At 44.3% G+C, this 106,557-nt stretch overlaps 6 protein-coding genes across 21 annotated transcripts; 4 read left to right on the forward strand and 2 right to left on the reverse strand.

Moving 5' to 3' along the window:
- Positions 1–16,680: 16,680 nt before the first annotated feature.
- On the forward strand, positions 16,681–32,985 carry ihha (Indian hedgehog signaling molecule a). 2 transcript variants are annotated; one of them, XM_064328009.1, is made up of 4 exons: positions 17,587–17,727; positions 22,564–22,600; positions 22,912–23,173; positions 30,093–32,985. In XM_064328009.1, the coding sequence occupies exons 3-4, from the start codon at positions 22,951–22,953 to the stop codon at positions 30,773–30,775; spliced, it is 906 nt and encodes a 301-aa protein (XP_064184079.1). In that variant the 5' UTR covers positions 17,587–17,727; positions 22,564–22,600; positions 22,912–22,950; the 3' UTR covers positions 30,776–32,985. The 2 variants fall into 2 exon arrangements, with proteins under 2 accessions (XP_064184078.1, XP_064184079.1); XM_064328008.1 differs by lacking the exon at positions 22,564–22,600 and having other exon boundaries at positions 16,681–17,727.
- A 4,869-nt stretch (positions 32,986–37,854) lies between these two features.
- On the reverse strand, positions 37,855–57,801 carry LOC135251043 (myc box-dependent-interacting protein 1-like). Of its 10 annotated transcripts, none has more exons than XM_064328017.1 (20): positions 57,506–57,798; positions 51,251–51,331; positions 50,329–50,383; positions 49,688–49,782; positions 49,284–49,319; positions 48,983–49,078; positions 48,753–48,860; positions 48,215–48,307; positions 47,901–47,986; positions 47,721–47,796; positions 47,442–47,491; positions 46,598–46,630; positions 45,820–45,886; positions 43,933–44,007; positions 42,422–42,445; positions 41,172–41,579; positions 39,786–39,827; positions 39,188–39,262; positions 38,966–39,067; positions 37,855–38,856 (listed from the first exon to the last, which is right to left on the reverse strand). In XM_064328017.1, the coding sequence occupies exons 1-20, from the start codon at positions 57,584–57,586 to the stop codon at positions 38,755–38,757; spliced, it is 1,785 nt and encodes a 594-aa protein (XP_064184087.1). In that variant the 5' UTR covers positions 57,587–57,798; the 3' UTR covers positions 37,855–38,754. The 10 variants fall into 10 exon arrangements, with proteins under 10 accessions (XP_064184087.1, XP_064184086.1, XP_064184088.1 ...); XM_064328016.1 differs by having other exon boundaries at positions 39,188–39,283; XM_064328018.1 differs by lacking the exon at positions 46,598–46,630 and having other exon boundaries at positions 39,188–39,283.
- Positions 57,802–60,960: 3,159 nt separating this feature from the next.
- ercc3 (excision repair cross-complementation group 3) lies at positions 60,961–69,224 on the reverse strand. The gene is made up of 15 exons (XM_064328010.1): positions 69,051–69,224; positions 68,199–68,401; positions 67,396–67,632; positions 66,979–67,028; positions 66,743–66,878; positions 66,366–66,533; positions 65,875–66,079; positions 64,293–64,607; positions 63,907–64,091; positions 63,445–63,647; positions 63,039–63,135; positions 62,821–62,938; positions 62,599–62,717; positions 62,316–62,471; positions 60,961–61,534 (listed from the first exon to the last, which is right to left on the reverse strand). Exons 1-15 carry the CDS (start codon positions 69,076–69,078, stop codon positions 61,394–61,396), a joined length of 2,361 nt encoding a protein of 786 aa, XP_064184080.1. The 5' UTR covers positions 69,079–69,224; the 3' UTR covers positions 60,961–61,393.
- A 2,720-nt stretch (positions 69,225–71,944) lies between these two features.
- On the forward strand, positions 71,945–73,623 carry LOC135251044 (heterogeneous nuclear ribonucleoprotein A0-like). The gene has a single exon (XM_064328027.1). It carries the CDS (start codon positions 72,006–72,008, stop codon positions 72,906–72,908), a length of 903 nt encoding a protein of 300 aa, XP_064184097.1. The 5' UTR covers positions 71,945–72,005; the 3' UTR covers positions 72,909–73,623.
- A 1,071-nt stretch (positions 73,624–74,694) lies between these two features.
- Positions 74,695–81,518, forward strand: hnrnpa0a (heterogeneous nuclear ribonucleoprotein A0a). Of its 2 annotated transcripts, XM_064328029.1 has the most exons (3): positions 74,695–75,628; positions 78,468–78,601; positions 81,298–81,518. In XM_064328029.1, exons 1-2 carry the CDS (start codon positions 74,818–74,820, stop codon positions 78,518–78,520), a joined length of 864 nt encoding a protein of 287 aa, XP_064184099.1. In that variant the 5' UTR covers positions 74,695–74,817; the 3' UTR covers positions 78,521–78,601; positions 81,298–81,518. The 2 variants fall into 2 exon arrangements, with proteins under 2 accessions (XP_064184099.1, XP_064184098.1); XM_064328028.1 differs by having other exon boundaries at positions 74,696–78,601.
- A 710-nt stretch (positions 81,519–82,228) lies between these two features.
- klhl3 (kelch-like family member 3) lies at positions 82,229–105,151 on the forward strand. 5 transcript variants are annotated; one of them, XM_064328013.1, is made up of 15 exons: positions 82,229–82,669; positions 85,190–85,312; positions 85,877–85,983; positions 86,592–86,713; positions 89,996–90,158; positions 90,942–91,051; positions 92,420–92,536; positions 93,306–93,455; positions 94,841–94,958; positions 95,891–96,088; positions 96,630–96,731; positions 98,665–98,793; positions 99,258–99,398; positions 100,087–100,230; positions 100,627–105,151. In XM_064328013.1, exons 1-15 carry the CDS (start codon positions 82,656–82,658, stop codon positions 100,653–100,655), a joined length of 1,767 nt encoding a protein of 588 aa, XP_064184083.1. In that variant the 5' UTR covers positions 82,229–82,655; the 3' UTR covers positions 100,656–105,151. The 5 variants fall into 5 exon arrangements, with proteins under 5 accessions (XP_064184083.1, XP_064184085.1, XP_064184081.1 ...); XM_064328011.1 differs by lacking the exon at positions 82,229–82,669 and adding an exon at positions 82,874–83,013; XM_064328014.1 differs by lacking the exon at positions 82,229–82,669 and adding an exon at positions 83,679–83,951.
- The last annotated feature ends 1,406 nt before the right edge of the window (positions 105,152–106,557 follow it).

Here is a 106,557-nt window from a genome sequence, read left to right on the forward strand (position 1 = left end):
GGAAATTTGTACTTTGGTTTTTCGTGTCGCAGTCGGAAAAGGACCTCCGCCGGAATTCTTGGAGCATAGGTCAGCGGAGTAAATTAGAGTCTGTGGATTTCATTGTTGTCATTTTGGCTGCATTCTTGTCATGAAATTGCACTTTTGTTTGTATGCAAACCTCTGCATGCGTAGCCACAGGAAACCGCAGATGAGTGACTGCATGCTGACTCCAGCATGGACGGTACGCAAGCCGCGAAGCCTCTCGTGATCGTTCTCCCACCTGGGATAGAGGGCACTGGGGACACAAACAGCAGCTGAAAACAGGAGCGTGCCAACCCAAGGGCCTCATTACACCCCTGCAGTGCGCCGCCCGAGGCCTCCAGAAGAAAGGGAAAGTGGTCAGAGACAGAGGGAAGGAGGGGAGAGAGGAGAGGAGGAAGTGCACGGCATCCCTCTAAACGAGTCTGACAGCCAGTGCCGTTGTGACCGCTGTCCTTTATCATTTCCTCATCCCGTCAGCCATGAGCCCGGCTCACACCGCCAGGAAAAACACTGAGCTGCAGCGTGCGGGGCGGCTCGCCTGGGAAAACAGGCACGGCCGCGGGAAAGAGAGCCAACGCGCGCCGGGAAGCCGTATGCTGCTGCTGCTGCAGCACCCTCACCAGGAGCCCCCTCACACACACACACACATACACACATACATACACATACACACACACACACACACACACACATACACACACACACATACCCATACACATATACATACACATATACACATACCCATACACATACACACACACATACACATACACATACACACACATATACACATACCCATACACATACACACACACACATACCCATACACATATACACACACACATGCATATACCCACACACACACACACACACACATACACACACACACACACACACACACATACACACATACACATACACATACACATACCATACACACACACACACACACATACCCATACACATACACACACACACACACACACACACACACACACACACACATACCCATACACATACACACACACACACACATACCCCTCTCTTACACATACACACACACACACACACACACACACACACCCATACACATACACACATACATACACTACACATACCCATACACATACACACACACACATACACATACACATACACATACACATACACATACACATACACATACACATACACACACACACATACCCATACACATATACACACACACATGCATATACCGACTACACACACACACACATACACACACACACACACACACACGCACACACACACACACACACACACACACACAACCATTCAATTTAATTGGGAAACACATGGCATTAATATAGTATAATATATAAAAAATAAAATAAATCACATATTTAGATTTTCTCTGTTTAACAAGAAAGGGTAAATTGGCTAAAACTGGAAAAAATAGAATGCATTGCTAGTTCAGTCCTCCTATTCATGGATGCTTTAAAAATCATTGTTAATTGTAAATCAAAATACAAATTGTGCACTCATGTGCTGTATGTATATAGTCCGCTCAGTGTATAACAGACCTGAGGAGTATTTTAGTCTTGTTCTAACTGCCACAAGGGTCATGACCAGTTTGACAGTGTGCCTTTGTGACTGGATACTATCAGAGCTAAAATAACACTGAATATAGTAGATTTGAACAAACTGTATAAGAACTTAAATCACAGACATCTGTTTCAAGACAGCTACCTGTCTATGTTTTGAAGAACAACATTGTGAATAGGAAAAAATGGAATTCTGGGAAGTTGTAAACTACGTGCCCCCTCTTCGTTCAGTTATTAGTGGAGAATGTCATGCTGTGGGGAAACACAGAAAAAGGAAATTGTAGGAGACCCCTGCGCTGTGAACTGGGTCACTCCTAGCAAACAAGCACACTGAACAACCTTTGGGGCCAGCTCTCAATCCACAGTGCAGGCAGCGGGGCCTGCTAGCCGGAAGCTCGCAGGCACTGCAAGTTTGCAGGTTGGGTCGCTTTTTGGTATGTATATTTCAAACCTTAATACTCTTAATATCTGCATGTCACTTTCTTAATGCTGGTGTTATAGAGCTGAGTAGCCTTTGGAATGTGCAGAAGTCCATGGCTGAGGCCAGTGGGTTCCGGCTCTGGGCAGTGCTGACTCTGTTCTGCTGTTACATTCTGCTCCTCACCCTTGAACAGCAGGCACTGTAAAACATTTACACTGGCCTGTGAATAAGAATGCACAGATCTCAGATGGACATAAGGAATTTATGGCCTGCGCTGTTAAGGTGATAAAGTTGGGAAGGTGCAGCTCCGGGCTGATTGGAGGGAACGTGTGCCAGTAAAATCTCAAACCAGGGGTGGCCAACCCTGGTCCCGGGGAGATGCAGGGGTCTGCTGGTTTTTGTTTTCACCTTAAATACAACAACCACTTAGACCAAAGAAACCAGGCGAGGTGAGTTAACCGTGTAACCGACTGCTTTAATTGGTCAATTAAGTGCCGAGTAAAAACAAGGACCAGCAGACCCTGTGGCTCTCCAGGACCCGGGCTGGCCGCCCCGGTCTTAAGCACTCACGAGCACATTAGGTTGATGATATGTTTACAGCCCCCTGCACCCTCCTCTGCCTGTCAATCATTCTGAATGCAATCAGTCTTGTTTCCCTGCGCAGAACTGCAGTGGAGAAGGAGCTAATGTTCTGTCCTTTGATTTTCTAGTCTTATCTACAGGTTTGAGTGAGGCTGGACAGGCTGATATAGTTCTAGAGTGCCTGCTTGGCATGCCTGCTGGTTTCAGCTATGAAATATAGATTGCTTTGTGATTTTCTTAAACCTCATTAAATCTTAAAAAGATAAATGGTGCATCTGTAATTTTCAGATCATGTCCAGTATGTCACACAACACCTTTTAGTGGTGGGAAGTCCAACAACAATCTAGTATTACCACTTTGTTTCAGCTGAACCTGATTTTTCCCAGAATACTCTTTGCCTCAGTTGGGCCAGATATTCACCAAAATGCTCTTTGTTTGCCTTTGATGTGATATTACCCAGAACGCTCTTTGTTTCATGGTTCAGCTGAACTTGATATTAGCCAAAATAGTCTCTATTTTATCAAGACCTGGTATTACCCCTCTTTCTAAGTGGGACCTATTATTTTCCAGACCATTCTCAATCTCAGCAGGACCTGGTATTACCCAAAGCACGCTCTGTTTCAGCTGAGCCAGAAGGCTTTCACACAGCTGGTTTGCCGCTGCCCAGAACTTCAGTGTAACCCAGCACTAAAAATACAGGCAGAACCATACTCACATTATATAAATACATATAAAAATGTGTAATGAATTTATAGATCTATATTTTTCAAAAGTCTCAGTTGCTGCTGGGAGTGGTGTACCAGGCTAGCTCTCCCGCTCGTTTCAAGTGGTCCCTGGGATGTGGAAATGTGCGCGTGGGTTTCAGAGCAAAGCGATGCCCACGAACCCTAAAGTTTTTCACATCACATCTGATTAGTCCCATTCTTTCTTTCTCCCTGCTTCCTCAACCCTCGAATAGCACTGAGCTGTCCCCATCTACTCTTTCCTCTTGGTTTTTATTTGAGAATTTTTCTGTTCTATTTGGTAACCCGTGGATGGATATGCATGCCGAGAATGAATGTATTTAAATAAATTATAATAAATGTACTTGCTGTCTGCTACTTGTGGGCAACACTCTAAACTGCCTCCTCTCTCAGGATGACACAGCACCGACAATATTTAAAACCAGCTATAGACAAAAGCTTTTTATTAACTATATTCAGTCTTTCTAGAATAAAATTTTTATTGGTAATAAAAATCTAATTTAATGGTCAATGAAGCTTTTGCAAAACATATTTACATCAGTATAAATTAAAACAAAGCTAAATTGATAATTGTGATATTATGCTTGCATTAAATGTGTACAGGTGTCTGCTTTGGGAATATGCAAGATCTGTTTGGAACTTACCAGACAGCCAAAAACCACAGTCATTGATACCCAGGGGTGACATAAAGGGGGGGGGGGGGGTTAGGACAATTAAAAGGGCTCTGACTGACAGACCCTAAAAAATATTAGAACATAGGATTTTTTTGGGTGGTGGGGCTCAATGTGAGATCTTTTCATGGGACCCAAAATCCCTGGTGATACTGTATCTTCTGCAGATGTTTAGCTAGCTCGCAATGCTCACAATTTCTTTCAGAATACACCAAAAATTAAACAGCGGGTCAATGAATAGGAGACATGCCAGTGAACACTGTTCTTGAGTTTCTAATTGTCCAAAAATTTAATCTGGGATGTTTCTCTCAATATATTTTGAAATTCTGTGAAAGCTTACTCTTGTGATCAATGTGGTCAAACTTGAAACTGCTGTCATATAAACTTTTGCTTCAGATATGTCTAATATTTGATATGAACATATATAGTTCAAGCAGAGTGGTATATTTAGCTATTAGGCAACACAGCCCTATTAGCTAAAGGTGATGTTTAGATGTTTATTAGATAAATCAATAAATTGGTCTGTATCTCCTGAAATGAAAAGTAAAATTATGTTTAAAAAATCACAGATCATCTGATCTAAATGAAACATTTTTAAACTTGGCACAGACTGTGTAATGAAACTCACATTCTTTTCATCCACAATGCGCTATTTTATTATTTCTGTTTTCTCACCATAATGATACTCCCAAACACCTGTCTGACAGATCAGAAACACTCATCAGGAGGCAGACATGGATGTGTCACTGACTACTGCCTGTAGAAGACTTCACAAACAGAACTACAGAGGCTACACTGCAGGATGCAAACCAGTAGTTTGCTGCAAAACCAGGATGGCCAGGTTTGCTAAGAAGGACCTAAAAGAGTCTGCAGAGTTCTGGAAAAGATCTTGTGGACAGATGAGATCAAAATTCACTTTTATCAGTGTAATGGCAAGAGCAAAGTGTGGCGACCAAATGGAACTGCCCAAGATTCAAGGCACCCCACCCCCTAATCTGTGAAACATGGTGGTGGGGGTGTTACGGTTTGGGCATGTACTGTATGGCTGCCACAGGTACTGGCTCACTTGTCTTTATTCATGATGTAACTTCTGAGAACAGCAGAAGAATGAATTCTGACGTATACAGAAGCATCTTATCTGCTCAAGTTCAAGCAAATGCCTCCAAACTCAGTGGATTATGCTTCATCCTACAGCAGGACAGTGATCCCAAACATACTGCTAATGCAACAAAGGAATTTTTCAAAGCCAAATACTGGAATATTCTTGACAGGCCAAGTCATTCACCTGATTTGAATCCAACTAAATATGCTTTTCATACGCTAAAGAAAAAACTTAAGGCAACTAGCCCCCCAAACAAGCAGGAGCTGAAGATATGCAGTATAGGCCTGACAGAGCATCACCAGACAAGATAGTCAGTGCCTGGTAATGTCTATAGGTCACAAGCTTCAAGCAGTCATTGCATGCAAAGGATATGTGACAAGATATTAAATATGACTTAGCATAGCATTAACATGTCCCAGCAATACTGATGGTTTGAAATGGGGACTATGTATAAAAATGTATAAAATACCGTTCGATAAAATCTGAGAATGTGCACTTGTGTGAATTATTTGACTAAAAATCTAGAATTATGTAGCACTGAGCCAAATCAAGAAAAATGTCTTTGTCACTGTATATTTGAAGAAATGAACAACAACTTGTCAGAATGAACGTTTTTCAAGAGTCATGATGCACAACATGAAGCTGTGGAAAAATAGCAATGAAATGTTAAACTTGAGGCAGAGGAAATGTTCCCTCCCTGCCATTACCTCAGCTAGCAATAGCATCGGAGCAGTTGGCCAAGTGCACAAGACTGCAGCCGCTACAAGCTCTAGACCTTTTTGGCCAGTGCTGCCTGAAGGTAAAAAAAAAAACATGCATTTTAAAATTTCCTAATCCATTTTTGAAAAGATTGTCATTATGTTAATAAACTGATTGTTACACATTGTTATTCCCTAGAAACAGATTCTTGGACATTGCCCTTAAAAACAAATTTTAATAAATGTATGCTTAACATCAAATGTCCATTTTTTCCATCAAAAGCAGAAAAAAAGAATCCTGGCAAGTCTAACCATATTACATGCCAGCTGGTTATGCCACTAATTAATTTTCACCCTGTTAGAAAACTGACACCATTTTGTTTACAGCTACACTGTGGGAGCCAAAATGGAGAACATTTCATCACGTCCCTGATAAACAGCAGGCCTCCCGTCTTCAAAATGTCCCCTCTGACCCTTTGCTGCAGTTATTTATTTATAACTCTCTTGGTTGAGCATCTTGTAACGTGCTAATATACCCCACACCCATAGAATACAAACTGAAAGGTTCAAATTCAATTCTGGTTGTCTTCAACAGCAAAAAATAAATTAAAGCAAGCTTATACCCCACACCAACTAAACATAAATATTTTCATTCCCATTTTAAAAAAGGAAAATACGAGCATTAGTCTGCACTGAAGTAAGCTTTAGAGGCAGTCCAAAGTAATATTCATACAAAGAGATATTTTATGACCAAATCATACAATATGGTTCTCAGTTCTTTTTTTGGAATTTCTGTTTTCAGTTCAGGCAACAATAGCAAACAATGACCTTACAGTACATAATTTTAAGTAAAAAACAAAAATCAGTAGCACTTGAATGGGGTATGCTGGTATATTAGAGTAAAACTGTGGAGTATTAAAATACTTCATCACTTTGAAAAATGAGTCCGCTTGACACATGTAGGCTATTATTGTTTAAAAAAACTGTCAGTTTCACCCATTCCCTTTTATTATAAAACATGTGGATACAGGGCATGCAACAGCAGTTAGATTGCCACAGAGGGGACACACACGATGTCATCCAAAATGTCTCAACAAAATATCGGCATTGTATAGCCAGCCTGCGTCAATTGACAGAACACCAGGGCAAATAAAAATAAACAAACCTTTGATCAGATCACAAAGGTCTAAAACCAAAAACAGCAAGTTTGAATTATTTTTTCAAGTGATTGAGATTTCTTTCTTACCAAGTAAACTTTTGTGTGTTTGTTTAAATAGTAGCGTATCAAAGGAATCTTTGGCAGTGATGCTTCATGACTTTGTTCAAGTTGTGAACAGGTCATTGGCTTACAGTAGGGACTCAGTATCAGGTATGTGCATGTAGATGCTTAGTTGGATATATGTTTGTAAAAGGGGGTGGGGGGGGGGGGGGGGGTGTCATTTGTTTTTCCAAATGGTACAAATGATGAAAGGCCATGTGTGGGCGAGCAAGGTCATGCGTTTCTGGATTTCTTGCGCATTTCTGAATTATTTAATTAGCGCAATCATTTACATGATCTGACTGAAAATGTAGCAGAATTTCATGAATTGCAGCTAAAGGTTGATATTGTGTCTGTACATTTTACTCTGATCAAGTGAACCGGCATTGGTGTATACAGCTAATTAGTTAACTGAGCCAGGGTGGTGGAAACAAAAACCAGCATACACACCTGCTGTCCAGACACAGAATTGCCCATCCCAGCTCTAGACCTTGCTAAGCACACGAGGCGTTCTGTGAGCAGCAGGTAATTATATGAAATGAGAGCCCAACCGATTAGCGAAAGAGCCGTGGTGCTGAGCAGGGTCAGTCACCTGCACTCTCAGAGGTGAGAGACAGGGCGGCGAAGGGGCGGAGCTCACTCAAAAGGCCACGTGCTGCAATCAGGCCCCAGGCTCTTGTCTACGGTAATTACCCCTAGCTGATAGCCCTGCAATGCACCGGCACCTGCCCCAGGGACTTTGCCCTCGTGCCACGCAGACCAAGAAGGAAGAGAGAGAGGCGGCGGAGAGAGGGAGAGAGAGAGAGAGAGAGAGAAAGAGAGCGAGAGGTCCACACCGGACTTCTCGACACTCTTCGCCCTCCGTTCCCTCCCCCTGCCGTGCCCGCGGCGCGGAGCGCACTAGCGCACAGTTTCCACTCGCCCGTCCCCGGCTCCGGGTCCGGACCCTCTAATTACCGCTGCGGCCAGGGCCCTGCGTCCTTTGAAGCCTGCAGCAGCACCACAGCGGTGCCACAGCAGCGCACCACAGCCGGGGCGAACGCGGCGTCCCGCGGGGGATCACGAGACGGCAGCGCAAACAGGCGGAACCGGCGCGGCCGAAACGCGCGGGCCCCTCTCCCTCCCTTCCCTTCCTGCTTTTCACACTCGTCAACACGAGCCGCGTCATTCCCCCGCCCACTCGACTGGACACTGCAGGCCAGAGAGGGAGAAAGAGGAGGTGGTGAAGCGCATCACTTCCTGTTCTGAAGTGAACAAAACCCGCAGGTGTTCCCTGTCTGAATCTCCCTCAGGATGCCCTCACTCAGTACTTCCTTCTGATTTTGTGGTACACAGCAAAATGGATTCTGATTCTGAATATTTTACTCTGGAAGTATACGTGCTAGGGCTCATATCTAACTCTGTCAGAGCTGAATTAATACTGAACAGTTTCTGTGTGGTGAGTTTTCGCTGAATCAGACTGTAGGATGGTCCATTGTTACTGCCATACAGTGGGGTTCGGTGGATAGTATTTCATCTGCTCCTGCTGTGACATCACAGTGGGCTTTTAATGCCTCTGTCTGTGTACTCAGCTGCACAGGGAGTGATCCTACAAATACAGGATCAGTCTCCACCAACCACGTCACACCCTCTCAACCACGCCCACTGAGCATGGCCAGTTTTCCACTCATCCACTTACCCCCTTTAACTCATTTACTCTTCTGAGTTACTCATTTCTCTCTCTCGCCATCTTACATCCCTGGCTTTCTTGGTAGACACACAGACTAATTACTTGCCAGGAGTTCCCATTACAACAATGGGGCACCTCATGACAATGCATCAGGATGTTTGCAGTGTTTTATCGTATTGTCACAGCCTATTTAAAGGACGTGGGCCGTTATCCAGACTGCAGTTGGCAGGGCCAGCAGCCATGTAGTAAAATAAAAATATAATAAGAAAGTATTTTAGCTGGTGAATCCATTCTAAGCAGTGAAACATCACCACACCAACCGCGGCCATGGCACGGCTGTGCAAAACAGGCTTTTCCTTTCTGAGAAAGGGAGGGAGGCAGGGAGAGAGGGAGAGAGGGAGAGAGAGAAAATAAGAGAGAGAGAGAGAGAACGTGCTACAGCTGGAGTACAGAAGCAGCGGCATTAGCATCCCCCACCTTTTTTTGTATCCAAGCCTTGAGATTAGCGAATTGTGCTCACAATACAAGTCCAGAACTTGTATTCCAGAATGCACTATGCACCTTTTAAAAGGGGAACCATGCCTGGGATGTTACTGTTAACTCAACCTGCACCGTAGTTGCCTTCTGTGCCAGCAGTAAAACGGATTAAAAGAGAAGGAGGTGGACGGCTCTTGACTGAGGGAAGAACACAGATTTATGAGTGAATGCAAAGTGTGCCTTTTTTGAGAGGTCCATTTTAGACTTCACCTGCCTAGGGTGTTTGTTTTTCCTCTTCATCTGCCCATTCAAACTCTCGGGGTTATACACAGCCAGGAGGTTGAATATACACTGGCTGTATTTCTTCTGCTTTAAATACGTGAGTGGAAGTCCTAACTGGTGAACTGTATGAACACAGAACGCAAGTGTATACTTCTCAAGGAGCAGCCTGGTGCTGCTCACTGTAAATAGTCAGTAACTAATAACAAATAAATAGTCCAATACTGCTCACTGAATGGTGTTAGACATCATTTACTGGATACAGCTGGACATTGCTCACGGAGCATTGTCAGACGCTGTTTAATTAGAACAGATAGCTGGTGACCCGGGCTACTACCGAATGTTCCCTGAGTTATGGTCCACAAGGAGACCGAATTAAGGCAAGGCCTGGCGGGAGATGGCGGAGAGTGATGAGGACAGACAGAGTAGGAGGGTGAGGGGAGGATTAGGCGGAGAGAGGAGAAGGGGGTGGGGGGGTGGTGGCTGCGAAGGCTGTCATTGCTGTGGTGTTTGTGGAGTTATTCAGGGCCTCAGCCGACAGGCCTCAATTACGGCTGCTTGGCAGGGTGATGGACGTGGGGAGACGGGGCTGTGGCGGCCGGCCCGCGCTGCCCCGGCCTGCGCTCTCGCTCTCGGGCCTCGGCTCTGGGCGTTTTGTTTTCTTAGCAGGCGGCTAGCTTAGGCCGCTTTTAGCTCCTGTTTTTTTTTTTTTTTCTTGTTCTTCGATATTATTTTTTCCTCTCCTCTCCCGCTCCTGCTGGGCCGGTCCAGCTAGCGCCGGCCGCTGAGCCGCTTGCAGGACTGACGGACCGATCATTGAGTCATTTAACCTTGATGGCGATCGAGCCAAAACCGCCAAGGGGCCGGCCGCTCTCTGCTGCTGCCCGGGGCTTGGACGTAAAGGAGATCCCTCAAAGTAATCCGTGCGGGAAATGATCACATGACCCGAGGAACCCAATCGAACTTGGGATAAGTAAAGTCTGAAAGTAAACATACGCGACTCTGGAGCCCTTGGGTGTAAATGAGGCCGCGGAGGAAACGCCGGGGAGGAAGGAACAGGAAATGGCTTTTAGCACCTGGAGGGCTGCAAACAGCAGCTCAAACACCAATCCCACCACAGCCCACATGGATCCCGCTCATGAAAACAAATACAACTAAAAACAGAGTTGTTTACCAGCTAATAATAGGAGAACATCAACATGCCGTGCGCCCTCTCCTTCTCCTCCCACGCGCCTCCTGCACACCCTTTGTTGGTCAGGCCGTGGGCAGCCCTGGTGCCCATGTGAAGACCCAGTCAGCTTGCCCCTCGGTTGGGAGATGAAAGATGACTCTGGCTGGCATCTTTTGAAAGGCGCCCATCTCTCTCTGTCTCGGCCTAGTGTCCTCTTATTTTGCAGGGCAAATTAATAACTCTGCTACATCAATGGCTTTCTGCTAAAAGGGCCAGAGCTGGTGTCTGAACCACTGCCATCGACAGACTGACAGAGAGGAGCCTCTGGTCTGACTTAGCTGCCTTTAAAAGACACGGTCCCTTTTCTTGAGGGCAGGAGGGATTTCTTACTGAATCCGACCACTTCTGAGGCATTGTCAACAGCCAAGTCCAACACGCAGGCCTGCAGGGAGCTCTGTCTTTATTTATGTCCCTAAAGGGAAGAGGATAAAGAGGGAAGAGGACTGGGGTGCTGACTCTGTAATTGTATCTCTATGATCTCTGGTTCTCAAAGGAAAATAAGTTAATCTATCGGTAGCCTGGCTGGTTCTGCCAGGCTTCACCTGGAATGATCCTCTCTCCACTTGTCAGGGTGAGTATTAGTTTAAGTGTATCTTTGCTGTGTGGTGATCTGGAGAGTGGTAGGGGCACAGAATGCTAGTTAGCACACCCGAGGAGCGATGGGCCTCCCAATGCTGAGCGTGGGACTGAGGGGATGATCTTTGACCAGTTATGGCAAAGCGGTGGTCACTCTTACTGCAATACCGTGTGTGCCATTGAGACAGACAGAGAGAAAGAGTGGACACGAATCTGTGAGAGGTTGCTGAACCAGGACGTCTCAAACCAAGCCTATCTTTAGCCTTTATTCTGGTTTCCTTTCATTGCTCTTTTCTCCCTCTTGTTCCTGTTATTTTTTCAAAATGACTACTTAAGATGTAATTTAAAACAATTTAATGGACATGAAATATAAAGTCTTAAAAAACATGGTTCCAATGCATGAGAAAAAAGCGAAGAGGACCGATAGTGATAGATAGAGATAGAATATAAAGAGGGAGAGAGGCAGACTGAAAGATACAGAGAAGATACGGCAGAGCTAGGGAGACACCGAGGAAGATTAAGAGGGAAGGAGAGAAGGAATGAAATAGAGGGAGGGAAAGGGTGAAGGAGAGAGACAGCAGCATGCTGATTTCTCCGTGTATCTCTCTCTTCACATAGTCCCTCTGTGTTCTGGAGGAAGTAAAAAGTGAGAGCGTGCGGTTATTTTTTATGGCATTTAAATAAACAAATAATTTAAAAAACTAAATGTAAGCCTGTAAACCCGAGCAGTATATTTAGATATCCCTCTTTTTGAAAACAGCTAGAGACCACCAATTTCTGCAGGCAAATATTTGGCGAGCTAATTTGGAGAGTTTGTCCTCTTTATATAAAAAAGAGCGAACAGTATGCGTGTGTCACCACTGTGTCTATTCTTAAGCCCTCTGTGGCTTAGCTTTCCCCCTCGCCCCTCACCCTCAGACCCAGAGAGAGAGAGAGAGAGAGAGAGAGAGAGCAAACAAAGAGGCAGGCCAATCTGGGACCTGGGGTTCACATAGTCGCCCCTTTGTCTGTGTGGTGAATCTTTCACACTTCAGGCTAAAATATGCCACACTATGGAGGAACACATTCACAAATAATTCCGGTATCCCAAATCTACCCCCAGCGCCCTCAGTCCCCTCCATTGGCCACGTAGCTCCACAGCAGAAGCTGGAGATATCTCATCGTTATAGTTCAATGGGAATGTGTCTGTTGGTGCAGTGTTTGAAGCCTTCTGTACAGCTGTTGTGCACCCTGATGTGTTGTGTCCTGTTGGTCTCTCGTTCGGGCGTGAGGCCTGCTGCTCGCTCGTGGGGTCAGAGTTTTGATTAGACCTGGATCACACCTGCTCTGTGCAGCTGTGAAAAATAGGGCAAAGCCAAATTGTGGGGCAAAGTCTCTTCACGGCAATGAAACCCTGTGGCCTTCCACTAAGATAACCCTGTGGTACTCGACAACAATAACTTAACCCGCTCGAGTTCCGAGAGCGCAGCTGTAGCCAGAGCTAAGGAATCTGGTGCATTTATGTCACCGTCAGAAGAAGAAATGCGAATTACAGCAGAAGCATCACCGTCACCAAAACCATGGCCAACAGTGGTGAGCATACAAAACTCTGGGCAGCTGTGGCTTAACGGACTCCTCACCACTGATGGCCAGCAAAGCTGAATTTTGTCAGAGCCAAGATTTAAGATTTAGCCTGGGGAGGAGAGAGGGGTAGAACATTATTTTCAGATTTTATCTCATCTTTGTAAAGGGCAGCAATAGAATCAACATGACTTTTAAAACAGAACTTACATTATTTTTTGGTTAAGAACTCAGTTAGCCCAGAGTAATTATGGGTGGAAGAGTATTATAATGGCAAGGGAGCTGGGCTTGTAACTCAGAGTTAGCAGGTTAAAGTCTCTACTGGAATACCTTTGAGCAAGGCACTTAACCATTTTTGAAAAAGTACTTAAATGTTCACAAGCTTGCTGACGACATTACTGTGTATTCTGTAGGAAGGATAGGTTCCTGTTCCTATTTGTAGTAGTGTTACAACATTATAATTCAAAGGAATTCAATAAAAATAGGCTAGAAATAGCTGTACAAAATAAGTAATTGTACCTTACTGAACCCGTGTTCAGCAGTTGTCTACGATCATGAAAATGCACTTTTTGTACGTCGCTTTGGATAAAAGCGTCTGCCAAATGAATGTAAAAAAAATAAAAAAATTAAAAAAATAAAAATGTCTTGTTTCATATACAACTGGTAGCTACATAGCATTTCACTAAACCAATCAGCTAGCTAGCTTGTTAGATTTCCACAGTTCACTTATAATAAAATTGCTGAAGCGCAGCTAGCTGTTTCCCCTCGCTACCCATGGAGACAGGTAAAGACATTGCTATGTGGCGACTTAAGAATTGTAATGATGGCATCCTGTTCCAACAACAGTTCCTACAAAAGCTCCTTTAAAATTGCATGTTTATTTTAATGAACCTTATAGAATACAAATACATCACATAACATGAAAAGAATTGGCTGAGACATTCACCTTAAGATCCTTGCCTGTAATATAACCACAATAAATACATTAAAGCCTAAAAAAGTGTAAGACTGTATTCCTAAAATAACCACATTAAATCAATTTATTCTGCCCCTTCATAAACACTACCGTCAATCTCTAGAATGTATTTTGCCATTACTTTATAAATTCATTGAAATAAAGTAATGCTTAGACTCAGTTGTCTTTAGACTTCTGGGTTTCATACAAATATTATGCTACACTAAATGCCTTACAGATGCTACACCACAATACGAAGAAATATCTCATCCAGAAAATTTTACCAGAATAAAGTACTCGCATTGTGTTAATTATTTTTTCTGTGGGTACGGATCCTTATACAAATATACAGATATTTAGATTCTGATTATGTTTTGAAATTTTTTTTACTTCCTTCAAAAGACAATAGTACAGAGCTATATTACTAAAGAAGCTCAGCCAGACTGAAGATGGGTTAGTAGCGCTGGAGGAACCTCAGAATGAGCATATCCTTTCTTCTCCTCCTCCTCCTCCTCCTGTAGCGAAGGCAGAGGGGACCCTCCAGCCCATTCACATTCAGACGTCTCACACTTGACTCCACAGCGAGCACCTCGGTGGTTCTCCTTAGGACGCAGGTGGTTCTCCAACTGTGGCTTGAGATCCAATAGTGGATTGTGGGAGGGATTTACGGTGGGTCATGAGATATTTCTGGGGTTAAAGGGTAACTGTATTTAATACACTTTGATAGACTAAATAAGGCAACTCTTACGTGCATTTTACCACTGTAGTTTTGACTTACGTAAAACAAAAATAATTCAGTTCCTTTTCTGAGCGTATGTAGGGCTAAATTTTAATAAGGGAGAGCTCACAGAAAATGTATGTGCTCCTTAAGTGGGCTGAGAAAATTTGAGAACCACTGCAGCTGGAAAGCACAACTGAGAGCTGGGTCCCATTAGAATCCCTTTATGCTCCGTTCAAAACTGAAGCTCTTAAAGATGCTGCTAGATGCCTCCTTGCCTCAACCCATTAATAAAAGAGGTGGGTTTGGGTAAGAATAGCAATATGGTGCAAATAATGAGTGTCCTTTGCAGTGGATATACATGTTTTAAACTATGGAATAAACTGGATATTCTTTATGCCACAGACTCAGACCAGATCTTTACACAATTATATTTTCCACCAATATAACTCTGACAGTGAGATAATGATTTTTTTGTGTTGTTCCTTGTATATTTGTTCCCCCAGTCTCACAGACAGTAGATACATCTCCAGCACACTTATTCCAGTATCAGATCTGACTGACCCACAAATAAACACTACAGTACACAGTAAAATCTTCAGTGTTAATTCAATTTTACCAGAGTTCATATTAATCCACAAAACCCAGATGTACTATATCAGTGTAAAATGTACTATATCCGAGTAAAATGTATACTACAAGTGTCAAATGTACTCTATTATTATAAAATCCACTCTCACTGAATTGAGCATGTTGCTATGTGGCCCTTGGGGCTAAAAATTCGCATTGGCCAGTTTCAAATCTCATGGAAGCTCTCTGAACCTCTTGCCTGCCACCCATACCCAAAGTGAGGTCTGAATTTTAAGGGTCGGATATTTTCGTCAGTGTAAATCTTTTCACAGATTTGAATTCAATAACTAAAATAATGTCTCTCGGCGTATTTTGTCCATACACATCCAAATAAAAATAATATTGGAAGATGGTTTATTTGATTACATACGTTGCTACTCGCACGAGGGAAAAAACCGATGTTTATCGTTGACGACTTATGCAACGTGTGGGAGACCTACATAATGATAGGCAATATCCAATTTACATTCAAATTCCGTTCTTTCTTAGCACCTGGACATAAATTTGAATACTATTACATATTCACAGTGAGAAACTGACTCGCACCAGAGACCCGATGCGCAACCAGCTAGCGCCTGTTGTGCAGATGAACAACGCTTGTGTTATTAGGGCGAGACAACGCGTGCACCTTGTGAACAGTAGTTACCGGTTTCAGCTCGCTTTAATCTATTTAGTTCCCATGCAGTTCGCTTTACACAAAAATGTATTGAACATTTCTCCGAAGTCTTTACTTTGTGTTGAATTACACAGAGATGGCCATTTGTTCTAGGTTATTGCAGTTTTGTTATTATCCTAACTACAGTTAAAGTCATGTGGGCTGTTATTAATCTCCATTTTTCAATAAAGTACAAAGTACAGTTATGATCGCATTCTGCACAAAAGAGACCGCACTCTTCGACAGAAAATATTTTTTGTTGTATTTTTAGTTACACATCGTGCAATTATACTTAAAGAATTTAATAATAATTAAATATAAGCTCTAAAAATTAATACATTCGTACAAAAAACACTTTCAGCTGACACAGACGAATAGCTGCGATGGTCAGAGCTAATACAGGCTACTTACAGACATACACAATTCAAGTAGGGCGCAGGCTGTAGGCTAAGATAATCATAAATCCAGTTTGAATTTACAAATACACTAAATATGGTAACATGAAAAAACGGTAAAGATACGACATTGGTTAACTTGACATAGGAAGACATATATAAGGCTGTAGCTCATTCTTAAATTAAGTTAAGCATATAAATACGTTTGCATGGTAATGGAAGTGAGATTAGCAATAATATATATATTTTTCAACCAGGTTATTTAAAGTGACAGACTGTGGAAAATGGCAGATATTTCGCATATAGGCCTATACTCTGTATTAATGAAGAGAGACTACACTCTTGTAATCCAGACTCTGGTCAAACAAGAGGCAACCACTTAAAAGTAATCTTTACTATTACATAGTGTGTGTGCGCGCGAGTGTACACATCGCCAGCAGTTGAGAAACTAATAAAGCATAGCACGGAGTGCAAAGGACTGCCGGTAAGGGGCAGACGGCAGTAGGCTGATGTTTGTCTGCTCTGTGGCAGGCACACAGTGGCGAGCAGGCGAATAGTGGAGCGGGTGGGTAATAAAAGTATGGCACAGCCAGCGTGACCCGATGGGAGGAGAGGTAGGCTGGAACAGAAGGGCAGGGCTGGCAGGGTGCGGTCTTGCGCGGCAACTGATCTCTTGGATCCCGTCAATTTCCATTTCAGCCGGGAGTCGTGCGCCACAGGGACGCATTCAAAGCCAACCAGAACAGCGAAAACCGCTGCAGGGACATCCTTTGACCGCTACCCAAAACTAAAGCAGCACAGTTTCAGGTCCGTCTGTGGCTGTTTCTCACAGAAGAACGACTTTGAACCTGTTTGCCAAAATAAACGGACTTTCCTATTTATGCCCATGTCTGCACATGGACTCAAAGAAAGGAGCTTCAGAGAGTGAGGTGAACGAACGCGCCAGCATCATCTGATTTCTCCCGGTTTCCTTTCACCGGGACAAGCTGCGTCTCCTTTGGCGGAGTCTCCTTTTGCGCACCGGGATGGCGAGGATCGGGGACTCGGCGATACAGTCTTAAGGGGTCTGTCCTCCTCCCCCTCCCGTACCCCGTGGGGGAAATAAGGAGCAAAAAGGGGGAGGGGGTAGCTTCAAATACAACAGGGATCTGTGCCATCTTGCCACTCCGGGTCGGAGTGCCAGCCGGTGAGGGTGGAATGCGGCTGTCCATGTTTGTGGCGCTCTTCATTGGCTGCGCCTTGATTCTCTCTCCGGTCAACGAGGGCTGTGGGCCGGGAAGGGGATACGGCAAGAGACGGCCACCGAGGAAGCTTACACCGCTTTCCTACAAGCAGTTCAGCCCTAACGTGGCCGAGAAAACATTAGGGGCGAGTGGTAGATACGAGGGGAAAATAACCCGGAATTCGGAACGATTTAAAGAGCTGACTCCAAATTACAACCCTGACATCATATTCAAAGATGAAGAAAACACAGGTGCGGATAGACTGATGACACAGGTAAGACGCACGCGATTGGACTTAAACTATGTCAAACATTTATTCCACATTTCTCTCGCTATCGTCATGACACGGATATCGACAGACTGGATATTTACCTGTGCGTGAGTGCCGCTTGCACTTTGCTCCCGGTTTAAACCTGGTCGAACTCACCCTATTGATTGGTTGCTATTGACTTTTTCCTTCGCAGACTGAGTGGGAAGAACTGATTGCTGACTGTGCGTATTTACAGAGCACAGTTACGCTGAAGTCACGTAATATTACTTTTCTCGTTGTCAAAAGACAGACAATTTCTAAAACTGAAGCCACTTTGTATCACAATTTATTTAAAAAAGGATCAAGGAGCCTTCTTGTCTACGACTTGGATATGAGAGTTTTTGAGTCCGCCACGAGAACCGCTTTTTAGAACATACTCACAAGCACATGCATAGTTCTTTGGCTTTCCATACGTTACCCGGATCTGCTAAAGTCCAGGGGAAAACGTTTTCATGGTGTGAAGGCATCTTATGCCTAAATGGCGCTCAATCAATTGCAATTATGGTACTAGTTCGGAGACGGTTGCGGCGAACACCAGAAATAATTTTATCTATAAAAAGTAACGAGGCTTAATCAAAACACCTCCCCTGTTTCGAGTTTCTGTTTGGCTAAACTGGTCAGGTCAACGGACTGCTTTGAACTGTCAGAAATTTAAGGGCACAAATATTAATGTGTTCCGCGTGGATTTTCCCCCCTAATTCCTGAGTAAATCATTTATAGCTAACTCATGACTGGGCTTCCTCAGAATGCGCGAGCGCTAATGTCAACGAGTCCACGAGGGAATGAGAGCTACATCTCACCTAGGAATTTCTCTCACTCCGTCTTTCCTGTCACCTTACACACGTTCATACAGTACCAAGCGTTTACTTGACTTCAACACAATTTATGAGCTCCTGTGTAACTGCGGCTGCCCTGTTACATAGGCAATCTCCTGTTTGTTTTTATTTTGTTTTGTTTGTTTTAGTAGCGAACGCGTAAAAATAGTTCACATACATTTAAGACTTAATTATATACACATTTTTGCCTCTTATTTTGATTCAGTGGTGACTTTTCCTTCCCTCAAGTGGCAGCATCGCATATATATATATATATATATATATATATATATATATAGACGTGACTGTTCGACTCGAAGCTGAAGGTGCGCACAGGCGCGTGTTGTCAGTGCAGCGGTGAATGTTTGTGTAGCTCGTGGTTACTGCGAAACCGCTCCTACAGAAACCCCGTCGATCTTTACCTTGAAAGCAAAACCAACAAAGTTCACAAGCTGATTTATGAACTCAGTTCGTTTTTTAAACCGCAAAGGAAAAAAACAGAAGTCGAAATCCACACCATCCTGTGAATAGGCATCTATTACATCTCTGTAATACTCTATTCTTATCCCTAAAGTCCAACACCCACATGGAAAAAAATGAATTATTCCTCATGGTTTAAGTACATTTTTCGGCCTTCTAGTAGGAAATAACATAAATAGACCTTTTAAATGTTAGCTTTACTGTCATTGTGAAACACCCTGCTGATTCATTTGGCACTAACAGTTTGCATGCCTTGTTCGGTCGTCGTCATTGCAGCTCAAAATAAGCACCGCGCATTTGTGTTCCCGCGCCCGTATTTACCGAAATATACAGTGAAGTGAACTGTCACAGTCTTAATTTTACCACCATTCTATTTTGGAGGTTAAATCTTTAAGGACAGAGGTCCGCCTTGACCACACTCCACGGAGAGTAACTGGTGAGCTCGACAAGAATCGGTCATTCTTAAAGAAAGGAAACGGTACAAAATCATGTGTCAAAACACCTGGACAACCAAGCTATTGGACTTCACACAGCCAGCCAGCATCTAATTATCCCTTGTCTACTAGGATGACAGGGAGTGCGTGGCGTGCATGTCTGGCACCACTCATACCAGAACGTCACAGTGCTTTTTAGGGATGATGATAATTCAAGTAAGAGTCTGAAACCCATATACTTATGGTGTTAAATATTGAATTTCTTCCTGACAGCCTGTAATATTGACCTGACATTTTCATATTTTATGTATAGCCTACTTTAGATATATCTTGCTGCTTTAGGTTTTAGGGATATGCAAACAATTGTATCTGATTCAAATAGTTTCAAATAATCTTTCAGTTTAAAAATAAATTGCTTATTTAAAACATAAACAGTAAAATGTGTTTAATTTGTATTCAGTAATATTTTGTGGCTTCAGAAACTAACAGTGATAAATCAGCTCTAACAGAGTTTGTTTTGGAGTTTTTGCTGTATTGGAGTTAACTCTCAGAGTTTATTTTACACTTAACATTTTACTGTGTTACCTAGTTTGATAATGAACACACACACGCACACGCACACGCACACACACTGCACACAACACAACCCACAACACAATTGAACTACAAAATATTGGTTATGTTTGTCAGACTTTTTCTTTGATCTGGGAATAACACAAGGTTTGAGGCAAGCACTATTGCTCTATGTGTTGGTTTCTGTTTTTAATGGACATATTGTCACCAGAATGTTTCACTCATATAGTAATAGTTGCCTATAATGTGTATTTCCATGCAAAAAAAGTCATTCTGTTGATTTGAGAATTCGGAAATGATTTTGACATTTGAAAAATGTTATAAATGTTAAACAAACAACAGTAATTATAAGGACACCATGTAAGTAAAACTTGAGCTCAAACTGTAACTGATATTTAAGACCAAATCCCTCCTCCTTACCAGCTTATTTTGCAATAGCCAACTGCTGAATAAGGGGATTAGTCAAAAATGAAGCAATATCTTAAACACTCTTGGTCTATGTAAAACCTCACGTCAGACAGTCACATCAGACATTTGTCCTCAAGAAATGGTGTCAGTTCTTCTTTGCAGAGGATTACACCATCTGCCCAAAAACTATCACACACCATGGTACGGCTGATCATAGTGAAGTCTTAAAGTGTCTGGGATCGAACATTCCGAATCTCGGGGTGCTTCGCCATGAGTGACATTGTGTGATTGAGGGCCAGCACAGAGAATAACGGGGGGCCAGCCCACAGAGCAACAACAGACCGTCTCACTCCCTGTTTACTCCCCCGGACCAAACCCCAATTTGGAGAGGTTGGTCCACGGAGTCTGTTCCAGAACGTTCTTTAGTTAGCACCTTCACTCCCATAATCACACCTTCACTTTACCACTTTACCCTGTTTTTTCCCCGTAGAGTACACACAGAGTCCAGCAGCACCCCCTGTGTTTTGTTCTGGGTTCGTTATACCATGCAGAGGGCAGTGATGTCCCTGTGCAGGGCCATGTAGGGTAGCTGTGGTACCTTAAATCAGGAGGAGGAGGGCAGCATGGAAGTGCACGTTGGTCCTTCTGCAGGGGAGATTAAGTTGGCTCGATTGACCCGTCAGTTCCTGTGTGGAACCCCCAGACGTAGCATGCAGTAGAAATGTCGGAAGCCTCATTTTGAAGCTCAGAGTTTTAAGGGGTCAGGGGCCAACGCTCGCTGTGGCATGCATCTCCTGGAGAAGTGCTATTTTGCATGTTCAACGGGTTGACTCTTGAAGCCTCTAATTCGGTTTTAACTTTTATGTGGCCTACGGTTTGAATGCTTGGTTAGAGTGAGTGCGGCTCTACTCATAGCCCATATTCCTTAGGGTTCTGAGAGAGGGGATGACGAGATTGCCCAAACCCCACCCCACCCTTCTCTTTCTCTACATTAGACTCTTATATTCCCATTTCGTCTCCATCCAGTGTACTCAGACTCTGTCTGACAACGGCAGAACAGAGGTTCACAGCAGTGCCCGGAGGGGCGACGCATTACTGAATTATTCAGAGGGAGTGTGTATTTATCACTGCTCTGGTAAGAATGAGACAGGCAGAAATGGAACTCCTGGCACCTGCTTGTTCCTGTAATGTGCATTGGGCATATTTTAGCCCCTGCATCTCTACCAGCCCAAGATAAGGGGTTACCATGATCATTATAGACGGGAGATGAAGCATCCATCTATCATGGTGAAAGAGAAGAAGGGGTTGGGGGGGGGGGGGTAGTGGCAGGGGGGCATAAATGCTCTAAATGCACTTCTCAGTTCTCTAGCTTGTGTATTCTGTGTTCAGCCCTAGCAAACGGTTATCCTAACATTTGGAAAAATATTTGCACAAATTGCCTGGGTGAAAGAAACAGCACAATCACTAAGGAGAGAATGGTGTATGAATGAGACTGTGAGATTTCTTAAGTATAAAGCACTAACACTTTGATTTCTTGCAAATGTTTGAATGTGAGATAATGTGAGATGGCTAACTGCTTCATTAGCAATTAGAATTGTAATTCTGTGTCCCCACCTGTATAAAGAGGGTTTGCTGTACAGCTCCAAAAGAGTTCAGCACTGGATTTAATATGACTATAATTTGGCAAGATCATGATCCCCAATCTAAAAAAAAATTGATAATCCATAATTGTAAAAATCAATATTATTGATGTTAGCTCCACATTAATTGGGATCTCACAGCAACGAGTGATTGAGCATATTGGTTTTGCATGTTAAACACAGTGCATTGTTTTGGTGAAGCCTGCCTTCTGCACATACCCGTGCACTTCAGTCAGCACTTTCCTCCTTCTACCTCTCACAGTACTCTCATGGGAGGCACCATATTCCAGCCCAAAAATCACTTGGCTTAATTTTGGTTGTTAGTCAGAAAATGTCAATGGGAGAGAGTTTTATATTTGTGTGATTTTTAGTGATTTCTACCTTTTCTTCTTTTTTGTCTTATTATCCTGCCTTTCCCTGTTCTCTGTCCTTATCTGCACACCTGTCCAGCTGCTCATTTGACACCTGTCTGTATGTCTGTCCGTTGGTCAGTGTCCCCCTGGCCTCTCTATCCTCCATCTTGTTTTTGCCTTAATGTGGATTGTGTCGACCTTGTTTTAAACTGTGCTTATAGCAGGCAGTCTTATGTGTGTGCTTTTGTCAACACGTGTGTCTGTGCATGAGAGAGATGCAGAGATTGTGAGAGAGGGTGTGTGTGTGTGTGTGTGTGTGTGTTGTGTCCACTAATTCAATGTAAGAGCTGCCCCTGACTCTTTGTTGTCCCTTTGTCATTTGTGTCTCTCTGTCCCTGTCGCCTGCGTCTCTTGCACACCCCTCCCCCCCCTCCCCCCCTCACAGCGCTGCAAGGACAAGCTGAACTCTCTGGCTATCTCAGTGATGAACATGTGGCCGGGGGTGAAGCTCCGCGTGACGGAGGGCTGGGACGAGGACGGGCACCACTCCGAGGAGTCCCTGCACTACGAGGGCCGCGCGGTCGACATCACCACCTCCGACCGCGACCGCAACAAGTATGCAATGCTCGCCCGCCTGGCCGTGGAGGCCGGCTTTGACTGGGTCTACTACGAGTCCAAGGCCCACGTGCACTGCAGCGTCAAGTCAGGTAGGAGAGAGAGAAGCACGGGAAAAAACAACACTGTAGATACCAAACTACCGTGGCTCGCTTCTGAATGTGTGTGTGTGTGTGTGTGTGTGTGTGCGCACATCTATTTTCAATCTAACCACAACTAATGGACAGAAGTGTTTCTTAATCCTTGCTTCAGAAGTGCTCATACACAGTAAAATGTTCTGCGTTATTTAACTCTAACGGAGTTTACTAACGGAGTCCAAAGCGGATTAAATGTACTCTGTGTGAAATATACTCTCTTAGAGTTGATTTAACCCTGAAGATTTTATGTCGGTTTATGAAGCGTGTCTGAAATGGGCAGATTGGAAGTGGGCAACTGGGCTCTATGTAGATAAGGGGTGGTCCCCTGGACTGGACATGGGCTCGGGAGCGAGAGGCTTACCTGTCCCAGGGGGCCGAGAGTGCAGTCAGGTCATTAGTCCAGGTGAGGTAAGCGCCAGACCTGGGTAATGAAGCGACAGCCGACCACATCATTACTGGACCAACACCTGAGATACCGGAGTCTGCAGGGAGCAAATTAAGCAGCAGACGAAAAGGAAGTGTTGACCTGGATTCAGACCAGGCCCCCCCCCACCCTCCCCTCTTTGGGTGAGGACTCGGCTGTCTGTACAAACTAAGTGAAACCAATCGGAGCCCAACCCAGAACCTTTTTTTAAAAAACTCTGTGAGGACACAGGCAGGACTCTGAAAGGTTTTGTTTTCCAGATTACTGATGCAATACGTGCCTCCCTGCATGGGCAAAGAAAATTTCACAGATTTGCCTACTTTTCCCACTTTTGTGTCATGCTTCTTATTTTTTTCCGTTTTCAGTTGCGCATTGCCAGTTCGGTAGTCACATGGTTCGGTCGCCTAACCTCTCTCTCTATTCTGTCTGTAGATCTTTTTTTCCACTGTGGGCTTGTAGGGGCTTAGTATCTGCTGGAGGAATGCTGTGAGTTGCAAACAGTGTGCACTTGCAGACTATCTGTCCGGTTTCCTAAAGTCCAGACTGGGCGCAGCTACACGTCTCTCCTTCGTGGAGAGGTCCACACACCTCCCTGTGCTGGGCTCCTTTATGAAGCCGGACATGCTGCCCGTGTGTGATTGGCGCTCTGGTGTTGGCGTAAACCTTGTCCTCTTTCCTGAAGCACTTGGTTATCTTGGTGATACGCAGAGTAAACATGGGCGGGAGCGGTTGTGTGCGGTTGTTTTGTCAAAGTCCTCTATAGGTGTGACCCTCTAAAGAGGGCGGACACATACTGTTTAGTAGGAACAGTCTGAGACCAGCTTAGCTTAGTCTATTTAATTGGTAGAGGAGTGGTAAAGTTTGGTTTTCATTAATTAATTAAAGCGCTTATTTGTTTGATAAAGATGTATTGCATAGGGGTGCTTGTGATTGATGGTTACGACAAACAGAGATTAGATTGCAATACACACAGAAAGCTGTTGTGTTTCAGGGGGCTTCTTGCTTGTCTGGTTTATAGATGGTGGAAAAATGTGAGTCAAACAGGGAGGATGTCCATCCCTCAATTGTTAACTGCGTATCTATCCCATGAGTTGAGGTGTCTGCCATTAAGAGGATTATGGGTGGTCACTGTGATTGTGGCGGTGCTAAACCTCAGCTTGTGCTAACCCTGGCATTGTACTCACACTGTAACTTCTTACAGCTCTGGTCTGCACACAGCTACACTTCCACTACAGTGGAAGTGAAGGGCAAAGCTAACCACCATATTGCCATTCACTGACTTTCACTGCCTTTTAAAGTAACAGTCCTCTTGAGTGGACCCTGCATGTTTGCGTATTAATGGTACAGTTAACAGGACCTCTGGGATTGACACATTTTACTTCTGAAGTTTCTTTGTACACAGAGGGAGATGTGTGTTGTTTTTCTGGAGTTTTCTCTGTGTATTTAGAAAGTATTGGGTATTGTGTGCAAGTGGGAATATAATCATTTTCCTGAGAATGACCAGAAGCATTTTCACTTAGTGAGTCTCTCACAGATAAGAACAGTAATAAGAATAAGAACAGTAGATATTTGCTCAATGTGACCAGTTTGCTTATTTGGATTTCAGAAAATGTGAACATGTAGATCTACAGTACAGGACAGTATCTGTATCTTTTCTGAGTTTCAGATACACTAGGTCACTAGGCTATGTGTAAGACACCTCTGGGTCTTAATAACTTATCATTTGCCTTGAGTTGTACAGTAGTAGTGGCAGAGTGCAGTATGTTAGAGCAGTGCAAATATTCTGAGGAAGGATTCTGTTCTTACATCTCACCTCAGAGACGGTCAGACGTCTTTCCTCTCACTTTCCCTCCTTCTTCATGCATTGCCTGAAATTCTGTTTTCTTTTTCTCTCTTTCTGTTTTCCCTTTTCTCCCCTGTTTGTTGTTTTATTTCTTTCTTTCCATTTTTTTCTTTTGTTGTTTTTCCTCTCTGCCCAGATCGGTTTGCAAGTTTCCAGTCGCTGACTTGATCGCCGTGGCAACATTGCCGTTGGGTGGGGATTTATTTAACTCAGACGAGAAGACATGGAACCACCAAATATTCACAATATTAGAAAATATACCAATGGACGGAGTGGTTAACACCACTAACTGAGCTGCAGGGACATTTTTCAACAAAAGCAAAAGCAAATGAATTTTGCTTAACTTTCAAAAACCCTTGTATTCAAGCACATGCACAGTTTAACCAAATGTAAGCACCCAGCAATGCTGATGCCCTCAGTAGTGCTTTGTGCTAACCGTCCAGACGCTTTATAATCATTTTTAAATGCTGTATACATAAAGGCATATGGAAGACTTAGAATACAGCAGTCTGCCACAAGGACTATGCCCAGTGTGTGTGATGCTTACCAAGGACAAAAAAAAAAGGGAAAAAAAGAAGAAACAGAAAAAGAATGAGAATGAGACAGACAGTGAGCAGTCGTGTGTAGGAGAAGCTCCACTATCGTACCCAGGAGTTCAGGCTGGTGGAGCAGCCAAACGGAAGGATTGAGGATGGGAGTCCTGGGGGTGCTGAACTAAAAGGTACACAGCTTAGCATAATAGCACAGATGGGAGTGGTCTCAGTAGTAGTGTTTCCTGTAGGATTTATTCAATCCTATGTGGTGTGGGGATGCGCTATGGAAAGCTCCCTTTCACCATGGTCAAAATTACAGGCAGTGAAATAGGATTTGGCTGATGTGTTTTGTCAGACTGTAGTAATCATAGCATGATGAAGGCAGCCTGAGTTTCAATGAACTTTTGAAAATGTAGGAATTAAAGCTATGCTCAAATAGGACGGAGGTGAATGGGAGCTTTCCTGGATTCACTCAAAGTGTGCCGTATGATTGTGTGACCAGGTTACTCGCTTGCTAGCTAACAAGCACTTACTGGCTAACCAACTCTCTTGCCTTGGCTTTCACTGTGAAAATCCCTTAGTTGGAGCTGAGAGTAAGAGGTTGTGTTTTACGTAACCAGACTGAGTGCATTTGTCTGCATCTACATGGTTTCATTCCTGTGAAAACAGTTGAGGTAATTATCAGATAGTTTGTATCTAAATTTATGGTTTACCTAGTTTCTGCATTTGTGGTGCTTGTACGCTACTTTAGTCAAGTGTGGATTATATAGGCTATTATTTTTTTAAAGAATATGAAGATCAGTACTTCTGAAGCAAGAACTCTTGGGTGACACTTCACTTTTGCTCTTTTTGTTGAAGGATTTTTTCATGTTTCTGATTTTTTGTGTGTGCAAGAGAGAACAACGACGCACAAGTTACCTTGGCCAGTTTTCAGGACAAACAGTAGGCCTATAACAAGGACACCATATAGAGTTTTGTGATGTCACTGAGGAACGCTAACAGAAGCAGACCACAGAGAAAACACAGAGGAAACTTGTTTTAAGAGTTTCCCAGAACTCCCATCTTTTAGTGTAATTTGCTTCCTTGTACAGTATCAACCAAATATATGGTGAAAACTATTCATTTCCTGAAAAGCTTGAGGTCGTTGTCCAGAGGCAACACACTACAAAGGTATTTCTCAGTAGGAGAATATATTTTACAATACGATGTGGCTTAACACTTTATACTGCATATAATGAAGGCAAATTTTACCAGCAGCCTCCTCTTTATAAGGGCCCAGGAACCGATCTGCTCGGCAGGTGTCTGTCTGAGAAGACCTATGAAGTGCACAGTAGAATGTGTAAGGGATAATCCCCAACGAGGTGGTCAGCTATCAGGAAATAATGACCACCGTGGAGCGGAAGAACCGCGGAGGGTTGCCTCTGCGAAGGTCATTATTTCCCGCTTATTACATGGCTAATTACCGAATGCAATGGTTACCAATTAGTTACCTTTACCTTTAGTGATTTATATCAACTCAATCAGTCAAAATCGAAATGTTTTTCCAAGGCTATATTGTTTTAGCGCCGTCAAACAAAACTCTAGTAGATAGTTCTATTTGGACCATTGTAAAGCAAAAACCTCTGGTCGTTAATTCTATGATTCCACGAAAACAATGATTCTATTAGGAAAAATATAAATAAAATTAAAATAAAATGATTCTTCTCATTATACAATTAGCACCAATTTTGTTTATTTTTGTCATTACAATATTTGAGAAAATCGATCAAATTTATCTTCCTCTGTCTAGCTTTTTAAAATGGTTTGGTCACGCAGTGCAGACATGCCATCTTTCTTGTCCCTCTCAACCAGGTTAAAATGTAAACTAATGTTAGATTTATGCCAGCGTTTCCGAGTTCATATTAAAATTCAGTTGGGTTTTAGGTCAAAATGGTCTCACGGCATGCTTGCCTATTCGGGAGCATTGGCTAACGGGGTATTTGAATAAGATACGAGGCAAGTTAACACTAGGTTAACGGACACTCCCCTGCAATCTACGGCATTACTGGAACAGCTGTACACAGAACCGTAGTACCAATAGCCGAAAGACGTCTTTTTTGTTGTTGCTCTGCTTCCGTATTTCTGGGTTCACTGTCACTCTCCTGATACTGTCAGTGTCATCAACATTCATTTTCTTCCTCGGCGTCTGATTCAGCCTCACACCTCGTGTTACATTGCAAACATTGCCTTGAATTGTATAAATATGTTATTAAAACCACAAGAAAGATTTCAATTATTTAAATATTTTTTAAAAATCCTTCAACTCGTAGGTCGCCATTGTTATTACCGTCGCAACGCACCCTGGGCAGTAACGACAAACTGGTTGCGCGGGTCTCCACAAGTGGGTCTCCCGTGCATTACTGTTGTCGATTGAGCGGCATTGAAAATGTCTTCTGTTTAGCCTTTTCGATTCGGACATTACTCAGCAGGAAAGCACTGAGGACAGGCCTCATCAAATAAATAAAAACAATGAAAATCGGAAGAGACGCTAGGGCATAAGACTTGAGATCGTTTCTGTGCGGCATCTGCTAGCCTATGGCTATGTCAACAGAGATGGAAAAGTTTCCTGTTGACGATAGAATGAGGAAGACCTTTCATCTGTGGCTTTAGCATGCAGTCCATTGGCAGGGGTCATTAGATAGCGATGAACATGGAACCCTAACTGACTGAACCCTCCCATACCCTGCATCCCTCTGATAGAGTACATTTGGTCCCTTTTGAACTCATGAAACTAGACATTAATTGACACTCAGCGTTCTACTGTGTATGAGACAGTCATGGTTTCAGAAAAACCTTTATTATAACTAGCCTCTGCACTTTGATCAACTGCAGTCAGAAGGATGAATGCCGAAGAGGAGTTGTAGAAGGGAGGTGAAAGAGATGATTTGGATTTTGAGAGGTTCGAGTTCAGTGAATGCTGGAAGGGAAAGTTGATTAACGCACTTAAGATGTCATTTGAGGAAATGGTTACAAGCATTGCCTCTAGATATAGCTCTCCCCCAGAAATGTAGCATCGTATGCAGCGGTGTTTCTATTTCAGGTTTTTAGTTCACTTGTCCTCTGACAGAAGGAATGTGTTTTTGGACAACCCACTCAGTTCCTTTTCTGTGTGTCTTTGTGGAAAGGACCAAGCGTGGTAATGAGAGATGGCGAGAGAGAGAGAGAGAGAGAGAGACTGAGAGAGAGAATGGGAGAAAGAGACTGAGTGAATGAGAGAAATATTGAGAGAGAGGGAGACTGAGCACTTTGAGAAAGAGAGCATGTTACAATGAGGCACTATGAGAGGTATCGCCTCCTTGAGATGATTAACTGGCCCTCTTTGTTTTCCGGACGGTAATATTCCCTTGTTCCTTTCCTCAGATCTCTTATCTGAGGCTGTCTTATCACCTGGCCTTGGTTCCTACCTTTCCCAAATATTTGTTTTGGACCTGCTGGAGACTTGAGACACCCATTCCAGCCTTCTCTAGCAGTCTCACGCCGTGACCTCACATACATCCTGTGGGGTGGAGACAGAGCTTTAATCATCGGTCACTTATTAACTTTTACTGCATTTTTAAATGTTGAGAAATGAAAGGCAAATTAGAGTGAAGAATGACTTTGAAATGTGTACTTACACACCAGTCCACTCTGTTTATTTTCCTCTACAGAGGGGCTGGGCTAGTTTTGTGCGCTTGCTTTCAGACACGTGAGTGTGTGTGTGTGTGTGTGTGTGTGTTCACATGTTTCTGCATTTATGCCTGCTTTTGTGTGTGTATGTGAACCCCATATGCATAAATATTGCCTGTTGATTGAAATTGTAATGATCTCACAAGCAGGTCAGGGTTTGTGATCAAGCTGCAGAGCAAGAGTTATATTCCTGAATTTTGCACTCTGCAGCAGTAAGTTGAATATTCTCTGAAGTATATGGAATACAAATGTTATTATAATTACATATTATAATTCTAACCCTCCCACTCATGTTATAATGTTAGTCTTCAGTCTTACTGCCACTGCTGACTCTCTCTCTCTCTCTCTCTCTCTCTCTCTCTCTCTCAGAACACTCTGTTGCAGCTAAGACAGGGGGCTGTTTCCCAGGCAGTGCGTGGGTCAGCCTGGAAGGAGGGGGCAGGAAGGCTATCCGGGACCTTCAGCCGGGCGAGCGAGTACTGGCCTCGTCCGAGAGCGACGGAGGCGGGGAGCTGGTCTACAGCCCGGTCCTCACCTTCATCGACCGCGACCCCACAACACGGAAGCACTTCTACGTAATCGGGGTGGAGGGAGGGCCAACGCTGTCCCTCACAGCTGCCCACCTGCTATTTGTGACCGAGGGGAACTGCTCGGGGAGGGCGGCGGAGGGCCGGATGCGGACGATATTCGCCAGCGACGCCCGGCCGGGACAGTGCGTGCTGACGGCAGGCGGAGGGGAGGGGCGGGGCCGCCTGTCGCCCGTGGCCTGGGTGCGGCTGCGGGAGGACGGCGGCACCTTCGCCCCCCTCACCCGCCACGGCACGCTGGTGGTCAACGGCGTCCTGGCCTCCTGCTACGCCGCTGTGGACCAGCACAGCCTGGCCCACTGGGCCTTCGCCCCGCTCCGCCTCCTCTACCGCTGGACCGGGCCCAGCGGTCACCAGGGAGACGGGATACACTGGTACTCACGGGTCCTCTACTGGGCTGGGACCTGGCTGCTGGATTCTGAACGTTTTCACCCTTGGGGTGTCACAACAGACTCCCAGAGATGAGAGAGAGAAGGGGGAGGAGAGCAAGGACAGAGAGAATGAGAAGCAGGGAAGCAAGAGTGACAGATGAATTTGATAGAACCAGAGAAGAAAGAGAGAGAGACCGAGAGAGAGATGAGAGAGAGAGAGATGATAGGAGAATGCATGGAAAAGATGGGAGATAAGAAAAGAAAAGGAAATAAAGGTAGCAAGAGCTGGTGATTTGAAAAAATAAATTATGACACAGCATAGCAGGGAAAGGGAGGGATGGAAAAGAGCCTGACCTGGCCTGAGGACAAGATATATGACACACATAGAATTTCCAGAAGCCTTCTTGCCCCACAGGAAGTGCGGATGATGGGGACTCATCTAGGAGTCATAGGTCAGGACGTCCCATGACTCACATTGCTGACAGAGACCCAAGAAAAATAGGAATGGAACTGGCTGAAGACACATAATGATGATGAAGGGTAATTGTAGTGTTTTAAGGCTTTAAGGCTCTAAGTCTGTCGGATGAGATTGTGCTTTTATTTTCCCTTGTATTGTTCTCAGTTAAGAACAAACTACTCAAACATGGGGCCCTTCTTCCCCACAGAACCAGGCTAGACTTTTGTACTCTTGACACTGGAGGAAATCTGTGTCCACATGTCCCACACAAACACACTGATAAACACCTATAATCATTCATACTTTCATGGTGCAAGAAAAGGACATTCACACACAGATATCATTTTACTTACCTGGTGCAGGTAAAGACATCAACACACAGGTATCATTTTTACTAGGTGCAGGTAAAGACGTACACATGCAGGTATCATTTTTACTTGGTGTAGGTAAAAACATTCACATGCAGGTATCATTCTTGCCTGGTGCAGGTAAAGACATTAAAACACAGGTATCATTTTACTTACCTGGTACAGGTAAAGACGTACACATGCAGGTATCATTTTTACTTACCTGGTGCAGGTAAAGACATTCACACACAGGTATCATTTTTACTTACCTGGTGCAGGTAAAGACATTCACACACAGGTATCATTTTTACTTACCTGGTGCAGGTAAAGGAATTCACACACAGGTATCATTTTTACTTACCTGGTGCAGGTAAAGACATTCACACACAGGTATCAGTTTTACTTACCTGGTGCAGGGAGAGGCATTCTTGCTCAGGAAAGCACAAATAGCCTCTCAGTCTTGTGTTCAGTGGCGTTCAGATACAGATGATGTATCTGGGTGTTGAGTAGAGACCCGCTGGTGTCGTCTTCTGCGCAGCACCCAGGGACGCAGACGGATGTTGTCAATAACTCATAGTGTGTCTGCATTCTGGAGCACACTCTAATCAAATCAAAGTGACATTCTTCCAATGATGTGAAAGCAGGTGAATCTCCCTTTCACCATAAACTACAGTGACTGCTCTGACTGGAAGGCCACAGCACCTATTTTACCCCTGTTTCAATGTTGCCATCTCAATGTACTCTGGGGAAATGTGTAAATGTTTTGTATCACTCTAGATAAAGTATTTAACTATTTTAAGGCAATATTTACTTTGTATTAAAAGAGATGTCTAAATCTTAAAATATTAATGTTTTGAAAAAACTATTTAAAGATTTATTTTTTGAAATTAAAAGTAATGGAAATGTTCCCTTTGCCTGGTGTGATAACTCGTGTATAATAACTGCCCATTCTGGCAGCTGTGCTTGACTCCTGATTTCAACTGTACATATTTCAACTCAACGACACTCAGTTTTGACTGATGAGTTGGCATCATTCCAGCAGTTTTTGTTTTGTATCGTTGTGTTTTCAGTGTGGAATGGCTCTATGGGTGTGTTTGACTAAGGTGGTTTGGGTCTTGGGAAACTCTCTTTCACAATGCAGCAACACCTATGGGTTAATTGTTGTTGTGCAAAATGCAGGTATTCAACAACCCACACCCCCTTTTCCACGGAGTAGAGCAGCTTGTATGTACTGTATGTACTGTAAATATGTTCTGTACCCTATCCCACATTCACTTACTGCAGAGGACATCCTATAGAGTCAAGTATAATATTTCATAAGATGTGTGATTCCTATTTAGAGAACCATAAATACTGAGTCCATACCCTTGTGTCACCATAGTCATGTAGACTTGTTATCTCATTGAATTTCCATATACGCTCTATTGTTTTTTAACATTTCATAAAATATTTCATGTTGAAATGAAATGAAATGAATTGTAAATAAATGGTCAAATTCAAGTGTTTGGGAAGTTATGAAATACTACATAGAACAGATTTTATATTAATTGTGTGATCACATGACATGCAGAAATGCCACAATACAGTACATGTTTGAGAGCATTGCATTAAACAAACTGCAGATTCACAAAACATTGCACCCATTTGGATGATCACCTTGAATATTACGACATAGCTAAAGTTAAGTGGAACGAGTCACTGCTGAATGTATTACTGCATAATAACCTTAAAATAAATATTTACTTAATTCTCAGGTTCAAGCTATGGCAAGAGTCACGGGGTGTCTGGATTAAGAGTCACGAGGTGTCTGAATTAAATCCTCAATCAGGATTAGGATATCAGAAAAAGCAGTAAGTGTGTAGTATACCATGAGTTGTAGACATGAAAACACCATATATATATATATATGTACACTGTATTTTATGCACAGAATCATACAGTTTCATTGTGATAGCTGCCCTCCCCATTCAATCCAAAGCTGTATCTTAAAATTCAAAAGAAATAAAATCAGCATATGCCTAAATTATTTTTTCATTTCAGACATGATATCGGACTCCATTTTTGACAACAAAAAGTCACTGTAAAGGAGAAAGGCAAGAGTATACGGTGCTGCCTAGCCTGTTAATTATATGGCCATTCTGAGTTAGACTGAACAGGGTGTGGTTTGCTGCTCACAGTATTCAGTGGCGCTACTGTGCTGTCTATCCACCTACAGGGGCCTTGCCGCAACCACTGTGGACACCATACCCTATGTTGACTACAGGGGGAGCAGTTCCTCACCTGCACCCACAGAACTCACATAGCGAACATTAATGACATTTCACATCACATTCTCCATTTGAACCTGTCCATTACTCACACAGGGCTAGTTTTCATGATGTTTCCATAGTATTTACCTAGGTATCTCTGCCTGCTTAGGATGCCATGATCAACATTTCACCTGTATAGGAATTATTTTAGCTAAGGAACAGCAGCAGAGGCTTATATACAATATTTACTGCCTTCTGTTTGAGAAGCGTATTAACGGTCAAAACAGGAAAGCAGATTGAAGCAACAGTATTTCTTGTTTGATAATGGTCACAAAATAGTCACACTTGATAATGGTCACAACAAAAAGCTGAAAGGGGCTCCCTGAAGCACACTGACAAACACGTCAGATGGCCAGTTAGAAAAGAGAGTGTCATTGGGAAGCTCCAGACTGGAATACACATAGCATAATACAGATGGACAGTAAACTGATGTTCTTTATGAATGGTGCTGATATGTCATGGACCCTCAGCTTGAACCATGGACTCCTCTATTAAGGACACACGTAACACTACATTTGACACATCAGGAATGGAGTGGCACGAAATGAGAATATATGAAAATATCAGCATCATCATCAGCATCATCATCATCATCTTCATAAGGTGCTCCCACGAGTGCCAAAGACATTAGTGTAATGCTCTATTATGCTTCTTCACGATCATGTGGCAATTGGATTTTACATTGGTTTTAGTGTAGCGATTACTGAATCTGTCAAACAACCTTTTTCACGAAGCACTATGTGTTATATTGAACCGGTCAACGTTTGCCCGCATATAGGTTCAGTAGTTGTTACCCACTGAGGACAATTTGGCTGACAGATGGAGCCCACTTAGAAGAGTAGGTAGCGTAGGTTGCTCACTCCTATTAACACGCTTTGGCTTTTGCAAATGCAATACCAAAAGGTTACACAGGATGGCAGTAAAGTGATAAATGTCAGCAACAGATGTGGAGTTGTTTCAGAGCAAAATAAATCCATAGATGTGTGATTGTAGGTAGGTTGCTATGAATGGAACAGTGAAAAGACGTGAAAATATTTTTAGAGGCTGGTGCTTGAAATGGGCTAGGATAGTTTGATTTGGTGGGAGGGGGAGTTGATTTTTAATTTCTAATGGACATTTAAGAAATTTCAAAATGTGAGGCTTCAGTCAGAGGGAAAACTATTGTTCTTGTTCCTAATTCATCCATACAACAAAAATGAAGTTAGTTCCCAGAATGCCTCATGATGTAAAGTTTGCCAATCAATGTCTATAGTTAGTTTGTAACTATAAACATTACTGCAGGACTAACAAGAGATATTTCAATATATTGCATTTAATAGGTGAACATCACTGCTGCTGATTCAGTTTCAATGGTTTTAATTTTTTTTGTTGAATTCAGGGTTGTGTGAGGTAATTCTGAAAAAGTTCTGAGTGGAGAGATTGACTCAGACTGGGTTGGTCAGGGTCTTCAGGACCAAGGACAGCACTCCTGTGTGTCTCAGTTGACCAGTTTGGTCAGGGAATGTTCTCTACAGTGCCCCCTGTAGGCCCCTTTACTCCATGCAAGAAAACAAAAATAGATGAATCCGTAAGTGAAGTGTTTTATGACCAGCTAAGTTTACAAAGAGGTGGCAATCTGACTTGTAAATATAGACTTGGATGGATGTTAGGTACAATTTGGTAAATGAATGTATTCTGCAGAAGACCCAGGGCTGGTCAACGGACAAAAATCAGCAGTCACACCTGTCATGTTGTACCCAACGTAACTCCAGCAAATCTCCAACGTGGCGCTGGACTGTAACTCCCACTACGCTGGAATCTTAGTAGCATATTTCCAGGACACTGACTGAAATTAGAGCAGAGGTTTCTGGTCCATTGAGTCTCATAAGGCTACATTGTGAGCTGGACTCCCCAGTAATACTCTTTGCTTCTAACCAGCTTCAATTCTCTCCCTCCCCATCACCAGATGCAGGAACCAGTTTGGGATGGGACTATGTAATCTTTCCCTTCAATAGGAAACTGAAACAAAGCAAAGCTTAGCACCGTAACCCCCACCATGCTGTGGATCTCCATCACGGCCAAGAGCCGTAACCACACTGCAGATCTTCACCATGGTGCAACACCATAACTCCCGCCATGTTGCAGATCTCCATCATGGTTCAGCACCGTGACTCCCTGTATGGTGCAGATCTCCATCATGGCACTGCAGCAATGTTATGGCTGAACCCTCTGACATCATCCATAACGTAAAGACTCTGATACCCAAAAACATGATGCAATAAAGAGTATTTATTAAATAATACAGGTGAATGTGTGGACAGAAAAAAACCAGAAAAAAGCTGTAAAAACAAAATCTGAGAAGAATCGGCAACAAAGGGGAGACTTTCCAAAAGGACAACGGGCTAGAAAGTACGAGAAATCCGGTAGGGTACCTGTGGCGGAGTAAGAGAAAGGGGGGGGAAAGGGGGGAAGTGGCCTGCAGCTGTCACAATGACAGAGAGATACCGGTCGACTTACTGTAATTCCACCCAAATCCACCGTACACCACACGTGGCACATGGCATTATGAATGCTCCTGACAACGTCCTGCCAACACTCCCAAACAGAAACACTCCAATGAACCGTGCCTGTCACTGCACTGAACAAGCTGCTTAACAATATGGTGTGAAGTATCTTTGGGGCCTGGAAAAGCACTAAGTAAATGCATTATTATTATTATTATTATTATTATTGAATATTCTACATTTCTTGTTGTTAAATGTAAAGAGTTCCAGTCTGATTATAATGGAAGGACATAACTTTTAATGAAAACTAGTCTTAGTTTCTGCTGTGACACTATCTTTGGTACTATTGTTAGACGATCCCATCTCTCTTGAGACAGAGGTGACCTCATTACCTGCTGGTCTATAGGAACGCTGCACTTGTCTATAGGAACCCACTGCCAAAGAGGGTAACTGGGAGACTCACAGAAAAGCACATCCTTACACACTCACTCACACAAATTTAATAGGTGATGTACCACTATTGTTTCACAATAGGCAGTGGGTGAGCAACACAACGATGCAGCCTGTGAACTTTCCTTCAGTTTCCATGGCAGCTACAGGGACAATAAGGTAGACCAGGAGAGTGGCAGGGCTTACAAAAACATGTTGGCTGGCACATTCAGGATCCAGCATTTTAGGAAATGGCATGTCTTCAAAAGACAATAGGATTCAATATCAATATCAAACCACCCAAATATTATAGCAAGCCCATTAGGCTATCAGAAGACATCTGGAAAATCTGGATGGAGAATCATTTTTGAGACTATACCACAATGCCTGTGAGAATAGACATTGGAGGCCACCATACATAAGTACCTACACTATATCTGCATTTAGAGGTGACAATATAAAGATTTCTGCACAGAAACAGTGTTATGTTATCAATGGTATCTAAAAGTCTTGGCAGGAATTACAAAGAGGTACGTGATCCATTGATCCAGGGCATTGCATATTGCATTGACAACTGATGGAGGATGAGTACAAAATGTAGTTTGTATGTAATACTCAGCCTGCAGTGCACCTGCTAACCTGCTTCCACAGAAGTGGGGGAAACTGGGAGTCTGTCGACTGCAGCTCTTTCACATCACCACTTCACATTTTCACATTCACCCAAAAGAGTCAAGGACTGGTCACTTGCAGATACTTTTAATGAAAGTACTGCTTGCCTCCATTCAGTCACAAACACATTAACGTGCTTTCATTTTAGGTCATGTTTAATCACCCATAAGTTGCAAACATGAAATGAACCATTTTCATTTAAAATGTTGATTACACTAATTAAGGCCAGTAGAAGAAGTTTCATACTGAAAAAATAATTTTAAGTATTTTTCCTAGATTTTCAAACTTTAAAAAGGGTCAATTTGACCCGCAACATAACAGGAGGGTTAACGTGCTTTCATTTTATGAGGTTCATGTTTTATTATCAGCCCCTAGTGAAGGACCTGAATGCCACCTGTAGACGTAGGAGCTGCAAACACTCCTGAGGCCACAGCCACTCTACTGAGCCTCACAGAAGCAACAGAACATCATGGCACTCATCATTTCCACTTTTCCTTTAATGATGTTACAGCCCCAACAGTGTTCAGGTGAAGCACAACTCACCCTGATAAAATGAACTCACACCCGGCGAGTCCCAACGGAACTGTTACATTACAGTTCTCAGTTCTGCTACAAGCTATATCGCAATAGAATTACATGCAACTTTTTAACAACTTTTCTTAAACTTAAAATGTTATTTTCAAGCATTCGTCATTCAGTGCCTTTTTATTAAACAGCCACAAGCCCCTCCTGTCTCCTTTTCACTTTTCATAGTTTTTGTTTGGAGGACTTTGCTGACAGTTCTGGTTTTTAGACAGTACAGGTGACCACAGGAAAAAAATAAAACAATCATAAATAAATGCAACAAACAAAGAAGAAAGAGTACAGAAGTCTTCCTGGAGCGCTTTCGGCCATAGATGTCAAAGGCTAGATGTCAAGAGAGGCATAGATGTGGTTGCTCTCAAATCAATCTGTTGAGTTCATTGTCATTGTACCATGCCTGGTCCTGAGGTCATGGAGATCAATGTTTCATGATCCCAGGTGGAGTCTAACGCAAAGCTTAATGCACAACATACCCCCTCCATTTACTTGGTATTAAGAAATACAGTAAAAACAAGAACAAATCTCTACTGAAGAGTATGCAGAGCGATGCACTTTCGTACTCCAACACTCACATGACTCTCTTTGAGAAACTGTAACAAGCTCGGACAGTAAAGTGACAATGAACTTGCAGCCGCCCCTCAACACACAATTCAAATCACTTCAGAGGTGCACATGATGTATGATGGGATTGCTGTGGTTAAAGATGATGATGCAGTTTTTCCCTCTTCCCAAGCCTGGCTTTCTTCCAGTTTTCCTGAGCAATGGTAATGGTGAGGGGTAAAGTTGGGACATCCTGCTCACAAATTCTGGGTGAAGTTTTCTGGGAACACTCCCTTGTGAGCAAGGCCTTTCTCCTTAATCCAGTTGGCCTCCAGCATTCCCATCAGCCACCCGTCGTCCTGCGGATACAAAGTATGAGTGACACAGTGCAGAGCACTGGGTTGACACGGCTGGACCTAACCTACACAGGGGTAACCACAGAATTACGTGATCCACCACTGAACTCACCTGCTCCTCAGGGTTGTCGTAGGATACAACCAGCACAATGTCCCCAGATTTCATTTCAAGCTCATCTGCATCATTGGCTATGTAGTCATGCATCGCCTTGACCTGTTGACCAAATACAGAGCAAGGATACGCACAGTATTATCGGGACTGCCTGATCGTGCACCCTCATTAGGAAAACAATGCTGAATGGTTGTTGATACACATTGCCTGGCCCTGACTCACTTTAAAGAGAAATCCTGGAGGCATCTCCACCTCCTCCACGGACCCGTTGCTTGTTGCCACTGGCGACGCTTCATCCTGGGCAGCAGGCAGAGAATTCTGAGTAAGACAAGGAGATGAGGTCTACCTTCAGTATCTCCAGACCAGGCATAGGAAAAGTGTACTAAAATGTACTTAGTTACGAAATACTACACCATAAAAAATATATCAGTCAAAAGTGTAGTTGAGGTGTTGTTTGCTTTACAAGTGGCACAGAGTTATACTACACTAAAAAGATATTTTCCACATGTGAAACAAACAAAATAGCAAATAGAGATTCCAAATGTTACATGTTTATGACTTATTGGTCATCCTTGCCATAGACCCGGGGAGAGGCCAAAAGCAGGGTCTATGGCATCAACGAAACACGTCATCCTGAGATGATACTGTGGCAAGCCTGTACCTGGGAAAATTTCACCCCGTGGCAACTACTGCCCTGTCAGTGCTGTCCACTGCTTCTTTCATTCATGTAATCAGGCAAACAACCAATGGAAAACCAACCCTTATGTCCATGTCTACGTGTGCACTGTATGAACTGTATACCCGGCTGAGAGTCACTCACAGATTCTGCTCCAGCAGTCCCAGCAGCGTCGGCCGACTCCTCCTGTGAGAGGGAGAGGGTCAGTGGGAGAGCTTAACTCCTTCCCTGTATCTCATTCTCACCATGATGAACAGGAGCACTTCAGCCACATCCAACCACCCTTACACACCCAAACACAGCCTTACAAGCGCACCATCTGAAATGCAATAAAGGATTAATACATAGCGGCATGTAGTAAAGTTTCCTCGGGTTAAGAAACAGGAAAACGGTACACAGGTACATATACCTCAAACATTACATTATTTTTGACAAGGTGAATTAAATTACTTATGAGATTTAAAACTTAACCATCTGAAAAGTAGAATTCTTGCAGTGGGAACAATAATGCCCCAGAAAAATTTGGTCTGACTGTCATACAATAAACATGAAACCAATGACCATTGCCTTAGGGTTGAAGATAAAAAACAATCCAGAACAAGTTGCACAAAGTACATCAGTGCATCAGGAGCGGCATTTAGTACATTTTGCAGCTTCACCAGGGGGTTATTTAGCCTTGCCAGTGGTCTTCTGGGACAGTTTACGAAAACACTTTCGTGAGTTTTGACACTTAAAAGAAATGTCACCACTAACAGTATAAGATCATTTAAAATAAGATAAATCCCTGGTTACAAATGAGTAGTGTGGATGGATGTCACTATCTCATTTAACAATTGTAACTCAGACTTGGACAACAGGTATACTGACTTTTTTACACTTAATAAGAGGATACATTCACATATAAAACTTAATTACCAATAGCTGTTGTAAAATTTTATAACCGTAAAGTATATCTTGGTTAACATAAATGAGTTCACAGTATCAAGACCAATGGCCACTAAACATATCTATTACATGCATTGTTGTGTTGGTTGGATTGCTTTACCCATCTAGTGTTCAGATTTCAGCAGTGTATAAACACCACACTTGCAATACAACCCGAATAAGCTGAAGCTATTTTATTTTGTGTGTATATTTTTTTTAAATATAAATTTTTACTGCCGATTCCGGGAAATTATTATTTCAGATGAAAAAGAGCAAGGACAATCAAATCCGAAATGTGCCAGAGGCAACTGTGGCCGGCAGCTCCACAGGATGACACGCAATTGTCGTTTGCATCGCTCAGGGAACTGAAAGTTAATTCAGTTAGGGGTAGGCACTTCATCGCTATCTAGCAACCCCTGCTTGCTGATTGAGTGCCCATGGACTGCACGTTACACTACTGGGAGTACTAATAACACTTCCCTATCTACAGATACACCTCACCATTCACACATCTATGACCCCCTATTTACTACCATCCATCCACCACTCTATTTCCCACTCTACACCCATCTACTCTTGGTAAGCACTCTACCCAAATAAACTTACATTCTGGCACTCCCCATCCCCTTCAGTATAGCCCCCATCTGCGCTGTCCTCCCCCTGTAGCTGCTCAGTGTCTGCGCAGCCCGTCTGCGCAGCGGCAGTCTGCTCCTCTGTCCTCCCAGCTTGGCTTCCACTGTGGTCCCAGCCTGGCTGCACATCTGCAGCAGCCTCCTCTTCCAACCCTACCTGGGCCCCATCATCTCCCCAGTGCGTCTGCGCATTGTCCTCATTGTTCCAGCCTGCCTGCGCAGTCTGCGCGCCATCGTCGTCCCAGGATGACTGCGCAGTCTCTGCCCCCTCATAGCCCAAGCCCGATGCCGCAGACTGTGCTCCGTCACCCTCCCAGCCCGCCTGCACATCAGCCTGCGCATCCTCGTCCCACTGCTGTGGCTCTGCGGGGGCCTGCTCAGGCTGGGAGGGGCGAGGAGGGGGGCAGTGAAGGATAGTGAGGGTATAAAAGAAGTGGCGAGGAGTGGATGGGAGGTGCCAAAGGTAAAATGAAAAGAGACCAAAAGCGGACACATGGGAGTATCAAAAAAGTGATGTGAAGTACACGGCCTTCATGTTCAGGGGCCAGCACAATCAGAAATGTTTCTGGTGGATCATGTGAATGGATCTGCCCACCCTCTTCTACCGTTCACCCTCTCTCCTTCTTTCAATGACACCCAAAGACAGGAATTCTAGGTCATAGAATGACACAGAACTTTCCACCTGCATCCTACTGGAAGCCTGGTTCAGGGTTAAACTCCACTCTGTTGCTCCTACCTTAGTTGCCACAAAAGGAAAATATTTAAAAATAACATTTAAAACATTTGTATGAAATGTTTTCAGTGACTGTGACGTGTCAGAGGTCAGGGTGTCTTTAGGGGACACATGGCCCGTTAGAAAAAAATCAGGGTGTACTTGGAAAAGTCAAGGAGTAGCTGGAGAATCGACAGTGTAGTTACAGAAGAGGGAGGATGGAGTTAAGGTATAGGCAGAGTATAGGCAAATTAGGGTGTAGTTAAATAAATGAGGGAGTATTTAGATAAAGGAGGTTGTAACTGAGAAAGTCAGAGAGTAGATGGGGATGTTTGAGTGTTACTAAGTTTGCTGACTCGTACTACTATACACTCATAACTATTATTAGAAAATGACAACAAAATAATAACATCAATCAACTAAGGAAGAAAGTGCCAAGACTTAGCTATGGAAGGGAATGACTGCTGGTAAAGAAATTCACATAACCAATAAGAAACCAGGATCCCCCTTACCTCCCACATATCCCATGACATCACCTTCCATGAAGCAACAAGAACGAGAGATAAACACATAAATACCCGGGCAGTACATGCCCCAATGATAGCCATAAGCAAAGCACTACAATGACCATCACCACTACCTCCTATTGTAAAGACTACAACTACAACTACACATACAGTTCAATATTGTTTGTTTGATGTTATGCACTATTTTTCTATATTATGCACTATTCACAGTGTGATGGCTCTGTTGCTGCTCTAAAAATGAACCAGCCCCAAATCTCTCTTAGCTACTTCATGTATTCATCCATCCATCCATTATCTATACCCGCTTATCCTGGGCAGGGTCAAGGGGGGTGCTGGAGTCTATCACAGTGTGCATTGGGCGAGAAGCAGATTGCTGACCAGTGCATTGGACAGGCTGCCAATCTATCGCAGGGCACACACACCATTCACTCACACACTCATACCTATAGACAATGTAGTCTCCAATTATGATAAGGATAAAGGAATAATATGCTTTTTTTCAGGAGGTGCAGTTAGGCTTGATATATCACATAAATAAAGAAATTAGTTCAAAATAGTTCAAATTTTCTTCCCTCAGAACTTAAATGTAAAATATTGCCTAAACATTTCTCATGGGCTAGTTTTAATTTCCCATTAAACCTGTAGCTAAAGAGCTGAAATGTTTTATGCCATAACTAAGAAAGAATTCCAACAGTATCTCGAAGTTTTATTAAACAAAATAAAACCAGAGAAGATGATAACAATGCCAGTGATCCCATTCACAACAGTAAAATGACTCGGTAACTGTTGCTTAAACAAGAAAAAAATGATAACGTAGGATTCCATCATTAATTCACAACAATGACATGGCTCATGTAAAACTGAACTGAGAGATTTCCTTTACAGGGGAAAAAATGGGCAGTTGCATTGGTTATTTATTATTTTGTCTCTGCACAGAGCATGACCCACACATGAACTTTATTTTAGGCTACCTAATGATATACCCTCCAGACAAAACAATATCATGGCTTGTTGTTTATTGTCTCTTTGATATTGAGCGCTATTGTCAAACTCTGTGAATTTATTCCAGCGGAACAGTGTGCCCAGAGTCTGAAGAGGTCCCTACTCTGCAGACCCTGGGGATATGCCTCTGCTACCTGAGGTAACATCCAGACCCTCATGCAGCAGACTGCCCTCTACATGGGCCTCCTGCTACCATGACAGGGAGAGAGGCTCTGCTCCCTGGGAGGTTTAGTGGCAGGGTTGTGCATTAGGGATAGCACATATGAGGTGTGCTTTGTGTGATTAGGTGAGGGGGTGTATAGGGAGTAAAAAGTGTTGGTTAAAAGGTAATGGGAGGAATGAGAGGAGTTATGGGGTATGATGGGGAAACTTACAGGGGCAGAAGGATGTGGTGAGGTAAACGGAGGATGATGTGGGTAGGGGAAGCTGGGTGGATCAATTCTGTGGCTATCACAGGAAGGTGGGGGTAGGGGAGTTTGGGGTTACTTCCTGACCTGTGAGGGTGACGTGACCATTTTATCGGGTGTGGTTAAAGGAGGGTGGGGCACTGGTGGCCCAGGCCTGATCACCTGGGTTAATGTTCACACAGAGCACACATTTCAGCAGAGAGAGACACACACACATTACACGGTTAGTACAACACATGACAGGACTGAAAGGTGTTAATAAAAGCACATTAACCTAGTTTTTAAGCTTGATCTTCTTCCTTAATTTTCCAGTGTACATTTAACTGCAAAAATGTCATAAGTGTAATCACAGATCTTCAGACACCTTCCAGATGTCCTACTACACCTCTTGTCAGAAGTTCTTGTCCATGTTGCGAGGGAACGAGGACATGCAAACTCACACGCATCAGTCTAATTTTAAACATGACACCGGTTTCTTACCCCCATGGTTTCTAATTTCATACTCAAGGCCACAGCAATTCTGTAGATATTTTAAACCACAGTTCACCAGAATGATCCATTCAAACAAATGTGCAATATGCTGTTTGCTGTTGTTTTTCTCAGAAAAGAAGCAGTACATGCATTTCTCTAGTTTACACCTACTCAACATCTGGTGTGTTGATATTTTAGTTTATTGCTTTAACCTGATCCACTTGTGCAATCTATAATATGGTAATTCATGGTAAAGATACCCTTCATGTCGATAAGAGAATGCACAGATTCTGGTCTTAAGTAACTTGGTGAAGGCCAGCTAAATATGAATGCTACCGTATATGGCCAAACATTTTCAAAATTAATTAATGCATAATTTCTGTTCTTGTTTTTTATTTTTATTTTGACAATGTAAATCTGAAATATTTTGTGAAATCATGGTCCAGGGTTCACGCTTATGCAAATTCATAATTTATTTGACGTTTTTTGAGAGCAATTTCTAGAGTGAATCTTTTTTATTTTCATTAATGGTTATTCTCTTATAAGGTAAATATAAATGCATTCTCAGACAGTTCCAAATTGTTCAAACATACATTTTGTGTTCCCATCAGCTATACTATCCACTTTGAAAACTAGTCAGCTAACTAATATACTAATTTCATAAGGATAATCCAGAAACTTTCAGTTGACAAATCTTCAAAGTTACCAAGTGAGTTGTATTGCTTAGTGAGTAAACTTACACAAAGACCTAGCAAGTTCCACACAGCTAGCGGGCCACAAATGCCCTGTGGTGATAACTTGTACAAGTCGCCAATAATATCCAATCACAAATTTTTTCCTGAATAACCAGTAACAATTAGACAGAAACAAAAATGATAATGCCTGGGTTGAGACAACAGAAGTTGTTATTATCTGCCAGTAATATCTTGCTACTACAAATGACAAATATCACAGCATTGAGCTCTGTTACTATACCACATCACTGCAGCCAAGCACACACAAAAAATTGGTTTGCTGGCTGGGTTCAACAAGTATTCCCATCAGATAAATACCAGCTCAAAATATCAGCTATTTTGGTTGAAAATATACATACTTAAATAACTCAAATATAGAGGCAATACAACCTAAATATTTCTTATTTTCAGAGCTTTCAGAGATAAAAAAAAAAAGCCTCAGATTTGCAGCCTCTCAAGGAGACCCACAAACCCCAAACTCATGCCCTCTCAGTGAAACACAAACCTCAAATAAATTGGTGCCACACAATCCAAAAACTTACACTCTCTTTAAAAGACACACAAAGGCCAAACTCACTCTCTCTAACAAAACAAAAACCTCAAACTCACTCACCCGGAGACACACAAAACTAAAACACTTTCTCAAAGAGACACACAAAATTTAAACTGGCATAGACTTTAAAAGACAAATATTCCCACCTTCGCTCCATGTAGAAAAGAGCACTATCCCCAAGAGTGGAAGTGACCAGAGGCCTACAGGGGTCATTACCTTGGACTGAGACTTGGGAATGGGTGATTCCTGTGGAGTGAGGCTGTGGTTGGTGCCAGCCAGATCCCTGTAACCAGAGAGGGAGAAGAGGCACAGTGATTTAAATGTACATCGAGCATGTACTGACTCAATGTACTGACCCAGTGTACTGACTCAATGTGCTGACCTAATGTACTGACTCAATGTACTGACCCAGTGTACTGACTCAATGTGCTGACCTAATATACTGACTCAATGAAATGACCCAGTGTACAGACCCAATGTACTGACCCAATGTGCTGATTCAATGTAATGACCCAATGTACTGACCCAGTGTACTGACCCAATGGGGCAAGGCCCATTTAGATTTCTCTTGATTCACACACATCAGAGTGCAACAGACAGCTGTGAGGCACATATTTTAGGCAGCACAAAGCTTGAGACATGTTCTGCAAGCCCAACCAAATAAATTCATTCAATGTGCCACCATTGCCATGCAAAACCACTTCCAACAAACATTATCATGCCAGCTTGCTCCCAGCATCCTTTACAAGGCCAACACACTTTCAACACATTATCATGCAGTAGTTATGCCTGTTTTTCTTAAATATTTGAGTGTCAAGCAGGGGCTCGCCCTGGATACAATTCAACGGTAATACGACTGACATCCCACCACACCTTTTACCACACAATTTCACACCCAAATAACTGGGCACCACTTAACCTCCCCACAGACTCCAAACACAGTCCAGCACACAAACATCTGCTAGACAGCAGCTGGCCAGTGTTGGTACTGTACCTCTTTACTCCTCCGTCTGCCTTCAAGCCCTTTCTGTGGGGATGGGGGTTCATTCATTCTAAAGCATTTTACCAGCTCAAAAAACAAATCTTTACAGGCTGACCATCATGCTCACCCAACCTAAATTGCTGAAATTATGTTCTTGGCGGAATCACCCAGGATAATAAGTAATTAAAAACAGAAGTGGTTTGCACTCAAAGAAGGACTTTATTAGACACATGGGAACAAATCAGCAAACAATGATAATAAATAAACAAGAAGTAATTAAGTTCCCCTTTGAGTGTGCAACTTATTTACTTTTGACCACCTCACAAATGCAAAAGGTTGTTTCTGACACTGAACACCTTAGCAGGAGTGCACACATTATTACTATGAGAGATAATCCTAAAGCACCAATGAAGAGTAATAAATTCCTCCTACCAGATGGGGGCAGACATGAGCTGACAATTATAGTGGGAATAAGTGCAGAGCAGACAAGTATCACTACATAAAACTGAAACATTTCAAAATGGCAAAGTCCACTGGTTGATATGTGTGCTCTTTTACGGGCATGAAAAGGAACAATGGATCTATAACATGTATCTGTGCCCTGACGTAGCCACTACACATGTGCAGCAGTCCACCGTTTGCTCTTAGTTTTCATGTACTTGAATGGATAAAGACTTTTAAAAGTAAACTACAAACTTGGTTTGCCTTGGACTTTTGCTTTTGAAAGATTGTTTTGACAGTTACAGCCTCCCATTGTGTTCTCTATGTGTTGGAATAATCTGGAAGGGGCAATACAATGGCCTGTCCTGATGCTTGATGGTCAGGACTTTCAGTAGTCACAGCTTCAGTGACTCACTTGTTCTGTTCTTCCAATTTGGTCATCACTTCGTTCAGGCTGTGATTCAGCTGAGGACAGATAGAATTCATAGTTATCTCTAGCAATGTCAACACTGCCCTTGTGGTACCATTTAAAATAATTCAGTTTGAAGTTCAGTGTCATGGCATTCCAAATGTTATTTCAAATGCAACAATGTCTGCAACAGATTTGCGAGGAGCCTGTACCTACTAATCAGTAAATAAGTTGACAAATCGGTCGAACAGTAGTTTACCAAGAGGGAAGGACATAGTTTCTCACCTTTCCCATTTCTCTATGAAACTTCTCTGACAGTGATGCCACACTCTGGAATGTGTTAACATAAAAGCCAACACGACTGTGAAGACAGACAGGCAAGACAGTGAGAGCGATTCCATCTTAAATACAGAGGCACTGTAAAAACTGTCCTTCTCATCCCCTTCCTCTTTCAGTAGGACTCGCCTGTTCCACAGTGCTGGAAGCTCCTCTTGTAGATCTACATTCATCTCTTCAAACACCTTCTGGGCTCGTCCCAATTCATCCTCTGCCTGGGCACGCAGGCACACACACACGCAAACACACACACACAGTCAGTCCATAAGAAAACAATTACAGAACACATATGTGCATTTGTAAGCTGAATATACAAATGTAACTTATTGCATAGCCTGTTGTATGATCCGGGAGAAAAAATGTAGTAAGGGCGCATGCATTTAAGAAGTGTTAGGACACAGCTGGCAGCAAAATGAGGGAGTGGGCAGTAGTTCACAAGTCACCTGGTTTCTCGACAGGTTAGTCTGAGCAACATGATGCGCTGAGATCATTCCCTGAGCCCACACAGGGGCTGCTTTCTCCAGGAGTGCAACTTGCTGGCCATGCACACAGACAAGGGAAGGAGAGGGAAAGAGAGCAAAGCGAGAGAGAGAGAGAGAGAGAGAGAGCCAGAGGGAAGCAAGTGAAGTGCTCAAAGTTATTGCAGCTAAAAAATTCTGGGTGTTTTTAGTATTGGATTCCATCAGCAACACCAAAACTGCTTTGTAGAACAAATAGCAAAACCACACACGTACACACACACACACACACTCACACACACACATGCACACGCACTCACACACACACACACACACACACACACAATCACATCTACATTAACTGGCAGGTTAATCAGAAGCCTTCTGGCTGCAGAAGCATGCAAATACCAGTAGCAGCTGGTTAATCACATTAGGGGATTCAAACTGAAATTGTCAGTGCTGAAATAAACTGCACCTCAGTATTGACACTGATCCTGAGATTGTCTGTTGGGAGGGCAGTTACCTTGGCCAGCTTGACCTCATCCTTTTTCTTGCTCTTTTGTATAGAGGCAACGTGGTGTCGTGCGCTGTCAAAGTCCACCAGCTTCCTGTCGCGCTTTGCAACGCGCGCCTGCAGGGGGAGCAAGTGACATATTTTTATACGGTCTATGCACATGCTGACCATCGCAACTCTGACAACAGAGCTCAAGAACCGAATTAAAGCTTGCGACAATTAACAGAGCTACCTCCTACCTTAATATCAGGGAACTGGCCCAGGTACGTATCCATTGAGATCAAAGCTTGGTCCACCAGTTTCTGATGAAAGTCTATCCACAGAAGGTCAGTGTCCTGCAACACAGTTAACAAATCAACACACAGGTGTGCGCATGCACACACAGCAACACATGTATTTAAACCTACACATTTAAGCACACACATTTTCTTCTAGTTGCAGCCTTTTAACTACCTGCAAACTACTACGGTACACAAAAGTAAGGAGCTATGGGGCCTGCAGAGAGACGCAGGCTATCTACACACAATGAGCTCCATTTACCTCCAAGATAACATCCAGCTCCTTCTCTATCATCTCCTTTAGCATAACATTGAGGAGAGAGTGAAGAGTGAGAGACGCAAACAGTGATGAGAGACTACTGTGTGTGTGTGTGTGTGTGTGCATATATACAAGTGCCCATGTGTGAGAGAGACAGAAAGAAGGAGGGTCGGAGAAAAAGAGATGGAACAGAGCTGACAGGAAGGGGATGAAGTAGGAACATAATAACAAACACATTTCTAACATTTCTAATCTCAGTTCTTCTCCAAATCCAGCTACTCGCAGATACTACCCTTCAAAAAGAGGGTCAATGACTCACTTTCCTGTAATGAACATGCGCGTTTACCACTGAAATCAAACATAGCAAGCCGAGGCTGAAGCCTGCAAGTACTAATGATAATGGTGACCTCTGCAATGGAATCCACTTCCTCCTTGCCGTACCACTCTGGCTCATACATGTCCGCGAGACACTCCTGCAGACGCCTGGATGAGTCGTGCATCGCTGCGGGTAAATAAAGGGACAGACATCACTCAGAGAGCTGGACAGCTGAACCCCCACGTCACATCCAGCACCCGATTTTCATAGTCTTCATTCCACTGCCATATCATGCCAACATACTGTACAGTAGACCAAGTCTTACAGTAGGGATTAGGCATGAGCCTCACTCACTGAGTGCCAATCTCACACTCATGTGCCCAGCTACAAAAATCTCATGCACTTCAGTGAATGTGACAGCCTTGGCTTTTCAGTGCTTTAGATGGCAAATCTGGTATATTGGGATTTTTGATGTCTTCCAGAATTTACGCACTTAATTTAAGCCATTGATTGGTTAACAGTGTTACCAGGGCTACGGACTGAAAGAAAATTACAAAAACCAGCAGAGACTGCAGCCCTCCAGGACTGGAGTTTAAGACCCCTGTGGTATAAGTTTAAATAAACATGAGGTGAAATTGGTACATTTTATTTGGTATATTTGGTACATTTTATTTTGTTAATACGATTATACATACGTAGACATAAGTCATAACATAATTTATCACAGCAAACCTTTGACAGCTGTCAGGTAAACCCTCAGGTCCTTCTGTAGTTTGGTTCCCTCTGCCTGAAAACACACCGGAAGGACAAATCAGTGCAACAAGAAAGAGACAAGGAGGATGGGGAGATCTGTGTATGTATGTGTGAGAGAGAGAAAGTGAGAGATAAAGATAAAGAGAGTTCTCCCTTGAAAAGAAAGAGAGGTTTGTATGAAGGAGAGGTCTTTAAAGGGATAGTTTACTTTCTAGAGTTCTTTAATATCTATGTTATGTATGTTTTGTTGGCAGTGGCATTAGGAGTTCATGATCTAAAGCAGTGTTCTATTGGTCTCAAACTGGGTTTCCAGGCCCAGTTTGAGTTCCATGATCTAAAGCAAGGAAATGTACTTAAAGCAGCTCCAAAACAGCTTCTACAGTGATGTTATGTCTCCAGAGGTTGTGGGTGTGTATAGTACTCTATTATTCTTCTTATTCTTGGAACTATTACCTGTGGCTATGCATCTTGACCGCAAAGTAATAGAGGTACAGTTTTTATAACAAAAGAAAGAAAGAAAGAGACTACTGCCATGGTATACAAAAAAATGAATGTACAATGCTACAAAATGAATCGGCTCATGTCTATAGCTTCCAGAAATATCACATCTCTGTACAAGCTACTGGAGTAACCTGAAGGGTATTTTCTTACTTTAGACCACAAACCCCTAAATGCTCTCATACCCCACCATTGTAAAACTGGAAGGTCTGAAACTATCTAAAATATCCTTACTTGCACACAAAAACTGTGTGGACCAATAAAAGAATGAGCCTATAAGTCTGTGTGAAAGTGTGTGATCTTTGTGAGAAGAGAGGTCTGTGTGGAGAGGTCTATATGAGAGGCAGGTCTAAATGAAGGAAAGAGGTCTAGCTAATTGGAACAGACACTGCAGGCCTCTCACCATCTGCTTGTTGAAGTTTGCCACGCTCTCCTCAAATGCGGCATCCTTAGTTTCATCTGCCTTACCCAGCTTCTGTAGAACCTGCAGGAAAACAAAAATCCCCACATTAATCACTGACTAGTCACATACCATTTTGATTACAGAGGATTAGCTCCAGTAACCGAGTCACTACCCCATATCATGTTTCAACATAGTGCCAAATATCATAATCGCAGTCCTTTCTATATAGAGCAATCCAAGGTTATGTTGCTATTATGGATCATAGTAAGGCATTACATCTTTGCTATTATAATGCTACTTTATGATCATTGTATGCACTATTTGCATGTTTTACCTGTTCTGGTTCTAATAATTGAACACACGGACTTATATATAATATAGGCTACTTAATCATGGATATGGTACTTGCTTAACAATATTCATTCCTTCGTTCTCATAAATCATGGGATGCAATATGCATCTTCTCATTATGGCTTGGCACAGTAGGTTCCCAGATAAGAGTGATAACCAATACATTATAATTGTATAATAGACTACAGACGGAAATGAAATGGAGATGCTGTGGCAGGACCCGAAAACACGCAGCTCATGCTCAAAAACAAACCAAAGCAGTTCTGCAAAGAAGAGTGGGCTAAAATTCCTCCACAACAATGTGAAAGAATGATATCAAATTATAGGAAGCATTTGCTTGCAGTTATTGCTGATAAAGGTGGTGCAACCTGTTATTAAGTTTAAGTGGGAAATGGGTGACATGGGTGTTTGATAACTTTTTACATTAAATAAATGAATAATAAAATTATAATTTTGAAATGTTTTATGTTTACTCAGGTTCCCTTCATCTAATATTACATTATGTCTAAAAATCTGAAACCATTCAGTGTGAAAAATATGCAATAATGGAAGAAATCAGGAAGGGGGGAAATACTGTAAGCAATCCTAAAGTAGGTTTCAGTTCTGCAACCAGAGAAATTGAAAGCAATTGCTCCCACTCTCAAGGCAAAGATAAAATGCCTTGCGGTGATCCATAACCTTGAAACACTACACTTCACAGACAGAAAGATACTGTGTGCCCAAGACACAAATTATAAACACTGAATCACAAAAAGGTAACAAAGTAATAGATTATACGATGCCATTAAAAGTGCATAGGAACAGACGGGGAGTTAACAGGAGAATCGGAATTACATACGGTATGTTCTACGTAATGCAAAGGAAAATATTTTATTTGCATTTCAAGACCAAACCCTCATATCTCTGTAGATACACACAGCAGTTGATTCCACAAAACTCTCTATATTACCGAGAACCAAAATGTTTTTTTCTCAGTGAACACACATGAAAGTATGCACCAGTAAGCCCATACACTGCGAGGTGAAGTGAACTGAACAGAATTACTATGAATCATTCTTAGTCTATTTACCTTATTCATAGTTGTTTAATAGCCCAGTTTCATGAGAGAGGGGGAAAGAAACAGGAGGAAGAAGACAGAAATAAAAAAGTGAAAAATGGAGGGGGAAAATCCTTTGTTTATATCGGGAGATGAGATGATAATGTTATTTGATGGAAACTGCATGTCTAATGCACTCAAATTTGACCCGGTGATGGCCCCTGAATTCAAAACAAATATATATATAAAAAGATAGATAAATAAATTTCCCCTATGCTCAGAGTGTATGTCAGGACAGGAAAGAACAGGGATTTCAGGAGACTGCTGTCAAGGCAAGTGAGCACAAAACAACATGTCCTTCTTCACCATCCACATCAACTTGCTAAAAATCAAATGAAAGTGACCACTGAGCAGCATATTAGAAGAGCCTATTGCAGGCCACTGATGATGCCGTGTGTCCCAAATAAGACAGCAGAAGTGCAGATGTCTTCTCTCAACGTGGAATACACTAAGGGGTGGGATAGGGGCTCAGGGGGTAAGGGGGGGGGGTAAATGCAATCAGTGAAAAAGCAGACCGATGAAAGAGCTGAGCTATTAAGGTGAAACGAGGGATGAGACGAAAGACAAGAGGAAGTGAGAGTGGAGAGGGATCCTACTGCTCATGGAATGAGAGAGCAGGCCGTCCAGCTCTCTGTTGTGTAACATGAGCAGTCAGATTTAATACAGTCACTTGTCTCCTATGGCTATACCCTTTGCCATCTGAACACCTCCTATTGGACACACCCACACCATGAGACACAGCAGCACTTCAACCAATGAGAAAGCCTGCTGCTGAAGTAGGAGGAACACGTACATCATAAAAAGCAGGTGCAGGTCCCTTCCAGTCACTGCCTCCAGTTAGAGGTTACTCTCCCAAAAGGAGAAGGCCAGCTATAGCACTTTGCGTGCCCACCTAGACGCACGCCATACCACAGGAGTCACAGGTCAGAGCCTGTATGCTCCAGGGTGGGAGAGAGGAGCACACTCTTCTGGGTGAAACCCAAACCCTGGTTCCAGCCAGTGGGAGGCACGCACCCCTCCTCCGCGGCATTCCAGGGGGCTCGAGGCAGGATCATCTGTTCCGGGGCTCTGAAGAATTTCCACAGTTCCTCCCCCTGGGGAACTCCCAGGGATACTGCGCTTATACAGAAAGTGATAACGAATGAAGGTCTGATTCAGCATCACAGCTAAAAGCTGAGGCTAAGACTCCGTATGCATCCCACTTGTTAACAACGGCAGAATACCGGGAATGACCAATAAACTGCAGTCATTTAAATAGAGTTTCGCAGCTCAGCATGTGGCCAGAGCACTCTACATGTGTCATGACATAAGAGTCTATAAATATCTGTCATTTTTCTGGTGGAACACGACACCATTCTTCCACAGGAAAGTCACTCAACTCACACTTGTAAGTTGAGGTACATGGAAAATGCTGTCTCAGGCATTGTTCAAGAGTATCCCATTAATGTTTGACTTGGGTTCAAATCTGGTGAATGAGAAGGCCATAGCATGTGGGGGCCTTCAGTGTCGTGTTCCTCAAACTATTGGGGGACTCATGCTCTGTGCACACGGCACTGTCATCTAGAGACACCTATCTCTGTAGGAAGGAAATGCTTTGGAAACCTACTCCTGCAGAACTTACATCCTGCTCTGTTTTGTTACAGGTGTCCTCAGATTTTAATAGTTCAAACCAAAAAACATGCTTTCTTTCAGTGTTTATCTACATGACATTTTAGCCAAAAAAAAATTTGAGGTAGTACCATTAAATAATTATCAAAATGCAACTTTCCTTCAAAGCTTATGAGTACACTTAAATCCTGGCTTTCACCATTACACAACTACTAGTACTCTTTCCTAATGGAACATGGTTTTGCTTCCATTTTTGGTCTGTGCCTTGATTCTAAATTCATAAATTAAAATAAAGGTGTCAAAAAGGTGAACCAAGCCAGCAGAGGAAATGAAAGAACATGCAGCAGGTAAGTAGACAATTAAGTAAGACCTAGGGAGGAATATTCAAAGGTTCCTCAAAATGTCAATTGGGGGGTGGGGGGATATAAAACTAGAGAACTTTCTACCAGTAACAATGACAGAACTCACAAACCCCACCCACAACTAGTGATTGGCCACAGTGCTCTAATATTGACACATAATTTCAAATACACATTTTCAAACTATCTTAGAATACTCACTAACAACTGATCTAATTGTCTTATATTTATATCACAATATTACCCTATTTACAGTTCATCATAGAACACTCCTGCTACAAACCTCCAGCAGCATTCAAAAAATAAAATAAAATGAATACAGGATTAATGCAGTTCAGATATGGAGACCTGCCAAAATACAAGCCCACAAGAAAACCCCACAAACCATTTACAGACCATGCCCACTTAAGCAGGAGGCTTCAATCAGTCAATGTGCTTATCAGCTTTCCCTAAAGAAGCTGTGATGTCTAAAGTACACAAAATGTCCACTATGCTCATACTATCTATTCGCTGCTCTGTACCATTGTCTTGAATCTGATTCCATCGTTCAGAGCATGAGACTAGTGTGAGCAGAGTAATCCTCTTCTGCAACCTGTCGGCAGATTATACATATCTGTTCTCCTGATTGGACTTTACCACAGTCTAAATCTTTATGGAATAAGTCTCAAAGGGGTGAACTCCAGCCCTATGAGGAGGCAGAGATTTTCCTGAAAGTTGAGGGTCTCTGTGCATCTCCATGTTTGTTTTACTGGAGCCCCTGGGTTGGGTTGACTTCTAATGACAGGTGTTCAGTTTCAGCCCAGGACCAAAAATACCCCACAGGCTGGCTCTGGCCACCACCCACTCTGGGGTTCAGGGGGGATTAGCCAGCAAGCCTCAGTCTGCTAGCTATTCATAGGCACCCTCCATGTCCTGCTGAGACACACACAGCAAGAGGACAGGTGTGGGGGCGGGGCCTCCTGCATGGGCAGGCACTGAAACAGTGGAAGTGGTGCCTGTGATCACGGGGGCGGGGCTTGTGCCATGAATGGGCAGGATTTGAACTCTGGAGGTTGGGCCTGTGCGTGAGGGGCAGGGTTTGAAGACGTCACTGGGGACAGTCAGAATCAGAGTAATGGTTGATTCTCTGGCAGTATAGGTACGAGGCCAGTGACCACCCCTTCCCCTCCCCAGAGGAAAAAATATTTTATTTTCATTTCCCATCTTGTTTTACACCATCATCTGAGGCTAACCTAACATCACTGAAAACATGTGTAGTTACACCAGAGAAAGCACATTATTAATGTGAACGGTCAAGAACACAGATGAATTCCCTCGATGGCAAATTTATGTTTTCCTAACTGAGGCTCATGCTCCAGTCAGTTCACAGAAAGGAAGGGGGTTGGGGTGGGGCTCTGTAACAGCTGCTACAGTTTAATATTCCTCCACCTGGCATGGTTCCCCACGAAGAGGAGACTGTGACCTTCTACACAGAGAGAGAGAGAGTAATTATCTTGACGAAGCCAGGAAGCTGGGACGGGGGTTATGAACCGACAGTCTTTTCTGAAGCCTCTGACTCTGTCCCTCAAACCGGACTCAAGCCCGCCTACTCCCCACATCGCGCACCCCCAGCCAACTTCCTTCTGTCGCTCTGGCAAGGGCCATTGTGCTGGCCTTGTGTGCCGCAGGCATAAAAGTTTGCTCAGGATTTCTTCCTTAATTTTCTCCACCAAATCTGGGTTGAAACAGCTCCTTCTTTCCGCTTTCATTTTTATTAATTTCTTCCCTAAGATCATCTTCCAAATGGAGATCATGTGTGCCCTGAATCCACTACCCTGAATGACACAACCATACAGACAAATAACCTCAAACAGAACTCGGACCATTCAAATAAATATATTAGTAAATAATGTGGTTACAATTGCTGACAAGATGATTACATCGCAAAGACACAGGCGCTTCCACGGGATTTTTCATTCACTATCATAAATACTGGCAAAATGCAAAAGTTTGACAGTCTGCACCCTGCATGGAGCCATTATATGATTTCCCACGCAGGATAGCGCTAAATACCAAATAAATACTTCTCCGGGTAGGCTACGATATCACTGCAATTTCTCTATTTGTCTGCATCACCCGATTTCTCTCCCCTTTCGCCCGTTTCATTTATTCAACCATAATGTAATCGGCTAATGTAGTAATACCCTACCACCTGTGGAGGTCAAAGAATCGAAACGGAGAAAATGCGACCGTGGACCCTATCTACATTTAAATTCACAACAGTGATAGACACAACACTGGTACATTCTGTACGCCAGAGTTTGCCAGTTAAAACTGATTTTAGCACCGGTTAAACCAGGATAATGCATCACGTGTTCTTGGGGAATTATCCTAGTGATTAGCCAACTCGCTACCTAAGAAATGATGCTCACGATAGAATATCTCCAAAGTAAAGGAGCGAATGACACTACTTTAAATCAGTTCACGTATCACTGACTAAAACAAATTAACTTTAAAACATCTGATACAAAACTGCACTAGGCATAATTAAGAATTGAAATGAAAATAGAAGATGCAGCCTAACTTGTTGAACCGAAAACATTCCCTGCCGCTGTTCAATTTATTACATTTAGTCCCTTTCAGTCTTGCAACAACACAGTCACCGTCTGTTATAACGACTTAAATTCTCAAAGTATCAAACTCAACAGTAGTCAAGCTAGTTGGCACCCAGTAGGCTACTGCCTCCCTACTAGAGCTTTGCCACTTGGCAAACAGACTGGCACGTTGTCCGGCCACTGTGACCAGAATAGACCCAGAATGGTCTAGCCTTAACATAATATGAAATAATTTAATTCCCCTCACCTTTTCTTGAGCGCGCGTTAACTTTTTCTGCATACTGCTGGCCAGTTTTCCAGCAGTGACCCCTTTCCCCATCTCAGCCATCTTGCCTTCTTTTGGACTTTGGTGTTCAACAATCAAGCAATCGGCTAGATATAGAAAGTTTGTGGGTCAGGAGGCACTACACTGCCGAAATAAAAAAGAGCGTGCACGAGAAGAGCACCGTGTATTCAATTCAATCAGAGGGTGGGGGGTAACCTTAAAGGGACACAGCCCAGTGCGGAGCCAGCTGCTTGTAACTCTTAAGCCTTGTTGGACTGCCTCTTAAAGGTACAAGGTAGCATCACTTGTCTAATGACAGGGAACAGACCGCCCTGTAAGTAATGACGCGATGTTCTTTCTGTGGGAATTTTTGCTTCTGTCCGTAAGCATTTCTGCAAGCAACAAGGACGCCGAAACATTTCGGCCACTCCTTTATACAATGTTTCTCCAGCTTTCCACACTGTAAACGTTCTCTTGATTTTCTCGGATCGCAAAAACGTTTATAAAATATTTTCTCCGCGGGAAAACATACGCCGTATTTACGCGCTTTGGAGAGAAGAGAAAGTTTCTAAAACAAATAAAATTACTACAAGGTTATTATGCACTATAACCTTAATGCAGTGGACCGGCTCATCTGCTATCTGTCAAAAACTAATTTGTCTACCCTAGCATTTGCCTTATTTGTGTTTTCATTGTTTTTATGCAATTTATTTCGTTTATTGTTTTTTAAGTGTCTGCCAAATAAATGTAATGTAATGTAAGTTTTACTCTGCGCTTTTATCTCTTTATCTAATGTTTTTAATACTTTACCATTGTAAAACCCTTTGCATATTGCATGTTTAAAAAGCTGCTATATAAATAGGAAGGTTTACTTCCTAAGGTACACATAAATCATATAATTCACAAAACAAAAGACTATGAACATACTGGATATTATGGGGCAGCCATACAAAAATAAATAAATACATGTATAAATCAGACAGCTAATATAGACACAGAGTATTAAGTAAAAGAATTATTGACAAACAGAAATACAGATATTGGAACTAAATGAAGTAAACACAGGGAAATAATTCAGATAACAGGAGCAAAGAAAGATTACAAAGAAACAATGAATGGATTAGTTATTAATCCTGATTACTAATATCTTCATAAAGAGGAATGCTATCAAAAGATTGAGGGAAGTAAAATAAGTTAAACCATATGCCTATATCATGGGGGACCACTTATTCTTACAAACAACATAATTCACCCCCAACACAGACAATTTTCCAGTTTTTCTTTTGAATTTTAAATGCACAATCATGCTCACGCTGCAGATTCAATACCAGACCAGGGACTTTCACTCCAGTGTCAACACCAATAGCCCCGCTGCAGGGCAATGTTCACTGCCTGAAAAACTTTTCCTTTCTAGTCCTCACACAGGTAAAGTACACCCGTGTTTGCCTGTTCCACTCAATGCCCTCTCCTGTCCCTTTTCATGTACAGGATTTCCACCAACGGAACAGTTGTCAGATTTCTTTAATTTACTGCTCAGACACTCTTCCAAATTCATCCACATACAGATCTGCATGGCCTGAATCAACTATGGGTACCCACACATCCAATCCATATGGCTTTCCTCTGTCATTGTATCCAGTGGAAAGGGCTGTGCTGTTACACCTGGCTGAGATGCCGGCAGTAAGACACCACAGGAATACCAAATGAAAGAGTGCACTGCACTCTTCTATGCTTTTTTGGAGGAAGGGGTGCATAGCACCTGCTTTCCTCTGGGGACCGAAGGGCTCCGTGTGGGTCGAAGAGCGTACATTCACACGCTCACAGTAAAGCGAGCTGGAAACCTGGAGAGAAGAAGAGTTCGAAGGGAGAGGAGTGGAGATGCATAGAAGCTTCTCAAGGAGTGCACAGACCTTATTTTTCTCTCACTCGTCCTCTTTGTACTTATTAGAGAGTATCCTCTCACACCTGTTTTTTTTTTTTTCCTCATCTCAATTTTTGAGTTTAATTATTAACGTGCACAGGGAATGTGGAGCTTCTTAGACCGAAGACTTACTTTCTGGGAGGACTGCAACTGCATGACTGTACTCGAGGAATTCCCTCCGGCTATAGCAAGGAAAAAAAACAACAGATCTTAGTTTCAGAAAGTGATTTTGAGCACCGGGCACAAATGCAAATGTGATTCTGGCAGTGTAACAAAAAAAATGTATAGCTAAAAAATTAAACATTAAACAATACATGTAAGTAATAATTTCAGTAGAATTTGTTGCCAGAGTAATTTACATTAGGTGGCTATAAAATTTGCATATGTGAAAGCTTGGTCTCTACATTACGGGAAAGTCCAAATTTTAAAGTAACTGACAATTATTGAACATTACAAGCAGTGTACGCTGATGGCAAGGTACATCAATCAGGTACAAAAATCGGGTGGAAAAATCTTTGTATGAGTGAAGCAGATGGCACATTCAATTCCATGGGCAATCCAGAGGTTAATTTTACCCACAAAAATTTTACCCATGAAAAAAAAGACTTAAATGTGAAGAAAAATGACAAGACAAAACAATCTATCCACACATTTTGTTGAGATCCTTATGTAAAGGAACATGTAATACTTCATACGAGCAACTAGAATGATCTCTCGTGTGTTTATCTCACTTGTTTTCCACAGTCTTATTAATGTTTGGGAACCAACGTGTATCAGGTGTCACTGCTTCAAGGCCATGACGCCAAGCCGACTTGTGGCACGATAGCAGGCACCTGGTCATCACGAGGCGTAGAGAGGACCACCCTGATGAAGTAACCAGCAGGGAACACTGCCCAGGGAGTGGGATGATCTTCGACGTACAGGAAGATACAGTAACCGGTGGCTATGCTCCATGGATGGAAAATTGCATAAAGGGTTTCAGCCAAATGTTGGCTATAAAGGTACATGTTAGGTTCTTGTGGACTGCTCTCGAGATGCTCTTCCTGTGTTGCATGTTGGAAAATAAATTGTCATTGGACCTACTGCTGCCATCTCATTTTTGTGGTTCCTGGAGTCTGTCCCTGGGGTGCTGGTCCCCACATCATAGTCTATATAGCCAGGGCGTCTGCAATTGGATAGCTGCTGGCTCTGATAGGTTTATATTGTTCCATAGTCCAGGATTGCAGGTGCCCGGTGTTGGACATGTAAAAGACACTGCCTTTATCCACAAAGCACAGCAAGGCTGCCCTCTAGGGGTGAGAAAGGAGCTAGCACATCATTCTCTAATTTTCTCGCGGAAGTAATCTCAGGAACAACACTGAGCTGCCCCTCTAAACTGGTATTAATGTTAAATGTCCCTTTCCATGTAATTACAAATACAAGCTTCATGCACCAAATACATTTTAAGTGGGATTCCTGAATCGTCAGAGGTTGGCGTTACTGATTTTACCCCAAAAAGAAGACAGCACTACAAATATACATCAACACAGCACTTTATATTACATTGTAAATACAGTACATTGGACGTTTATAACGTAACAAATTGAAAAGTGAAGCAGCATTATTTTAAGTGGGAATGGGAAATTCTTGGTCACAAGACCTTAAAAAAGCAAACGCCTCCAACAAAAAAACAAATGTATCAAAAAGCAACAAATAACGGCTCAGTTCTTGGAGAAGAAGGATTCCCCTGAGACACACAGAGACGCGAGGGCTTGTTCCACAGGGGCCTCCTTTCGCTGCAGTCAGTACAGCGCTCTTATTGTTCCCGCTTTCCTCCTCCGCTCCACGAGCCTGTAAACCTGAGCTTCCAGGTGACTGGAGAGCAGCTCTCCGTTTCCACGGACGCAGTCCCGCGCGACGCTCGGAGGGGGCTCGGCTCGGCGCGCAGGCCAGCGGTCACCCGGGGAGCCCTATTTCCGGAAGCGCTTGAAGAGCGGGTGGATGTTCTTGGCGTTGCAGGAGGCCCGGCTGCCGCGCGCGGTCTGGTACTCCATGTAGACCGTGTCGTCGGCGCCGGACATAGAGCTCATGGTGCCCGCGCGACGCGAGAACTGCGAGGGGGCGAGAGGCACGGGGGGAGAAAGAAAATAAAAATAAAAACCAGAAAGGAAAAAAAAAAATCAATGAATCATTGAGATGAGGCAGAACTTGATCACAATGAATTTCGCATTTTCCATGACGGTAATTCAGCCTAAAGAATAAAAGCTGTCCCCGGTGGTGCTGCTGGGTAAGCCCTGGTCCCTGGCAAAGACACTCTGCTGGTGTCAGGCAGAGAGAAGGGGCTGGCTGATGCCCAGGAGAAAAGCTACCTTGGCTGTGGCTGTGGCTGTAATTCCCCTAACATGTCAGCCACATATTCTCCACATAGTGTTGGTGTATTGCACATGTGAAAACACAGTAGATGCTTTAAAATATGCATTGCAGAGCCATTGTTATTCTGTCACTTGTGGGAGGCATGTTGACAATGTCAGCTGCAGGCTTGGAAATAGTCACAAGTTTTCTTTCATCTGAATTATACTTCTCTCTCCCATTCTTTTAGATGACCAAAGGGCTGACTACGCCTGTTGGTGGGGCTGTATTTGGCGGCCAGGGTCAATGGTTGAATACACTTGCTAAGCTTAGGATACAGTAGCAGCTTAGTATTAGGGATGTGCTTTTGGCACACATTTTCTTATTGGTTGATAAGAAAACGATATATACTGGGGCACAAAAATAATCCGCCTACACGAGGACTTTTAGATTACCGCCTCGTACCAACAGGTGAAATTTACAGTGTGAGTAGCGCTCCAGAACAGAGTAATAAGGACAACGGATCGGATCATTAGTCTGTACCTGCTGTCTGCTGCTGCCGCCCACCTCCCCCATCGTCACCTCCTCCTCGGCATCCAGGTCTGAGGCTGCCAAGACCTTCTGCAGGAGCTGCTGCTGCTCCTCCCTGGAGGAGAACATCAGGTCCTCCTCCTCCATACCTGCCAGCTTGGTGATCACCTGGAGCCACGGCAACAGGAAAAGAAAGATTAGACGGGCCGAGGAAGAAAGTGGAGTAGGAAGGCTGTCAGACAGAGGAGGTTAGAGGATAAATCTGTTAGGTCTGAGGATGGTGAAACCGAATCACCTTGAAGCTGTAGCCCTGGTCCACCAGAAACCTCTGTCTCTTGGTGGAGTAGGCCATCTCCTGGGTGTCTTGGGAGACCAGCGAGTAGAAGTAGGCGTTGTACTCCTCCGCAACCATTCCTGGGAAAAGTGGAAGGGTTCAGCGGTAGTAATGGGACCCATAGCTATCCCTGATCACTAGAGTAAGCCTGCTCACTAGCGTGAGCCTGATCACTAGCGTTACCTTTCTTGGCGCGAAGCACTCTGCCCAACCTCTGGGCTTCCTGTCTGCGGGAGCCCCCGTGGGAGGAGATCTGGATCAAAACGTTCGCCTCGGGCAGGTCGAAGGACGTGTCTCCCACCTGGTGAAGAAGGATGAGGGGGACAGAGATAAACACCATGAACCATGGAAACCCCTGTAAACGACTGTGTCATAGGAATGTAAATACATGACCAGATTACCTTAGAGATAAAGATGGTGTTGATCTTGGGGTTGTGCTTGAAGTTCTGCAGGATCTGCATGCGCTCACCCTGGGAGGTGGGACCATAGATGTAGGGCCTTTGGGAAGGATGGCGAGACATAATTCACATGCCCTCAGAATGACAATGACATCATTCATCGTACAAATAATGAAACGCCGACAGTATGACCTTGCTGGATTAATTCCAATATTGGCCCATCTCCCAAGAGTAGAAATGTTAACAATGTTTATTTGGTTCAGCAGTCCATCACTTTGGTCAAAGGTAAGCAACGAGAGTCAACTGAGGACTTCCCTGCAGCTAAACTTCAAAATAATTTTACATCCATTCCCTACCCTACCCTGTCCTAGTCCCAGACCCATACCCGGAGAGGTCCAGGGAAACTCACTTGTTCAGACGAATGGCATACTCTTTAAGTGCAAAGACGTTGTCGGCGAAGACCATGATCTTGTCGTTGCGCCGCTCGTGGAAGCGAATGAGGAACTGGCAGGCGCGGAACTTGTTGGGGTTCATCGTGTACAGCAGGATGCGCTTTTTCGTCTTGATCGCCACGTACTCCCGATAAAACTCCGGGGACATCGGGCACCACACCTGAGAGAGCAGACGGAAGGGAATGGAGGAAAATGAAGAAATAAAATAAATAAATAAAAACAGTGACTCTTTAGACCCCAGTAAAATCCTACAGATTACCAAGAATTTTAAAAGGGACAATCTGTGCCTGAAATTTCTCAGGAATCCTCAGGAATACTTTCAAATTTGACCTGCATCTACAGAGTATACTAAAAAGTATTTGACATGTACACATTTGACCCAGGTCAGCATCTTTGGAAATGTGCTGCATCAAACTCACCTCAGCACACTGCACTTTGGCAATGTAGCCATTGTTCTGCAGCTCCATCCAGTTAGCCTCGTAAAGCTTGGGCCCGATCAGAAAGTTAAGGTCCACGATTTTGTCATCCTCTCGCACCAGGGTGGCCGTCAGGCCCAGCTTGCAGTGAGCCTGCACGATCGTCAGCACCCGCCGAAACATCCGTGCTGTAGGGAGGGGACGGATGAAGAGGGTGTCACGTGGGGGGGGAGGGGGGCAGAGTAATAGAGAGAAAGAGAGCCAGTGGGAAGCAGGTCAAGTGCTCAAAATTATTACAGCTGGAGACTTCTTGGTGTTTTGAGTGTTGTCTTCCATAAGCAACACCAAAACTGAAAGTGAGAGAGAGAATGAGAGAAAGACAGACTCACCAGGGATGGTGTGCACCTCGTCGAGGATAATGAGACCCCACTCTTGGCTCCGCATCCACTCCATGACGCGCTCGGCCTCCCACGAGCGCTTGGTGGTGTGGCCCAGCATGGAGTAGGTGCTGATGGCCACCGAGCAGCCGATGGGCTTGTCCTTGGCGTCGGACGTGAAGCGGCATATCTGGCTGTCGTCGATGGTGGACCACATCTTAAACTGGGCCTTCCACTGCTCCACAGAGACGGAGGAGTTCCCCAGCACCAGGCAGCGCTTCCGCACTGTACAGGCTGCCGTAACACCCACCAGAGACTTACCAGCACCTGGGGAATGAACAGAGACACACATACTCACAGATACTCATACATGCCTAGATTTACTATTCAGCACACCCATCTAAAAATAAATAAAATAAACTTCTGTGACAGAAGCCAAAAAGGCATTGATCAAAGTCTCAATGCCTCTAAATCACAGCAAGGCTACAAGTGGATATTCATTCCAGTCCTCATTCAATCTTTGACCTTATTTTTTTTTAAAAGTATACAGTGAAAATAAAAATACCAAGGCACAAAAGGACTACTCTCGTACTTTAGGTATTCTCCGTTTTTCTTCATCTTTTGGAAACAGAGAATTAGCGCAATACACTGACTACCATAAACACATGCACAACCAATTATAGAAAAATCCAAGAGAAATAATGCTTCATAAAAACAATCAAGAGGACACTGTATCCACATTAAAATGTAAATATACAGTTGTGTATATACACATGTAAGCGTTCTCTACTTGATTTGACTTGTGTAAATCACACTTACATGCATTCATTTAGAATAGAATCTACTGTCCATTGATATGATTTGATTTCAAACTTCATATTCCCCATACGTAAAAAGCAGAGGTTGAGATGGTGGAAGAGCTATCAAGGTGGAAGGGGGTTCATTTAATGATCCCTCTGCAACGTGAAAGCAGACGCCTTGCATCTGACAGAAACTACCCAGGGGAAAGTAGGGCTTTGCCCTTATGATGAGATTTGCACACTAAGAGACACCTACTAGGCTACTAGGCTGGGACCTGCCTTTGCAACAAGGCAAATTAAGCTCTTTGCTGCAACACAGATAACACAAGATTCCAAATAAGATTGAGATCAAGATAGCAGATTCAGTGACACAAACCTAAACTATACTGACATTGCAAAAGAGGAGGCCATGAAGAAGGACCAGAGTCCCTCAGTCAGCAGGAATAACCAGCCATAAGGTCAGCTGTTTAACGAAATACAAAGGACATCACGCATGCAGTTAACCAGCTGGACCTCGTCTTCAGTCAGATCTCAATCAGACCGACTAAACATAACAACCTCAAGTCACCAATGATCAGAGAGCACAAGATAATCGCGCTTCATCGTTAACTAAAGACACAGCCTTAACACCAGCAAAACAAAGAAGGATTGTAAACAACAATGCTAAAATAAACACAAAAGTTTATTTAACCATTGTTTCCTGCAGCTTTGACAGTACTCCCAATTACCATCAACAAGGGAAGAGGAAAAACCCCAACGCAGAGCGCGGAAGACAAGGTGCCGTTTGGACTCACCGCAGGGCAGCACGATCACCCCCGAGCGCGCTCTGCCGTTGCCGAACATCTTGCGCAGGCTCTTCTCCTGATAGGGCCGCAGGACGGCGGTGGGCTTCAGGTCCATGTTGATGTCGGGGTTCACCGTGTCATTGCGGAAGTCGTACTCCGCCAGCAGGGGGTACTCCAGCTGGATGCAGCGTTTCTGCAGCTCCTCGATCATCTCCTGGGGAAGACGGACACCGGATTCAGTGGGCGACGGCGAGATATTTAAACCTCTCTACTACGCTATAACCGCTTTTTAGTAATGCTTAATGATTCCCCCAATAGTGTAACTGTAGGCCTGTTCCACAGTTGCGGCTACTCAATAGACATCAATACACCCAGTGGTTATTCATCAATACACATCAATACACACTCATTTTCCTTTTCTACCAGTAGGAGGTGTCAACTGTTTAACCCTCACTCCCATCCCATTTAATTATCCCTGGCCTGCGTTAGTCTGACTTCACCTGTCTGATCTCAAAGGACACAGTCTGAGTCTCCTCTTCCTCCTCCTCTTCTTTGTCCATCTGCTCATAGTAGCTGAAGATGTCCTCAGGGACCTCAGTCCCAGAGCGCTGTCCATCAGCTCCCTGCGATGTGGAGGGGCCTCCGTTGTCCTGCACCGACTTAGAAATCTGCCAGACAGGAAGAGAAGACGACTAAGCCTTCTGCCTACAGCGCTACAGCACACAGGCAGTTTCCTATACTGTGCACTGTCCAAGTAAGCCACTTCAGGCAATGGGGTGGTGGGGTGGTTAATGGCCTTTCTGTGTTTGGTCCCGGGCCTTTGCTGCTAGCAGCTGTATATTTATAGTTCATTGCGATGTCACGCAGACAGACGCACCGCTGGCTTGCTAGAGATGACCTCCGTGATGAGCTCGGTGTCATCCCCATCTGCGGTGCGAAGACGACACTCTCGAATCACAGTGTCCTGCAGGAGCCGCTGGATCACCTCAGGAAATGTGCTCTCCACAAAGTACCTGTCCCAAACGGAGAACATTTAAGCACACGAATGAACAAACCCTATTGAAAGACAAATTCAGTGTGTTCCTAAACATACATAGAAACAAAATAAGATACCTGTTGTGCTTCAGTACGAGTTTCACCTTCCCATAGCTTACAGTGCAGAGCTAGGAGAGAGAAAATTCCTTAGTGTCACAGGCTCAGTATGCATCACACAGTTAGGGTATCACTACAGGACAACTTGATTGAATTTACATTTTTTTATATTAAGTATGCATACAACTGGAAGACATTCAAGTCCAGTATCCTACTCATGAATATACAGTACAAGTGCCCTGCCTGAGATATGAACCTGAAAACTTATATAAGTAAGAACTGTTGGTATCAGGCAAAAAAAAAGCTATTAAAAAATCTTACTTGAATAAAACAGGCCTGATAGAGAAACAGCATTGGTTTTGTTTGGATTTTAGGTATGACCATTTTAAAAATGTGATTTTGATTGTGCAGCATCATTGGCCACCAGTGTTGCCTCACCTTGATGAACTGCACGATGCCTTCGGGTACAGAGGTCTTGCTAAGTTTCTGCAGGTACTCTATGATGTCAGAGGTCTGTAGGCCGACGCTGACCGCTGCGTACAGGGAGTAGGCGGTGAGCTTGTACTCGTGGACGTGTGTCGGGCGGCACACGGGCTCAGCAATAGCCACCAGGAAATCCTGTGCATACTTATACACCGGTGAAAACGCCTCCAGGAAGATGTGGCCATCAGGAGCCTGGGAGTGGGGGGTTAAATCAATATTGGCTTACACAAAATTTGCAATACATTTAGGGCTGCATCAGCTGATTGCAGAAAATATATACTGACTTGAAGTTTGACACTGATTAATCACTACAATAATTTAAGATACAAAAACATCAATCAATGAATGAGAGCTGCTAATCTCTTTGGGGAAATGACTGGAGAAGCACGGATGTAGCTGATAAATGGATTCCCTTTTCTAAACATATTTATTTGCTCAAATGAAAACCTAACAGCACTTCACAACGAAAGCCAATCTAAAAAAATGTCCAAGTCACTGCAGCCAACCACCCTAAATCAAGAATGATCAGTTAGGGTATTCAAACTGATCTCAGAGGCCATAGTTTAATATTCCCTAAAATGGAACATACATGAACAGAACTAAGCATACCTGACTGTCGGATGTAGCTGTAGTCTACCATGGCTACTGATATTTGTGCACAAAAAAGACGACGTATTAAGTTGCCAGCTACACTTTTGCAGACTGCAAAGAGTGATTGGGACAGTTAAAGCTAGCTGCGGTATAGGTTTCCAACTTACCACCCAGAGAGGCCGGGAGGTGTGATCATTTTTTAGGAGCATCTGTAAGCGATAGTCCTTCGCCCCATACTCATCCGTTTTAGTGCTGGATTCATCCACTTGCTTCCCTGCAGCTGCCGGTATGGACTCCTGAGGCTCGCTGCCCAGTGGCTCTTCGTCGTCTTCCTCATCCTCGTAGGGCCGCTTCTTTGACTTCTTCTTCTCTAACACCCCATGTGTGAATTGGTAAAAGAGTGTTTACATCACTTACCGTTACAAGGTCAATGTTCTTTCTTTTGCTCTAACGTTACGGCAACATTGTCCGACTAACTTATCTAGCATTAACGTTATCTAATGTGTTCACGTTTTGGTATCATACCCACACTGAAGCCAGCTAGTGAACCAAGAATCACATAAAATCTAGCTAGCATTAACAACTAGCATTAACTTTATGATGACACTAGCGAAAGACGTGAAATGTAGAATAACTGCATCTAGTTATGTCAGGAGGTTGGCTGGCACAATAAAAGTAACGTTAAAAAGTTGAAGACGTTTGGACCGAGTGCAAACACCAGTTAGCATAATTTGAAGAGCTATGTGTTAATATTTCAGTGGTGTCAATTAATCAAGCCCATTAAAAGACGTAACATTAACACGAGCTGCGTATCGTGGTTAACGAATTTAACATTCGCTAAGGACCAACCTGTTTCAGTCGGGCTGAATTACATTATGATTGGTACGCAGAAACGACGTTAGCCAACTAGGCAGACGTAGGCTAAGTTAGCTAGCTCTAATTCGGTAGCTGAATTAGCCATTTGTTAATCATCGTCTTGCCAACGTTAAACTAGCTAACCCAGAATGATTTGAACTTACCCCGGTCTCCCCTGTCCTTTTTTACCATGGCGGCGCACTCTCTGCCTAGTCAAAATTAGCTAAATGATGTCTCTCAAAACTCCTCTAGTGACGTCCATGCCTCCGGCTACTGTGGTCTTCTTCTTCACAGTTTTTGGCTGTCGCCCAACATTGGTGCATTACCGCCACCTACTTGGCTGGAGTGTAACCCAAAGAAACCCCTCCCGCCCAATTTCAACTAAACCAGCAATCAGTATCTTAACAGAAAAGCAACTACACTACAACATAAATAACTAATTATACACCCTCCTAACTAGTCCCGTTTCCCTAAGGAAGTGAAACAGATGTCTGTACACCACATTTTCCCAGTTCATCTCCAACATTGCACCCAGTTTTAAACCCCAAATGACATGTTTCCTCAGGGCACTAGATAGCCTCTCCCTCTCCCTCACATATTTATCACACTCCTCAAAAACATGGGACACTGACTCCCACTCCAGGCAGTAATCACACAACCCTGTTGGATGTTTATCCATAATTTTCAATGTCCCATATGCCCCAATCTCATCCTGGATATCATGGCTTCCTCCTTCCTATCCCTTCCAGACAAGCTCCCCTTCTCCACCTGTCTCTGTATTGCATAAAGGTGTCCACCCCTGCCCTCTTTCTCGCACTCTTCCTGCCACCTCGTCTATAGCCTTTTGCTTCCTCCTTACCCAGTGAGACCTCCAGATCCAGCACCGTCCTCCCTAGTGCCCGTTTAGCTAAATAGTCAGCCCCCTCATTCCCCTCCACCCCTACAAGAGCCGGCACCCAGAGAAACTTTACCCATACCCCACCTCGCTGAACTCTGAGAAGGGTGTGCAGTATCTCATAAACCAAATCCTGTCTGCACTTTCAATGGAAAGTTTTCAGAGACATCAACGGCGAACTAGAATCTGAGCACATAACCACCCGATCCAGGCGCACATCCTCCACCCACTGTAAGGCCCATAGTATTGCCACCAACTCCACTGTAAACACTGCCACGTGGTCTGTCACCCGCCTACTCTTTCCCAACTTAAATTCCGGAATGCAAAAGGCAGTCCCTGCACGCTTAACGTATGACATCACCTCATCCACCAGGCCACCACTCTTTCTGCCCTTATTCACCCTCTCCATGAGCTGCATGTCCACTTCAGGTTGACCCAATATGCTACTGTGCTCAGACCGTGAACAGTAGAAAAAAGGGTCTGACCAGAAGTGTTGCCAACTCTCGCGAGACACATGAGCAAATTTGCCAAACAAGCATCCTGATTTTTAAAAGAACTATTTATTTATTTATTTAAATATTGTGTAAATATTACATTGATAGGCCAAACTGAGATATGAAACAGTGTAACAACATCAGTAGGTGACAGAACTGCGGGGCGTACTTCCATAACAAAAAATAAAAATAAAATAAAAGCCTTAAATAAATCTACAACCAAAAAAGGAAAAGGAGAAATATATATAATTTCAATGCGCCTACAATTTTTCACGGAATGACTGACGTTTTACCAAGAAGGCATATAAATTTAATGTCGTCATCTAGTAATGATGTTTATAACATCTTAAATGTCGACCTCTTAGGCACATAACGTCATTAATACAATTAATTTAGTGCTTTCCAAAACTTCCCATAAATTATTTAGGGAATATATTTTTCTAGACCATTAGCTCGCTACAGTTCCCATTCCCCACTCCAAACCTTTGAGATATAGAAGAACCAAACACAGTGGTGGAAGAGGCCCATGAGGCTAGGGGCAAAGCGGTGGTGCTTCATCTTCTAGTTAGGGTTTTATAGCGGTTTGACATTACCACCACCAACTAGAAACGAGTGTGGATCGGGATTCTACCAATCTATCTAAAAAAAAGAAAGAAAAAAAAAGAATTCCACTCAGGGCGATTAAGAAGGGAACATATGTTACGAGAATACACAAATCTAGAGATTCGCGCAGTTAGGACAAGGTATCTCTCTTTCCCCATTTCTCCTAAATCTAAAGAAGTGCAGTTTAAAATAACTGAGGAGATCTATCCCTCTAAGGAGTTTTTGAGGCTGAAATTTAATTTTGTCTTTAGAAATTTCTGTAACTGTAACAAGGAGAGTGAAACAACAGAATATCTGTTCTACAACAGTGACAAGGTTCAAACCCTTTGGTCCTCTTTCCGTATGTGGATCCAATAAAAAATATATAGTATTACCACTGATCCTTCTTGATAACATATAATTTGGTATCTTCATGGTGAATTGAAAGGTAGAATATATGATAAACAATCTTATTATTTTGGCTAAATTCTTTATTCACAAATGTAGCTTATGTCTCCAATATTTTAAAGGACTTGTCATTATTCTCTAAATCTTTAAAGATTGTCAAAAGTAAACAAGACCAAAAATAATTCTTTCTCTTTTCTAAATATAAACTTGTGTGACCCCAGTCTTTTGTATTTTAATTGTTTCAAAATTTGTATACAATAATAATAATAATAATAATAATAATAACAATAATAATAATGCATGCCCAGACTTCATATTTTGTACATTGAAGCAATTGTAAAGCCCTTAATTGTTTTGCATTTCTAATCTTTCAATAAATAAAAAACCTACCTCAAAAAAACAAAACAAAAAAAACTAGGTCCTGTTTATTTACTCTGTGTTTATTAAGCACTGGGATATGTATCCCAGTGCTTAATAAACACAGAATTTATTTGTAACACCTCTCAGTTCATAATTTATCCCCATATCTCATATATTATTTTCTAAAACGTCTCTCTCTAAATTAAGGGGTGGCGCAGAGCTGTGCAACAGAGGAAGAAGCGGGCTGAACCAATCTGCGTGCACAACGCATTTCTTGACGTCATCGTAAAACGCCCTCAACTCTTTCAAAAAGGAGGAAAAAGAAGCCAGAGGAGGCATTTCGAGTCGGAGGGAAACGATTTGTGCAGATCAGAGAAATCATGACTAACCAACTTTGCAAGCTATTTGTTGGCGGGCTGAACGTACAGACCACGAACGATGGACTTCGGCAGCATTTTGAGCAGTACGGCCAGCTTACCGACTGCGTGGTAGTTCAGAATCAGCAGTTACAGCGGTCCCGTTGTTTCGGCTTTGTGACCTACTCGACTGCCGAGGAGGCCGATGCAGCAATGGCCGCCAGGCCACATGTTGTGGACGGAAACAACGTGGAGTTGAAAAGAGCCGTGGCGCGGGAAGACGCCGGGAGACCTGAGGCCCTGGCCAAAGTAAAGAAGATATTCATCGGAGGTCTTAAAGATGATGTAGAAGACGAACATCTTCATGAATATTTCTCCCAGTACGGCGTTATAGAGAAGGCCGAAGTAATCAGCGACAAACAGACCGGCAAGAAACGCGGATTCGGCTTTGTCTACTTCGAAGATAACGACTCTGCCGACAAAGCGGTGGTTCTTAAATACCACACCATCAATGGACACAAAGTGGAGGTGAAGAAAGCCCTAACCAAGCAGGAGATGCAGGCTGCTGGGGGACGAGGCGGCAGGGGGAGAGGCGGGCGAGGAATGGGAAGGCCACAAAATGGCTACGGCGGCGGAAGAGGTGGATACAACAGCTATGGAGGCGGCTACGGAGGCAATGATGGCGGATATGGCGGCGGCTACGGCGGAGGGTATGGTAGCCAAGGCGGCTACGGAGGTGGTTATGGAGACCAAATGGGTGGCGGTTACGGCAACGGTAACGGCTACAATGATTTCGGCGATGATTACGGTCAGCAGTCTTCCGGCTATGGAGCAATGAAAGGGGGGAATTACTCCGGCCGAAGCAGCGCACCATACTCTCGTGGCGGTAGTGGTGGCTACGGCAGGGGTGGCTACGGCGGCTATTAAGATGGTGCACTCCTTTTTGGTCGATTGAAATGTCCACATACACAATTCGGGACTTTTTATGGACCTTGTAGAATACAGAACTGATCAATTGCATATTCGTGAGGGCGCTGGCGGGTGATGCTCATATTGTGGACTGCTGCGGCAGTTGAAAGCATTGTCGCTTTCGGCTTAATGCAGCTAACTGTGTATATGGCCCAGCGCATTCGCCGACCCCTCCCCCCCTCTTCGTCATCACCAGTATGAGGCTGCGTCTGTTCTTTAATATTGGACATCAATCTTATCTCTCTGTAATGCCATGAAAATGTAACGTTAGTTTGATTCAGTCGAAGTATTTTAGTTTTGTATTTTTAACTGACAGCTGAGAAGTTTAGCAAACATGTAATTTAGTCATCATTACCATGCTAACTAGTGTCCTCCGTTGCTACATGAAACTCAGGGGTATTGGTGAAGTGTGTTAAAGCAGTTCAGCATATGCTTGAGCATTTTTCTGTAACGATCGATTGCGGAAGCTAAGTTATTGTGGAGGAGAGTACTCCCAGCTGTTAATTGAATTTCCTTTTTATAATTTAAATGTAACGTTTCATTGCTGTTTTTTTTAAGACCCGTGCTGTTCATACTGTGAATCAATGCAGTTTTGTGGAATGTTTTAGTCCATTTTAATTGAATCTTGTAAACCACATTTTGCTTGTAATAAACTTTTTAATGTTTGACAGCATTGACTTCGTTTATGTATTTGATTTCGGGCAATGGGAACTTGTTTTCTTGATATAATTGATTTGGATTTGTGTATCGCATTCATTGTGCGGTTTGTGGGTAATGCTTTGCTTGTTTAGGAGTTCATTTGAGAATCCGTAGTTTTGTATTTGAACACAATTCCCTTTAATAGTCGCTGGATAGAAACTATATACCATATTTTGCCAAAAATCTTACGGTTTTAAATTGCTTTTGGGTTTAACGAAGCAATTAATGTGCGTACGTATAATGCCATTATTAGCGAAACTCGGTCCAGTGGAAATGGTGACAGTCCCAGGCCTGTACTGTAAACTTTCAATAAAACCTTTCACTCAGTCCCAAAATATATAAAACGTGTAGTTTGTGTATTGAAAATTGTATAGAAAACATGCCACGTTTCATTCAGTAGCTAAAAATACCTAAATTAAATTTTTGTAGATTAGAGTACTCTTGTTCAATTCAACCAATTTCCATTTAATAGAATTGGTCGTTTAAATTAAACTGAAGTTTTTCAGGCTAGATATCGGTGGTAAATTGCCGTTAACTATTTGATTTACGATTAAGTTTATATTTTCAGAGGAGTTTGTACTATAATGGGATACCATGCCGGTGATCTTCCCGCATAATGTTTTGGCAGTGGTTCTCAAACTCTGTTCTGAGGGACCACGTGTATGGCAGGTTTTTGTTCCAAGCACAATCCCTGAAAAAAATGATACATTTATCAAGCTATTTTCTTAATTGGGCATTTATGTTTGGAGGGATTCATTTCCCTCTTAAACCACAATGTTAGAAATTGCTATGCATGCTATGAATAACAAAAATCCCATGTTCACATTGTGCTATATTGGAATGAATACTAGCATGCTCAGGGGTCCCTTAGGACAGATTTCTGAGAATCCGCACTATGCCGGTACCGACACTGGTCCGTAGTCGTCATAAATGTACACACTGGAGGGGGCGTTTGCCTGTGACAGACAGCAAGTTTAAGCCAATGGTTTGTCATGTCGAAAACACTGGTAGGGTGGGAGTCTCAAAGTTAAAGGCACGCCTCTCCGCCATTTCTTATCCTGTAGTACGCGTTTCGTGCCGCCATTTCGAGCAGTGCAGAACCGGATACCTTAAGTATCGGTGTTTGACTATTCCAGATTTAGCAAACGTTAAACGTTAGATACGTAAAATGGAAAATCAACTTTGCAAGCTTTTTGTTGGCGGGTTAAATGTACAGACCACCGACGAAGGTCTTCGTAAACACTTCGAACAGTATGGTGTCTTAACTGATTGCGTTGTTGTTCAAAACCAGCAGCTCAAGCGCTCTCGCTGTTTCGGGTTTGTAACCTACTCTACTGCAGAGGAGGCAGACGCCGCAATGGCCGCAAGGCCACATCTTTTAGATGGCAACAACGTGGAGCTGAAAAGAGCAGTTGCTAGAGAGGACGCGGGGAAACCAGAGGCACTTGCTAAGGTAAAGAAAATCTTTATTGGGGGGCTCAAGGAGGACGTAGAAAACGAACATCTCAACGAGTATTTCTCCCAGTTTGGTGCCATTGAGAAGGCCGAAGTCATTAGCGACAAACAAACCGGTAAGAAACGTGGATTCGGCTTTGTCTACTTTGAAGACAATGATTCGGCCGACAAAGCGGTCGTACTCAAATTTCACACGATCAACGGACATAAAGTGGAGGTGAAGAAAGCCCTAACCAAACAGGAGATGCAGGCTGCTGGAGGCCGAGGAGGTAGGGGGAGAGGCGGGCGAGGAATGGGAAGGTCTCAAAATGGCTACGGTGGGGGAAGAGGAGGTGGTTACAACAGCTATGGCGGCGGCTATGGTGGCAACGATGGCGGCTACGGAGGAGGCTACGGCGGTGGTTATGGCGGTGGTTACGGGGGAGGCTATGGTGACCAAATGGGCGGCTACGGAGGCGGGAACGGCTACAGTGACTTTGGAAGCGGGTATGGCCAGCAGTCCTCTGGCTATGGTCCAATGAAAGGTAATTACTCGGGCAGAAGCAGCGCGCCTTACTCCCGAGGCGGTGGTGGCTACGGCCGGGGAGGTTATGGAGGCTCATATTAAGGACCCCAAGCAGTCCCACACAGAGCAGCTCCATCCCGTAGCCAAATGCAAACCGACCACAATGTTTTCCCGCTTATAAATTAGAATACTGGAGCCGTGCTAATTTGTCACGGCATTGACTGGAACACTGTGAACCCCAACACGAGGTTCAGACAGGAGCCCCCATAATTCCAGGCTGGCCCAAACAGGTAGGGAAATCCTTACCAACAAGCCTGACCATACAATGGCCACCTCCATATAGCAATCCTCAACTACAGAGCTCTAGGAGGCAAATGTCGTCGCTCGTCATTTCCAAATAAACTAGGCCGCATTCCTGACAAGGTTTAGGACTATTCCTCTGGATTCTTATTTTGCTTTAATTTTTAAGGGTGGGGGACTTTATAAATGTTGCAGTTTACTGTATTCTTCCCAGACATATTGTCCTTAACGTAATTTAGTTGAGATTAGATGTTTGCTTGTTAGTGTAGGTCTGTTAATTTTTCCTTCAGTTAATGTATTTTGTAACTTAATTGCTTTTCTTTTAAATATCTGTATCTAAGTTTATCAAGTGTTTTTCCTGGGACCCATGTTTTTTCAGTAGTTAAGTAGTCAATTGCAGTGAACTTGATTTAGTCCTTAGTTCTGCATTTAATTAGGTAGCAACTAGTTTTGTGACAACTGGAGCTATCTATTAAAGTAATCGTATTACGACTTAACCCAGCAAATGCCAAAGTATTCATGAATAAATTGATGCCTGTAGTTGTATTTGGTCAAAATGGAAAATTATGACGCAGCACATATAAGGACTAGGTCACACTTCTCAAAGTATTTTAGGTTCACTGCCTTTGTTACTAAACCAGAACTAAAAAAAAACGTTCTCGTGCTTGACCTGTGGTTGACTCCCAATTAGTGTGAATGTTAAAAAATAGTAAAGTAGTTAACGTTACCATGGACATTGTTATAGTTGTTACAGTGAAATGTTTTTCACCTATCCAGGGTTCAGAAGACAGGTTTTATCTGAACTCTACTAAGTTTTTCTATTTTTTCAGTAAAAATCATTAAAAACAAAGGACTCCAGCACCATAAATGAAACTGACCTTTATATTTGTCTCATGTATTCCTGGTACACAGATTAATCTCTTAATATTGTTTCTTTCAAATACCGGTAAACTGTATGTATTCAATTAAATAAAACTTTTTACTCAGAAGTTATTTTATTTGAGGAAATGAGCCTTATGGGGTGCTTTGAGTTATTAAACAGTTTTCTTCAGTGTAAATAAAGTGTTTTTGCATTCTACTCCCTAGAATAAAGTGAAGCAAATACAGAGCACGCCTGGTATCAGGGTTTGTGCTTCATGCACCTGTTTGCTGGTCTTCTGGCTCTTGTGTGTTTAACATTGTTATATTCATTTATTCGTATGGGATTTGAGTAATCCCTTTCTCCCCAAGGAAATCTACATCTGTAAGTAGGTATACAAGTATTTCGGATTTGTATCAAACGTGTAAAATACCACCTATGCAAACACACACACATCAAAGATTGTGTACTGTTTTTCACTTGCTAAACCTATTTTAGAGCTCTGTTCCAGTACTTTTAGTGTACAAAAAATCTGGATCTATACCTTAGCTGTGTCCTCTGCATCATGGGAATCTCCAGGGGTACTCCAGAGCTGTAGAAACCCTGCTGAAAATCCATAGGATATGCGCCTCAGGTTTGTAGCAAAACTTTATACACAAGCCATTGCATTAATATTAAGTGTATCTCGACCTTGATACAAATCCTGTTAGACGGGTAGTACTGCGTAGTCAGTATTTGTTCAGGTTGATGTAATAAATGCATGCAACTGAATATTAATACATTGACTAATACCTTGAAATCGGCAAGTTACATTTTTTTCCTGTAAATTGGACATAAATGGCATAACCTTTCACCCTGTAAATAAAGTTAAAGGCATTTGAATAATCTAAGTTGAGTAGTGTGCTAAACTCTTCAAGCCTAGATGTATATGATTTTCAGAACTGTTTTATAACCCATATTCCAGACAGTTTTAAGGAAGTCATACCGGAGTGTGGGGCTTAGAGTTCCTGTTTACTTGATGCTTTAGCTCCAGATTTTAATGCCACCAAATTACCAAGGAGAACAGCGTTTATAAGCAAGGTTTGTGACTTCAGTTATTCATCCTACACTTGTCACTTTCTCCCCCTTCCCTCATCAGAATGGTGTTTTGCTTTTGGGTGTTTGTAGGACTTGGCATTGTATTGATAGTTCATAGCATAAATTGGAATAGTGCTGCCCATTAAATTTTTTTTACATGTAGCTTTAGCCTCTGCTTCAGTATTGAATTCAGTTTTGCACATAAACTTTAACATTTTTCATGCACTGCGGAGTAACAGGTCTGTATTTGGATTGGAGACCGTTCAATTTTGCTTCAGAGAAGAGCAGTTGTGCACATCCCAGACTGGTCAGGGGTTCATCTTGCATTTTGCGTTCCTCCCATCCCAAATCAACTGATTCTATATATTGCCTCGTCTTCACTTAAGGTTCAAAGAGATGGCTTGCTCACCTATTATCCGCCACATTAGCAGTAACTGTACTAAATTATCAATTTGGTTGTGTGATTGATACAATTCAAATTGATTTCTGTCCAAAAAGATATTAGTTTCAGGCTGCAGAAGACCAGGCATTACAATAGATACACAGTTGCACAACCAGTGCCATGAATCATTTTTGTCAGCTTACAGTTTTTAAAGCCATCTCTTTCTTTTTCCCTCCCCAGAATTCGCAAAGCAGATGGATTTTAACAAATTCTTGCTTTTAAGTCCTATCTGATGAGGAGAGGATCTGCTGAGAAGACTAACCCTGATGGATGATGTGCAGAAGACTGGATGCCTTACCATGGGCCTAGATGAGGTGAGCAGGAGAGATTGTTTTCTGTTCACAAAAGGGGAAGTCATACATCAGTGATGCACACAATACCTGTTTTCTTGTACCAGGGTCCACACACAGGTTGAGTAGTATTCTAGATATAAACTCTTTGCACAGAATTTTCTTTATGCTGTGCACATTGAATATCATGGTAAAGAAAATCTGAATATACCCATATTCTGGAGGAGACATGAGCTGTTAGATTTGACGGTATAACCTGGATTGAAATTATCACTGGAATGGTGTTATACTGTGTTGATGTAAAATCAAGGTAGGTAACAAAATTGAAACATGTTTTGTGATTGAACAATTGAATTTATTTTTGTGGCAGAAATATGTTCCAGGACAAAGTTAGGTGTGCCACTGGTAAATGTGTAGTCTTATTTAGTTTAAGAAACCATCTGGTACTTTTGGAATGGTATGAAGGGAAATTATAAAAAATAAAATTCTGAATTAAAAAAAAAAAAAAAAATGGCAGTGTACTGTGCAAATGGAAACTGGCACATGCCAGGTATAAGCGTTGGTAGCCGTTACATTGTTCAGGGTCACAAAACATTTGTACACCTCAAGCTCCTACCCCACCACTAAAGACCATGTGAAAAGCCTGACCATGCACACACTGCATGCATGTGTGTGCAGTAAAGAAAAGATTTCCTTGGGACCAATGTAATTTTGATTTTTAGACCGTTGGGGTGCACCTGGGGTCGTTGCATGAAATCAGTTTCACAAATTCAGGCTTCAAATTGGCTGGATTGCATTTTTATTTGAGCCAACTAGGAACTTTAATATGTGAGCTTTAAAAGTATGCAAGATGCCAATTACAAATAGGTAAATGGTAAAAATGGTAAATGGACTGCATTTATATAGCGCTTTTATCCAAAGCGCTTTACAATTGATGCCTCTCATTCGCCAGAGCGGTTAGGGGTTAGGTATCTTGCTCAAGGACACTTCAACATGTATTTAAATGTAAGGAAGTTGAGTGATCCTAGAGTGGCATAACTGTCTGGAAATAAATGGACTTGGTCTTGGCTACCAGGCAGAGCAAAGGAGACTCAATGTAGAAATAGAGATGTAGAAACTAAATAAATGATCACTGAGCATGTCAGGATGGAATTCCAGCCTGCATAATTGCGGGTTTAGACCTAGGGTATACAACTATTCTATTCACAGATGCTTGTAAATTGGGTATGTATGCTGAAATATTTGATCAGAACTAAATCTGATGGTGTGCTTTTGAGGATTTTTTGTGGATGTGGTACTGCTCTGCACTGGCTGTGGAAAGTGTTTTAATGTGTCACAATATATGGGTTTTGATGATGCGTTTTGTTTTCATTCCTCTTCCCCTTCATGAGGGAATTGTGGTGGTGGAGGTATTTGCATTTGATCACAATTGGGGGCCTGATCTACCTTTATGGTTATGACCAAAGTATTGTTAACCTTCTGATGCAAAGTATGGCAATCAAGCTGGTCAGTGTGACACTGCAGTCTAGGCATTTGACCGTGTCTTGTTCCAAGGTGAGTGCATTAATGGGTGATGGCACATCATTTGAACTAAAGTTGCTGGATGTCTTATCTGAAAATAGGAGTCGTCAGAAAATGCAATTACAACCTCTTTGTCAGAAACGATGATAGACATCCATCTTTGCTAAACTTTACAAGGCAAACGGATTACGATTTTAATGCAAAATGTATATATTACGCGTAATCTTGGTTGGTGTTTCTGGTTCACGTGTGGGCACCGCTTGCTATCTTTGCTGAAATAAATTCCCACGGCTAGGTCAGCGTTTGCTGCATGCCGCATTTGGCCGACAGAAGATTAGCCGTATCCTATTCTGCGGCTGCGCGTAATAAACTACTGCTTATGTCCTCGAGCAGCAGGTCTGCCGGCTGCGTCAGCGATTGCATCAGTCTGCTAAGTTAACCGCGGCAAAGGAATCGCGGGAGCATTTCTTTTCACCTAGTCCGAAATCTGCTTCATGTCGTCCTTCGTCGTTCGGTTCAAAATGTATAAACATGAATTAAGCAAATATGAACAGGGTAAATTCATAACATGATATTTCTGTACACACCATTGAGATTATAGGAATGAACTATAAATGATAACCGTTGCTTATTGTTTTGTACAATGTACTAAATGGGACGTCATAAATGATTGGGAAGCTAACTATAGCTTACGTTACCCCCCGACGGGACCCCAGCGTGCTAAATCTTGCATGGTAGATCGCTGTATTTATTATGAAAATCAATACTAATCTGAAAGAACTGCATACTGAAATGTGTAAATTAGTAATTTAGCAAAATCTTGGATTATGTGTTGAATTTTGGAGGCTTTTACTTTTGTATATAACGTGGGGCAACTGTACGTGGCCAGGTGTAAAATAACTGCATTTCCATGTAAGCTTCACCATTGAAACCAATGTCTAGATTGCTGAATTTTGAAGGAAACTGAAACGGTCGTGAAATTTTGCTGTTGAAGAGTTCACTTCCTTTTGGCTCCACAAGGGGGAACTAAATGCATTGTATATGTAAAGCGGAGACATTCTGAGAAATATTGATGTCTACTCCCATTCAGAAAATCCAAAATAACGCTTAGCGGCTGCATAAAAGCTAATTTCGGGTTTAACCGAAAACACTGATCGTGATGATCCAGTTAACAGAAACCATTTTTCCTCCCTCAACAGGGTCTCGGGACTCTCCTGATTCCAGTCCTGACGATGCTTTTGCTCGCGCCTGGAGCAGTGGCTATTTTCAAAATGCTCGCGAGCGACGAACAGCACAGGAGAAACCAGATCAAATGCACCCTGGAGAAATAACTTGGTGATATCGTAGGAGTTATGTTGAATTTTTTTTCTTGGCTTTTTGTATTGGGGTCCAAAATTAATAAACTTACCTTGGAGTCAAACGTGTTGCGTTTCCTTTAACTTGCACAATAATACATTCCTTCGAGCTCTACAAGTAGTCACTCAATTTTATTTTTACGCCAAGTAGCACTTGCACTAACATGCTGTTTCACAGCTGCTTCGTTCGACCGTACAGGCAGCTGCATCGAAGTAAAAAAATTTAACTTCTATTAGTAAGCACGCCTCCAATGCAAATGGACGTAATCACGAAAAGTAATTCACACGTACTTTGTACTTTCACGCGCATTTCTAAATAACATAGGTATGCACTCCGGGAGGGGGGATACTAGCGTTTTGTAAATGTTTTAGGTGCGTACCAAATAAGCCAATGGGTGTACTAGTACTGGTTTGTGGGGTACTGTTCCCATAACCAATGTACAGGAAGTACGCCATCTGTCAAGTAGCTGCCTGGCGGGACATACCCCGTACCTGTACAGCACCGAGACTTTTTCATGAGGCAATTTTCATGTTCACAGTTTAATGCTGAGGTAAACTCAGTTTACCCAGCTCCCTAGGTAAATCTGTCTGCTGCAATCTGTAGAAGGCAATCTTTAGTTTACAACTGTTACGAGACAAATGAGCAACCTCAAAGACAAGCCTCCAAAAAGCTCAGGTTAACTGTACAGCTCCTTAATCACAGCGATTGATAATGGGTCGGTAGCTACATAAACTACCTAATGTCCTTGAACAGTCGCGACCATACCGGTGGGGTAACTGTTCCAAATAAGCCTTAAAAAACAGAACCCGCGACTACCCGCATTATGAGTGGCCTTGGTAAGTGGTTGAAGGCACAGAACTGGTTGAAGATGCTCATAAGGTAGCCATCTCTGGTCCACTGTAACTAAGCAACGAGGCAACAATTGTGCCGAAGGAAAAGGGAGGGTTGAGGCAAGGAGTTCTGGGAAATTGCTTCCTTTCTCACAATTTTAGGTTGTGCCATAGTTTCAAGTGATGGTATACGACCAATGTATTTTTTTCCCATGGCCATGTCTCGTCCTTGACTAAAAAATATATACACCACTTAAAGGTGTTAGATGCAGAAATCGGTCAGTCATTAATGGGCGCGTGAGACGACGAGATTGTGCGGAGAAGCACGGCCCCACGGCCAGAGGTGGGACTCATGCAGTAGAAACGAAGCCATGGAATATGCAGGGTAAGTAGCCGGATTGATAGAATGCAGTGTACTTGCATGAAAACAATACGTATAACAACGGAAATATATGGTACATGGTTTGACCGACATGAAGGTTACATAAAACGGGGTGCCGCACATAACAGCGTAAATGCTTTGCCAGCTAACATATTTGTGCTCGCTAACTAGCTAGCTAGCCCAGTTTGGCTTAACTGGTAATACAACCGAAAACCAGTTGCTAACCTACTAGCTAGTAATTAGCCAACTGGTTGCTAGCTTGCCATGTACCGATTTCAGGTATTCGTTAGCTACCGTAACATCTACAAGCCTTGTTTGGCGAAGATGGAACAACTTGCATGTGCAATGTAAGCTGGACACCTAGCTAGCTAATCATTTGGTTTCCACCTTGGTTGAGCAACTTGATGTTTTCCAGCAAAGGATCTGGCTTGCTTTCTAGCTATATTAGGCTGCTCAATTGTTAACGTTAATTGCACTCGATAAATACACATATAGTTAACGTGCAGTTGGGTAGTTAGAACAGTTTTGTAACGTTAGCTCCAGCGAATTCTAATTTTGACATCTACACTAGGGAACTAGTCTATCGTTGTTGGTAGTGAATTAGCTGCGCTAGTAGGCTAACAGGCAACCGTAAAGTCCGTCAAGATACATCGCTAGGTGATTTGCTGCTTTATTTTCTGTGTGTTACGCACCTTGGGTTAGTTTGAAAAGTCAGCCAATCTAAAGTTAGTTGGACAACGCTATTGTAATATTATCTCACAAACATGACATTACAAGACAGATTCGAGGTCATTCTGTGCTAACGTAGACTAAAGTAATGGCCGACGATAAGTCATATTAGCCACATCTTGCTTTCTGAATATTTTCCGATAGAACCACATACGTTCATTATGACAGTGTACCAATGATGAACCATCATCGGTTATCCTCGATGGCGTTGGCTAGTGTAATCTTATTGGTTAGAGTTTGTTCGCACCTGATTTAAATAGCATGCTAAGCTAGCTAACGATAGAAAGTTGCCTGTTTGGTTTGTTGACACTATTTTATGTGTGATATGGATATTAACATAGTTGGCGAGGACATCTACCAGCTATCTGGCTAAATAAAATACATATTCAGTTAAGTTAGCTCGCGGATTCATACACGCGGAAGATTGCGGCATAAGGAATAGCCTAACACGCGCTGAACTATATCCATTAAACCTCATGAAGCCCATAATGTGCTAGGAATTGAGTGTTTTCCTACAAGTATGCCAAGCGCAACTTGATGAACTGGAAGTTTTCATGTCAATATAGCCTATCGGATATTAATCCTACACAATAGTTTGAAGATAGTTTGAATTGCCCTCAGGTGTCACCTGCGAGGGTTAAGTAACGTCAGATTTTCCGAAATTGTACTTAGTTGACCGATTTTGCACACATTACGTTTAGCATGTAATTGTTTTTATCATTCCCCTGACCTGGTACTGGAGTTCATGTTGGTCCTAAAGCAGATAAGTTGTTAGTTGTTTTGGAAATTGAGCATTTAGTTAAGTGGACCTCACCTTTCACTCTGCATTACAGTAGCGTTATAGCTACAGAGCTTGAATGTTTTTTTTTAATCCATTATGAAAATAGCTAGGATTGTTGACTGGGAACACGGTTCTATATTATAGTGAAGCTCTTAGGAAAACACTGGGTCAGGTGTGCATTGGGTTTATGCAGCCAATCAAGTTCAGATGGGCTCAGTGATAGCCAGTATAAAAATTTGGTCAGGACACTGGTGTTAACACCTTTAATGTATTTATAAGAACATTACTGCTTGTAATTATCACAGTTGGTCAGTGCCTTGGTTTTAATATCGTGTCCAAAACACGGGCCCTAATCAGTTCTCTTAAATAGCACCTGAAGCTTGCTTTAGGTTTTTATGAGATACCTCCTTACTTATGATTATACTTTTAGACACATACCATTGTTACACTGGAATCCTGGTGCCATGCTTAATTTGGAGGTAACAGCTGCAATAATATAAGTTTCAAGTGGTGTTTGAGTGAACTGTGTTGATTAAATAATCATGTTTTAATCATGTAATAATCGGTTGCTTTTTCAAATTGGTGAAATCCTCAGATTGGTCTGTTGTTTCTAAAAATCTTGTGACTTTTTAATTTTTTAAAATATATGAATAAATCTGTATTGGGTTATACTGGTGTGATTTTAGGTAGTTATATATGATTTTCAGTCCTAAAACAGGAAGTAATTTTTTTTGCGCTCCATTCCAATGAGGCCTAAGACATATACCTTTAGCAAGAACACAAACCCATTACATCCCTGTTTTAGGACTGGTAATCATGTTGTGTAATGGTGTGCCACTGCTAATGCTTGTTAATGAATTCACTAGCAGTAAAATATTAAGGGTCTGCTTAAATATAGGCTAGTTGTAATGATGAACAGACACTAGAGGTGATGTTTGAGATCTGTAGGTGTGGCTGATGGCAGGTAACAGTTAGGCAATTTTCTCAGACTTCTGCTTTGTCCGTCTGACCAGGAGCCGAAAGTCAAGCCCCCAGCCGCCCTCGGATGCAGGTGACGATAAGGGGGATTCTGGGGTTCCCACCTTTAACCAAACGCATATGAAGAACGCATTCCAACTCATGAACGACCTGAGGAGGTAGGGCATCGTCCTGCTTGGCACCAGTTGTGTTTACATTGGTCAGTCATACCTGAGGCAGGCCAGAGATGTTTTAACAGCGACTGACCTGGTAAGATGTCGATCAGTAAAGTGCATTGGTAACGCAAGTTGTATTTTACTGAACCAGTTCAAGTTTAGTGTCTTGCTCAAGGGTTTGACAGCTGTGCCCCAGTTGGAATAGAACCCACAACCTTTGAGCTACAAGCTCAGTTCCCATTATACTACAATGCCACATGCACTGGGGAAAAAAAAGGGTCCATAGGATGCCTGCAGTCTGCCTGAAGAATGTAGTGGAGTCCTCCAAAGCAATGACAGCACTTAGCAGTGGACTGCAGAGTGAACACTTAGAGGACATGCTTGCGCACCCCCTCCAAAATTAATGGAGGACACTAGCAATGAGACTGGCAATTCATTGGGGGAGAAGAGAAAAAAAAGGTTTTGAAATAATGGAAATGGGGAAATATGAATTGACGGTCATGTACTGGGTGTCATTTTGTGCCGTGGATGTGCGGTTTCCCTCTGACGGGTAGGCTTTCCTTGCAGTAAGAAGATGCTGTGCGACGTGTTGCTGGTGGCGGAGGATATTGAGGTTCCTGCTCACAAGGTGGTTTTGGCTTCCTGCAGCCCCTATTTCTGTGCCATGTTTACAGGTATTGTTGCTTTCCTTGGAATTGTACTACAGACCCTAGTAGTAGATTAGCTGCTCCTATATTAGCTATTTTTCCCCCACAGTAGCCTTTTGTGAACTGTTATAAAGAATATGTTCAGTCATGGAGCAGAACTCTGTATGCATTCATCCAGACCCCAACAGTCTTTGTTCTTTTGTACCAGCAGTAACATGCTCAGTGTAGTTTTAGTGTTCCTCCAATGTCTTTATTAGGTATTGACAGGTTTTGGAATTCATTTGATCAGCGCTGTGATTTGTCACAGTGACAATGGGAAACATTAAGGGACTGCTTTATACCTCTTTAATTCTGCATGTGAGGTCCAGGGGAGATAAATCCACCAACATTCTTCATCTGTGATGACTTTATTACATGAAGGAAGCCTCCGCCATTGTTGTCCAGTGTGTGTTGTATGTTTGTGTCCGTGTGTGCGCATGCGTGTCTGTGTGTACATGCATGCGCGCTGGGCTATGTTTAAATTTTTAGCGGGTTAAGCATGCGTCCCTCGTAGCGCCACGCTTGCGTTCACCGTGGCGATGGGGCGGGACGGCGTTAGCGGCGGCGTTGGTCACGCGCTCTTGCGTTTGTGGCAGCGGACATGAGCGAGAGCAAAGCCCAGCGGGTGGAGATCAGAGACGTGGACGGACAGACGCTCAGGAGGCTGGTGGACTACATCTACACGGCGGAGATCGAGGTGACCGAGGACAACGTCCAGGTCAGTCGCCCCCCCATCTCTGTCTTCCAAAGCAAGAACGTCCCGTCTATACCCGTGTCTTCCATCTGGGGGTTCATTTGCTTACTGAAGAACTGGGCCTGCACTGGTGTGAAGGGGCTGCACTCACAGGCTTGTGCCCTTTGGTGCGGTGTGTTGTTTCTTGGTCGTTTCACGATCATCTCCTTAGTCCACCCCGGCCCCTCCTCCCTGGCTCGCCAGGCCGGCATTGTAGCAGGCAGTGTGTTTCCTCTCATTATTAGCAAAGGAAATGTGCGCCCAGCAAAGGGAAATCCTTTCTGTGTTTGCGCCGAGCCTGTTTGTGTTCTGTGTGTGAGTGTGTGAGTGTGTGTGTGAGTGAGTGCGTGAGTGAGTGAGAGCAGGAATTTATGCTCGAGGGGTTTGTGTTTTTGTGTGCGAGCGTGCACGTGCTTGTACTTGTGCACTCACGCACGTATGTGTGTGTGTGTGTGAGAGAGAGAGATAGAGAGAGAGAGAGAGAGAGAGAGAGACCCTAAATTTGTGTGTCCATGCCACTGTGCGTGTTCTGGCCGGGCTGTCTTGGACGCGGGCTGCCTCTGCAACACGGCAGCGCAAACGCAGCGCTTCTGCGCACAGCTCTCAGGGCGAAGCGTGAGGCCCTTCAGAGGAGTGACCCAGTTCTGGTCCCCTGAGCCGGGCTGTGGGGGACGGAACCCTGGCTGTTACAGCGCACAAAGCCGCACGCGTAGCGGCCACTCGGCTAATGGACACAGAGCAGCCCGAGGGCTCTCTCAGGACCGTCCACAGGCCCCATCCTCACACACACACACACACACAGTGAAAGGAGGGAGACAGAGAGGACCGTCCACAGGCCCCATCCTCACACACACACACACACAGTGAAAGGAGGGAGACAGAGAGGACCGTCCACAGGCCCCATCCTCACACACACACACACACACACACACACACACAGTGAAGGGAGGGAGACAGAGAGGACTGTCCACAGGCCCCATCCTCACACACACACACACACACACAGTGAAAGGAGGGAGACAGAGAGGACCGTCCACAGGCCCCATCCTCACACACACACACACACACACACACACACACAGTGAAGGGAGGGAGACAGAGAGGACTGTCCACAGGCCCCATCCTCACACACACACACACACACAGTGAAGGGAGGGAGACAGAGAGGACTGTCCACAGGCCCCATCTCCACACACACCACACACACAGTGAAAGGAGGGAGACAGAGAGGACTGTCCACAGGCCCCATCCTCACACACACACACCACACACAGTGAAAGGAGGGAGACAGAGAGGACTGTCCACAGGCCCCATCCTCACACACACACACACACACAGTGAAAGGAGGGAGACAGAGAGGACTGTCCACAGGCCCCATCCTCACACACACACACACACACACAGTGAAAGGAGGGAGACAGAGAGGACCGTCCACAGACCCCATCCTCACACACACACACACACACACAGACAGAGACAGAAAGGCAGGTTACGGAGAGAGAAAGGAGGGAGCCAGTGCCAGGCTTTATCAGCGGCCCTGCAGTGAGGGAGTCCGAATGGGATCGGCCTCCTGGATCCCCCTCATCTCCTGTTTTACGCTACTCTCAGCTGGACGCCCTTATCCAAGTAAATATTTTGGAGTTTCCGACCTTTTGTCCGGGCTCCGGCGCGTAGCGCGCCTGGCCCCTGCAGATAAGCGCGCGGTTTGTTTGTGTTGGCGCGGTCTTCAGTATTAAATCCAGCTGACCGTAGCGCGCGGAGAACAAATGGGCTCATTCACCCCGGTATTTATCGAGCTAACCTTCTTAGGGTTTTTATCCACACAGAAATAACAGATTGCATGGCGTTCACATTGTGCCCAAGCAGCCAGTGCCATGGCAAGCCCATAAAAAAAAAAAAAAAAAAAGTAGTATGTATGTGGCAAAACAAGCTTTCTGATTAGTCCCTACAGAGACTTGCCTTTCCTCTTTGGTGTCTGATAGTCACGTTAGCATTGAGATAAGCCTACCTCATTTCAAGCGGATTGTGGTATCTGCAGTGTAGCTATGGCTCAATCTATTGGAATTGGCCTTTGTGGTTTTGTTTGCTGATGCGGAACTTTCTTGCCTTTGCTTGACATGAAATTTTGGAGAATGTTTTGCTGCAGTAATGTGTTTCATTCTGTTACATCACTCCTTCCTCCTCTGCATTTGTCCGTGCTTTTGCCAGTCCTCTGAGTGCACTTGGTTAGGATGCTGTGTGCCATAAATCCAGAATGTAGGAAACTGGCTCAATAGGACAGGAAAACACACTCACTCCAGTGCCCTGCATAAATAACAATAATGACACTTTCAATCAGGTCAGGTATTTGCTACGAAATAACAACGACTGACTGAAAGTTTGTTTAATACGCTTTAACTGCAACATTAACTTAGACCATAGATTTTATGCACACCTGCAGTAAAATACATATTTACTCTATAAGGATATGAAAAACTTAAGAACATTTATTATGTTTACCAGAATACATGACTGGGGCCTTCATGCAACAGAAGTTCATTATATTAGCCGTGAACACTGAAGTTCTGCACTGTTTTCATCTTCATCGTTTTTCTCAGGGAGATGAGATGCGTGGCAGTACATGTGTACCGCAACATCTTAATACGGGACAGCAAGGGTTCCACAGGGCTCCCGTCAGTGTAAACTCCAAGAAAAGATGCAAACGTAATAGTTTTGTAATTTGTCATTTTGGGTATTTGGTTTAGAACAGAGGTGACCAACCCTGCTCCTTGAGATCTACAGCATGTAGTTTTTTTATTTCACCCCTAATTTGGCACACCTGACTACTAATGAGCAACTTAACAAGATCTCTAGCTGTTGAATGAGGTGTGGTTTGTCAGGGTTGGAATGAAAGCCTATAGGATGGTTTATCTCCAGGAACAGGGCTGGTTACCACTGGTTGGCATGTACTTACGTCTTCACACTATTCTAGTGGCAGTAGATTTCCATCAACAGTTTCATCCCTGACACCCAGCCCCCCCATATTATTATAGTGTTTTGTGGATTTACTGACTGATCAATCTGTTTGTAAGTGTCTCTCCATTCAAATCCCGTCTGAGTTTTTCTAAGTGGGTTGTAGTTGAGTGTGACGGTAATTGGGTGTGCTGTAGCTGACGGTGCCCCAGAGAGAGAGGGTTCTTGTGACATTGGGAGTGGTGGGAGGGACTCGTTGACTCACTCAGTTCTCCGGCCCTGAGCGTCCTCTTCCTCCCTGTCCCGGTGAATCAGGTTCTGCTGCCAGCCGCCAGCCTGCTGCAGCTGACGGACGTGCGGCACGCCTGCTGCCACTTCCTGCAGGCCCAGCTGCACTCCACCAACTGCCTGGGCATCCGCGCCTTCGCCGACCTCCATGCCTGCACGCAGCTGCTTAACCAGGCCCACGCGTACGCAGGTCAGCCTCCGGGGGCGCTAGCAGCCTCGCTTAGGCTACGTTTACACCGCAGGTCTTAATTCCCAGCTCCAATTTTTTGTTTACCTCTGATTTTTATAGTTTACATCTACAATTAACAACAGCTAGATAGCTGGTTAGGTACCCTTCTTAGCTACTAGCTACCTGTAGGCTAAAATGTCAGATACCTGTTGTAATTCTCAGCTGCTAGCTAGCTAGTTAGGTAGCCTTTGTTAGCTAACAAAGCTTGTTAGCTTAGTAGGTAGCCGTTGTTAGCTAACAAAGCTTGTTAGCTTAGTAAGTTAAATAACGTAACTACAACAGGGGGTTTGAAACATCACAATGACATCGGAGCCAGCAATAGGGGGTCGCATAATTTGCAGTTGTCCCTGAGAATGATTGTACACGTGTTACTTCACAGATCATTCAATTGCGAATAAACATAAGAATATTTCACTGGAAGGTGGTAACAGAAGATGTTCCTGGGCACTCTAAATTCATTTCTGATTGATATGTAACAGGAAAATGTTCTTTTAAAACGAGAAATACACAGGGAACAAATCTATTCATTACAATCTTTCCTTCTCATACAACGTTTTGTGACTTTTTTTGTGCGTATATATGTGTTTACGTGTGTACGTGTGTGTGTGTATGTATATTTGTGTGTGTGTGTGTGTGTATGTATGTATATTTGTGTGTGTGTGTATTTGTGTGTGTGTGTGTGTGTGTGTGTGTGTGTTTGTTTGTGTGTGCACATGTGCATGCATGTGCATGTGTGTTGAACAGAGCAGCACTTCTCGGAGGTGATGCTGGGGGAGGAGTTCCTGAGCCTGTCCCTTCAGCAGGTGTGTGGTCTCATCTCCAGTGACAAGCTGACCGTGTCCACAGAGGAGAAGGTACGACATCGTATGACAGACACTGATGCACACATGCGCTCATGCACCCATGCACGAACACACTCATTTTATTAACCAAATTTTAAATATTTTATTTTCCCATTTACAACAGGGACAGGCCAATCATTAGATGAGAGTGAATTTATAATAATCACCCTTTATTTACAATTGCAGCCTGTTTAGTAACGTACAAAAATGCCACGGGCAGCTCTGCTGACTCTACTGGTAACATATGGACTTCCAGTCCTGCTTCCTGGTTGCTGCTTATGGCAGTGAATCATTGAACATTGAGCCTCCATCTTGCTCACCAGCACACACTCTTTCTCTCGCCTTCCCTTTCCTGTTTCACACATTGCTGTGCACACGCTCTCTCTGATGCTCGCTCCTCCTCCTCCTCCTCTCTCTTCCTCCCACTCATCCGAGCTCTGCTGCGAATGCTGAGAGGTTAACCCCCCACTGTTACGCATTGTGCAGTGACGAACGGGCTGGTGGCGCTTCAGAATAAGACCATCCATTTTGGATGGTTTTCACATATCTGAAAAAAGAATGCAAGAGCTTCTCGGCAGTTCAGCTGGCGGTGTCCAATGGGCTGGATTGATTTAATGTGCTGAGACAGTGACCTGGAGGCGTATGACACGTTCCATGCTGTACACCAGGGGTGGAGACCCAGTCGGAGTCGTGCAGTTCTGCACTTTGACCGCTGCGTCTTCCGCAGGCTTGTTTGCGTTCCCATGGCTGCTGCCAAGAAGCGGAAGCGCCGGCAAACAGTGTGCTGGCCGCCCCCCCCTGCTTTTGCGGTGTCATGCTCTTTGAGAGGAGTGTTAAATTCCTCCTCTGTGGGAGACCGTTGCTGTTACCAAGCTACACAAGGCACTGTGCTCATGTCTGTGATGCACTGAGCCTACTTTCCCCTGTCAGGTGACCTCATGTCTGTGATGCCCTGAGCCCACTTTCCCCTGTCAGGTGACCTCATGTCTGTGATGCACTGAGCGTACTTTCCCCTGTCAGGTGACCTCATGTCTGTGATGCCCTGAGCCCACTTTCCCCTGTCAGGTGACCTCATGTCTGTGATGCACTGAGCCCACTTTCCCCTGTCAGGTGACCTCATGTCTGTGATGCACTGAGCCCACTTTCCCCTGTCAGGTGACCTCATGTCTGTGATGCACTGAGCCCACTTTCCCCTGTCAGGTGACCTCATGTCTGTGATGCACCAAGCCCACTTTCCCCTGTCAGGTGACCTCATGTTTGCGAAGCACTGAGCCCACTTTCCCCTGTCAGGTGACCTCATGTCTGTGATGCACTGAGCCCACTTTCCCCTATCAGGTGACCTCATGTCTGTGACACACTGAGCCCACTTTCCTCCCTCAGGTTTTCGAGGCCATGATTTCGTGGATAAAGCACGATAAAGAGGTGCGCTTGGAGCACATGCCAAAGCTGATGGAACACGTCCGCTTGCCCCTGCTGTCCAGGGATTACCTGGTTCAGGTTTGTCCACCATTCAGTCTCTCCAGTGCTGATCTCTCATTATAGTGGCAGTGCACCAAATTGATTAAAGTCTGATTTTTGTCTTTTAAATACAATAAGCTATGCATCCAAAGCAGATTTCTTAGCAAATTTGCCTTCTGCATGAACCTACATCCAGTTTAAGTACCTGCAGTTGGCATGTTCAACATTACATGCCTATATTACTGTAGTAATCTCTCACCATGTGGTTCATTTTGAAGTTCAACATGTACATAATATCACATGATACTACAATCACACCTTTAGAAATGCATTGTGCTGAAAGCAGGCCAATTTGCAGGCAGCTCTGTTCTTATGAACTTTTTGAAACTTGAGTTTCAATCTGCACAAATAATATCAGGAGATGTCAATACAGCACCGTCAACTTCAAAATGAGGTTACTGGGAGGTCAGATTTGTATTAACTTTTGCCTGAACTCCCATTGTTTTCAGACATTGGTCTTAATGATGCTAGCAATTGCTAGATGTTAGCTTGGTGTGGACAGTGATTTTGCTAAAAGCTCTGGATCTGGATGCATAGTACATTGTGCTGAAAGACAGAAAATGATATCTATGTGAATTATGGAGGAATTCTGGCATTATGGTTCTTCTGTGCTGCTGATATACGTATGTGCAGTAAGGCTAAGACCAGTGAAGCTGATGCCTCAGTACTCAGTATGGGTTATGATGAAGCCTGATTTAGGGTCTGACTCTGTGTTGGTGATCCTGTATGCTGTGATGTGATTGGTTAGATAGTGGAAGAGGAGGCTTTGATCAAGAACAACAACACCTGCAAAGACTTCCTCATCGAGGCGATGAAGTACCACCTCCTGCCTGCCGACCAGCGACACCTCATCAAGACGGACAGGACGCGGCCGCGCACGCCCATCAGCCTGCCCAAGGTGAGGCAGCCTGGGCTCACTCATTCACTCTCTGTGCTTACTCAGTCTGCATTTACTCCACTTACTCACCCACTCACTCACACTCTACAATCACTCACACCGTTCAGTCATTCTCTCACTCTGTATTCACTCAGTCACACCCCTCTCACTCATTCACTCTATTCTTTCGGTCTTGATTCAGTGGCTCATCTGCCCTTTCTCATTCACTTGGTTTTGATTTACTCACTCATCACTCCCCCCGCTCTTACCCCCTTATTATATGCACTGATTGACTTCATTCATTCATTCATTCATTCATTCATTCATTCACTCACTCACCCACTCACACTATTCATTCACTCACTCGCTCAATTCAGTTTAAGCTGCATCATTTGCTTACCCATGTACTCCATTTATTCACTCTTTTTATGTATATGTATATATTTCAAGGCGTGGGTGGAAAATAGTCAGCACTGTATTGCCTTGACTATAAAGCACTGTGTGAAACACATATCACTGCATATATATATTTATATATATTTGCACACCGTTTGTTGTGTGTGTCATTCGGTGGCCTGCAGTGTGAATCCCCCTCCCAGGGGGATTCAGAGCTGCGTGTGTGCAGGTTTAAAGCCCCTCTCCCTTTTGTGTGGGCCGTAAATCCCCCCCCCGCAGCTCCGGGGCCTCGGGCCGCTGCTGAGGATAATGGGGGCCGAAAGGGCAAATGGGGGGCAGGAGCTGAGCAGAGTTCAAACCCCCGCCTGCTCACCTCCCACACCCCCGCCTTGCATTCCACCCCACACTCTGATCCTTTCCACTCGTAATAAAACTTTCCATTTTTCTCAAAATGAGAAAGTACTACATTTGCATAAATATCACTATATATCGCTTCTTTCTTCCAGTACCCGTGTGCAGGATGATAATCTGTGAAATGGATGTGAAGTGTGACTCGTGGCATTCACTTCAGCTTACCTGGGTCTTCTTCCTTATACCTCTGGTCTTTGTAGTTTATTTGGATACTTATTTAGGATGGGAAATAAAATATGAGTTGTGTGTGTCATACTGGATGAAGGTGGCTGGTAAACATGTGTAATGTAATGCCCTGTCCTTTGAGGCCTGGAGCTTCCCTTCTCTGCTCTACTATTATTGTATTATTGTCTGCTTACATCTGTTCATCCTGAAGCTTTACTTTTGGTATTTCCGTTTTTGTTATAACGTGAGTTCACAATGAAAGCAGAAGCAGTACTGCAGTGACTTAGCTTATAATAGTGTTAACTTGTAATAACCCCGTAATGTTAACTGACAGCGCTCTTCCCCCTGCTCATGATGTATTTTTTATCTGTCTGTCTGTCTCTCTCCCCCCTCCTTTTCCTCTTTCCTTCCTCTCCTGGCTGTCTCCGGGTCAGGTGATGATTGTGGTGGGTGGCCAGGCGCCGAAAGCCATCCGCAGCGTGGAGTGTTACGACTTCCAGGAGGACCGCTGGTACCAGGTGGCCGACCTGCCGTCCCGACGCTGCCGCGCAGGTGACCCCCCACCCCCCTACCAACCCCCCCTTTCCCGCTCACTTTGTTTTGAGTTCTGTCAGCCCTTAAGCTATCAATAACAACTGGCTGTCAACAACAACAGGCTCTGTTCACTGCAACCTTTGTCTCTTCTGTCTGAATACAAAAGAGCTTTTAGCCACATGCTCATCCTGCCAGAGCTTTCAAATGAGAGATTCAGGCATTCATTTCTTCCAGCTGCAGTATTGTTCTTTAACCGAAATGCCCCATCTGTCGCTGGTGACATGACAGCTACACACCTCTCTACAGTAGCCGTAGTGTTTATATTGGCCCTACGTGGTAAATGGCACTCTGTTGGGCTTTTAGTGAACGTATCCTGTTGCTGCTGATGTACACTTCAACATGTTATCTGATGATGAAATGTTATGCTGTGATGCTTGGTGATAAAGTCATTTCCCACTGTTGGGACTCAAAGTACTAGTGCTGTACTCTCTATCTCCCTCATCTTTCTCACACACACTATCTCTGTCTCTGTCTGTCTCTCCCTCTTCCTCCCCCTCCCCCTCTCTCCCTATCCATCTCCCTATGTCCCTCTCCCCTCTCTCTCGCGCCCTTCCCCCCTCTATCCCCCCTCTCTATGTCCCTCTCTTTCGCTCTGTCTCTTTCTCTCTCTATTTCTCTCGCCTTCCCTCTCCCTCTCTGCCCATTCTCTCTCCCTCCCTCTCTCTCTCCCCCCTCGTCCCCTCCCTCCCTCTCTCTCTCTCCCTCCCTCCCTCTTCTCTCTCTCTCTCTCTCTCCTCTCTCTCTCTCTCTCTCCCTCTCGCCCCTCTCCTCCCTCCTCTCTCTCCTCCCCTCCCTCCCTCCTCCTCCCTCCCCCCCTCCTCCTCTCCCCTCTCTCTCTCTGTCCCACTCTTTCGCTCGTCTCTTTCTCTCTCTCTCTCTCTCTCTCTCAGGTGTGGTGTTCATGGCGGGGCGTGTGTATGCGGTGGGCGGGTTTAACGGGTCCCTGCGGGTGCGGACGGTGGACGCGTACGACGGGGCGCGGGAGCAGTGGAGCTCCGTTCCCAGCATGCAGGAGCGGCGCTCCACGCTGGGCGCGGCCGTGCTGGGGGACCTGCTGTACGCCGTGGGCGGCTTCGACGGCAGCACAGGTCAGGGCCCCGCCCCCCCCCTAAGCAGGGTGGGGGAGGAGTCTCCGTAACCATGGCAGCAGGGTCCCTGCTCCGTCAGTGGTACAGTGAAGGCGTATTCGGGCCGGAGGAGCGCGGAACAGTCCGGAACGGCTCCTCCCTGTGCATCATGGGAGAGTGAATGTGGAGATTGTGCGGGACAGACAGTGGGCTCTGTGGTATTTGGGCATAGCTGGAGTATTATTCAGCTCAGTATTATTCAGCTCAGTATTATTCAGGAAACTGCACAGCTCCTAGTCAACCAATCAGTCTCTCTCTCTCTCCAGTCACATCTGGGCTGTTGGGGTGTTTGTGTAGTTTTTTATTTTTGATAAATGTTTGTTTTGTATGTATTATAAACCGATCTTTTCACTGGGGATAGTAGTTTAAAGGGATTTTTCTAATTCAAGTTCTCTATCTTTTTCTCTCTCTCTTGCTCTTGCCCGCCCCCTCTTCCTCTCTCTCTCTCTCCCCCCCCGCTCCTGCTCTCTTCCTCTCCCTCTCTGCCCTTGTGCCCACACAGGCTTGTCCTCGGTGGAGGCCTACAGCTATAAGACTAATGAATGGCTCTTTGTGGCCCCCATGAACACTCGGCGCAGCAGTGTGGGGGTCGGAGTGGTGGATGGTAAGGACAGCAGCCCCCCCCCCCCCTCCCAAATTCCATTCAGTACAGTTCTAATGTAGTTCAGCTGAGTCAGTCTAATGTAGTTCACTAAATCTTTATCGTACCCGGTGAAGAATTTCCTTTTGCAGCCTGGTTATAAACTGCATTATTTTAAAAAACAAGTTTTTAAAGTGCACTCATGCGATTCTCTCAGATCTTAAAAAGGCAGCTAGGCTTCCCAGCATAAAGTGTAGAACTGGGTGTCATATATTAAATGGGAATAAATGCAAGTCTGACTTTTGTTTTCATAAATAAGGGATTGTGGTAAGATGCATCCACACCTGCTGCTTTAGCTGTGGCAGGAGGCTGTAGCTCTGTGGATGTTAAAATGTTCCTCCATAATTGGGGGAGGGTCTGAACATCTGCGCAGCCATTGAAATGCATGCAGCTAGGCTCCGCCTCTTTTCACTCTGCACTGACCTGCCTGAGGGCATCACGTGTGATATACTCTACAATAGCTGAATTTTGGTGGTTTCATTGAGATGGAGTGGTACTGTTGGGCTTTTTGCCTCCTTTTCTCAGACCTCAATGCATGTATTTTTCTATATGGAGGAAAACATGTGAAATGTTATGTTCTGTGGATATGTGTGCTCAGAGAGAGAACACAGCTTGGTAAATGGTAAATGGACTGCATTTATATAGCGCTTTTATCCAAAGCGCTTTACAATTGATGCCTCTCATTCGCCAGAGCAGTTAGGGGTTAGGTGTCTTGCTCAAGGACACTTCGACACACCCAGGGCGGGGTTTGAACCGGCAACCCTCCGACTGCCAGACAATCGGTCTTACCTCCTGAGCTATGTCGCCCTCTGAGTATTGTGACCTAGTTCTACCAAAATTCTCTTACCAAAACTGCTCTGGTGAGCAAACGTGCTGCTAGCACTAGCGTATTTGTTTGTTAGTGAGTAGTGTGTGTGAGTAGATAAAGGCTAAACTAGGGTCGGTGTTGCCGAGGGGAATGGTGTGTAAAGTAACATGGCTTTTCTCTTGTGCGTACGTGCGTTCTCACATGCGCATTCGCTCACCCATAAACGTATTGCTTTGCGGTGTCGTATAACCTTTTTCAGCTATGCTGGACGTGCATTTCTCATTAAGTGTATTGTGTTTGAACTGCGTATGTGGTGTATTTCTCAGTGTGTGGTGTATTTGACTCCATGTGCTGTGTATTTCTGTGTGTGTGTGGTGTACTTGACTGCATGTGTTGTGTATTTCTGTGTGTGTGTGGTGTATTTGACTGCATGTGTTGTGTATTTCTCAGTGTGTGTGGTGTATTTGACTGCATGTGTTGTGTATTTCTCAGTGTGTGTGTGGTGTATTTGACTGCATGTGTTGTGTATTTCTCCGTGTGTGTGGTGTATTTGACTGCATGTGCTGTGTATTCCTGTGTGTGTGGTGTATTTGACTGCATGTGTTGTGTATTTCTCAGTGTGTGTGGTGTATTTGACTGCATGTGTTGTGTATTTCTCAGTGTGTGGTGTGTGTGACTGCATGTGTTGTGTATTTCTCAGTGTGGTGTATTTGACTGCGTGTGTTGTGTATTTCTCAGTGTGTGGTGTATTTGACTGCATGTGTTGTGTATTTCTCAGTGTGTGGTGTATTTGACTCCATGTGTTGTGTATTTTTCAGTGTGTGTGTTGTATTTGACTGCATGTGTTGTATTTCTCAGTGTGTGTGGTGTATTTGACTGCATGTGTTGTGTATTTCTCAGTGTGTGTGGTGTATTTGACTGCGTGTGTTGTGTATTTCTCAGTGTGTGTGGTGTATTTCTCAGTGTGTGTGGTGTATTTCTCAGTGTGTGGTGTATTTGACTGCATGTGTTGTGTATTTCTCAGTGTGTGTGGTGTTTTTGACTGCATGTGTTGTGTATTTCTCAGTGTGTGGTGTGTGTGTTGTGCAGGGAAGCTGTACGCGGTGGGCGGGTATGATGGGGCATCCCGGCAGTGTCTCAGCACAGTGGAGGAGTTCAACCCAGTCAGCAACCAGTGGGAGTATGTGGCTGAGATGGGCACCAGGCGCAGTGGAGCAGGTAGCATAAACTCATTCACCTACAGACATTATACTGCCTCATATTCACCTACAGACATTATACTGCCTCATATTCACCTACAGACATTATACTGCCTCATATTCACCTACAGACATTACACTGCCTCATATTCACCTACAGACATTACACTGCCTCATATTCACCTACAGACATTACACTGCCTCATATTCACCTACAGACATTATACAGATTAAGAATAGTGAATGTAAGTGAAAAAGGGTAAAATTTACATTTTTAGGTGAAATATCCCTGTAAGGCTTCAGCCATACTGCTGCCAAAAAGTAACATCTCAAGAGTGGTACATTACCCCACCTGGTGGGCTGTGGTGGTATGGCGAGCATATTATTCAACATGCAGATGCTGTGTGCTGTGTGCATAGTCTGTGTGTGGCTGTAATCACCAGTGTGCGGTGGGTAAGGTGTAATTAACGTGTGCCTCTGCAGGTGTGGGGGTGCTCAGCGGGCAGCTGTATGCAGCGGGGGGCCACGACGGCCCCCTGGTCAGGAAGAGCGTGGAGGTGTACGACCCCCCCAGCAACACCTGGAGACAGGTGTCCGACATGAACATGTGCCGGAGGAACGCAGGTGAGACGCGCGCACACACACACACACACACACACACACACACACACACACACACACACACTCTCACACACACACACACTCTCACACACACACACACACACACACACTCTCACACACACACGCGTGCCTACACACACAGGCACACGTACTCGCTACTCAACATTTGCATTTACTGTGTAGATAACAAGCTAGGAGTTTTGATTTGCTAGCACTTCATAATGAAGGCTTGGTTTATACTTCATAAAGCTTCATTCGAGAATTTGCAAGGGCACTGTGACATCAGCGCGGAGCTGCGCGGACCTCAGTGCGGCGCAGAGATTTTGAACTGGACCGCTAAACGCAGTCCATCATGCACCGCTAGGCGGCTCTAATGAACAATGTGACAACACGGCTAGATGAGGCTATCGGGAAGTGGAACTACTCGCTAACCGCAGGAATTATCATCCATCACTGACATTATCGCCCTCTAGTGTTTATGGAAGGATTTTATCATGCTTCAGACCGTGGGGCATAAAATGAGTGATGCATTTAGAACTCAAAGCATTTACTGCATTAAGGTTAAGAATGATGCATTAAGGTGTTTCCATCTATGAACACAGCTTTTAAATGTAATTTGGCTTTTTTGTTGCGCCTGAAAATTCTGCGTCTGACCTCTGACCTCTGACCTCTGAGGCTCTTCTGCCTGTAGGAGTGTGTGCCATTAACGGGCTGCTGTACGTGATTGGCGGGGACGACGGCTCCTGTAACCTCTCCTCGGTGGAGTACTACAACCCCGCCACGGACAAGTGGAGCCTGATCCCCACCAACATGAGCAACGGGCGGAGCTATGCGGGTAAGGGGAGGGGCAGACCCTGACCAGGCCACACCCCCGGTAGCCTGGGTAACCTGTCTGCGTTCGCCATTCCTGTGCGTCCATCTTCCCCGTGGAGGAATGAGCTGCTCACTGCGGTCAGGACCGTGGAGACGCTGATCGCCTTTGACTATTCTTTTGTGTTTCCGCCCGCATTGATCTGTTAGATCTCTTCATGCTTATCTGTTTATACTCATGCACTTTGCTTTGGAAGTCTTTCTGGATATTAGGGTCCACTAAGTGGATGTGATATAATAATGTCTGTTGGTACTTGGGCTGCTCGTAGTGTTTGGTGTTTCTGCTGTGCTGTGTGTAAGTTGTCCTTTTACCTTTCCCTTCTCCTCTTCCTGTTCCTCCCCTCCCCCTCTCCTTCTGCAGGGGTGTCGGTCATTGACAAGCCCCTATGACAAACAGCCTCGGCCAGCAGGGACCCACGGCCGCCCCACAGTCCAGACCTCAGCATAGGCACCGATGTCTGACCGGGCGTCAGCTTCAGGGACGGGCGCAGGCACCGCGGAGGACGCCCCGCGAAGGGGGCCTGCCCGCCCGGAGGTGCCGCCGTGCCGCTCGTACACTAAGACGTGAGAGTCGGGGTTGGGGTGGAGGGGTTTGGGGGGGGGGGGGGGGGGCCGAGTGGGTCACGCTGGCCTCGCGCACAAAAACGAAATCTGCCTGGTGCAGAACTTCCCAAGAGCTGCTGCCAAAACACGGAGCCGGAGCGGACAGAGGGAGCCGGAGCCGGAGCCGGAGCCGGACGCCATTCAGCAACGCCGCTGCTTCCGCGCTGAGCTTCCAGGGCCGCGCCTCCAGACTCCGCCCACAACGTATTACTGTTGGCCGGAACGTTGGTTAGATTGTGGCAGTGCGGAAACTGAAAGGGGGTAAACTGAGCGAGAGGAGCGGCAGACGCTGGCTGGGCCTGAGAGACACTGCTACATCGTGCAGGATAAGGGGATAGACTGTGCCAATACAGACCACTTCACCCAAAGCACTACTGACCTGAAAGGCACTGAGGCACAGCCAGTCTGTAAAAGGACTGGAACAGAGGGCTGTGATGTCACGGTGTTCTTCCTTTTGGCCTGTTAGAGGGTGAGGTGTGTGTGAGTGTGTGTGTGTGTGTGTGTGTGTGTGTGGAGGGGGTGGAGATGCAGGCAGCGGTAGGGCTGCCTATGAGACTTGCTGTGAAAAGCACAGAAGGTCACCGCCCTCATTATAGGGACCAAGCCGAACCAGCATGCCCCGGGGCCCGGAGGAGGTGGGAAGCCGCGTTTGACGATGCCTTACCTCACAGCGGGATCTGGTCCTCTCCGCCTGGGGCTGCGGCGAGCTGTAGAGTCCCGCGCTTCCACACCGTGCTCTTAGCACAGAGCTCCGCCTCCTCGGGCTGAGGGGAGACCCCTCTAAACAAACACCTGCCATTCTGTGCTTTCCTGAGGTAAACCTTCATCCCAATCCACCCTTCATAGGTCAATTATGTCATAACACTACGGGTGTCAAATGCACAGCACCTGAATTTTTCATAATTAAAGTCTCGTAGTACTGATGTGACAGCAGCGTACCTCCGATACCCGGTGTTTGGGGTTACCCAGGGGCCCTTAAGACCAGGCGTCGGACGTTGGGCTTCGGTCTTACTCAGAGACCGGAGCGGGCGCAGTAGAGTCCGCAGACGGCGAAGGCGCCGGCGCGGGGTTGCAGGGGCAAGCCGTCTTCCTGTCGGCCGCATCGGCGTGTTCAGGTGAGGTCCTGGTCCTGGAGTGCCTCGGTCTGCTGGCTTCGTGTCGTTACCCAGCACTTAATCGAGCCATCTGAGCAGCCGACCACCCTGCACACTCAGCTCACCCGGTTCGTTGGGTCTGAACCAACTGTTGATTTTAAGGTGGAAATAAAAAACCAAGGGGACCGCACGGCTTTCAGGGGCTGTGAGTCCAGTTACTCCATTTACACTACGAAACTGGGAGGGATAAACGGAGTATCACAAGGGCGGCTCTTAAACAAGGAGTTAAAATGAGGCTCTTTGAGCCGGAGTTTTAGTAAACAACGATTGGCTGTTTGGATTATGCAAGCGCAAGTTCAAATGCAATTTCACAGTGATCTTGCAATTTCCACTGTGCTCATTCGATCTTATTACTGGTTTTTAAGGTTTGCCGTGGTAATCAGTTTTTTTTAAATCCATGGCTCGGTGTCATTTTAAGACCGGTGCCTTTGTGATACAAACCTTCTTAGTGTTACATTGACACGCATTAGAATTGCATTGTCGCAGTAATATTTTTAAATGGGAGCCATCGTCACAGACATGGATCCGGTGCCGCGGTGTATATTAAAGCCGGGGTCTCTGATGGCTAACCTGCTAGCGAGCCCGAGCCCGCAAGCCGATGGCATTTCAGCCACCTTTGTGAACGGGCTCATGGGATCGAGGTGAAGGCGGAGCTCCTTTTGGGGACCTGTAGTGCTTGTGGGGACTCTGGGAACCTGAGCCCTCACAGCATTTTCTTTTGTTTTGCCCTGAATCGCCTGGTATTTACAAGTGGTGAGGCGCTGCAGGCTACGGTTGCCTCGGGCCAATTATGGACATCCTATCAGCTCTGGCACAAACTGTGGTCACGCTATAAAGCACCCTGAGGTGTATAACAGGTAAAGAGAGGACTGCTTACGTCTGTGTAATTCCGGCTAACTTTGCTATGTAATTGAATAAATACAGATGGACTTTAAATACAACGCATTGGTGTTAGTCCTGAAAGCACATTCCTGAGGATTTAGAAGGTCAGTCCTGTGCGGAGATTAGCCTACTCTGCTTTCCCTCTGGCTATTTCTCAGCCCCCTGTCGGCGGCAGTGGACTGGGGCCAAAAGACCAGAGTGTGTGTGTGTGCGCGCGTATGAGTGAGTGAGTGAGCGAGCGTGTGTGTGTGAGTGAGCGTGTGTGTGTGTGTGAGTGAGCGTTCCCTGCTCTGTGATGGCGCTATGCCACGCACTGGGCTTAGCTCAGCGTTTGGGTTCTGGTGTGCAGTATACTCCCCGGATGAGTATCACCGAGTGTCAGATACCGGTATGTATTGGCAAAGGGGTTCAGCTGGTAATTCACCCTATATTTGCAAAGGCGAGCATGTGACAAAGTAGGTTTGTAAAAATATAAGACAACAAACATTTCATATTTGCCTGTTGCCATATGACTCCACAAAAAAAAAAAAATTACCATCAATGTGATTACACTGGCAAATTTGAATGCCTGGGGGGGAGTGTCACCTTATCTGCCTTGTTGGACCGTCTCCAGTTCGCCTTTCAGCGCAGAGCCCGCACGTAAATGTCAAGGGTGCCCTTGTTTACCGTTCGGACAGAGACATTTTTAATACCACCAGTGGCCAAGGGAGGGCAGCAACAATGCGCTTAAAAAAAGTGAAAAAAAAACAACCCTGCTTAAAATCTGCTGCATCAGGATTGCGTAAATTGCGGCGGCTTCGCAGGGTCGATTCTGCACGCCTCGATCACGAGACTCCCGCGGTCAGCGCGTCCGCGGCGGCTCTGAACATGAAGAGGGCGGCACGGAGCAGCGTCTCCGCGGATACGGGCCGAGGGGTTATTGATGGCGCCCTTTTGCCCGGACGGAAGTGCCGCACACGTGAAAACGTCCTCGCCGCTCGTGTCCCGCGAGTGCGCTGTCCTTGAAGTGCCTGGATATAATTACCCACCTGCACTAAATTACAGCTCCGCTAATGTTTTTATAGCCTCTCGGCGCTTCCTGTTCGCATCCAGGGCAAAGTGAGCTGTTGCGGGAGGGAAGAGACCGCCAGTGCCAACAGGCTGCGCGTTACACGCGCTAATTGGGTTCAACGTGCAGCCCGAACAAAACAACCTCGAGCCGAGTGTAAATTACAATCTTTTATTGTCTGCATTTACTGTAACTTCATTATTACTGATTGTACTTTGTCAACATTGGTAAATGGGAAAAAAAGAGCAAGCATTCACACAAACATTTATAGATACATATATATATATATATATAGATGAGAAGCATCTCCACATATTGCGAGCCTCCGGGACGTGACGGACAGGTGTGCTCATGCATTCTGCCACGCCCCCCCCGGGCTCAAACGGAAACATGCGTGGGATGGCGAGGGAACATGAACATGGTAAATATACATCCTACGGGCCTGTGTGCCCAACATGGTTTTACCACTCCTTGCCAGCACAATGAAACCAGAGGGAATTTCACATGAGCTCGACAGGCTGATATTCGTTTAAAATACGGGAATGGACAATACTGATGATCAGGCGGCTGTGGCGTCCTGAAGTAAAATAGGCAGAACCGCCAGTTTAATTTAGTCATGCATTGTCTCCTTCCCCCAATACTACACAACATGGTGCAGGCAAAAGTGGTAAAAAAATAGAAAAACTTAAGCAAACAGAACAAGAGCTGTACACTGTTTACAGGTTAAGTGAGTGGGATTTTACAAGCTTGACTGCCAGGTTTAAAAAACAAAAACAAATGTTCCCTCTATCAAAAGAGATTCAATGTCCACAAGCCATTTTACTGAGAAATGCACATACTGGGTTGAGATCGAAGGCCTCGTTCCACTGATACAGGCCTCCATGCTAATTTATTGCTTCATCTCCATGGCACAAAAATAGAAACAATACAAATTTTTGCCATGCAAGCCCACTACACGAGTCTACCATACAAAACAAGGCGGATGCTTTTAGCCGAGAGGTACTACACTGTATAGCAGGGGTTTGCAGAAAGTGAGAGCTTAAAAAACCATTCAAATACAAAAAATAACTCAACGTATCGCACAAAATGTGAAACTTGAGAGGAGCGAACCTGTAAATTAGCTTAATTCTGACTTCCATCCTTCAAATATTAGTAGTGCTAAAAAACAAAACAAAAAACAAGATCCCCCCCCCCCCCCCCCCCCAAAAAAAAAAAAACAAGGACTGCATTCTTGGAATGCTGTGCAAATAACCATAATTCCCCCAAACGTCTGAAACCCCTCAACTCTAAATAACATCAGTGTATCCGCACGCGATAGAACTTCTCCATTTAGTATTAGTGAAAGACAACACAGTCAAACTGATCGCATTCTCCTTCCTCTCCAACCAGTCTGCCCTTCTCCAAAAAAGGACGTGCTAACCCCTCCCACCCATCCAACTCCTCCCCTCCGAGTGCCTTTGGATCAAACCCACCTGCCCCCCACCCCCCTCCCAATCAGCTGCAGTCGCATACTGATTAACTTACAAGCTATTATACAAACCCTTTACTGTACATTCTTGTGCCTCTACAACATGTCTCGAAGGTCAACTGCAGTATGTTGTTGCGAGTACCAAAACATGTCAGTTAAAGCACGATGCCCCCCCCACCCCTGGTTAAAAAGTGGGTGGGTAGGGCGTTCTTGGCGCCCGGCCTGGGCTAATAAAGTACACAGTGCGTGGTGAAGGACAAGGTGCTGATGAGACCGTCTGGCAGCCCGGCTGTAGGGGGCGCCGAGTGCGCGGGTGGTGTATGGGTGCAGACCAGCGCTGCTCTGTGTGTGAGCAGGCTGCCAGCGTAGCCCAATGGAAAAAGCCTGCTGATAAAGAGATGCTCCCTCTGTTGTGCGTGGCTGAGCAGTCGCATAGCAGAGAGCCTCAGGAGAGTCTGGGAGTCCCCCCCCCCCGCCCTCTGCCCCCGCAGGCTGCAGCACGCCGGACATATGACCCCCCCCGCCCCCTACCCCTGCAGGCTGCAGCACGTCGGACCGATGACCCCCCTGCCCCCCTCCCACCCGGCAGCATGCTGGACCGATGACAGTGCAATCTTTGGCGCTTTATGTACGGCCGGCCCCCCCCTTTACCCCACTCCCAGCTGCCCCCTCCCCCTTACCCCACTCCCAGTTGCCCCCCCCGTACCCCACTCCCAGCTGCTGCTCCTGCAGCAGACACGAGCAGCCCACAGACTGACAGATGGACGGACGAGCAGACGGCTCCTGCCGCACCCTGCGGGGAGACCGCTCCAAAAGGAGGCCCTCGAGGGGGGGGGGGGCTAGCAGAAGACGGTGCCCTGCCCACCCCCATCTGAAAAACAGAGGGACAGGTGTTGGCCAGCAGTCACCACAGCGGGGTGTGAGAGGGGGAAAAAAAAACCTGGGGCGGGCTGAGCCGAAAACGAGCACCAGACCCAGCCGGCTGAGGCGCTGGCCCCCGGCCGACAGCACGGAGACACGCCGCGCGTACGCCGCACAGTGCACATGCAGCACCAGGGCCTGGCGCGCGTGTGTGTGCGCGTGCGTGTGGGAGAGAAATGGTGGGGCCACGCCCTCTCCTGCACTGGCAGGTCCTGG

Source organism: Anguilla rostrata, chromosome 3 (genome assembly GCF_018555375.3).
Source record: "Anguilla rostrata isolate EN2019 chromosome 3, ASM1855537v3, whole genome shotgun sequence".
In the NCBI taxonomy this organism is placed as follows: domain Eukaryota; kingdom Metazoa; phylum Chordata; class Actinopteri; order Anguilliformes; family Anguillidae; genus Anguilla; species Anguilla rostrata.

Coding starts and splice junctions, on each gene's coding strand:
- ihha (XM_064328008.1), top strand. CDS start 17,428: ATGCGGCTGTCCATGTTTGTGGCGCTCTTCATTGGCTGCGCCTTGATT. Junction 17,728..22,911: donor CGGATAGACTGATGACACAG/GTAAGACGCACG, acceptor CCCCCCTCACAG/CGCTGCAAGGACAAGCTGAA. Junction 23,174..30,092: donor GCACTGCAGCGTCAAGTCAG/GTAGGAGAGAGA, acceptor TCTCTCTCTCAG/AACACTCTGTTGCAGCTAAG.
- LOC135251043 (XM_064328016.1), bottom strand. CDS start 57,586: ATGGCTGAGATGGGGAAAGGGGTCACTGCTGGAAAACTGGCCAGCAGT. Junction 49,320..49,687: donor AAGTGGATTCCATTGCAGAG/GTCACCATTATC, acceptor GTTATGCTAAAG/GAGATGATAGAGAAGGAGCT. Junction 49,079..49,283: donor AGCTGGATGTTATCTTGGAG/GTAAATGGAGCT, acceptor ACTGTGTTGCAG/GACACTGACCTTCTGTGGAT.
- ercc3 (XM_064328010.1), bottom strand. CDS start 69,078: ATGGTAAAAAAGGACAGGGGAGACCGGG. Junction 64,608..65,874: donor GGTGATCGTGCTGCCCTGCG/GTGAGTCCAAAC, acceptor TTCATTCCCCAG/GTGCTGGTAAGTCTCTGGTG. Junction 61,535..62,315: donor GCGGCAGCAGCAGACAGCAG/GTACAGACTAAT, acceptor GCCCCCTCGCAG/TTCTCGCGTCGCGCGGGCAC.
- LOC135251044 (XM_064328027.1), top strand. CDS start 72,006: ATGACTAACCAACTTTGCAAGCTATTTGTTGGCGGGCTGAACGTACAG.
- hnrnpa0a (XM_064328028.1), top strand. CDS start 74,818: ATGGAAAATCAACTTTGCAAGCTTTTTGTTGGCGGGTTAAATGTACAG.
- klhl3 (XM_064328011.1), top strand. CDS start 82,931: ATGTACCGATTTCAGGTATTCGTTAGCTACCGTAACATCTACAAGCCT. Junction 85,313..85,876: donor CTCATGAACGACCTGAGGAG/GTAGGGCATCGT, acceptor CTTTCCTTGCAG/TAAGAAGATGCTGTGCGACG. Junction 86,714..89,995: donor TGACCGAGGACAACGTCCAG/GTCAGTCGCCCC, acceptor CCGGTGAATCAG/GTTCTGCTGCCAGCCGCCAG.